The following is a 144,179-nucleotide window of genomic DNA, read 5'->3' as shown; positions in this document are numbered from 1 at the left end:
TCATGGATGTGTCGGGCAACCGGGTAAGACTCATCTCTATTAACTATGGCCCTTAAATGTTGTAAAATTCTTTTGTGCACTTGAAGTTTTGTGCTACCTACATATAGCTTGGGGCAACTACATTTTAAAATATAAACTACATGGTCACTTTTGCAGTCATATCTGCCTTTGATGGTATGTGTAGTTCTGTGGGTTAATTGAATGGTTTTGATGTTTTCCCCATTTTTACATGCCTTACACTTGGTGCATTTGAAAAATCCATCTGGTGCCTTTAACCAACTCTTAATCAAAGGTTTCTCTTGTCTCACATCATTTTTGACCAACAAATCTTTCATCGATTTTCCCTTTCTATAAGTTATGGTGGGCCTATTGCTTATTAGTGTGCCTATAACTGGATCACTTTTGAGCATATGCCAATGTTGTTGCAGTAACTTTCTTACAGAGTCATGTGCAGTATTAAATGTAGTAATAAATCTCACGATCCCCGTATCTTTATGTTTTTTGTCATTCTTGATGTCCAACGAATTAGTTTTATTATCTGTAGTAAATAGTAGCTGATCCCTCATACGGGATTTTACTCTTGTAATAGTGTTCTCTAAAACCTCATTGGCATAGCCTCTCTGTTTCAATCTTTCTATCATTTCACTCTCTACATTAGCATAATTTTGATCTGTACTACAAATCCTTTTTGCTCTTAACAACTCTCCATAAGGAATATTGGTGGTCATTCTAACCCTGGCGGTAAAAACCGCCAGGGCGAATGACCACGGGAGCACCGCCAACAGCCTGGCGGTGCCCCTTAGGGCATTCTGACCGCGGCGCTTTGGCCGCGGTCAGTGCAGGAAAACCGGCGGTCTCCCGCCGGTTTTCCGCTGCCCGTCAGAATCCTCCAAGGCGGCGCAGCATGCTGCGCCGCCTTGGGGATTCTGACACCCCCTACCGCCATCCTGTTCCTGGCGGTTCGCCCGCCAGAAACAGGATGGCGGTAGGGGGTGTCGCGGGGCCCCTGGGGGCCCCTGCAGTGCCCATGCCAATGGCATGGGCACTGCAGGGGCCCCCGTAAGAGGGCCCCGCTTGTATTTCACTGTCTGCATAGCAGACAGTGAAATACGCGACGGGTGCAGTAGCACCCGTCGCACCTTCCCACTCCGCCGGCTCGATTGCGAGCCGGCTTCATGGTGGGAAGGTCGTTTTCCCCTGGGCTGGCGGGCGGCCTTTCGGCGGCCGCCCGCCAGCCCAGGGGAAAACTCAAAATACCCGCCGCGGTCTTCCGACCGCGGTACGGTATTTTGGCGGCTCCCGCCGGGCGCGCGGTGACCGCGTCCGGCGGGAGTCAGAATGACCCCCATTATGTTTCAATGGCTGTGGATGATAACTTTTGGCATGTAATATACTATTTCCAGCTGTGCTCTTCCTGTGTAGTGTTGTCTCAATTCTATTGTCCATTACGATCACTGATATATCTAAAAACTCAATCGTTTGTGAGTCAATCTTGCCTGTGAATCTCAAATTGCAAGTGTTGTCATTGATTTCTTTAATAAATTTATGGGCAGTGGTTAAGTCTCCCTTCCAAATTATAAAGATATCCTCAATGTACCTGAGCCACATAATAATATTGTCACTCCATTTGTCTAGGGGAGAATTGTTTAAAATCTGTTCTTCCCACCACCCCATGAAAAGATTGGCATAACTAGGAGCAAAGCACGTTCCCATCGCTGTACCGCATACCTGCTCAAATATCTCGTTGTTAAAATAGAACATGTTATGTTGTAAACACCATGTGATAATTTCTAATAGCATTTTGCTGTGCTGATAAAAGTTGATAGATCGCTTTTTTAGAAAATAGTCAACTGCCTGGATTCCCAAATTATGCGGAATAGTTGTGTATAATGCCGTTACATCTAGCGTCATCAGAAGGAAATCTTTCTCCCAGCTAATATCAAAAATCATTCTTAAAAAATCACTGCTGTCCCGTAGGTAAGATGATAGATTTCTAACCAAAGGTTGTAAATATGCATCTAAATACTGGGATACAAATTCAAACAAACTCCCTTTGATAGATACAATGGGCCTCCCAGGTGGTTTACATGCGTTTTTGTGGATCTTGGGTATTAAATAGAACACAGGTAATTTAGGAAATTCTACTTTGAGAAACTTATATTCTTGTTCACTTAAGAGACCTCTATCTCTCCATTGTAACAATTCTAAATCAAAACTTGTTTTAACATTTGCCACATATTCCAAGTCAATTCTTTTGTAACATCCAGGATCATTTAACTGTGTGTAAGCCTCCTCCATGTATTGTTGTTTAGGCCATATTACAACATATATATATATATTTTTTTTTTACATTCAAGAACCCCAACATACCCCCCCGCCCACACATGTAATAAGTAAAAAAAGAAACAAGCAGGCCCCCCACCCCACACCCACTAACACTAACTAAACTAACAGCCTATACTAACCTAACACTAAGCCCCCTAAACCAACTAACTATAAGAACAAGGAAAGAGGAGGGAGGGGAGGGAATCATGTCCATCAAAAAAAGTGTCTAGAGGTTGGCCCTCCGGAGGGTCCTCTTAATGTCCTTGACCCGCCGTTTAATGTGCCGCACGTCCCGGCTCAGGTGGCTCAACTAGAGCAGCACTTTGTCCATCTTATGTTCCATTCTGTTGAAGGCTGCAGGGTCAACAGATGGAGCAGTGGCAGTCTGGGTACCGGTGGAGGAGGTCTGCGTGGGCTGTCCTGCACCGGTGGCAATGCTGGGCCCAGGAAGTCCAGCAGATGTTGGACCAACAGTGGCAGCTGTGGGTGGGGCCACCTGGCTCTGATTGGTGGTTGTGCCTGTGGTGGCTGTGGTGGGCAAAGTAGGCCCATCCTGTGGGAAGGCTCGCCATGCCCCGGAGGCCCGTTCATGGCGATATCACCGGGCCATCCTCCGGAACCCCGACTCCACCAGCAGGATGGGCTGGTATCGCATGGCCCGACGCTGAAATTCACGGACCTGGTCTGGAGTCATGTTAGCAGCTGTGAAGACAAATGCAGATATGCTACATTAGTAACTGCATTGTGTGAAACGGCACAGCAAGTTAATCAGACATTACATCTACTGTACTTGTAACAGCTCATATCACAATACAGAGCATTGAATGTCCCTGAGGAAGTATATGGCAGGCCAGACTACAAAGGTCACATCACACAAAGCACATCCATAACCTACAAGATGGGTAATAACTGGCTCTGACTTGCAATCTGAGTTCTGACAGTTATCATCTAAGAATCATGCTGCATATCCTCCTCCAAGAGCTGGGCTACAAATGTCAGTGTACGGAAAGCAAAACTAAAGGCACATGGTCTGCAAGTTGTAACTGGACTTGCCAGTATAGTACCAAGTGCCAAACCTGAGTGTGTATACTAGTATGCAACCAAACCGTCACTTATTCACATGTATGTGTAAGATACTGGTAGCATCAGAACTAGGTACCCCATTCACAAACCCATGGCCGTGTTTGAGGGGGGGCGGTGGATACACAACTATAATTTGCCAACAACATGTACACCGAGAAGTGTATAGGAAACTCCACACATGTTTGTCTCTACAGACACACCACAGGTAAGGTCTATCTGCAATTAGGAGTCAGCAAACCCTAGAGCACTCATAGGGTCAGACATGTCAGGAAATGCAGAACTTAGTACACAACATATACTTCCAGTGAGGCCTGACTTACATCAGACACAGAGTTGCTAGAACACCCATGATCATGAATTGCATGCACACCTAGGCCATTGCACTCAGGTTCCACAGACTTGATGCACTACATGTGGAAGTACATGCTGCTAGGAGGTTCTACCTACTGTTTCAAACTTACGTAGGTAAATAGGGAAGCAGATGTCTATTGGAAAGCTATTAGCTCTACCAATCTTAGAGAATGTGGGTCTGACAGGCTGACTAAATTGGGGCTGACTTCCATTGCGACTCTTGGTGATACAAGTGTCATACACATGACTATCCCCTGTACTCACAGTGGGGCCTACAGGGATGTCCTACAATCCCTACATGATACCATTGGATACGCATTGGCAAACTCAAAACATCAAATCAAATCATAAACATTTATAAAGCGCGCTACTCACCCGTGCGGGTCTCAAGGCGCTAGGGGGAGGGGGTTAATGCTGCTCGAAGAGCCAGGTCTTGAGTAGTCTCCGGAAAGCAGAGGGGTCCTGGGTGGTCCTGAGGATGGTGGGGAGGGAGTTCCATGTCTTGGCCGCCAGGTAGGAGAAGGACCTCCCACCCGCCGTGGTGCGGTGGATGCGAGGGACGGCGGCAAGAGCGAGGTTGGCGGAGCGAAGAGGACGGGTGGGTGTGTAGAAGCTGAGGCGGCGGTTGAGGTATTCGGGTCCCTTGTTGTGGAAGGCTTTGTGTGCGTGGGTGAGGAGTCGGAAGGTGATCCTTTTGTTGACGGGAAGCCAGTGCAGGTGTCTCAGGTGGGCAGAGATGTGGCTGTTGCGGGGTATGTTGAGGATGAGGCGGGCGGAGGCGTTTTGAATTCGTTGCAGACGTTTCTGGAGTTTAGCAGTGGTTCCTGCGTATAGGGTGTTGCCGTAGTCCAGGCGGCTCGTGACGAGGGCGTGGGTCACGGTCTTTCTGGTGTCGGCGGGATCCAACGGAAAATCTTTCGGAGCATGCGGAGGGTGAGGAAGCAGGAGGATGATACGGCGTTGACTTGTTTGGTCATGGTGAGAAGTTGGTCCAGGATGAAACCGAGGTTGCGTGCGTGGTCTGAAGGGGTCGGTGCGGTGCCAAGGGCCGTGGGCCACCAGGAGACGTCCCAGGCGGTCGGGGTGTTTCCGAGGATGAGGACTTCCGTTTTGTCTGAGTTCAGTTTCAGACGGCTGAGTTTCATCCAATCTGCGACGTCTTTCATTCCATCTTGCAGGTTGGTCTTGGCGCTGGTGGGGTCCTTGGTGAGGGAAAGTATCAGTTGAGTGTCGTCGGCGTAGGAGGTGATGATGATGCTGTGTTTGCGTACGATGTCGGCGAGGGGGCTCATGTAGACATTGAAGAGAGTCGGGCTGAGCGAGGAGCCTTGTGGGACGCCGCAGATGATCTCGGTGGAGTCTGAGCGGAAAGGTGGGAGGTAGACTCCTTGGGAGCGGTTGGAGAGGAAGGAGGTGATCCAGTCCAGGGCCTGTCCTTGGATCCCGGTGGAGCGGAGGCGGGTTATTAGGGTGCGGTGACAGACGGTGTCGAAGGCAGCCGAGAGGTCGAGGAGGATGAGGGCGACTGTTTCTCCATTGTCCATCAGGGTTCTGATGTCGTCTGTGACTGAGATGAGGGCGGTTTCTGTGCTGTGATTGGCTCGGAATCCAGACTGAGAGGGGTCGAGTAGGCTGTTGTCTTCAAGGAAGTTGGTAAGTTGCTTGTTGACGGTCTTCTCTATGACTTTGGCAGGGAAGGGGAGGAGCGAGATGGGGCGGAAGTTCTTCAGGTCGCTTGGGTCCGCCGTAGGTTTTTTCAGTAGGGCATTGACTTCAGCGTGTTTCCAGCTCTCTGGGAAGGTAGCAGACGAAAACGAGCTGTTGATGATGGTCTGAAGGTGCGGGGCGATGATGTCGTCGGCTTTGTTGAAGATGAAGTGTGGGCAGGGGTCCGAGGGGGCACCGGAGTGGATGGAGTTCATGGTGGCTTTGGTCTCTTCCGTGTTGATGTGAGTCCAGGCGTTGAGGGTGATGGCTGGGGTTGTAGGTTCTGTGGTGGTTGGCTGGGTCTGGTGTCCGAAGCTGTCATGTAGGTCGGTGATCTTACGATGGAAGAAGGTGGCGAGGGAGTTGCAGAGGTCTTGTGAGGGCGTGATGGCATTGGCGTTAGGGTTGGAGAGCTCTTTTACGACGTTGAAGAGTTCTCTGCTGTTGTGGCTGTTTTTGTCCAGTCTGCCTGTGAAGAAATTTCTTTTGGCGGCGTGGGTCAGTTGGTGGTGTTCGCGGGTAGCGTTCTTGAGGGCAGTCATGTTCTCTGTGGTGTGGTAGGTTTTCTTTGATTCCTTAAGGGTGTCGGTTAACCAGAGAGGATTTTTGGTGTTGGTCTGTCTTGGGAGGCGTCTAAGGGGAGCGAGGTTGTCTGCGCAGTTGGTGATCCAATTCGTGAGGCTGAGGGATGCGTCGTTGGGGTCGGAGGGGAAGGTGGGTTTGTTGTCGTTGAGAGTATAGAGAAGCTGTTCCTCTGGGATTTTGTTCCACTGTCGACGTGGGATGGGTTGTGTGCAGAGGTGGCGAGTCTCGCGTCGGAAGGTGAAGTGGACACATCTGTGGTCGGTCCAGTGTATAGCGGAGGAGTGGCTGAAGGATACGTGGTTGCTGGCGGAGAAGATGGGGTCGAGCGTGTGTCCGGCGATGTGGGTGGGGGTGTTCACCAGTTGCTTGAGGCCGAGGTTGGCGAGGTTGTTGAGTAGGGCGGTGGTGTTGGGGTCGTTGTTCTGTTCCAGGTGGAAGTTGAGGTCCCCGAGGAGGATGTAGTCCGGCGAGGCAAGGGCGTGCGGGGAGATGAAGTCGGAGATAGAGTCGCTGAAGAGGGCGCGGGGTCCAGGGGGTCGGTAGATGAGAGTTCCTCTGAGGGTGGTCCTTGGGTCTGTGTGGATCTGGAAGTGCAGGTGTTCAGCGGCGAGGGGGGTGAGAACTGTGAGAACTGCATTCCCACTCATGGAACAAGTGAAAAGCTTGCCCAACGCATCACACCTTGCTATGCATCCAACTCACACGAGTCCATAACCAGCAAACACAACACATAACAGACATATCAACACTTACTGGAGTGGTCGGGGTCCTCAAATGTCACCACCTCTCCCACAGTGTAGGGTGCCGGTCCACCTGTAAGGTATGGAAGGAAGAAATGTGCTCAAAATCTGTGCACAGTACAAAAATTTCATAAACATTTACAATGTGTAGGCTTAATAATGAAATGGCAGCCATTCAGACATGATGGTACTGGATCTGATATATCATGGCCAACTTGTACATAGCATGGGTCGCCTGTGACAGTTAAACACACATATCTGCACACATACATTGGCCCTAACACTTGAGCACTGCATTACCAGTCAAACATGCCTTGTGGCCATGACACATTTATTGCACATAGGCCCAATGTACAGAGGGAGGGGAAGGGACTTTTGTAAGCCATCCTGTTGTTACAGTATAGTCAATTGATGTGGCCCAGCTGTGGTGATTTGCACCAACCATGGATATGTGAAGCCATGTGCATACACTTGGAATGCCATCCATATTTGGATTGTGGCTCAACTAATTCCAACAAACATCTTAAGATGTTAGCTGAGGGCACCTTACACCTTTTCACGATGTTTTCAAATCAAGAACTGACATGTATCCAAAAAGATCAAGGAACACAATAATCCCACACATTCATAGTACTTCTGTGAACGCTTTCCTTCCACACTCACCAGACTCACATGAGACATATGTCTGAGCCACTTTGCTATTATCAATTGACGTGAAGGCAGCACTCATTTTCTGCATCATGTAGTGATTCTAAAGTCAGTCTAGCAATTGCGTCAACATAGTTGGCCTAAATGTTGGTACATCTGTACTTCTCTGTCAATAGTACCCTATATAGACATGACTGGCTCCTATTTTGTTAGCTGTTCTGACGAAAAGGCTGCACCAATTTCCTTCATGGAAAAGTAACCTGTAAGTTTGCTGGGCACGTGCTACCTGACAGCTAGCAATTGTGATCCTTGCCATAGTGCATCAATGTTCCCCTTATATTTCCCCAGCATTACACACAGTCAGTAAGTTAGCTGGCAGACATTGCACTAATCCCCTGATGTCACTACAGAGCATTTAATCGTGCACATTAACCCCTTCGCTGCCAGGCCTTTTCCCCCTCCTGTGCCAGGCCTTTTTTTGCCTATTTGGGGCAGTTCGCGCTTAGGCCCTCATAACTTTTTGTCCACATAGGCTAACAAAGCAAAATTTGCGTCCTTTTTTTCCAACATCCTAGGGATTCTAGAGGTACCCAGACTTTGTGGGTTCCCCTGAAGGAGGCCAAGAAATTGGCCAAAATACAGGGAAAATTTCGTTTTTTCCAAAAAATTGGAAAAAGTGGCTGCAGAAGAAGGCTTGTGGTTTTTCCCCGAAAATGGCATCAACAAAGGGTTTGCGGTGCTAAACTCAGCAGCTTCCCAGCTTTCAGGAACAGGCAGACTTGAATCAGAAAACCCAATTTTTCAACACAATGTTGGCATTTTACTGGGACATACCCCATTTTTGCAAATGTTTGTGCTTTCAGCCTCCTTCCAGTCAGTGACAGAAATGGGCATGAAACCAATGCTGGATCCCAGAAACCTAAACATTTCTAAAAAGTAGACAAAATTCTGAATTCAGCAAGGGGTCATTTGTGTAGATCCTACAAGGGTTTCCTACAGAAAATAACAACTGAAAAAGAAAAATATTGAAATTGAGGTGAAAAAAACATCAATTTTTCTCTACATTTTACTCTGTAACTTTTCCCTGCAATGTCAGATTATCGAAAGCAATATACCGTTACGTCTGCTGGACTCCTCTGGTTGCGGGGATATATAGGGCTTGTAGGTTCATCAAGAACCCGAGGAACCCAGAGCCAATAAATGAGCTGCACCCTGCAGTGCGTTTTCATTCTATACCGGGTATACAGCAATTAATTTGCTGAAATATAAAGAATAAAAAATTGCTATCAAGAAAACCTTTGTATTTCCAAAAAGGGCACAAGATAAGGTGTTGAGGAGCAGTGGTTATTTGCACATCTCTGAATTCCGGGGTGACCATACTTGCATGAGAATTACAGGGCATTTCTCAAATAGATGTCTTTTTTACACACTCTCCTATATTTGGAAGGAAAAAATGTAGAGAAAGACAAGGGGCAATAACACTTGTTTTGCTAATCTATGTTCCCCCAAGTCTCCCGATAAAAATGATACCTCACTTGTGTGGGTAGGCCTAGCGCCCGCGACAGGAAACGCCCCAAAGCGCAACGTGGACACATCCAAATTTTTGGAAGAAAACAGAGGTGTTTTTGCGAAGTGCCTACCTGTAGATTTTGGCCTCTAGCTCAGCCGGCACCTAGGGAAACCTACCAAACCTGTGCATTTATGAAAACTAGAGACCTAGGGGAATCCAAGGAGGGGTGACTTGCGGGGCTCGGACCAGGTTCTGTTACCCAGAATCCTTTGCAAACCTCAAAATTTGGGTAAAAAAACACATGTTCCTCACATTTCTGTGGCAGAAAGTTCGGGAATCTGAGAGGAGCCACAAATTTCCTTCCACCGAGCGTTCCCCCAAGTCTCCCGATAAAAATGATACCTCACTTGTGTGGGTAGGCCTAGCGCCCGCGACAGGAAACGCCCCAAAGCGCAACGTGGACACATCCAAATTTTGGGAAGAAAACAGAGGTGTTTTTTGCGAAGTACCTACCTGTAGATTTTGGCCTCTAGCTCAGCCGGCACCTAGGGAAACCTACCAAACCTGTGCATTTCTGAAAACTAAAGACCTAGGGTAATCCAAGGAGGGGTGACTTGCGGGGCTCGGACCAGGTTCTGTTACCCAGAATCCTTTGCAAACCTCAAAATTTGGCTAAAAAAACACATGTTCCTCACATTTCTGTGTCAGAAAGTTCGGGAATCTGAGAGGAGCCACCAATTTCCTTCCACCCAGCGTTCCCCCAAGTCTCCCGATAAAAATGATACCTCACTTGTGTGGGTAGGCCTAGCGCCCGCGACAGGAAACGCCCCAAAGTGCAACGTGGACACATCCAAATTTTGGGAAGAAAACAGAGGTGTTTTTTGCGAAGTGCCTACCTGTAGATTTTGGCCTCTAGCTCAGCCGGCACCTAGGGAAACCTACCAAACCTGTGCATTTCTGAAAACTAGAGACCTAGGGGAATCCAAGGAGGGGTGACTTGCGGGGCTCGGACCAGGTTCTGTTACCCAGAATCCTTTGCAAACCTCAAAATTTGGCTAAAAAAACACATGTTCCTCACATTTCTGTGGCAGAAAGTTCGGGAATCTGAGAGGAGCCACAAAGTTCCTTCCACCCAGCGTTCCCCCAAGTCTCCCGATAAAAATGATACCTCACTTGTGTGGGTAGGCCTAGCGCCCGCGACAGGAAACGCCCCAAAGCGCAACGTGGACTCATCCAAATTTTTGGAAGAAAACAGAGGTGTTTTTTGCGAAGTACCTACCTGTAGATTTTGGCCTCTAGCTCAGCCGGCACCTAGGGAAACCTACCAAACCTGTGCATTTCTGAAAACTAGAGACCTAGGGGAATCCACGGAGGGGTGACTCGCGGGGCTCGGACCAGGTTCTGTTACCCAGAATCCTTTGCAAACCTCAAAATTTGGCAAAAAAAACACATGTTCCTCACATTTTTGTGGCAGAAAGTTCGGGAATCTGAGAGGAGCCACAAATTTCCTTCCACCAAGCGTTCCCGCAAGTCTCCCGATAAAAATGATACCTCACTTGTGTGGGTAGGCCTAGCGCCCGCAACAGGAAACGCCCCAAAGCGCAACGTGGACACATCCAAATTTTTGGAAGAAAACAGAGGTGTTTTTTGCGAAGTACCTACCTGTAGATTTTGGCCTCTAGCTCAGCCGGCACCTAGGGAAACCTATCAAACCTGTGCATTTCTGAAAACTAGAGACCTAGGGGAATTGAAGGAGGGGTGACTTGCGGGGCTCGGACCAGGTTCTGTTACCCAGAATCCTTTGCAAACCTCAAAATGTGGCTAAAAAAACACATGTTCCTCACATTTCTGTGTCAGAAAGTTCGGGAATCTGAGAGGAGCCACAAATTTCCTTCCAACCAGCGTTCCCCCAAGTCTCCCGATAAAAATGATACCTCACTTGTGTGGGTAGGCCTAGCGCCCGCGACAGGGAACGCCCCAAAGCGCAACGTGAACACATCCAAATTTTTGGAAGAAAACAGAGGTGTTTTTTGCGAAGTGCCTACCTGTAGATTTTGGCCTCTAGCTCAGCCGGCACCTAGGGAAACCTACCAAACCTGTGCATTTCTGAAAACTAGAGACCTAGGGGAAACCAAGGAGGGGTGACTTGCGGGGCTCGGACCAGGTTCTGTTACCCAGAATCCTTTGCAAACCTCAAAATTTGGCTAAAAAAACACATGTTCCTCACATTTCTGTGTCAGAAAGTTCGGGAATCTGAGAGGAGCCACCAATTTCCTTCCACCCAGCGTTCCCCCAAGTCTCCCGATAAAAATGATACCTCACTTGTGTGGGTAGGCCTAGCGCCCGCGACAGGAAACGCCCCAAAGCGCAACGTGGACACATCCACATTTTTGGAAGAAAACAGAGGTGTTTTTTGCGAAGTGCCTACCTGTAGATTTTGGCCTCTAGCTCATCCGGCACCTAGGGAAACCTACCAAAGCTGTGCATTTCTGAAAACTAGAGACCTAGGGGAATCCACAGAGGGGTGACTCGCGGGGCTCGGACCAGGTTCTGTTACCCAGAATCCTTTGCAAACCTCAAAATTTGGCTAAAAAAACACATGTTCCTCACATTTCTGTGGCAGAAAGTTTGGGAATCTGAGAGGAGCCACAAATTTCCTTCCACCCAGCGTTCCCCCAAGTCTCCCGATAAAAATGATACCTCACTTGTATGGGTAGGCCTAGCGCCCGCAACAGGAAACGCCCCAAAGCGCAATGTGGACACATCCAAATTTTTGGAAGAAAACAGAGGTGTTTTTTGCGAAGTACCTACCTGTAGATTTTGGCCTCTAGCTCAGCCGGCACCTAGGGAAACCTATCAAACCTGTGCATTTCTGAAAACTAGAGACCTAGGGGAATCCAAGGAGGGGTGACTTGCGGGGCTCGGACCAGGTTCTGTTACCCAGAATCCTTTGCAAACCTCAAAATTTGGCTAAAAAAACACATGTTCCTCACATTTCTGTGGCAGAAAGTTCGGGAATCTGAGAGGAGCCACAAATTTCCTTCCACCCAGCGTTCCCCCAAGTCTCCCGATAAAAATGATACCTCACTTGTGTGGGTAGGCCTAGCGCCCGCGACAGGAAACGCCCCAAAGCGCAACGTGGACACATCCAAATTTTTGGAAGAAAACAGAGGTGTTTTTTGCGAAGTGCCTACCTGTAGATTTTGGCCTCTAGCTCAGCCGGCACCTAGGGAAACCTACCAAACCTGTGCATTTCTGAAAACTAGAGACCTAGGGGAATCCACGGAGGGGTGACTTGCGGGGCTCGGACCAGGTTCTGTTACCCAGAATCCTTTGCAAACCTCAAAATTTGGCTAAAAAAACACATGTTCCTCACATTTCTGTGGCAGAAAGTTCGGGAATCTGAGAGGAGCCACAAATTTCCTTCCACCCAGCGTTCCCCCAAGTCTCCCGATAAAAATGATACCTCACTTGTGTGGGTAGGCCTAGCGCCCGCGACAGGAACGCCCCAAAGCGCAACGTGGACACATCCAAATTTTTGGAAGAAAACAGAGGTGTTTTTAGCGAAGTACCTACCTGTAGATTTTGGCCTCTAGCTCAGCCGGCACCTAGGGAAACCTACCAAACCTGTGCATTTCTGAAAACTAGAGACCTAGGGGAGTCCAAGGAGGGGTGACTTGCGGGGCTCGGACCAGGTTCTGTTACCCAGAATCCTTTGCAAACCTCAAAATTTGGCTAAAAAAACACATGTTCCTCACATTTCTGTGGCAGAAAGTTCGGGAATCTGAGAGGAGCCACAAATTTCCTTCCACCCAGCGTTCCCCCAAGTCTCCCGATAAAAATGATACCTCACTTGTGTGGGTAGGCCTAGAGCCCGCGACAGGAAACGCCCCAAAGCGCAACGTGGAGACATCCAAATTTTTTAAAGAAAACAGTGCCTACCTGTGGATTTTGGCCTGTAGCTCAGCCGGCACCTAGGGAAACCTACCAAACCTGTGCATTTCTGAAAACTAGAGACCTAGGGGAATCCAAGATGGGGTGACTTGTGGGGCTCGGACCAGGTTCTGTTACCCAGAATCCTTTGCAAACCTCAAAATTTGGCTAAAAAAACACATGTTCCTCACATTTCAGTGGCAGAAAGTTCTGGAATCTGAGAGGAGCCACAAATTTCCTTCCACCCAGCGTTCCCCTAAGTCTCTCAATAAAAATGGTACCTCACTTCTGTGGGTAGGCCTAGCGCCCACGAAAGGAAATGGCCCAAAACACAACGTGGACAGAACATATTTTTTCACCGAAAACAGAGGTGTTTTTTGCAAAGTGCCTTCCTGTGGAGTTTGGCCTCTAGCTCAGCCGGCCCCGGGAGGGGGGGGAGGGGGCAGAAATGCCCTAAAATAAATTTGACCCCCCCAACTCCCCAAGCCCCCCCTGCCCCTGCCCGGGAGCGACCCTTGCCTGCGGGGTCGCTCCCCCTGCGTGACATTGGCGCCAAAAAACAAATCCCAGGTGCCTAGTGGTTTCTGCCCCCTTCGGGGCAGATTGACCTAAATTCGGCCAATCTGCCCCCAAGGGGGGCAGAAATGGCCTAAATACAATTTGCCCCCCTGGGGAGCGACCCTTGCCTGATGGGTCGCTCCCCATCTCGAAAAAAACAAACAAACAAAAACAAAACACATCAAAAAAATTTGCCCTGGTGCCCTGAGGGTTCTGCCCCCCCCCCTTGGGGCAGTTCGGCATAATAATAGGCCGATCTGCCCCCCGGGGGGGGCAGAAATGGCCTAAAATAAATTTGCCCCCCCAACCCCCACCCCCCCCACCCGGGAGCGACCCTTGCCTACGGGGTCGCTCCCCCTGCGTGACATTGGCGCCAAAAAACAAATCCCCGGTGCCTAGTGGTTTCTGCCCCCTTGGGGGCAGATTGACCTAAATTCGGCCAATCTGCCCTCAAGGGGGGCAGAAATGGCCTAAATACAATTTGCCCCCCTGGGAAGCGACCCTTGCCTGATGGGTCGCTCCCCATCTCGAAAAAAACAAACAAACAAAAACAAAACACATCAAAAAAATTTGCCCTGGTGCCCTGAGGGTTCTGCCCCCCCCTTGGGGCAGTTCGGCATAATAATAGGCCGATCTGCCCCCCGGGGGGGGCAGAAATGGCCTAAAATAAATTTGCCCCCCCAACCCCCACCCCCCCCCACCCGGGAGCGACCCTTGCCTACGGGGTCGCTCCCCCTGCGTGACATTGGCGCCAAAAAACAAATCCCCGGTGCCTAGTGGTTTCTGCCCCCTTGGGGGCAGATTGACCTAAAATCGGCCAATCTGCCCCCAGGGGGGCAGAAATGGTCTAAATACAATTTGCCCCCCAGGGGAGCGACCCTTGCCTGATGGGTCGCTCCCCATCTCTAAAAAAACAAACAAACAAAAGAAAAAAACACACAAAAAAAAATTGCCCTGGCGCCTAGAGGTTTCTGCCCCCCCCGGGGGCAGTTCGGCCTAATAACAGGCCTAAAACAAATTGCCCTCCCCCCCAGGGAGCGACCCTTGCCTAAGGGGTAGCTCCCTTTGCGTGAAATTCACGCAAAGAAAAAACTCCCTGGTGTCTAGTGGTTTCTACCCCCCTTGGGGGCAGATTGGCCTCATCAAAATAGGCCAATCTGCCACCAAGGGGGGCAGAAATGGCCAAAATATAATTTTCCCCCAAGGGGAGCGACCCTTGCCTAAGGGGTCGCTCCCCACCAAAAAAAAAAAAGAAACATAAAAAAAAAAAAAAAAAAAAAAAAAATGGTCCCTGGTGCCTAGAGGTTTCTGCCCCCAGGGGGGACAGAAAAGGCCTTCCCAAAAATATGCCCCCCCTGGGAGCGACCCTTGCCCAAGGGGTCGCTCCCTTTTGTCAACAACAATACAAAAAAAAAAAATCCCTGGTGTCTAGTGGGGTTTCAAAAGCCGGATTGCAAGCAATCCGGCTTTTGAAACCCTCGGAGAGACTTCAAAGGGAAGGAAATACTTTTCCTTCCCTTTGAAGCCCCTCCGGGCCTCCCCAGTGATTGAAAGAGAAATGCTTTTGCATTTCTCTTTCAATCGCGCTGGAAGCAGAGCTTCCAGCGCGACTAGGGAGGCCCCTGTGACAAATCAGCGCGCGCTCGCGTGCTGACGTCACGGGGGAGTGGGGGGGGGGTCAGGGTTGGAAGGGGAAGGTCTTCCCCTTCCATCCCCGACTTGGGGGGGAGGGGGGTGCACGGGGGGCGCGAGATGATCTCGTCCAAGGCACAGGGGAACTGTAGCCTTGGACGAGATCATCTCGTCCAAGGCACAGAAGAGGTTAACATAAGTCGTACTCACCAACAGTGCCACCAATCATGATTCCCAGGTGGTCCAAGAGATCCTGCTCCCTGGTGATGAGGTCAGCCCACCGGTGCTTCAGCTGGTGGTCACTCCTCTGGCTGGCATACACACGCTGTAGGTGACGCAGCACCTTTCCCCACCGGATTCTGCGCGCCTCTGTCGGATACCCCTGTATGACCCGGCCCCCTGCCTGGATCATGAGTGACAAGAAATGCGTCACCAGCCAGATGAAGCCCCCCAACTCCTCTTCCCCCATCCTGCCAAGACGTGGCCTACCAGACACACTTATAAGTGATGATAAGGAATAGGGGTAAAAGAAATAGAAAGGGGAAAAGGGTGAAAGGGTGAAAGTAGGGGTACAAAGACAGAAAAAAAGTAAACCTAAACACTAAAAGAGCCCAACTATCCCCAAACTAACACTACCCACAACAGACTCCCACAAACAAGCAAAACACAAGATAAATGGTCAAATGTAGACAAAACACAGTACTACAGTATACACAAACAATATTTATTTCACAAAAGGACTTTACAGATAGCACACAGGACAAAAACAGCACAAAATCTCTGGACAACTCTCTCTACACAGCCACACAGTCTAGAAGGATCATAGACTGCAAAGTGAAAGTGAAAGTACATCCACTGTACATGATCTGTAAACAGGATATCCTATTACATCACTTCCTGTATGAAAAGTCACGCCTTTTTCGCGTTATGCGTAATTTTTCGTTTACCAAAACTGTATTTGCGTCATTGTTTTTGACGCACAGACGTGAATATTAACCCGCATCCACATAATGATACATGGACTGTACAAATATCTGGATGCGGGCTAAATTTCACTCCTGTGCGTCAAAAAAATGACACAAATACAGTTTTGGTAAACAAAAAATGACGCACACCGCTAGGGACGTCAAAATTACAGTGCATTAACTGGTTTGGGGCATTTTTACTTGTTTTCTGGTTATTTTACATTTGGAACACATCAGAGATTGGCTAATTGAAGACAGTATGGTGTTGATGGTGTATGTTCACATGTGTGACATCATACTGCAGCGGAACATCATCCACTACACCCTTCACAGTATTTTTACAGTTGGCTGACGCAATAGATGGTCATAAGTGTGGCCTACATTTATGTGTTGCACAAATTGTGCATGTTTGGCAGAACAAGAGGATAGCAATGTGATGTACAATACCTAAATGCCTTTGGCTCAAAGTGTGTGCTTTGACAACTAATGTGTTGGTTGACCAAGTGTGTGTGAATCACATGAAGCATAATTGTACATATGGTTGTATGAATGTGATGTCCATGTGTCCAATCCTTAGATGCAAGTCAAATTGAAAATGAGCAAGGGCATGTATTAGTCATACATGTAACAACACCCGGAAAGTGTACTTCCAAGTTTTAGGGTCACGTAGACACCACATGTGACATAGCATGCACCAGATGGATGGCAGACGCTTGTTCATGTCAATGGTCCACATTTTCTACATCCTATGTCCTAGAGTATTGGTAAGAGCTTCCTAGGCACTAGTTGGTGAATCCCACAGTGAGTCATACACATGCATTGAGGAAGTGGGTGCCATATTATTTGCACAGACAGACAAGGGTGAATCTCATATGTATGATGACACTACAGTTGAGGCCATAGAATTGAGCCCCAACTATCAAGTGGCTGTGGTGGACCAGCATACAAGACAGCACGTGCCCACATATTTCCAGTGATCAATTGCACATAGGTGTCTTGTTCATGTGTGTGGTCCAATGATGATCCTGTAGATTGTTTGGGGTGTAATTTGTCACAGTTCGGTCCAGGACTCATCATGAGTCAGTGGCAGCTATTCCTGTAACTACTGAGTATACTTGGTTGATCAGTGTGAGTAAAGTAGATGTGGACATGTGAACCAACATGTGGATGGTCCCACCCTGTCACTAAAGACTTGTAATGAGACAGTCAACAGGGCAACCTTGGTGTGCTGAGTGAGATAATGTCTCAGGTGTCCTGTTCCGGCAGGTGTCATTACAACATTTGTACACAGGTTGGCCTCTGCACTTCCCACTGCATTTGGGAACATCATAGCCTCTGTGCTGATTATTCTCGCAGCTATTCACCACACACGGCCCATCACTATGTTGTACGCACTGTGATGCTGTGTGTGAACTGTCATGGTCCTGACATTTGTGTATTATTCATGGACATTATCAGAGGTTGCTGGTTGTGCTGAAAACCCCATACCCATTTCCTGCCTACGGCCCTGGGACACTGTCACACTTTGTCATTCATGCATACCCAGACAAGGGATGGGCCATGAATTTTGCTTTTCCAAGAGGATGTAACTCAAATGGTACAGTTAAAAGGCAGATGATGCTGTACAATGTATTTGGGTATGCATGGAAGAAGCCCATGCCCAATGCCCCCTGATGAATGGCAGGTTTGCTAACGCGAGTGTGGTACATTTGTAGACACAGGGATACTTTAGTGAGACGCACAGACAGTTGCCAGTCAGGCTGACAGAATGCAAGGTGATTCAGGATCCAGTTACTTGACAAGTTATGTAATCAGTGGTCTGACTGAGACTGTTTTGAGGACAAAGTAGACAGTTGACATGTCAAACTGTGTACGTCCTGTGTTTTTTGAAGGTGACAAATGAACCCAGTGGCTGTGTTACACGGCTTAATTAGTATCAATGGTTGATGGTGTATTTGACATAATGGCAACTCCTGTGCTGTTCCAGGCATCATCATGGGCAGTGCTTTTTGAAATGTGTGGTGTGCATGGAGGTGATCATAGGAGTGGGCTGCATCTGTTTCTCACCAGTCCTGTAGGTGAGACTTGCATTCTAAGGGCCAACAGACATTTTCACAAGGGGAAGCAATCTACATGTGCTAACAGGGCTTTGAAACTAGAAGACAGTGTATAAATTGACCTGACGTCCTTGCAGTCATATGTTCTATGACAATGGCATACCATAGGAAAGGGTGTAGCACACTGGTTTGCTAATGTTGGTCTGTGTGTGTAGAGGAGGTATTATCAGGGTACACATCTTAGTATTCCAGGGACGTCTTCCGACAGGTGGGTTGTGACCAGGTGCATGGGTGTGTAATGAATTAGGAAATGGCCTGACATGTACAAGGAATGTCATGTGCGCAATGCATGTCATATGTGTGGCACTTGTGCTGTCTATGTTCTGCTTCTATGGAACTCTAGTCACAGATAGTCCTTGCAAATATTTGATGCAGTTGGACTAACTGCTGTCAAGGGTCTGGTCAGGCATTCCTGTAACTGATGCCAAGCACATTGACTGCCTCATGTATGAGGCTTGTTTTCCCCTTATTGAGTGATGGTGTCATAGTTGTGTGCCATATGCTGCGTTGGACCTTGCTTTCAACATGTATGTGTGAAATAGTTGTGGTCCTCTGCAATTGGCCTTCAAAGGAGATATGTACATGATATATGTCATTAAGAGTGTGTGTGTATGTGACCATTGTATGTTAGGCATCACATTAGCTCTGGGATGTTCCGTGTCCTACTCAGTATCTCAGCAATGCTCCATGAGGCAACACTCTTATTCTGATAAGTAGAGATGAAGGTGTGCAAAAAGGAATAGCCAGACCATGATGTGGTGATTAGAATAGGTGTTTATTTAAATTAGTTAACTAAAGTGGTGAAGGTGATCATATTCAGAAGAAATTATTTACAATCTGTTGCCGCCTGCCTATACCAGCGGCCGTGTTCTGTAGTTCCCCCTCCTGTTGCAGGCCAGCATCCTCCTCTTCCTCCTCTTCAGGCATGTGTGGCTCTGGTTCCAGGAGGGGAATGTTTCTTTTGATACAAATGTTGTGCAATATTGCACATGTGAGGATGATTCTACAGACCATCTCGGGGGAATATAGGAGGCTACCACCAGTGATGTTGACTTGAGGATGCCGAAGGTCCGCTCGACAATGCTGCGTGTCCTCCTATGGGCGTCGTTGTATGCACACTCTGCAGCAGTACTTGGGTTACCAAATGGTGTCATAATCCATGGCTGGATGCCATACCCCTGATCAGCTGCAAGAGAAAATGAATGGGATCATGTTGATGTAGCTGGCACTATTGAAAAGACCTTTTATGGAAGTAGTTGTCTTGTGTTGTCTGTGACTCTTTTGTGTACTAATGTGGCATCCTATGCTTGTAGGCTGTACCATCTGCGTTGTGTTGTTTCCTTGGCTGAACAAGTGTTTGTCTGCTAACCGTTTGTCAGCAGTATGTTTTGGGATTTGCAGTACAGTGTGCCCTCCTTAGCATTGTGACTTGTGATACAGGTGTCCGTGTGTCTTCACTGGGGGTGAGATGATAGTTCCATGCACAGTTAAAATTGAAAGTGTTGTTAACACGTTCATATCAAAGTACCCTGGACATCCCATACCTTGAAACTTATGCAATGTATTAATGTGAAGGTCATTGGGACACTTACAATTTGCAAGGTGACATTTAGGCAACCACACTCATTAACGTCTTAACATAAGGCTGTACAGTAATTTCCAATGTGTGACAGGTTCAATGGTGACTTAATAAACATGGCTAGTGATGTCACGACCTAAGTGTGTTCCTGTTGACATGTTGCTGTTGTGGTGTATGTGTTGTGTGTCCTAGAGGGTTGCTGTGCAGTGTGTATATAAGTAGGTTTTTGTACTTACCAACAAGTAGTCCATTGCCATACCGCCCATCCTGGAAGTGTTCATTGATGGTGCAGTGATGGAAGATGTATGAGTCATGTACACTCCCAGGATATTTAGCCACGATGTTGGTGAACATTCCCTGGTGATCGACTATGGCCTGCACGTTGATGGAATGTGTGTGCTTCCTGTTGCGGTAGAGGTGTTCAATTGCAGCAGGTGGCACTGTACATGTGTGCAGTCGATTGCACCAAGGACGTGTGGGAAGCCACTGATGAGGTAGAACCCCTGTTTTGTTTCCTGATGCTTCTGCAGTGTGTTAGGGAAGCAGATGTGGCGGGGTGTCAGTCCAATGATGGCATCCAGTACTTTGGGCAAAAAGGCAGAGAATGATGGTTGTGATATTCCGCCAACCAGGGCACCAGTTGTTTGGAAAGAGCCACTTGCCAGCATTTGAAGTACGGCAAGCAGCTTTGTTTCTGTTGAGATGGTGCGGGGTGTCACCAAAGTGGGGGCCAACTGCTGTTCAATGTTGCGCAGCAGCTGCTGAATGGCCTGCCAGTTCAACCGGTACCTCTGTATGATGTTGTGTTCCCTGAGGCCCTGCAGGGAGGTTCTTGGGCGGAATATCCTCTCCTGCCTTATGCGCTGCCTTTAGGGTCCCTGCTGGTGTTGTTGTAGATGCTGTTGTTGCTGCTGGGCTCTGCATCTGCGTGCACGCTGGATTAGTATCACCTCCATGGCTCCCTGTTGCTGCTCTGCTGCTGTGCTGTTTGTTCTGTGTGTTCTGATTAAATACAGGTGTGTTTGCCCCATTTTAACACCTGCCCTGACCCAGGCGTTAATTTTTGACGCAAATCGGGCTGTGCGTCATTTTCTGGCTCCGCCTCCCGGCCGTGCGTCATTTTTGCCCGAAAGCATAAATACGACGCACGGCCGTTTAAGCCATTTTTTGGACGGGAACGCCTACCTTGCATATAATTAACGCAAGGTGGGTTGCCGCATCCAAAAAATGACGCACATGGCGGAATTTTGTCGTCCGCTGGCTCGGGCGTCAAAGTTTAAATACGGGGCAACGTTTGCGCTGATTGTGCGTCAAAATTTTTCCTAAATATGCCCCTTGGTGTCTTGCTGCTGTGTAACGTCCTTTCCCCGTAGGTCGTTCCACCTCTTCCTGATGTCATCCCTTGTTCTGGGGTGCTGTCCCACGGTGTTGACCGTGTCCACAATTCACCGCCATAGCTCCATCTTCCTAGCAATGGACGTCTGCTGCACCTGTGATCTGAATAGCTGTTGCTCTACCCGGATGATTTTCTCCACCATGACCCTTAGCTCCTCCTCAGAGAATCTGGGGTGTCGTTGTGATGCCATGGGTGTTGTGTGAGTAGTGTGGGTGAGGGTGTGTAGGGTGATGTGTTGGGGTGTGTGTTGCAAGGTGTGTGGGTGGTATATAGGTGATGGTGGTGTGTGGCTCTGGTCTTGTCTGTGGTTGTGATGCCTGTCTCGTGGCAATGGTTTGTAGTCGTAATGGGTTGTGGGAAGTGTGGGTGTGTGTTTTATAGCGGGGGGTGTGTGTGGTATGTATATGTGTGTCAGGTGTGTATAGTTTGAATTGTCCAATGTGCTTTTGTTTTGTTTGAGTGTGTGTATTTTGAGCGCAGTGGTGAGTACCGCCATTACCACCATTGAACATCCACCGTGGTGATTCATGGGTCATAATATGGTGGGTGTAGTTCTGTTGGCGTAACGGTGTGGGTTTGGATACCGCCAGTTTATCAGTGACCTTTGGTGTGGCAGACTTGTGTGTATGGCTGAGTAGTGACGGATTGGTGTGTGTGTGTCATAATATGGAGAACGGATATCCGCTGCGGTGGTATGTTTGCGGCAGTCAGAGTAGCGGTAAATGGGATTTACTGCCAATGTCATAATGAGGGCCAGATTGTGGAACCATTTTATGTTTATCTATGACCTTGATGTGGATTCATGTAGAAAAGTGCACTGCACATGTGTAATGTTTAAGGATTGTGTCCCAATTGTTGGCATGCATCATGGAGTGACTTACAGTGATGTTGACATCACATGGGTTTGAGTACAAGCATTCATCCACAGACAGACACCAGGATTGGCATGCCCAAGATGTGGATAGTGATATTGCTTCTCATTGGGCAACAGGTTGAGGGCCTTCTATTAATCCTTGCAAGGTCTCTGTCTCTCCAACATGCAAAGGACAGATGACTTCTGCAGAAACACTCAGAGAATTCCATTGTTATGGGTGTCAGACATTAGTGGTGACTATCCTGGGGATTGCTAATTCTTTGTTTTGGGTATTCTGGGGACATCTCTCCCTGACATACTGGACTTGACATCAACAGTGTTCCTTTCAATGCCACATGTGAGGCCTATCTGAGTAACATTGATACTACCTCCTTGACTCTACTGGGACATATGCCACTTGGTGAAGTGTACATTGTTTATATGTTTCCAGTGTGACATGAATATTTCCATGTGACCTGCTCCAGGATATTGTACTTTCGTAAGCAACATTGCAGGATTTCAGGGCATAATTTCTTATTGTTGGTTCATTATGTATGTGACAAATAGATGTGTGCATGACCTTGTGTGGGATATGTGGGAATGGATTTTAGATTTTGATACTATTGTTTGCCAATAGATAACTGAGGTCTGCTGCATGGAACATAGCTTTGACAGTGAAGAGGTCTCATAGTTGTATGGTTATTGTGGTTGAATTACTTCAGCCATGCAATTGTAGATGTCTGAGATTCAGATTTTCCTGTGGGAAATTTTAGAAAATCCGGTTGGCATGCATGCATACGTTATGGCACATGTATGGGTCACATAGGTGGAGTTTGTTGCTGGTGACACTATTCTCCTTTGTATTTGCAGCATCAGCACTGGCAAGTGAAGTAGATGGTGACAAGACCATGTCCACTCACCTGAATTTCAGGTTCCGCGGGAGCGAACAGAATAAAATCCTCACCCTTAAACACTATTTTCTTGCATCTGAAATGAACAGGGAATGAGCGAATAGCCTCTGGGGGAAAGGGATAGGGAACAGGGATTTGGGAAGGGAAGAGAAACAAAACACTGGTTCACAAAGGAGCGTCACTGTTGTTCTAAGAAAGTTGTCTCAGGGCTTGGTACAGTAATTCTAAGACCAAAAACAAATCAAAAACAAATGAACTACAAATATCACAAAGACTTTCAGCAAAATAACAATAATTATTATCATTCGATTGGACAATCACTGAGTCTTTCAGCAAAGTCACAATAATCATTAGCGCTCGATTGCTCAACTATTAAGCACGCTTTTGTAACTCCCAACAAAATCATTATAAAGTCAAACTTACGAATTATTCGTTTTCACACAATAGACTCGCTCCAAAACAATCAGAATAAACATTTAGTTTGCATAGATATAGAGCAATGCTTACAGGAATTCACAACACTTAACTTCAATGCTGCTTTTAAAAGTACTTCTCAAGCTGTCTTTGGAAAATAGTCTTGTATCACAGGTTTGTCAGCATTGACGAATGTCTTTCATAATGCACTAAAAGTTCACTAACCTTAAGAAGGCTGAAAACAGGGAAACAAGAGGGGAATTACTCACAAACCGACTTCTCCTGGAATGTTTCAATTATTTGAGGAAGATGGAATACTGCTTGTAAGTTCTCCAGCCGCTTCAAAAGTAATCCGCTCCAGAGAGGGAAGCTCCAATGAGGCCTTGCACTGAAAAGACGACTTCTGAAAGAATCACCTTTGAGAGAAGGAAGTCTTGAAGCGAAGCACAAGAAACACCTTGGCAGTTCTATTTATAGACTGGTGATGAGTCATCAGACACATGCTTGTGATGAGTCATCAATCAATTCTGATGATTCATATGAAGGAATTCTAGTGCTGAGTCATCAGACACAGGCTGGTGATGAGTCATCAAACACTTCTGAGGATTCATATGAAGGACATTCGATGTCTCCATAAACCACTTGGCACACAGTTCACAAACGGGACAACACTTGCTTTTATCAATATAAACAAACAAGTAATGTAGTTTTCCTCACACGTTACATGGAAGTGCTGTGCTGTAAACACATTCATGACATGTTTCACCGTTCTTCATACATGCTGATTTATTTTGTGAGGATGCAGCAAGAAGCGTGCATGTGTGGGTGTGAGTCCTAACAGATGGGGCCAAGCCGAGTGGGGAAGCGTCTGGCCATGGGACCTCAGGGCAAGACACAAATGACACAAAGGGACCCAGTGGCCCAGAGGTCAAGGGGAGTGCCACGGGAGAGACCAGAACATTGTTTTCATCATTGGATTCTTCCTCCAGTGGCCACTTCCTAGTGGTGGTGGACCAACTGGGGTACCCTCCTCTACCATCCTTGTCCACCACCCCCGTTCTATCACCACCCTCTCTGTTTCTCCCCACCAAGTTTACTGTGCCAGCTCATCTAAGAGGTTGGGTGTCTCCTTTGCCGCAGGCACCTCTGACCCGCCCTGTTACCCCTGTTAGTGTGAGTAAGCCATTGACCTCCTGAGCATGCTCTCTGTGGGTCAGTCAGCCATCGTCAATGCCATTCAGGGATTGGCCATACAACTCAACCAAACCAACACATCCTGGAAGGCATTCATGGTGCAATTGTTGGCTTACAGAGATCTTTTGTGGCTCTGGCCTCCTCACTGATGGCAGCCAGTTGCCCCCACCTTCCGTCCCCACTCCATCTCCCTCTTCTCTATCCAAACCCCCTTCCCCTTACCTACCCAAGGCACACAGACAGATCTGCGGATATCCACCTCAACACCCAAGAGTAGCTCAAACAAACACAAGCACCACAAAACACATCAGCACACACAGAAACAAGAGCCACCTACAGACACAACAACATTCACTGCTTCCCTGGACACTCCCACCACCCCCAGCATTACAGACACAACATAAAGCATGCCTACAGGCACAACACCAACGTTCACTGACATACCCACTACACACCACCCCAGCAGACCGCAGAGATCGACCACAAGCACCACACATGCAGACACCACAACTACAGACACACATACATCCACCACATCCAGCCAACACACAGTCACCACCCCAGCAGACACAAATACATCCACCAATCCCACATCCCCCAGCACCTTCACCACCCACCTCCCCAAGACACACAAACACCCCACTCACCCACCCAACAGACACCCACCACACACAAGCATACGTCGCAGAAGAATGCACCAACGACATCCACACCAACTCAGCCTACAACCACTCCCTCAACCTCCAAATCTTAACCGCATTCTGATGACACTCCCAGTGTGTCAAAGAAACTTTTTTGTGTGAACTTAACCTTTGCCCTGTTACCCCCCTCCACCACTGTGCCAGACCCAGAAGAAGTACCCCACCCAGCTCCCAGGCCATCCCTTCCACCTCCAAGGTCTCCCCTGCAATTAGCCTTATTTCTCCCCCAAAAGAGGAAGCCCACTCCTCCCAAGAAGAAGCCCTCCCCTCCCAAGAAGACCACCCCCCCAAGCTCAAGCCCAAACCCCTTTCAAATTTCATCTCCACATCCCCAGATAATCCCTGAGGTGCCTGTTTTCCACCTTACCGTGATGCTCCTTCATGTGGAGGTTCCCTGGCAGTAAAAGGAGTCAAGTGTTGGCACGGTATTGTGCACTTTAAAATCTGGTGGTCTGGCCAATGGCCTTGGACATTTCCCATTTGGTTCTGGAATAAATCCAAAGAGTTGTTTTGTTTTGGGTACATATTTGTCCTGCAATTCCTTTTCTAGCTTAATGTTGTTCCTGTGTGACTTTGGTTGTGTGCCTCCAGTTGTGTGTATTTCAGCCTGCTTGCTGCCTCATGTGTTGTTGTTCGCAGTATGTGACTTTGTGGGCAGTGTTGAAAGCATTTCCAGAGGCTGGGGGAGGCTACTCCTCCCCTGCCTTCACACCATTTTCCAAAGGGAGAGGGTGTCACACCCTCTCTCAGAGGAAGTTCTTTGTTCTGCCATCCTGGGCCAGGCCTGGCTGGGCCCCAGGAGGGCAGATGCCTGTCTGAGGGATTGGCAGCAGCAGCAGCTGCAGTGAAACCCCAGGAAGGGCAGTTTGGCAGTACCAGGGTCTGTGCTACAGACCACTGGGATCATGGGATTGTGCCAACTATGCCAGGATGGCATAGAGGGGGCAATTCCATGATCATAGACATGTTACATGGCCATATTCGGAGTTACCATTGTGAAGCTACATATAGGTAGTGACCTATATGTAGTGCACGCGTGTAATGGTGTCCCCGCACTCACAAAGTTCAGGGAATTGGCTCTGAACAATGTGGGGGCACCTTGGCTAGTGCCAGGGTGCCCTCACACTAAGTAACTTTGCACCTAACCTTTACCAGGTAAAGGTTAGACATATAGGTGACTTATAAGTTACTTAAGTGCAGTGTAAAATGGCTGTGAAATAACGTGGACGTTATTTCACTCAGGCTGCAGTGGCAGGCCTTTGTAAGAATTGTCAGAGCTCCCTATGGGTGGCAAAAGAAATGCTGCAGCCCATAGGGATCTCCTGGAACCCCAATACCCTGGGTACCTCAGTACCATATACTAGGGAATTATAAGGGTGTTCCAGTAAGCCAATGTAAATTGGTAAAAATGGTCACTAGCCTGTTAGTGACAATTTGGAAAGAAATGAGAGAGCATAACCACTGAGGTTCTGGTTAGCAGAGCCTCAGTGAGACAGTTAGGCACCACCCAGGGAACACATACATATAGGCCACAACCTTATGAGCACTGGGGTCCTGACTAGCAGGGTCCCAGTGACACATAACAAACATACTGAAAACATAGGGTTTTCACTATGAGCACTGGGCCCTGGCTAGCAGGATCCCAGTGAGACAGTGAAAACACCCTGACATACACTCACAAACAGGCCAAAAGTGGGGGTAACAAGGCTAGAAAGAGGCTACTTTCTCACAGTTATGCATGTGGAAATGCAACGGTGGTGTCATGGAATTGTGTACTGTTTGGTATGGTAAATATTTCTTTTTGTGTTGTCCAATGTGGGCATGTATGGTGTTAGACTTGTCTCCCTGGTGTGGCAAATTTATTCATGTGATGTGTGTCATCTTGAATTTTGTTTGTGTAGACATGGAGTGTGTTACGTTGTGCTAGCTGTGTTTGTGTTAGACTGTGCATGTGTCCATTTCAGTGTCTGTACCTTGCAGCTAGTTCCTGTAGAGGTGTGTCCCATGCAGTAGGAGTTGTGTGTGCTTTGCTGACTTGCCCTTCCCCATTGTGCAGATGTGCATGACATTTGGGTTTAGTATTGTTTGTCCCCGAGACCCATGTAGGGCCATTTCCTGTGCTCATGTTGTTTGAGGGGCCTATTCAAAGTGATGTATGTCCCAGAGCCGTCTCCTTCCCTGGGTGTTCCAAATGTGCAGGTATAGTTGGCATAGTGTTCTTTGTCTATTTGTCTCTCTGTGCTTTGTGCATGCCATTGTTCTTCCATTGTGCTGTGATGTGGGTGATATGTGAATTCATTGATGGGCTGTTTAATGGTGGTGTAGTTTGTGTTCCATGCCACATCGATACATACGTGTGTTGTATGTGATGACAGTCCCTGGCCAGTGTGGAGTGTGTGAGTTGTATTTGTATATGTGCTGTAGGTGTGTTTTTGTTGATGTGTGTGACAATGTTATGTAGCCTTCAGTTTCCCTGTGCATGAGATGTGTGGCAGTGTGTATTTGTGTAGTGTTGCAGTGCAGTGTGAGTATGCTGCCCAAAGGGGACGTATTCTGACTGTTTATGTGTCCATGTTGATGTATGTTACTGAGTGTGTATAGGTTGAAACATGTACCTGTTGCCAGTGGCGTGCCCCCCAATGATGTGTAAACTGGCGCTACAAGCTGTTTTCAAGGTTAATGATATAGGTAGGTGTGTGAACTTATGGTTGTTGGCGTCCATGGTGCATGGATTTGATTGTCCTTCGATGATCATCAGATTATTACTGTTAATGGTTTCTTTTTCTTTTTTACTGTCATACTTACATTTCAACTTGTATTTCTTGTTTAAAGTTTGCAACACCCTAACAGACATTTTCAATGTTATAGTCATAGAACAAACTTATTTTTTGTTAACCCTGTCCCATTGCCTTATTGCATTTGCGACCACACGGGTATAGCTTTATTTTGAAATACTATTTGGATTTTACCTTTCTTTTTGAGAGTCAGGACTATTTACAACTGTGGCATGTTTTACTTTTGAACGCTTGAGTTTTTCCTTGTTTAGCTTTGTAAATTTATCTTAGTATGTTTTCCAGCAGTAGGGGGAGTATGGCTGCCACATTACCCTTCATTAGGAAAGACATTAGCTTTGCCTCGCATATTCACATTAACCCCTTCGCTGCCAGGCATTTTCCCCCTCAGATGGCAAGCCTTTTTTTGGCTGTTTGGGGCAGTTCGCGCTTAGGCCATCATAACTTTTTGTCCACATAAGCTACCCACGCCAAATTTGCGTCCTTTTTTCCAACATTCTAGGAATTCTAGAGGTACCCAGACTTTGTGGGGTCCCAAGAAGGAAACCAAGAAATTAGCCAAAATACAGCAAAAATGTTGCTTTCTTCATAAAAATGGGAAAAAAAGGGCTGCAGAAGAAGGCTTGTGGGTTTTTCTCTGAAAATGGCATCAACAAAAGGTTTGTGGTGCTAAAATCACCATCTTTTCGCTTTCAGGAACAGGCAGACTTAAATCAGAAACCCCAATTATTCAGCACCATTTTGGCATTTTACTGGGACATACCCCATTTTTACTATTTTTTGTGCATTTAGACTACTTCCAGTTAGTGACAGAAATGGGTGTGAAACCAATGCTGGATCCCAGACAGCTAAACATTTCTGTAAAGTAGCCAAAATTCTGAATTCAGCAAGAGGTAATTTGTGTAGAACTTACAAGGGTTTCCTACAGAAAATAACAGCTGAAGTAAAAAAATATTGAATTGTGGTGAAAAAACAGCCATTTTCCTCCACGTTTTACTCTGTAACCTTTTCCTGCAATGTTGGATTTTTAAAAGCAATATACCCTTACATCTGTGGGGATATATAGGGCTTGTAGGTTCATCAAGAATCCTAGGTACGCAGAGCAAATAAATGAGCTGCACCTTGCAATGGGTTTTCATTCTATACCGGGTATACAGCAATTCATGTGGTGAAATATAAAGAGTGAAAAATAAGTATCAAGAAAACCTTTGGATTTCCAAAATGGGCACACAATAAGGTGTTGAGAAGCAGTGGTTATTTGCACATCTCTGAATTCCGGGGTGCCCATGTTACCATGTGAATTACAGGGCATTTCTCTAATAGACGTCTTTTTTACACACTGTCTTACATTTGGAAGGAAAAAATGTAGAGAAAGATAAAGGGCAATAACACTTGTTTTGCTATTCTGTGTTCCACCAAGTCTCCCAATAAAAATGATACCTCACTTGCGTGTGTACGCCTAAAGCTCGCAACAGGAAATGCAACATGGACATATCACATTTTTACATTGAAATATGACGTGTTTTCTGCAAAGTGCCTAGCTGTAGATTGTGGCCTCTAGCTCAGCCGGCACCTTTGAAAACCTACCAAAGATGTGCACTTTTGAAAACTAGACACCTAGAGGAATCCAAGATGGGGTGACATTTGGGGCTCTCACCAGGTTCTGTTACCCAGATCCCTTTGCAAACCTCAACATTTGGCTAAAAAACACTTTTACCTCACATTTTGGAGACAGAAAGTTCTGGAATCTGAGAGGAGCCACAAATGTCCTCCCACACAGCGTTTCCCCAAGTCTCCTGATAGAAATGGAACCTCACTTGTGTGGGTAGGCCTAGTGCCCGTGACAGGAAATGCCCCAAAACACAACGTGGACACATCACATTTTCCGAAAGAAAACAGAGCTGTGTTTTAGAAAGTGCCTAGCTGTGGAATTTGGCCTCTAGCTCAGCCAGCACTGAGGTAAACCTACCAAACCTGTGCATTTTTGAAAACTAGACACCTAGAGGAATCCAAGATAGGGGGACTTGTGGGGCTTTCACCAGGTTCTGTTACCCAGAATCCTTTGCAAACCTCAAAATATGGCTAAAAAAACACTTTTCCCTCACATTTCGGTGACAGAAAGTTCTGAAATCTGAGAAAAGCTACAAATTACCTTCCACCACTATGCTCCCCCAAGTCTCCTGATAAAAATGATACCTCACTTGTGTGGGTGGCCCAGGTGTCTGCAACAGAAAAATGCCAATAACCTATAGAGATTGAGGGGTTAGCGCAGCGAGTTGATAAGCACATATTTTTATTTTATACACCTTTTAGGTTGACTCTGCTTTGGGGACCCACACAAGTGAGGTATCGTTTTACTTGGGAGACTGAGGGGAATGCTGGGTGGTAGGAAATTTGTGCCAGAGCGGTGATCCTACAAAGAAAAGTTAGGAAAATATGATTCTTTAAGCAAATGTTGAGGTTTGCAGAGGAGTCTGGGTAAGAAAATGTTGGGGGATCCAGGCAAGCCACACCTCCCTGTACTCTTTGGGGTGTCTAGTTTTAAAACCTGTCTGTGTTTGGTAGGTTTCCCTAGAAGAAGGCCGCACCCGGGGCCAAAAACATAGGTGCACCCCAACCCCGAACACAGTTAGTTTTGCAATGGATCTTTCTGATGTGTTCACATACTTATGTGATGTTCCAAACACTAAAATTGTGAAAAGAAACACACTTAGGTTATGTTAAAAAGACCCCTCACCCACCAACCAAGTTGGTGGCATGCTTCATCATCGGGGTCCCACCCGAGACACCTAGCATGTCACAGGTGTGCTGCAACACCTGATTACAGCGGAGCACGTTTTGTTATTTTTACCACACATACTGGTTAGATTTGGCACAAGGGTGAGTGATGGTTCAGTAGATCAAATTTTATTAACAAGAGATTTCACAAAATTGAAATGCACTGTTAATAACTGAAAGGCCAAAAAACTGAACCAATGACTCACAGCTCGTGAGCTGTAAAGCCACGACAAGGCACCAACCGCTTTACAGTCCATTCACACACCTTTCATACATGACATGCACAAGACCATTCACGCCACCAGCCACGGGCCCAGCACACTACAACACTCACATCGACAGACAGTGCCACTCAAGGGCCCATCACTTACATACGCCCTCATGTCTGATACAACAATCACACCAGCTGATGGGAGTGTGTGCAGTAGCCAACAGCATGTCAATATTTACACCGCCAGCCAAGCGCCACGCCACACACACCGCCATTCCATGCACACCACCATCACTTTTTTTTAAACAACAAAGAAATGACTAATTATAAATAAGTACAAAACTACAAACACAAAAGCTTTAACTGAATACATGACAGTAATGCAAACCGTTAAACTGAACATATCAAAATATAAAACAGCAGTTTACGCTCACGGTATTTCCCAATAATTCTTCTGTGTGTACATCCTAGTCTCCTTCCTGATACCTATTCGAGCATAAACTCTACATCTCGTTAGCAGGAAAGTAGTTTTTTGGCCGTGGGAGGAATGTGCTCAGCAAAGTGACGATCTTTCAATCTAGCCACATCCTCCACCACTGCTTCTCTAAGAACTCTTGTCTGTTCCAGCACAACAAGGCTCGCTATGATAGACTCCTGAAATTTAAAAAATGTCATCCTTGACTCTGGAGAACTATCCTTGAACACAACAAAAGCATTACCAATTGCCAAGTGGAACAGGTGAACCGCTAATTTCTTATACCAAACATAAGACTTATGAGCTGCAGTGTAAGGTTCCAACCTCTGATCTACTCTATCAACATCACCCATGTGCTTATTGTAGTCTAAAATGCACACAGGTTTGCGCACTTCAGCAACTTGACTCCAAACAGCCACAGGTGAAGTACTCTCATCATGGATGGCAGTTAGCATGTACACATCCCTCCTGTCTACAAATTTCAGAGCTAGCATCTCATCATTACGCACTGCACTGTCCCTTCTCAAGTTTTTTACAGATGAGCTCTCTTGGATAGCCTTTCTGATTAGAGCGGATTGTGCCACAAGCAACAGTGTCCACTCTGAACAACTCATTGAACAACTGAACTCCAGTGTAGAAGTTATCCACATATAAATGGTGACCTTTGTAAAACAGTTGTCTACCAAGATCTCACATAATTTTCTCACTAACTCCAAAAGTGGGTGGACAGCCAGGGGGGTCAGTACTGCAATCCCTACCAGTGTAGACCTGGATATTCTAAACATATCCTGTACTACTTTCAGACAGCATGTACAATTTAATTCCATACTGTGCCCGCTTGCTAGTAATCTACTGCATAAAAACCAAACAACCCTTGAACAGGACCAAAGACTCATCTACAAATACTTCTTTGCCTGGAACATAGATCTCTGAAAACCGATCTACCAAATGATCAAGGACAGGTCTAATCTTAAAAAGACGGTCAGAATGAGGGTGATCTCGTGGCAAGGCTAAAGCATTATCTACAAAATGCAACATCTGAAGTAGAAGCTCACACCGGTTACGACTCATGATTGCAGGAAATACAGCAGTTGCCATCAAGGGACTAGTAGACCAATATGAAGACAGTGATGGCTTCCTTATCAGCCCCATCAAAAAAGTTAAACCCAAGAACTTTTTCAACTCTTCCAGATTTGTGGGAATCCACCGGCTAGCTCTAGAGTGTGGCCTAAGTCTGGCAGCGTTGTCCCTCAAATACTGCTCTGCATGCAAATTAGTCTGCTCAACAATCTCTTCCAAAAATATATAGGCCATAAACAACTCAAAGAGGTTGACAGGCAAAAGGTTTTCCTTATTAACATGACACCCTGGGAAACCAGTAAACGCAGCCAACGGTGGCTGCTCCATGTTTGGTGCAACCCACGTCTCAGGTCTTCCAATGGGAAGCCTTTCAGCCGCTGGCTGCTGCACCATTGGCACATCAGTGTCCTCCTCTAAAACAGGCCCTTCATCTGTACTGCGAGTGGCTTCATCATCAGATTTTTCCTCTCTGACAGAAAATTCACTTCCAGAATCTTGCACTTCCTCCTCTGCCTCAGATGTAGAGTCAATTTCATAATCATGGTCAGAAGACGACTCAAAAAGCACACCAACCACCACAGTGGGCATGCTTTGGTGATGGGTGTCCATGCTTTGTGGTCGCATGCAGGGCTTGGTGTTGGGATGGGTGGGTTGTGATGGTGAGCCATTTGCAAGGAGTTGGTGTGATGGGGGTGGGGGTGAGGGTGGGGGTATGATTTGGCATGCAGGTGGGGTGGGGGTGGGAAGCAGTAGTGAAGATTTGCCTTACCAGAGTCCATTCCTCCGCCTACTCCTGCGAGGCCCTCAGGATGCAGGATGTGCAAGACTTCCTCCTCCCATGCTGTAAATTCTGGGGGACTAGGTGGGGGTCCGCCACCAGTCTTCTGCACCGCAATGTTGTGCCTTGATTCCATGGAACGCACCTTCCCCCGTAGGTCGTTCCAGCACTTCCTCATGTCATCCCGATTGCGTGGATGCTGTCCCACCGCGTTGACCCTGTCCACTATCCTTTGCCATAGCTCCATCTTCCTGGCAATTGTGGTGTGCTGCACCTGTGCCCCGAAGAGCTGGGGCTCTACACGGACTATTTCCTCCACCATGACCCTGAGTTCTGCGTCAGTGAACCTGGGGTGTCTTTGGGGTGCCATGGGGTGGTGTGGATGAGGTGTGGGGTGGCGTTTGTGGTGATGAGTGTGGTGCGTGTGGTGGTGTGTGGTGTTTGGTGCGTGGATTCTGTGTCGGTGATGGTGTTGTGTGCCTCTGTGTTGTGGGATTGTCTATTCTGTGCTCTCTCTCTAGCCTTCGTCAATAATTTCGGGTCGTAGGGGTTTGTGGGTGATGTGGGTGTGTGTTTTATATTGTGTTGGGTGTGTGGGAGTGGTGTTAGAATGTGTATCAGGTGTGTGTGTTTCAAACTGACCAATGTGGCTGAGTTTTCTATGTGTGTGTGTATTTTGACCGCAGCGGTGTGTACCGCCAATGGAATACCGCTTTTGAAAGACCGCTGCGTGGATTTGTGGGTCGGAATGGTATGGGCGTATTTCTGTTGGCGTGACGGTGGAGGTTTGGTCATCGCCATTTTTTCGCTGACCTTTGGTGTGGCGGACTTTTGTGGATGTCGGGTTTTTGGCGGTTTGCAAGTTGCGGGTCAGAAGGACCGTGGCGGTTTACCGCGGCCGCGGCGGTGTTATGGCGGTCTTCTGACCGGCAGTAAGCGCCTTTTATCGCCGAGGTCAGAATGACCCCCAAAGTCTCTTTCAAGCACAAAGTACCTGGTTTGGAGTGGAAAATCTCCCAGAGGGCCGCAGAAGAGGAGATGCGTGGAAAATGGTGTGTGCGTCGGTTAGGACCCTTCACACACGGACTTGCGTCGTTATTTTTCACGTGGGGAGACGTGCGTCGTTCTACGGGAGGAAATATTGTGTGTGCATTGGTTGCGCCCCTTCACAGAAGGACTTGCGTCGTTATTTTTCACTCAGGGAAGTTTTACGGCACGCGGACCGTCTCCTTCGATGGATCGCCGGATTACCAGATGTCCCAGCGTCTGTGCGTGGATTCTTCGGCTTGTTTTCTGGCTGCGCGTCATTCCGGGAGGCTGTGCGCGGAATTTTCTTTCTCAAGGCAGGCGTCGCGTCGATTTCCTCGCTGGAAGTCAGGCGGCGTTGTCCATGCGAGGCCGTGCGTCGAAGTTCTGGTCGGCCCTTACGCGTCGGCGTGCGGCGATTTTCTTGTCGCGGAGCAAGCTGTGCGTCGAACTTTTCGGCGCACAAAGCGTCCAAATGAAAAAGAGAAGTCTTTTTGGTCCTGAGACTTCAGTGAACAGGAGGCAAGCTCTATCAAGCCCTTGGAGAGCACTTTTACAGCCAGAAAAGAGTTCAGCAAGGCAGCAGGCCAACAGCAAGGCAGCAGTCCTTTGTAGAAAGCAGACAGGTGAGTCCTTTGAGCAGCCAGGCAGTTCTTCTTGGCAGGATGTAGTTTCTGGTTCAGGTTTCTTCTCCAGCAAGTGTCTGATGAGGTAAGGCAGAGGCTCTGTTTTATACTAAATTGTGCCTTTGAAGTGGGGTTGACTTCAAAGAGTGGCTAAGAAATGCACCAGGTCCCCTTTCAGTTCAATCCTGTCTGCCAGGGTCCCAGTAGGGGGTGTGGCAATCCTTTGTGTGAGGGCAGGCCCTCCACCCTCTCAGCCCAGGAAGACCCATTCAAAATGCAGATGTATGCAAGTGAGGCTGAGTACCCTGTGTTTGGGGTGTGTCTGAGTGAATGCACAAGGAGCTGTCAACTAAACCTAGCCAGACATGGATTGAAAGGCACAGAAAGATTTAAGTGCAAAGAAATGCTCACTTTCTAAAAGTGGTATTTCTAGAATAATAATATTAAATCTGACTTCACCAGTCAGCAGGATTTTGTATTACCATTCTGGCCATACTAAATATGACCTTCCTGCTCTTTTCAGATCAGCAGCTGCCACTTCAACAATGTATGAGGGCAGCCCCAATGCTAGCCTATGAAGAGAGTAGGCCTCACAGTAGTGTAAAAATGAATTTAGGAGTTTTACACTACCAGGACATATACACTACACAGGTACATGTCCTGCCTTTTACCCACACAGCACCCTGCTCTAGGGGTTACCTAGGGCACACATTAGGGGTGACATATGTAGAAAAAGGGAAGTTCTAGGCTTGGCAAGTACTTTTAAATGCCAAGTCGAAGTGGCAGTGAAACTGCACACACAGGGCTTGCAATGGTAGGCCTGAGACAAGGTGAAGGGGCTACTTAAGTGGGTGGCACAACCAGTGCTGCAGGCCCACTAGTAGCATTTAATCTACAGGCCCTAGGCACATATAGTGCACTCTACTAGGGTCTTACAAGTAAATCAAATAGCCAGTCATGGATAAACCAATCAACAGTACAATTTATACATAGAGCATATGCACTTTAGCACTGGATAGCAGTGGTAAAGTGCCCAGAGTTCAAAAGCCAACAAGAACAGGTCAGAAAAAATAGGAGGAAGGAGGCAAAACGTTTGGGGATGACCCTGTTAAAAAGCCAGGTCCAACAGTATGCAAGGGGGCGTTCCAGCGCTAGGGGGGCCATAAAGATGGCTCAAAGGAATTTTTGAGATTCCTCTGCACAGTTAGTGTAGGCATTTTTTAACACCTGCTAAGTGCAGGTGTTAAAAAGAGGCTCCAATTGTGTTCTATGGGCCTCTGAGTGCTTTGCAGGATTAGCATCATAATTTTAGACACTAGTCCTGCAAAGTGCCGGACGAGCGTAAAAAGTGATGACGCTAGTCCCCCTGACTACCGACATGGGTTGCCGTATTTTAAATATGACGCATACATGGTTGGGTTAAGGGTGCGCAAAGGGATGCAAGAAAAGAGGCGCTGCACTATGTGCAGTGCCATTTTTTATAAATCTGGGCGTTAATGTGAATGACAGTTTATTTAGATATCCCAGTTTATACTTCTATGATTAATTCCTCAATCTTGCAGGTCCCTTGAAGAGTTGTCTTACTCTTGAATGATCAATATGTGCCTCAAAAGTGGAGGGCAGGTTGCTTGTTTGAAACCTCATTTGTGCTGGGGGGATTCACGTGTTATGCCCACTGTATGTTTAACCCACCTACAGGGAAAATCACATTGAAGACGAGGGAACAATGCAGTGTCAACGCAGCACACACATTCTTACCCCTTTTAGAATGACCATCATAACGTAACAATGCAGTATTCTATGCATGCTAATTCCATCTTTCCCCTCTTTCAAAACAGTGCACTTTGAATACCCATGCCATTAATGGCCTGTTTGCTTCAATCCCATATTTGCACAAATAAAATCCATTGCTGTATCTACCTAGAACCAATATACAGCACATTTAGGGTTGCCATATGGTTCCATGTACACAAAAAACATTTATCCAGACCTAGATTTTGATTTACAAATTACTTTTATGAAATGTTAACCCATTGAAAAAAACGAAGCAAATATAGAGTGCAGCTCCAATATTGCATTGATTTTGTAAATGAAAAGCCAAACTAAGGGCCTCACTACAAGTCTGGCGGTCCGTTGACTGCCACGGCGGTGGGGGCGGTCAGACCGCCATCGAGCTGGCAGTTGGTCCGCCAGATTATGACTCATGGGGGCCTATGGAGCACAGACCGCCACGGTCACAAGATAGCACAAACAAGCAAGCTGAGCCTGTGTTTCGGCCACACACATTATGAGGTTGCACACTGTCAATGTGACTGTGGCAGTTGAACCACCACGTCCTGGCAGGCAGAAACAGACAGTAGAAAGGGAGACACTCATCTGCAGGCAGCCTCACACGTCCAGTACATTACAGCACAAAGTAAGGATAATGGCTTGCACAATGGACAGAGAGACAAATAGACATAGATCACTATGCAAACGAAGCCTGCACAATAGGGATGGGGCCATCAGGAACACTCAGGGAAGAAGGCTGCAGTGGGACACACATCCATTTGCACATGCCCCTTAACATTTGCACAGGAAATGGCCCTACATGTATCTCGGAGACAAACAATACTGGCCTCAAATGGAGTGTCTATCTGCACAATGTGGAAGTGCAAGTCAAGAAAGCACAAATAACTCTAACTGCATGGAACATACCTCTACAGGAACTAGCTTTAAGGTACACACAACTTAATGGACACATGCAAAGTCAAATGCAAACAAAGTTAGCACCATGTCTGCACAAACATAGCTCAAGCTGACACACATTACATGAACACATAATCCATATCAGGGGGACAAGTCTAACACCATACATTCTCAAATTGGACATCACAGGATGAAATACTTACCATAACAAACAGTACACAGTGCTATGACAACAACTGTTTCGGGTTTATTAAACAGTAAATGTCAAAATCCCAAGGCCATTTGCCAGTCCATTAGCAATTGTACACACACATCACTGTGCTCAGAATTGGCTCCTTAACTGCCAAGAAATCTCCACAGAAAGGGGCATCAAGTATGCAGGCAGGTACCCCAGGGATCATCTTTGGGGGGGTTGGATTTGGGAGGGGGGTCAGTCTTGGGTTTGGGAGGGGTGGACTTCTTCTTGGGGGAGAGGTATGGGTGCTGGCGGGGGGGCCTTGGAGGTGGAAGGGAGGCACTGGAGTTGGGTGGGGGCCTCTTAGGTTTAGGACAGGGGTGGAGGGGACAGGGGAAAAGTTAAGGTCCAACAAAAAATATTTTCTTAGTGACACAGGGACGGTCTTCAGAAGGGGGTTGGGATTTGGAGGTCGAGAGAGTGATTGTCTGCTGTGTTGGTGTGGATGTCATGGATGCGTGCTTTTGGGAGGTATGCTTGTGTTTGGTTGGTGTATGTTGGGTGGGTGAGTGAGTGTGTTTGTGTGACTTGGGGGTCTGGAAGGTGGAGGTGCTGGGGATGGAGTGGCAGATGCGAGTGTGTTCTATTGGGCTGGTGACGCAGGTGGTGGTGAATGTGGTGGATGTCTCTGTGTCTGTTGTGATGTCTGTGGGTATGGTGCTTGTGGTGGATGTCTAGGGGTCTGTCAGGGTGGTGTCTGCGGGTATGCTGGGTGTGGTGGGTGTGCCACTGACTGTTGGTGTGGTGCCTGTGGGTATGCTTGATGTGGTGTGTGTAATGTTGGGGGTGGTGGAGATGTCTGGGAAGTGGTGACTGTTGTTGTGTCTGTCGGTGGCTGCTGTTTGCTTGCATGCCAGTGTGCTTTGTGGTGCTTGTGTTTGTGTGTGCTGCTCTTGTGTGTTGATGTGGATGCTTGTGGATCTGTCTGTGTGCTTTGGGAAGGTAGGGGAATGGAGATTTGGATTGGGAAGAGAGAGGTGGAGAGGGGATGGAAGGTGGGGGTGACTTGCGGCCAATAGTGAGGAGGCCAGAGCCTGAAAAGATCTCTGAAGGCCAGCCATTGCACCATGAATGCCTTCCAGGAATGCATTTCTTTGTTGTAGTTGAGTTGCCAGTTCCTAGATGGCATTCACAATGGCTGACTGACCCACAGAGATACTTCTCAGGAGGTCAGTAGCCTCCTCACTGAGGACAGGAGGGGCTACAGGGGCTGGGGCGGAGGTGTCTGCGGCAAAGGAGATGCCCATCCTCTTGGGTGAGCGGGCACGGCCAACTGGGCGGGGAGCAACAGGGAGGGCAGTGATAGAACGGGGTGGTGTTCAAAGATGGTACAGGGGGATGCCCCTATGGGTCCGCCACCAGTAGTAGAGTATCCACTGGAGGAAGAATCTGCACTTCATTTGGGAATTGACAACCAGTGGTCTTTGGAGAAGAGAACACTGGGCTGGTGTGTAGTGTTACAGAAACAGGGCCTGCTGGGAGTTGCAGTCAGATCACTCTCACTACTCCCCAGTACTTGCCAAATGTTATCCCCCCAGGAGAGTTAGCTTAATTTGGGCTTTGGACAACTGACCAATGAGCTGGTGTCTGGAGTTACTGAAACATGACCTCCTGGGAGTTGCAGTCATGTAACTCCCTGTGCTACGCACACTATACAAATATCATCCTCCCTGGTGAGTACACTTCAATTGAGAATTAAGACATATGGGTCAATGGACAAGAGAATACTCTGCTGGTGTGTGGAGTCACTGATACAGAGCCTGCTGGGAGTTACAGTCTGGTAACCCCCTGTACTACACACCCTATACAAATGTTATCCTCCCAGGTGAGTCAACTTCAATTGAGAGTTCACAAACAATGGTATTTGGACAAGAGAACACTGGGCCGATGGTTGGTTTTACAGGCACAGGACCTTCCTGGCCTTACTAATCATGTCACTCTCTCTACATCCCACATTTGACAAATGATATCCTCCCAGCTGAGTAAACTTAAATTGTGAGTTGGCAGACAGTGGTCTTTGGAAAGTGACCACTGATCTGGTGTTTGGAGTTGCTTAAACAGTGCTTCCTGAGAGTTGCAGTCATGCCATTTTCTCTAGTACACACAGTTGACCAATGTTCTCTCCGCAGGTGAGTACACCTAAATTGAGAGTTCACTAACAGAGTATTTGGGCAAGTGAACACCGTGCTGGCGGTTGGAGTTACAGAAACAGGGCCTGCTGGGAGTTGCAGACAGATCACTCTCTCTAGTACACACACTATACAAATGTTATCCTCCCAGGTGAGAACACTTCATGTGTGAGTTACCACACAGGGGTCTTTGGAGAAGAAGACACTCGGCTGGCTGAGTGAAGTAACAATGCCTCCAGGCCTTAGCGATCACATCAATCCCTGCACTAAACACACTTTACTAATATTATCCACCCAGGTGAGTATACTTAATTTGTGAGTTGACACACAGGGGTATATAGACAAGTGACCATTTTGCTGGTGTTTGGAGTTACAGATACAGGGCCTGCTGGGAGTTGTAGTCAGGTCACCCTCTCTACTACACACATTATACAAATGTTGAATACGCTTCAATTGGGAGTTGACAATCAAGGGTATTTGGAGAAGGGAACACTGTGCTGGTAGCTTGATTAACAGTAACAGTGCCTGCTGGGAGTTGTAGTCATTTCAGTCCCTGTACTAAATACACTATACAAATGTTATTTTCCTAGGTGATTACACTTCAATTGGGAGTTAACAAACAAAGGTATTTGGAGAAGGAAACATTGGTCTGGTGTTTGGAGTGGTAGAACAGTGCCTGCTGGGAGTTGTAGTGATGCAAAGCCCTGCAGCACACACACTATACCCAAATGTTCTCCCCCAGGTGAGTACACTTCAATTGTGAGATGCCAAACAGGGGTCTTTGGACTGGTGGACCCTGGGCTGGTGAGTGAAATGACAGTAAATGTGGCAAAAGGTGAGCAGTGAGCATGGCATTTTGGTGACATTTTTATTGTTGTAACTTACCAGACTCCTCTCCCCCAAGTATTTCTGTCAAGCCGTCAGGATACAGGATTGCCAAGGCATTCTCCTCCCAGAAAAACAGATGTAATGGGCAGTAGGAGGGCCACTGTCAGCCTTCTTGGCCTGCAGCTGGTGCCTAGAGACAAGGTAATAGACCTTGCCGCTAAGGTCGTTCCACCTCTTCCTGATGTTCTCCTTTGTGCGCAGGGTGGTGCCTACAGCATTCATTCTATCGACTATCCTGTCCCACATTTCCATTTTCTTAATGAGAGGAGTGTGCAGTACTTGTGCTCCAAATAATTGTGGCTCTACTCTTATGATTTCATCCACTATGACTCAACTCACCCTCAGAATAATGTGGATTTTTAGAACGCGACATGGTGGAATTTGAGAAAAAATAAATGAGACAGTGACTTTCTGAAGAGGGGATGTGCAAAAGGATGTGACTGGATAAAAGTGTGTGCTGGGCGTGAAAATAGAGAGTGAGAAAAAAGTGGTGCCTAGTATCTGTGCTGCTGTGTTGAATAATTAGTTCCGGCTTCTGTGTTTGGCGTTGATGTAGAGGATTGTGGTGTGTGAAGGGGTGTGTTTTATAGTGTCCTTTGCAGGTGTGTCAAGTGTGGCAATGTGTGTCAGATGTGTTGTTTTGAAATCCATTTAATGTGCCATTGTGTATTACTTTGGGAAACTACAAAACCGTGGCGGTTTGGACCGCCATTGGCTGACCGCCATAGGTACCTGCCACTGCGACTTTGGGCTTGTACTATGGCCAGTGGTTCATCGCTGTGCTATCAGGGCTGGAGGTCGGATGCCTATTTCCAGGCCTACTCGCCTATGCCTTTTTTGGTTGGAGGTCTGCGGTCGTGTCTGTATAACTTGTAATATGGTGGTCTAAGAGACCGCCAACAAGGCAGTCTTGTTAGGACTGCCAACATGACGGTCTGGCGGTCTGAAAAGTTGGGACTTAAAACATTTATGGAGGAATGGGACCAATCCTCCAAGCCTGTCGTCCCAAGGGGTGACTTCACTGGGATGAAGAAACAGGTTTTCTATGCTTATAGCTTCTCTGCAGCACCAAATGAGTTTCAGCAGGCCCTCGGGGAGAAGATATCTAGCCTTGTGGAACTCATCATCGGATACAGCCTTTCCCCACTGAGAAAACAGACATTTTATCAAGGCAAAGGCACCAAAAGTATTCAGCTGACTTGAGGGTTTCCCTGGGTGCAAACTTTGAATGTTCCTGCTCAGAGCCTTTTCCACAAAAACTAACGGCTTCAGCGGGACCGCATCCAACGGCTCGCTGAGTTTCAGAGGACTTCCTTGGATACAGTCCAGCCTGCAACCTTGACCCACTTAGTCTCAAGATAAAGTCTCTGAGTAGAATGCACCTGATTGGTGTATCCAACCTTTGCTCCATCGCTGTTGGCCTGAAATTACACCTACATCCTGCTCTCCTTGACTATATTCTATCATTGGCGCTTAGGATTTCTTGGCACTATTTTTCCTTAAATCTTCTAAAACTCAAATTTCCGGTTCCTCATATTGAATTTTTGTCATTTTGCTGTCAGGTTGTTTATTACATTTTACTTTACTTTTGTAAATTAGAGTGAGATTTTTGTTATATTGTGTTTTAACTGCTTTGGTACTTTTAAATGCTTTACATATTTTCTTTATGTTAAGCCTGTCTGTTCCATGCTATAGCTACTAGGGATTGAAAGCTTTTACTGGACCTAATAAGATAGTGACTTTGGCCAGATTACAAATGTGATGGATATCTCGCCTGCCGTATTTTTACCGGGTTTAATGGACTTGTAATATGGTGGATAAGATATATGTCAGATTTATGATGGAGGAACCTGTCCGCCGAACTCTAAGGGACCTTTTTTACTAATAAACAAACATGTTTCTACTAGCACAAGGGCAGTGACAAGAATAAATGTGGAGCAGAAGTTGAGATCTATTTCTGAAGCATGATGTGGGTGGTGCAACCAATCACAAAACTAGAAATTGTATTCCTTGTATCATAGCCCATATTAGATACTAACGTTTGCAAAAAATGTTTACCCCGTCACTGCATTCTTTAACGCTTTACCCAAAATGAAATGGGCTGCTATCATTGTTGATATTCAAGTAGTCGTAGGAGGTAAGATCTGATTTTAAAGAAAGTTTCCCCACTTTACAATTACAGATTTGACCCTCATTAGGGCAGAAAAGAGGCATTTAAATGTCAAAACAATACAAATATTTGTTAAATTGTCAGTTGGTGTCAATTATTAAACATATTCTTATTTGGCCCTTACCCATCATCATATCTTATGGATATGTGGACAGTATCAGACCCCTAACGTCATACTGTTCTATGATCAGCATCTTAAGATGCGGAGACTCCAACTGCAATACAAATGTTCTATGTAAAGCTCTCTGCAAAACCCTGGAGCCTGCGCTCCGCTATATGAAATATCAAAAACAAAGACCTGTGGGTGTGCAAGAAGTCCAGGATAGACGCAAGCAGGTGTCTATTTATAGCACTCTTTGAAGGAGAGGAGTCTAAACCTCATTGATTTGCTGCATGCCACTCAGATTGCTATCTGGGAGGCAAGAGATCCTACCAAATATTTCCAGAACTGTTAGACAAGAGTTCTTCCTTGCTGTAGATTAATGACTATTTTTCACGTAATGAAAGAAGACAGGCATGAAAGGATGTTTAAGTAACGCGTGATCTTGCAGGTACATTTCTAGGTTAAATAACTCTGCATGTTAGTGGAAACATATTTGCACACACCAAGTAAAGATATCAAAGTTAAGGGCCATATTTATACTCCGTTTGCGCCGAAATTGCGTCGTTTTTTTTGACGCAATTTCGACGCAAAACTAACGCCAACTAACGCCATATTTATACTATGGCGTTAGAGGCGAATAGCGCCAAAGTTCCCGGAATGTGCGTCATTTTTTAGCGTGAACCCCTTCCTTGCGTTAATGATATGCAAGGGAGGCGTTCCCGTCTAAAAAATGACTCCCAGGCCTTTACGTGGTATTTATACTCCCGGGCAAAAGCGACGCCCGGGAGTGGGCGTGGCTAAAAACGGCGCATTTGCGCCGCTTTTTAACGCCTGGGTCAGGCATGGCGTTAAGGGACAAGTGGGCTCAAAATGAGCCCAGAGTGCCCTCCCCTGCCCCCAGGGACCCCCCCTGCCACCCTTGCCCACCCCAGGAGGACACCCAAGGCTGGAGGGACCCACCCCAGGGACATTCAGGTAAGTTCAGGTAAGTTTTTTTTTTTTTTTTTTTAATAATATTTTGTGGCATAGGGGGGCCTTATTTGTGCCCCCCTACATGCCACTATGCCCAATGACCATGCCCAGGGGACAGAAGTCCCCTGGGCATGGCCATTGGGCAAGGGGGCATGACTCCTATCTTTACAATGATAGGAGTCATGTTGATGGGCGTCGTTAAAAAATGGCGCAAGTCGGGTTAAGACGATTTTTTCGACGTAACCTGACTTGCCCCATTTTAAGACGCCCATGCGCCATTTTCCCCCTACGCCGGCGCTGTCTGGTCTACGTGGTTTTTTCCCACACAAACCAGGCAGCGCCGGTCTGATTGCGCCGTCTAACGCCATTCCATAAATACGGCGCCCGCATGGCGCTTCAGAATGGCGTTAGACGGCGCAAAACTTTTTGACGCTAAACTGCGTTAGCGCAGTTTAGCGTCAAAAAGTATAAATATGGGCCTAAATGTCAGTGAGATGGGCTTTTTAATCAGTCATTGCAAGATTATTCCTTCAACATGCTTCCACTGTTACCTTCATTACACCCACAGGATATTACTCATACTTATTTTTCTTGGTGTTTGCACAGTTAAAAATATAAGTACACCAGGGCACAGTGCTTTTGAGAGGATGTCTGATATACGAGCCAGCATCAATGCCACAATAAAAGCTTTAGCATAAATTGCAGATAGGTCACGTTCCAATCTTTAACACAGAGTTGTGCAAGTAGGTCACAGCTGATGTTAAATTGGGAACTGGAGTAGTAAAAAAAAATGCAGGTCAGGCAGGAAAAGGACCCCGACAGGCAGGTGCTGTGTTGTTTTATTTTGTCTTTTTATGGGAAGATTGCAGGATTACTAGGCAGCTCGACTGGTAGATATGTGGTTAAAACTCCTTCTCTCCCCGGGAGTCGGTTGAAGGCCTGTAGTTAATCAATGACTATAGTCACCTCATTGATGCCTTGTGAATATTCTCATTTACATTGAAAGGGTCACATTTATTATTATTTCACACAGCGCAGCGCATCTTGCTGTGTTGCACTGAAAAGGCAGGAATGTGCCGTATTTAACGTGATATGGCTCATTCCTGTCCTTTATTTGTGCTGGTGCACAATGTGCTGACTTCCGCCAACGCATGCACCCTTGCACCATGGTGCAGGGGTGCCTGCCTTGCAGACAGAATTGTTTTTGTGCAGAAAGGAGCACCTTCCAACACAAAATTATTTCTCCTTGTTATGCCTCCCATGGGAAGGCATAGCATTTTGACGCATTCCCAGATTTACCAGTGTTGGTAAATCTGGGAAGGTGCCAAAATCCATGTGAGGATGTATGGAACCACCCATGGCCCACCCAAGGAATGCCTGCCTGGTGCAGAGTAATGCAAAGCAGAGATTTGTGCTATCTTGTGAGGCTCTGGATTTATTAAGCCACTCAAGGCCACACAAGGGGGCCTAGTGTGGCTTGGTAATCCTCACTTAGGTCATATGTCGCCTTTCGGCCCCCTTGCGTGGTGCAAGGGCAACGCAAAACCATGATAAATTTCCCCCAAAATGCTTACAGCTTCTATCTGTGTAAGAAGCTACGGTTGGAGGACACCTTGGGGGTCATTAGGGCTGTTTTGACGGAAGCACCGCCAACAGGTTGGCGGTGCTTCCTGGGGAATTACGACCGTGGCGGAAGTGCTGAGGTCACACCGCCGGGATCGGCGGTTTCCCGCCACTTCAATCCCGGCGGTTTAAATCCCCCAGGGCAGTGCTGCCCAGGGGATTACGAGTCCCCCTCCCGCCAGCCTTTTCATGGCGGTTTGAACCGCCATGAAAAGGCCTGCAGAAAGGGGAGTCGCGGGGCCCCTGGGTGTTACAGAAAAATAAACTAAAATCGAATTGCATATACTAAGTGTGATTTTGGGGTCAAGAGCACATGCCAGAGAGGCCCCTAAAGAACCAAAACAAAAAGGATGTCTTTGGTCCCTCTTGACTGATTTATTAGTACTTTGCCATCACTACGTTCATGTGCGCATTCACGTACTTGTGTGTGCGTGGTGGCGTTCACATGTTTGTGTGTGTATGTGCGTATGTGTGTGTATTTGCGCATGTATTTGTGTGTGTGTATGTCTGTGTGTGTGTATTTGTGTGTGGTGTGTGAGTGGTGTGTGTGTGTACCCCCTCCTAACAAACACTATGGGGCAGATTTAAGGAAAGTGGCGCTGCACTTTACCTGCGCCCCATAGCTCCCCCTTCCGCCACCACGTTTGCGCCGTTTTTAAAATACCACGCACCATGGTGCAGGGTAGGGGTCAATAGCGTAATTTCTCTTGACGCTATTGATGTACTCTGCAGGAGTAGCACCAAAATATTGAAGCTACTCATGCAGAGTACATAGGGGCCCATTCTAAAGAATGGAAGCCCCCTTTTAACACCTGCTCTTGAGCAGGCATTAAAAGTGCCATAAAAAATGACGCAATGAAGTCTCACAGATCCCCTTGGGCGATTTTTCCGGCTCCCCTAATGGGGGAATGCCCCCTTTGCATACATTGGGGTTTATTCTAACTTTGGAGGAGTGTTAATCCGTCCCAAAAGTGATGGTAAAGTGACGGATATACCACCAGCCGTATTACGAGTTCCATAGGATATAATGGACTCGTAATATGGCTGGTGGTAAATCCGTCACTTTTCCGTCACTTTTGGGACGGATTAACACCTCCTCCAAAGTTAGAATAACCCCCATTATGCCTAGTGCAGGCATAACGTAGCACAAAGGGTTACAGAGTGGCGCAATGCATGCATTGTGCCACTGTAAATATGGCACAGCGATTTTGGTTTCGTTGGGCCACATTAACATAAAAAATAATGACATTAATGTAGCGCAAGGTGGCAAGAGGGGACTATATATATATGCCCCTATCCATAGCAAGGATGCCAATGGCCATGGAACAAGTAAGGAAGATTTATTTTTTCGTAGCCCCTGGTTGGGTACTGAAAGACAGCCACAGTCATACTGCAGTGGGCCCCTTAAGCCCCTGTGTCCCAGTGTCGTTTTATCCTGCTGCACAAGTTATAGCTACATGCATAAGACCAATTAAAAGAGGCCCTCGAAAATATGAGTCCGATGCGTACAATTACGGAGGTCATTTGGTCAATGACCAGAACAAATTATATATTTATGTCTGGCTTTGGTTGTGATTTGGTGCCCGATTTACACTTGAAAGTAAAACGTATGTGAATTGACACACATAAACAATTCTACACCTATTTTGTGTGTGTGTTTTTTTAAAATTTCATAGCAATTAGCACCGGATATAAACTATTGGTTAGCGCACCGAAATGAGAGAAAGTGCAATTCGAGCTCTGCTCTTAATCGTCGGAAGTGCCTAAAACCGAAGTAAATACTAGTCGTATTCATACTGTACTTCTAATTGGTTTGAATGACCCAGTTAACCGTTAAACCTTATTAATGTTTGAGTCGGATTTCACTGCTGGCATCAGACCCTTGGCCTAGCGACATCACACTGGTAGGAAGAGGGTTTATGGCTTTGATCTGATCTGGGTTATGAAGAGGAGTGGGCTGCAACAGCTATTCTTACTGATTGCCAAGCAGGAATAGGATAAAACAGGGACCAAGCTTTATTGATTGATTGAAAGACAGCCAATGGGAATTTCTAAAGCAGTAGCAATTTTTTTTAACAGTACTGATTGACAGTCTTTCCGTCAGTAAAAAATTATCCCTAAGATATCACCTGTTTTTGCCGCCACGTGCTTTTTTCGCAGGTTCGGAGCCCGATTGCTCAAATGGTAGGTTTGCTTTTTCTATCACTTGCGTATAATGTAAAGGAAAAGAAAAGCAGTTCTTCTTGGTACCTTTATGAAAAATCTTAATTGAGAATTATTGCTCCCTCATACAGCCTTCTCCCTTGCGCTGTTCTTGGTGACTGCGTCATCTTGATGAGTTTTCCAAAGTAAGCTAGCTCCCAGACAGTTTCAGTGGATACTTGCCTTTTAATATTTGTAGCAGCTTCAACCATCATAGCGCCAATATCCTATAGCCCACTCCCACAATTGTTGTCCCTGTCTGAATGTGTACACAACCACACATAAAGGAAACAGAAGGACACAAACTGAGACCACACTGTTGGAGAAACATTACAGCAGGTGTATTTAAATTTAGGCATGGTAATGGGCTATCTTACAGATGATCTCAAGGGCGGCCAGTGATGTTAGGGCCTAAACAGCCTGCCCATCCGATTAGCCACTGAGCACAGACTTATCCTTAATCAGTTGCTTGGAATTACAGAGTGGCTTCATCCTTAACCTGGACCAATTTGAACTTCTGTAATGGGGTGAAGCATAACCAAGCAAGCGCCTAGTTGCTCAGGCTTACAACTGCTCTTAAGACTAACAGGGTGCTGCCCCGTTTATCCTGGTGTCCAGCTGTAACAACCCATTTGGGTTGGCATAAAGATGCAGCTCTGGGCTTCCTCAGGTGATTACTTCTCTGCACAAAACTCCTTTGGCTCATCCTGTAATCCCATCTGCGAGACAAAATTGTACACAAAATATTGCAATTAATGCTGCACCCGCAGACTTGATTCAGCCATAACTTCGATGTCAGGTTATTTTGTCAGGTAGGCTCAGCTGGAGACTGCTAAAGCACCAAAGAGGATGAATCCATATACACTTCATACAGCATTCACCATGGGGCTGTTCTTGGTGACTGCTTCCACTGAATGAGTTTCAAAGTAAGCTAGCCTTGAGGTCATCTGTTGCACACCAACATGGTGTCACTCAGCCAGTTTCAGTGGATACTTGCCTTTTATTATTTATAGCACCTTCAACCATCATATCACCAATATTTCATAGCCCACTCCCACACTTTATGTCCTTGTCAGAATGTGTAGACAAACCCACGTAAAGGAAACACAAGAACACTAACTGACAGAACACTAGTTGTTGGAGAAACATTGCTGCTGTAGTCCAGTCACAATGTGCACATCAGACCACATAAGTGAAACACAAGAGCGCAAACTGAAACCGCACTTTGTTTTTGGAGAAGCAATGCTTCAGGATTATTTAACTTTAGGCACAGTAATGGATTATTTTAAGAGTGATCCAAGGACAATCAGTGATTGCAGGACCTAAGCTGCCCACCCGCCTGATTAGCCACTGAGGACCAGACATGCTTTATCAGGTACTTAGACCTTCAGTGTGGGATCACCCCAACTCTGGTCCAATTTGAAATCCAGCACATCAGTGGAGCATTACCTGACAAACTCTCATTGTTCAGGCTTGTAACTGCCCTTAAGTCTAATGGGGTACAAACGCTTTCATCCTAGGTTCCTGCCATAAAAATCCCTGGAGGAATGACATGAAGCAACCCATTGGGGCTTCCTCAGGAGATTGCTTTTCTACACCAAAATCCTCTGGATCTCCCTGAATCTTCTCAAGCTGAAGAGTTGGTCACCATTAGAGCAGAGGCCTCTGATAGCCTTGTCCTATACGCTTCTCAAAATGACTTGCAACCTGCTGTCTCCAGGGCATGTCATAGAGAAATATGCCTGTCCCCGAAAGCTCACCCCATCCTCTGTTAAATAGCCTTTGGTGCAAATTATTCAGGATGTGCCTTATGAAAGCAAAGCCTCTTAGTTCAGTAAACCTGAATATGACATTTTTAGAGGCATGTGCAGGACAGTGCGACAGCAACTTCTGATCTGTCACCAAGCCAAATCCAGTGTAGGGGGATCCCTGTCCATATTAGTTTGCAAGTGTCCTTGAGCCTCTTAATGTCAACCATTGTTTCCTTCTTGACCTGAAATAGCAGGCCGTGCCCTATGAAGGGAGATCCTTCCCCCACCCAGGTGTATCACCTGTATGGGAGGGTGCCTGGCCTAGCCTCTGGCACAGTATGGTAAACAGGTTCACCCAACGCATACCCAGAAACCCTATCCATGTTATAGCAGGAACTGAAGGAGAGGAGAGGGATTACAAAGACATCTGTTCAATATCAAATTACCATCAAAGAGTGCATGCTTCATAAACCACGTAACCATTCATGTGCAATTTGTGCATCACATGTGAACAATTCTTTCCCATTCTTGCTTTTTTTAACCAAATTCATGTGAAAAGATCTTTCTCATTCTTATATTTTTAAAACAAAACTTGAGTAAATGAAGGCAGTTCTGGGTCATTGTATATCTCACATAACAGAAAACATCACATTGTTTCATCAGTGAACACATTCAGTATGATGGTTCAGATACATCCTTCAAAGCCAGTTCCAGTCTCAGGGCCTGGTGTCCAATTTGTAGCAAACAGATTCCCAGCTCTCCAACTTCTTGATACGATTCGTATTGAAGCCTGCTTCCCATGAAGAGGTTGCTGCCCCAACCCTAAAGGAATGAGTGGAGTAAGGCTTCACTGTGTGGCCAACAAGTCTCAAACATGCCTCCTCTACTTGAATAAACTGGTGCCAAGAGAGTTGGATGCTATCCGCATGGCACAGCAGGTAACCCACCCCGGGTACCACTGGGCAATGGGTGTGTTCCCCCAGTGGCAAGAGGGAAATCATCCTTCCCATCCCTCTCCGATAATCCTCCCCATCCCTTTCTGTCTTTGATTTACAGACCCATCCCTCCAGCCCCCACTCCCTTGTGACCATATTGTTCTTGATCAGTGACCACCAACTAGTGTCACCCTTTGAGTTCACAGCCAATTCCCTGCACCTCAGTGTCCCAAAGAAAGCTAGTGTGAATACTGCTTTAAACAGAGCTGCTTCATAGATTCAATGGGTAAAACTGTTAACTGAGTTCAGCATGTCTTTCTTTATGCGAAACTTGATGGGTGCCCTAGTGTGGTTCCTTCCTTTTGGACCTGACCCAGCGTTTGACAGCTTCTCTGATGGGGGTGGAATAGGTGGGGCCTGGGGGACCCTGCAGCTCTGTGGAATAGGCCACTGCTGAGAGGTGCTTGTATACCAATGGATGACTCCCTTTCTTTTCCCTAACCCATGCTATACATTTCTGCTCTCTTTCTTCCAGGAGAGCAACCGTTGTCCCTGGTTGCCAAAAAGGATTGGGTCGGAGTAACTATTGAACTGTTTGCATGACCTCGGTGTGAGTGATATTCCCACAAGTTTTTGTAAGCTGCAGGTATACTGAGGATGATGCCAAATCTGGCATGAGAAAGGTGTTTCTTAGAGGCTTATCTGAGGGCATGGTGCCTGGTGCTGTCAAAACCTGGATAACGCATCAGCTACATTATAATTGGTGCCCCTGTATAGCAAGCTTTGCCCTCCACATTCCAATACAAACACACCCCTACCAGTTCCCTCAAGAGGCTTAGCATCCAGGGGCAGTTGGCCGATTGGGAATTGATTGACTTTACCACTGCCATATTGTCAAACCAGATGAGGATTCTCTGCGGATAGAATGTGAGGCCTGAGGTGGAATGCCATGACTACGGAAAATAGTTCTAGCACTGTGATGTTCGCTGTGACCGTCCCAAGGAGCCATGCTTTGGGCCAGCTTTGTGTGCATCATATAGTTCCAAAATCATGACGGTCCCCTCTCTCCACAATGCATTCATAAGCAGAGAGGGCTAGAAGCTGGATGCCCATACTGATCTCTAAATCAGGCAGTCGTTAATTTTCCATATGAACTGATCCAACATACAGAGGTCCTCCCTCACCCTTGATAAGCCTCTCTGGGTAATGTTTGAGGGATGCCCTGGATGTTACTTACACCAACCTTCTAGCAATGACCCACCACTTCAAAATTCTGTTTGCCTAGCAGGCTTGGGATAACTCCTAGTGTTGTCTTCTTTCTGGTCAAAACTGTTTCAATATCTGACAAGAGGACCTTTACCTTTTATTCTGGAAGTGCGACATCTCCTGCACTGTGTTCAATTCCATGCTAGGGAGTGTCAGGACCTGAGAGGGTCCCTCAGTTTTTTCAGGGGCATGTGCAACACAACATCTGCTGCTACCCTCTAAAACGCATGCAAGGTGGTTTCGCAATCATGTGTGTCTGCCTTACCAATGAAGAGGAAATTGTCAAAATAGTGGGTCACCCACCCTTCTTGGTATGCCCTGAAGACTGCCCATTCTTGTAAGATGCTGAAACTTTTAAAATAAGTGCACAAGACCAAACATCCCTTGGGTATGCACTTGTCAAAGTAGTGACAACCTGCCCATTGGGATCCCAGGAGCTGAAAACTATTGAGGTGGACAGTGGGCAGGCAGAAAGGGGACTGGATGCCTGCCTTGGTTAGAAGAGCACCCCTACCAGCAAGCTGCATGATGTCGAAGGTCTTGTTGAAAAGATTGTAGTTACCTGAGCCAACCTTGCTGTCAATCCCATCATTCACAGAGTTGCACTTGGGGTAAGATAGGTGGTGGATGAGTTGGAATTTGCCAACTACTGTCTTCAGCACAAGCCCCTGGGTACAATAAAATCATGCAATAGCAACAGACTTGAAGGGGCCAGTCACATGACGAAATGCAGTTCTCTGCACAGCTTCTCATCGACTTCAATGGGAAGATCTAGGGCAAACGTCAAGATCATCGAACATCTACTGACCATTGGGCCTATATAGGGAACAATGAAGCCTTCTAAGAAACCTTTCACCAGTAAGTGACCTTTCTTACGTTTGGGATAACTGTTTGGTGAACAAAAGAGGATTGTGACAAGGATATGCTGGGGGAAGTATTGTGAAGGAGGAGAGGCGGCATTAATGCTCTTGTAACCTTTGTGTTTGTTGCTTGGGTATCAGGTTGGGCCGTCTGTTCTCCTGTGCATGTTGGATGCTAGGCACCGCACGTCACACAGTTATGGGCAAACTTACATGCTTTCCCCCAAAAGCAGATGCCAGTATTGACAAGCCTGCAGGTACCCTGAGATGGTAGTTTGTAGGGGATTCATTGGCCTAGCTCACACGGGGGCTGAAAAAGAGCTGCTTGAAGTTGACCTTAGGTTATTATACCTGGAGTCTCGGGGTACCCTGTCTCTGTGCTGCTTTTTTGGAGTAGTCCGTTTGAGGGGGCATGAATTTACCTATGAACTCAATCCAAAACTGGACTCCTTCCAATCCTACCCTAATTTTGGGCATGAGGCCATATTTTTGTGGAATTCCCTATTATAATGGAACCAGCTCAAACCCCTAGCTGATTGCCTCATTTTGTACAGCCCTGCAGTGCTGGAGGACTGCTGGTACCTGCTCTGCATGTTTCTCCATGATTACTGGTTGACAGGATGGAGAATGCTTCAAGCCAGTTTTCTATTTTTTTTTTTTGACCAAGCCTAGTGCTTACCCTTCTTGGCATCCTCATTGGCTTCCATGTGCCTTATGACAATGTCACCCTTATTATTCAAGAGAAGAGTGAAGATGTTAATATATTCATTGCGCCAGATGTCTTCTTTAGCAGCAAGGGGTATATGCCATGTAGACCGTCAAAGCACCAAAGAGAGGAAGCCAGGTGGGAATGGGAATATAAGTGACCTCCTGCTGCCCACCACTCCCAGAAGTAACTTCATGGGAAGAACCAAGGTGCGTGAGACTCCAAACTCCCACCATCCACGTAAGAAGCAGCGAAGGAGATGAACAAGGTGGGGGGTGATTGGGGTAGGAGAATACGCCACTAAGCCCCCTGTTTGCTGATCTTTTGTGCTGTGTCCAGCGCGGGTAGGCAAATTTAATTGAATGTTAGCATTGGCTATACTAGCCAAACGAACATTCTTCCCTCAGAGTATGATTGTAATGTTCTGAAAAAGACGTTTTGTATAATCAGGTCACTATTTTTTCCATCAGTCTCTGTGAAATACTTGCCTGCCCCAGTGCAGCAGCCTGACATGAAATGTGTTAGTTAATTTCTCTACCCTGTGCTTAAATCTGTTCAGCGTGTGCCTCTTAACTGAGGGACAAAGTACACTGTCTGTGCCACAATCACCATAGAATAGTCATCTGTGTTGCAAAGGAGTTTAAACATTCTCCCCTCTTGGCCAGCATAGTGTAGTAGCAGCAACCTTGTTAATGTAGAATGCAACTAGTTGGTACTTTGGTGCTCACAAAATAATCATCAAAGCATTCTAACCAATTGGTGTATTCAGGACTGATTCTAGGAATTTAGATTGAAGACATCCGGCAACTTTCCTCATTGCAACAAAGATTGTTATTAATGGAATATATTATTTTTATCATTCTATGAATATTGATTTAAAATTTCCATTTAATTTTCAATACTCAACAATGGAAGTATAATCAAACTGGTGTTAGCACTGAAAATGGTGCTGCATGTTAAAAGTGAAGTGCAGTGCTGTGTGGCAGCTACTAGAGCTTATTTCCCTAATGACACAAAATCATTCTACCATAGCCAAGTGCACAAAGTGGTAGTTTCACTGGCCCCAATTCCTTTACGTACACAATCTACACATATTTTGGCTTTGATTTTATCGTAAAATATTACCTGCGCCTAGACAGAACTATAGGGTAGTGTATATGGCAAAGAATTGCCACGATAGGATGCTTGGCGTCCTGTAATTCTGTGCTGGGTATTCACAGTGAGGGAGCCTGAGTGCTAGCGAAATCTAGTGTGGCCATTTAGACCCTGGTGGGCAACTTCTTAGCTTGCCAGGCCAACACATTTTATGGCCTCCACTCCTCTGACAACGATTTTAGGCCACATTTAGTGATGAGATTCAAGCCAAACATGTAGGTATCTCTGCCTTCAAAATTCCCCGGCAATCTTTTCTTTCCAATGCGGCTCAAAAGTCCGCCATATACCCATAAATCTACGGCTCAGATGGTAATGATGTTTATATATTTATGTTTTTATTACAGTCCTAAAAATATGTCTGCAAGTTCATGTACAGTTCTTCAGAACATTTACATACATTTCACATAACCAGGCATTCTGCCCTGGATGTTAATAATACAAGTCTTCAAAGAAACATAAATCTTCAAACTTAAAAACACTCACTCATATAAATATTAATAACAGATACCTCATCATACCTCAAGCATCAAAAACTTTACATCTATCCGTCCACAAGCCTAAAACGATTTCTCATATTTTATATCAATACCAACCTTGGTCTTGAAGATTTTCATCATCCTATTCTTGTATGAATTCTTAAATTAATTTTATATATATCAAAAACTGTTATGAACTTACTAAATTCTTTTCTCCCAATACTACTGTTGTTTTGATCCAATATCTTCTTTCCCAATACAACTGTGGCTTTGATTAAATGTCCTTAATATGCGTTCCAGCAAAACACAACTTCTTCTGGAATGCCACATGTTCAAGACCACACTCCCTTTCCAGAAGCCTGTAAACACAACATCAAACCAACTGAGCCTCAATACATGTAATATTGACATATTTGACACCTCAGTCATTCATGATAGTTTATCACCACCTGCAGCAAATTCCTTCACTCAAATGAACACCTTCTCCAGTGAAAAAAAAAATCCTTAGTCCAATAGAGACCCTAATTTTCCCTTCCATTATGAGCATGCTCTACAGTGATGAAACACCCATTCTGTGTTACCCTTAATCCCAGAGACACCAATTTTCACCTCTTATATGAATATACTATGCGATGACTAGACACCTACTCTGTGTATTCTATGCACCATGCTATATACATTACACCATTCGGTTGCCACAAAGAAGGGGATGTAAGTGGTTCACAAATGTAAAATTTCTTAATTGGATCCAAGTTAGGTCCAACCTGCGGAACTGTGGAATAGACCAACATTACGTGATAAATGTAACTGTTGATCTAATGCTGGGTTATAAGGTGAGGGCTGTGATAGTACTCTCTCTATCTGATCAGTCTTTACTGTCCTTAAATTACTTCTCATCGAGGGAGCACCTTCTAATTGGAGGATGGTGGCTATATAATTTCTGTGCAGATTAGAAAATATAAACAGTGGGCTCAGCATCCTGAGTTACACATTCCTCTCCCCTCTGTTACAAAAATCAGCCCCAACTCTTTCACCAGGGCTAAAGGAACTTAGCCTGCAGGGTCTACCTCATGCCGCTCCCCAACAATCCTCTATTTAACCTGGGAGTCCTCAATCTCCGTTCAAACTCCTTAAGGGTTAGAATCCCTAAAGAATCCAGATGAGGTATGTGGCTCTAATATTAGCGTGCTCCATGGCTTTCAACTCCTTACATTTACACCACTGCAAGTCCTCTTGATTTAGAAACTCAACAAGCCCCAAACAACAGTTGGTGTCTCCTTGCTCCCCTCAGATGCTGAATCCAGTTGTGTACACAGAACTTTCAATTAAGCTAGAGTGCATCCCTCTTTTCAATGTATTCCTACTGCTGTCATCTTACAGCAGGCTGAGTACCTGAGTTCAAATGGAGCAAACCTACAACCTTTCAATGTATTCCTGCCAAAGCCATCTTCAAGCAGCACTTATTAGAGTACTCCTTTCACCTCTAGGCCCCTGAATCCCTGTGTCTATAAAGTTCATGACTATATCGATTTTACTGTAGCATGCCTACCGTAATCAAATACATTCGTCCCATGGCCATCTTGGAGCGAGCCCCCATAAAAAAAATAGACCTTTCTTAATCCATGTCAACCTTACACACATGAATCTAAGAGCATTGCACAAACCATATCTGCACTGTTGGAAAATCTCACCTCTGCGTGATCGCCCAGGGGGGAGGTCCTATCATTGAGAAATGTACCATTCTAACTTGATGTCAACCTGACGCTCGCGAATATATGAGCATAGCTTAAGCAATGCAGGCAATATTGGTAATCTCTCACCTCTGTGTGAGAATATGGGGAGGGAGCAGCTCATACCATACTTGAGCTTTTCCTGTATTTTCAATCTAGCTGCTATATCGCATCACATGCTCCCAAGGAATTTCACTAGTCAAACCCTGAATGTGAGTTTCTAATGTAAACATCCAGAAGAACTCTCTCAATTTTATTCTCTCAACTGTGTCCATACCTTCTTTGACAAAAATCTTCTCAATTGCATTGTATATCCATTCTGGACATAACTCTCCATCTCAATAGACTTAGAAGAGAAACTATCTAATGCCTTTGAGGAGGCCAAAAATAAATTGACAATGAATACCTACTAAAGAAAAAAACAGACAAGATAAAAAAGGATGTTATGCACTTTTTCAAATGAGAGGGCATGGGGGCGTGGCTGGAGGTCACGCAAGATGGCTGCTGCTCTTTAGAGCTCTGTGAGACTTCAGCACTTCCTGGAAGGAAGGAAATGTTTTCACATCAAAATGATTAATTTCTTCAGCATTTTTGAGCACTGGAGCTCTGCATATGCCTTTATCTTACAGAGACATCCAGTTTTGACTTATCTGTGTCATTTGTGTTTCACTCCATAAGCCTCTGCACAAACCTAAACTTTCATAGAGATGTTTCTATTTGACTTTTAACTGCTTGCCTGGATGTCATTCTACAAATCTAATTTCCTCTGCAATGGAATATTTATTACCTTCTGACAGCCAGCTGAACTTTTGACCTCTCTCTTCAAACACATTTAGCTGAGGTTGTTTAACTTTCAGTATTCACTGGCAGCTCTTGTTGTCAAGGAGCTCTTTCAAATTGATCTTCAGAACATGGTAAATGCTTTCCTTTGACAGAGGGGATTTTTCCTTTTCAGAAAGTTCCCTTAAAACTAGTCACCAATTGTTTGACTATGTGCAGTAAAGTGTTTTGCTCTTGTGGTATTCTGTCATGCCTGTTCTGAGAGAATAACTTAGGATTTTCTATTTATATATGTTTTATTATATTTTGCTCTGTTGTTGGAAACTTCTCGCAGCAGCTTCTCATCGTAATATAATTTCATCATCACCTCACATTGCTGGCTTCCTATTACCAAATTGCTGCTGGCTTTTATGGGGAGACCACATAATTCTCGGAGCAGCCAGTCATCCTCTTCCTCCAAGTCTAATAATCCTCTTCGAGTGGTGCGCACACATATAACTAAATCTTCTTTACCATCAGCTTTAACAATGAATAGTGCTACAGACTTTTTAAAGGATAGCGCCTCTTCATCTCATGCTGCTGGCACAATTTGGAAAAAAATCTCTAACACCTCCTCTGTCAAGCGCCCAAAAAAAGACCTTGATTCTCCCTCAAAATCACCTACACCTACATGATGATGTCATGGAGGAATTGCGTGCATTAAAGCCATCATGATGGACACTAATGCCTCTTTGCAACATATTGAGGAGCAATGGTCCCAACACGAACAACAAATTTGTACTCTGGAACAGAGAGTCAGTAACCTTGAAGATTGTAACACTGTCAATCCTCAGATCTCCAAGGACATAGCTCAACTTCAAAGGCTTACTGAAAACTTTGAAAATAGAAATAGGAGAAATAATCTTCTCCTTTTTGGGATTCCGGAAGGTTCGGAAGGCTCTAACATGATTGCATTCCTTCAAACAGCAATACCTTCAATTCTTCGCTTGCCTTCTACCTCTGCACTCTCTATTCAACGGGCACATCGTTTAGGCCCATAGACTTCAACTGGCCCTCGTGCACATCCTAGAGGCATTATTATTTTCTTTCTCCAATTTACTGACTTGATGCAAATACTCTCGGAAGCCAACAAGATGGACTCTTTGCTATGGTCAGGTCATAAAGTGTTTTTCACACAAGACTTCTCTCCTGCTACAGCTGCACGTCGCAAACAGTTTTTGGACTTACGTCCACAGCTCAAATCCTTGAATATTCAATATGGTCTTCTTCACCCATGCCTTTTCAAAATTACATTCAAGGACAAATCTTACTTGTTCGAGGAACCTTCGGCACTACAAACCTTTATTAACCAACACAAAACAGAAGCAATGGAACTAGGAGAATCTGCAATTAGTTGAAGATATAATTTAATTTGTCTTTAACGTCCTTTCTTTTTTTTTCTGGGCAGCTTAATAGTAATGGTTATGTTTAGTATTTATAACCATGGTTTTCCTTCTCTGCATCTTCTTATTTTCATTTTTTTTTAGATAGTGTTCTTTGTGCAATCCTCATGTTCCTTTCCCAACCGTATCCCTTTCTCACCATCCACATTGTTCTCCTACACGTTCCACTGGTAAGGTCTGATTTTTATTTTTCTTCATGTCACACTCCTTTACTGTAGTTATTAAGTTATTTGGTCTCCTGAATGGTAAATTTTTAGTTGGTATGTTTTTTTTTCTTCCATGAAACTCGCCTTCATATGTTTTAATATCTAATATCACTTTTCTTGTGGTGAAGCCACTCTTGCCGGTCTTTTCAGGTTCTCCGCTGTCCCTCTACCTTTCGGGGTATTCACTTTCTATCTTGTCTTCTTTAGCTTTCATGGACTTTAGTCCCTGTATTGCCACATCCATGTATATACAACTTCTGGAGGTCATCTTCCTCCTTTTCTTTTTCTCTACTATCTTGTTTCTTTCCCATTTCTCTGCTTTTGCAAAATTGATATGCCTAGTTTTTTCCTTGTTACAGCAGTTGTTTATTTATACTTCTTGTTATGCAACTTAGAACTGTTACTTGGAATGTTAAGGGGCTTAAACACCCCATTAAACATCAGCGTGTCTTATCTCACCTAGCTCGTTTGAAATGCCACATTGCTTTGTTGCAAGAGACTCACCTCAACGACTCTGAGGCAATTAAGCTTAAAAAACAATGGGTGGGGGACATTTTCTACTCCCCTTCCACCATAAACAAAAATGGGGTAATTATACTCTGTCATAAATCTCTCCAACCTGCCATAATTTCACAGCATCAAATACAGAAGGTCGCTGGGTACTTGTTACATTTACAATTGACAATATTTCTCTTACTATCCTAAATATAAACGGCCCCACACATCCACATCCAAATTTTTGGAAGAATCTTTCACATATTGTCTCTGAACATTCCTCAAACAATTTACTAATAGGTGGTGACTGCAACCAAATTCTCGATCCATTTTTGGACAGACGTTCCACGTCATGTTTCGTTCCACATGCCTACCACAAAGATTTTAAAAACTTTATTTTACAGCATTCTCTCTCTGATTCCTGGAGAATATGCAATCCCGACCTCTTGGAATACTCTTTTTATTCTCCTACCCACCATTCCCATTCTAGGCTTGATTATATCTTTGTGAGTAAAGGTTTATTGCAACATAAGTCAACTCTGAAATCAGTGCTATTTTGATCTCAGCTCACGCACCTGTGATTACTGACCTTGATCTTTTTCTTAATGGTTCTAAAACATCTTGATGGAGGCTTAATAACTCTCTACTTTCAGATGCTACTTTTATCGCTTCCTACAGTAAGTTTATAGACGAATACTTCCACATCAACGATAGTAATCAACTATCATTTCATTTTGTGTGGGATGGATTCAAAGCAGCCTCTAGGGGTTTTATCATAAGTTACGCTCACTCAAAAAAAAAGTCTGCTCAACAAAAATCGACTTCCATCCTTGAAAATATAAAGTCTCTAGAACATGAATACTATACTCACAAAACTAGTAAATCACATCTTGAAGCACTAATCTCAGCTAAAATGGAGTTTAACCAATACACCACTGAACAAGCATGCAGCACCCTCCTGAAAATAAATGCCAGATATTATGTTGGTAACAATAAACCTGGTTCTCTTCTAGCTCGATATTTGAAACAAAGAAAAGAAAAAGCAACTATTAAATCTATCACAGATAACAATGATGTTAAACACTTTGGAGATAAAGATATAGCATTGTGTTTCGCTTCTTACTATAAGGACCTGTACACTCCAGAACACACACCAACAGTTGATTCTCTCAACCGATATTTCTCTAATCTCAAACCAAGAGACCCATTGCAGATTGACCTCTCATCTTTAGACCAACCCCTACAACTTACCGAGCTATATACCTCCCCAAAGGTAAGGCTCCAGGCCCAGATGGCTTCACAGTAGAATTCTTTATTCAATTTGCTAAGTCTCTCTTCCCCAAACTCTTTCAATTACTTAATCACTTTATAATGTCAGGTTCTGCATCTGGCTCATTTACGGAGGCCATGATTTGTCTTATTATCGGGATGCGACTGACTGTAAAAATTATAGTCCCATATCTCTAATTAATACTGATTGTAAAATCTATGCCAAAGCTTTAGCTCTCTGTTTACTCCCATATATACCTGACCTTATTGATTCTCATCAATCTGGTTTTATCCCTAATAGAAATGTAGCAGATAATTCCTGTACTCTTTTAAATATTATGAACAAGGCATTAAACTTAAGATTCCTCTGGCAGCTTTATCACTGAATGTGGAAAAGGCCTTCAATAGGGTCTACTGGGGTTTCTTGTCGAAGGCATTGGAATGGCATTGACTAGGTACTAAATTCCGACACTTTATATCCATTCTCTATTCCTCACCATGGGCCAGATGTAGGTAGAAACCAATTTGCGAGTTGCAAATTGCTAGTCCTTCCGACTCGCAATTTGCAACTCGCAAATTGGTATGCAGAAAGGTGTCTCAGACACCTTCTGCGACTCGCTATGGGTTCGCAAAGACCCACCTCATAAATATTTATGAGGTGGGTCGCAGTTTGCGACCCCATAGCGAATCTAGGCACTCACAGGGATGGCGGCCTGCTGGAGACAGCAGACCACCATGTCCGTGACTGCTTTTAAATAAAGCAGTTTTTATTTTCTCTTTGCAGCCCATTTTCCTTAAAGAAAAACGAGCTGCAAATAGAAAAAAATACCGAAACCTTTTTGTTTCGGTTTTTTTCAGAGTAGGCAGTGGTCCATAGGACCACTGCCTGCTCTGAAAAAATATTATTGGGAGCATTCACAAAGGGGAAGGGGTCCCATGGGACCCCTTCCCGTTTGCGAATGAGTTACCATCCACTTCAAGTGGATGGTAACTGCAGGTTGATTTGCGACCGCTTTCGCGGTCACAAATCAACCCTACATCGCGGTGCGACTCGCAAATAGGTAGGGAATGCCCCTTCCTATTTGCGAGTCTGAAACACATTTTGCGAGTCGGTACCGACTCGCAATATGTGTTCCAGCATCACGTGAGGGCATTGGCGCCTCGCAAACGGCGTTTTTCGCTGTTTGCGAGGCGCTAATGCCTTCCTACATCTGGCTCCATGTTCCTCGGTTATAACAAATGGTGTCCGATCTCCTTTTTTCCCTCTTAAAAGGGGTACTTGTCAGGGGTGCCCATTATCTCCCTTACTATTTATTTTGGCTCTCGAACCTTTTCTATACCAATTAAAAATGTCTGAACAATTTGCAGGGTTTCAAATTAAAAATGCACACATCAAATTTATGGCATATGCTGGTGATATTCTTTTGTTCATGTCTCACCCTGACACTTCTCTTCCTGCATTCCTGCATGAGCTCAACTTATATTCTGATGTATCTGGCTATAAACTTAATATAGACAAAACAGTGGTCTTACCACTTAATGCTCATTGCACTGGCTCTGTATTCCTTGATGCAGGATTATCTTGGAATTTTTCTAAGATGAAATGCCTGGGAGTATGGCACTGCACTACTCTCAAGGATACATTAAAGACTAATTTAGTAATCTTATCTGCAAAGCTTGTAGATCTCTCACAGAAATGGTCTCCGTTATATCTCACGTGGTAGGGCCGCTTGGACACCATTAGATGATGCTTCTCCCTATCACTAATTTCTTCCTTATGATACTTCCTATTAAGATACCTAAACTATTTTTTTGTTCAATTGATAACATTCCATTCAAGTTCCTGTGGAATGGTAAACAATCCTGAATCTCTCTCTCGAAATTAAAACTTCCTAAATACACTGTGAAGTTAATTTTCCTGACTTTTTAATCACAAATCTTTTGCCATTAAGCAAATACATCCCTATTTATCTACACTCAATGATGCCCCTTAAAAGCTATGGTTATCTTTGGAAGAAATATTTATTTCTCCCTTTTCCCACAAACACATTATATTTATGTCTAACCGCCCAAAATTCTGGTTGCCCAGCACTATCTCCCATTCAGTCAACTTACTGAAACCTTTTTTTATTTCGCATCTTACCCCCATTAATAATTCTTTAACAGTCCTATTTGGCACAATAGTTCTCTTAGGAAACAAGGTAAAACCTTGTGTTGAAAGACTTGGATGACTAAAGGTATTCTTCTCATTTCCCAATTATATCATAAAGACTCTCTCATCCCTTTCACTACTCTCTCAGCAATTTATAATCTCCCTATTCGCATGAAATCTCGATATATCATTCTTTCTACTCTGGTTCAAGAGGCCCTCAATAAACTTATACATCATAATCATTCTTCTCTTGCATCATCTCCACACCCGATCGTAACTTCTAATTATCCTAGGGCAGCTGGAATTTATAAACTTTTAAGAACGTCTGTTTCACCTAAACTCAAATCACCTATTGAGACATTGTGGGAATCAGATCTTGGTGTTGTTTGGCCAACTTTTTTATGGGATAGAATATAGTATAAGATACATTCCACTGCACACACTGCAAGCCTCACGCAGACCCTATATTATTTTTATAATAGACTTTTCTACACTCCTGTACGCCTTTACAAACTCAAACTTGCACAAAATGACAATTGTTGGTGCTGCCACACTCAGCAGGGTACTGACTTTCACATGTTTTTTTCTTGTCCATCCCTATCTACTTTTTGGTCCTCAATATGGTCTCGCATCTCAGCAATAGCTCAGATCCCCTTACCAATGTCATATGAATTACTGTTTTGGGTGGCATACACAATATCTGGAGTTCATTCAGGCCTCTTGGAAAATTTGTGGACCTTTTGCTTTCTATTGCAATCTCTATTATTACTTCTAACTGGAAATCTTCGGAGAACATTACTCTCAGACAGTGGTGGAATTCTGTATGTTATCATCATAGACTTGACAGCTACAAGCTTGATTCAACAGGAACTTTCTTCAAACGTCATCAGCTATGGTTGCCATTAAATAACTATCTCTCACGCACTACGAAGGAAATTGATTTATCTCCTCCTTTTTCAACATTTCAATATATTTCCTGTGTGTCTTTTTATATATACTTATTTCATCTTACATTCGCTGTAACTAATGTCTATTACCTCTCTCTCCATATGGCTATCACTTGATTCCCTTTTCTATCCCTATAGCTCTTCTCCCTCTCGCTTTCTCTTTCTTCTTTCTTTATTCAAACTTGTAGCCTTTATATATTGCTGTATATGCCTAACTCATTTACATGTTTAATATGGATTTATAAGTACAATATTCTTTATACATATATATTCACAACTGCATATCTCTGTCCTGGCAATGTTAAGTTAATGTTCTTGTATTTGACTCAATAAAAAACATCTTTTAAAAAAAAGAAAGAGGCATACCGGTATCTTTCGGAGAATGATTATCATCATGGCCAATATCAAGAAGGAGAACAGACAGGACAAGGAGACCATATTAAGAAAGTGATTACGTTCTCTGACACATCAGATTCAGAAAATGAAAGCCGTTTTCACCAATTTGATGAAGCAGAGGGAAAATTAACTTATGAACAAGGACTTTGGAACAGTGTTCCTTTTTAAGCCGGGTGAGGAAGGTGGAGAGGCCCACAGAGACAACAGTTCCAACCCAGATTTTGGGGAGTGTTTTATGTCAGCAACAGTGGCCATCAGTACTTGGAAACTAGGAATGGCTATTACTGAATGAATTTCCTATTTTCCATTTTTCGCAAGCCCCAACAGCTATAGTCATGACTGTGCTATTAACCAAAGGGTTATCCTATGTTCTGCACACAAATGCAAACAACTTTTAACTTATTCAAGCTATTGTTTTCTTTTTCAGGAAAATACTCCTGAAAAAGTTTTTTTCAGATCTGGAGTTGCCTGATTATAACCAGTTCAATACACCTGGCTTCTCACCACCCTTCACTTTTACCGCTTCATTGGAACAACTTGGCCCAGGCTTTACACTCAAGAAGGTGGTCCTCAGGAAATTGAAGGAATGTACTAGATACATTCCCAGGCTGGTCCCACGTTTAGACAAAGTGGAACAAATGGCTTTAAAAGTTCTGATGGAAAATAAACAAATCACAGTAAAGAATAGTGATAATGGAGGAGGGTTAGTACACCTAGGCACAGAACAGTATGCCATTAAGATGAGGCTGATGTTGAGCAATACAGGGCACTATACTAAAATCGGAGGGGACACAACTGGGAGAGTATCCAGCAGAATACAACATATTACCACCCAAATTCTCAATGCAGGAACTATATGCACAAACGAATATGAATGTCACTAATGCAAGGATGGCAAGTATTTATAGAGCCATAAATATCAACATGATCCTCCACTCCGACCCATAGTCATGACCATAGGGTCTTTTACTGAGCCACTTTTGAAGTATGTTGATTCTTTTTTGTGACCTATAGTTCCCCGCATTATAACATATATATAGGATATGAGACAAATGATTACATCCATTGAGGGGCTGGACTGAAATGTGCTTTGATGAGCTAGACATGTAATGTAACTCCAGACATAGAGGCATAGAGGCATTATATAGTAACATTCCAGAAGGAGCAGCCATTAATGCGGTGGATTTGTTTATGCAGAAGCATGAATTTGCCCCCTTTTTCTAACCAGTCCAAACATGGTCACATTATATCAATGGTATTTTTTTCATTTGGGAAGGAGAACAAGAGAAACTGAAGGAGTCCATTGAATGGCTGAATTTATGTCACCAGAATCTAAAATTCACAGCCAATATTTGCAAACAACAAGTCAGATTTTTGGACATGTGTATTCGACATTGAACAGGCAAATCGGAAGAGGATTTGTTTCTAAAACCAATGGCACTTAACACTCTTCTGCACGTTAACAGCTCCCACACCTGGAACCAAAAACAAAGGGCCATATTTATACTTTTTGACGCAAAACTGCGCTAACGCAGTTTTGCGTCAAAAAAATTAGCGCCGGCTAACGCCATTCTAAAGCGCCATGCGGGCGCCGTATTTAATCAATGACGTTAGCCGCCGGCGCTGCCTGGTGTGCGTGGAAAAAGACGACGTACACCAGGCAGCGCCGGCGTAGGGGGATATGGAGCTTGGGCGCCAAAAAATGGGGCAAGTCAGGCTGAGGCAAATTTTTCACCTCAACCCGATTTGCGCCATTTTTTTCGACTCCCAACCCCCATAGAAATTACTCCTGTCTTAGCAAAGACAGGAGTCATGCCCCCTTGCCCAATGGCCATGCTTAGGGGACTTCTGTCCCCTGGGCATGGTCATTGGGCATAGTGGCATGTAGGGGGGCACAAATCAGGCCCCCCTATGCCACCAAAAAAATATTTAAAAAATACTTACCTGAACTTACCTTAATGTCCCTGGGATGGGTCCCTCCAGCCTTGGGTGTCCTCCTGGGGTGGGCAAGGGTGACAGGGGGTGTCCCTGAGGGCATGGGAGGGCACCTCTGGGCTCCTTCCGAGCCCACAGGTCCCTTAACGCCTGCCTTGTCCAGGCGCAAAAAAACGGCGCAAAAGCGGGCGTACGTCATTTTTTTGACCCGCCCACTTCCGGGCGTGAATTTTGCCCGGGAGTGTAAATACGGCGCACATGCCTCGGAGTCAATTTTTTAGACGGGAACGCCTACCTTGCATATCATTAACGCAAAGTAGGTGTCCATGCTAAAAAATGACGCAAACTCCATGGACTTTGGCGCTAGACGCGTCTAACGCCAAAGTATAAATATGGAGTTCGTTTTGCGTCGGAATTGCGTAAAAAAAAAACACGCAATTCCGGCGCAAACAGAGTATAAATATGCCCCAAAGTATCCCTTTTGGTCAGTTCCTAAGATTAAGCCATAACTGTGCAAATCTTGCAGATGATGAGAAGGCAATTGCAAGGAAAAAGAAATTTGTCAAATGTGGGTACCCGAAGAGACTGGTAAGGGGGGAAAACAAAAGAGCAAGATTTTATGATAGAGAACATCTTTTACGGACACAATATCAACAAAGTGATAACAAATTGGTATGCATGACCAGACATCTGGTGCTAAATAAAAAGGAATGCCAAATTATCAACCCCAACCAGCATATTCTCAATAGTGATTCTGAGAATAACATCAAAATTCGGAAACCCATGTTTGCACATCATCGAAATAAAAATTTAAAGGACAAGATTGTGAGATCACAGATTCCTATTGATTGTAAGCTGGTTCAGAAAACCATTGATTGTAGGTGACATATTAAAGGGAACGATAAGTATGGCCATTGTATGGCTTGTGACTGCTACTGAGATGAAGAGTTATGTCCAGAATGAATATATAATTTGTTAGACCTGGCATCCTTGGTGTAGCTTTCCCTAAGTGTTTGGCCCTCTGACCTCCTGTTTTCAGACTCATTTTAGCAGGCTTTTAGGATTCTGTGCACACTACCACTGCAGACCAGTGCTAAAATGCAGGTGCTCTGTACTCTAAAACATGGTAACATTGGCTTATCAACAATTGACATATTTAATTTACTGGTATTTAAAAAGTTGGGCACGTACTTTTTAGTCTAACGTGCAGGTAGTGGAAAACTCTCAAATTAGTTTTTCACTGCTGCAAGGCAAATATGTTAACATTGGGATTGCCTTAAAACATCTTTTAAGTGTAATTTCCAATTGGGGAGGGATAGAAATATGGGGTTTTCTGTCTCTGGACTCACAATTTAAAATCACAGCTTATGGTGATGTCAGATTTTAAATTGTAAATCTGAAAAAGCCACTTTCAGAAAGTTAGCATTTTCTTCCTTTGCCATTCTGTGCCACAGTCTGTCTCTGAATACACTTCTGGGCTGGGTGACAGCTACACTTTGTTAATTCCCTCTAGAAAGCCACAAACACAGGACACTGATGGGTTTTCCTGGGCAGAGGGAAGGGGAGGGATTGACACTTACACTCCAGTAAGTGGTGTCCTGTCTCCAAACAAAGGGTAAATTACCCCCACAGGTAGCCTGGCAGACCGGGCCAGAATTAAAGGAACCCTTGTGCACTTCAGCGGACTCCTTTGAATTCTCCCCCACATCAAAGGCCTTTTTGGGTATGAGTTCTGGACCCCACCAAACCAGTTCACTTTGGGGTCACGATGAGACTCCTCAACTCAGAAGAGCTGCGCTACCAGGAGGGACTGCCACTTTGTCACTTGCTTTGCTGTGTTTGTCTGCTTCCTGCTTTTTACTGTGCTGCCAGGAAGGATTGCAACTTTGCATTATGCTCTGCTATGTTGGCCTGCTGCCTGTACCTCTGCACTGAGGAAGAACTGAACCTGCCCTCTACATCCTACAATTTCCCAACAAACTTGAAGGGCTGGTTAGCTTGGCTCCTGTTGTGGAAGACTCAAGGCCATAAAAGACTTTTGTGTGCTCTGACCGGGGACTGCTTCCAAACCAAAATCTGCTGCTGGGTATTTGTAAATGCTATCAAGCCACCAGACGCACTTCTGCAGCCCAGCGCCTGCTGTGTTGGCCCCCTGTCTCCTTTCTGATTCCAAGCCATGCTCAAGATTGCTGTTTCGAAGACACAGCAGTGCGGCAGGACCAAGGGAAGCCGATGAGCACAGTGTCACCTTTCCACCCGCACTGTGCTACTTGCTGTGAGTTCTCCTTCATTGTTCCCAGTGCACAGCAATATGGATGGCCCTCCCTATTGCCTGGCAACCGCACTGCAGTGGGCACACACTCAACAGTCCCCCTGGGGCCAGATAACTGCACAACTCACCAGAAAACAACGCGAGCACCGTATATGAGGCCCGCTGACACCCGTAGTGGTTGCTTGCAGGTGAAGGTACCTTGTTAGCAAAAGACGTGGGATCTACTCTCGACCCCCATAACATCGAGGGCAGTTGGGGGATTTACCTTGTTATATTCCACACTTGAACGCCTCCCGGGATTCCAAGTCTGATAGAGCTGTGATGTAGAGCTTCTAACTTACCATAAAAGTAAGGAACCAATTAAAAGCACTGTTTGAGAAATATTGAAAAGTGAATACCTCTTGCTATGCCAATTGGATTTTAGTCCTTTTGGTCTTGTTTTAACCAGATAGAAGTTATCGTTTTTTCTAAATTGGTGTGTAGTCCTTTTTGTGGTGATTTCACTGTGTTACTGTACTTTGTGTCTTGCAAAAATATTTTAAACATTGACTCTTAAGTTATGCCTGACTGCCCAGCGCCAAGCTACCAGAGGGTGAGCACAGGTTAAATTTGGGTGTTATCTGACTTACCCTGACAGGATTGTGGTCCCTACTTGGACAGGGTACTTACCTCTTCCAACTAGAGACCTAGGGTCTGATTACGACCTTGGCAGTTGGGATACTCTGTCACAAATGTGACGGATATCCCGTCCACCATATTACAAGTTCTATTATATCCTATTGAACTTGTAAAACGGAGGACATGATATCCGTCATGTTTGTGTCAGAGTATCCCATCCTCCAAGGTTGTAATCATGCCCCAAATTTCCAACATGATACACTGGAGAGCTTTCACCATCTGTAACACTAAAAATATAATGTAGTTATCTGTCCATTCGGCCATGGCTATGTAGGTGAGACAGGCCAGAGTCTCTTTGTCCATCTTTTGGAGCACAAATCTACTTTGAAATCACAGAACTTAAATGCCCCTATGGTAAAGCACTTTTTGGAGAAGGGACATCAGCTGGAAGAAATTAAATGGCTAATAATAGAAATGAAGGTATAGGCCAAGTTAAGAGAAGAACATTGAGAGAGATCTTCTGGAAATTTACATTAGAAACATGTGATTCAATATAGTCGCTGGAGTGAGAATACGGGAAAAGGTCCAGTAGATATACAGATATGATAGGAGCTGCCCCCCAGGGTTCTCACATAGAGGTGAGATTTACCAACAATGCTGGGTTGTTTAGGCTATGCTCTTACATTCACCAGTGTCAGGTCAACATGGAGTTAGAACAGTGTATTTCTAATTGATGCTCAAGAACGGTCTAATTTTTAATGGATGCCCACTCCAAGATGGCAGGGGAACAAATATATTTGACTGTGGTCGGCATGCTACAGTAAAAGATATATAGTCATGGACTCTGTAGACACAGAGATTCAGGGGTCAAGAGGTGAGAGGAGCACTCCAATAAGTGCCGGTGAAAGATGGACATGGCAGGAATACATTAAAAGGTGCTAGTTTTTCTGCATTTGAATTCAGGTACTCAGCCTGCTCTAAGATGGTGGCAGTAGGAATACACTGAAAGGAGATAGATGGACTCTAGCTTAAATGAGGGTTCTGTGTACTTAAGAAAAGTGGATTCAGCATCCGAAAGGAGTGAGGAGATGCAGACTGTTGTTTGCGGCGTGTGCGGTTTCAGAATCTGGTAGATATACAGTGGTGTACACCTGAGGAGGTACAAGCTATGGGGCACACTAAGATTAGAGCCACAAATATTTTCCGGTTTCTTTAGAGATTCTAACCCTCAAAAGAGTCAGAATGGAAACCGAGGACTCCCCTGTTATGTAGAGGATTGTCAGTGAGTGACATATTGTAGACCCTGCAGGAAAAGTTATTTTAACCATGGCACAAAAGAGATGGGGGCAATTTTTGTAAAAGAGAGGAATATGTAACCCAGGGCACCGACCCCACTGTTGTTTGTATCTTCTAGTCTGCACAGAGGTTACATAGCCACCATCTTCCAATTAGAAGGTGCTCCCTCAAGAATTCATTTAAGGACAGTAAAGACAAATCAGGTAGAGAGAGTACTATCACAGCCCTCCCCTTGTATCCCACCATCAGGTCAACAGTTAATGTCATGGCGGGCTGTTCCACAGTTCCGCAACTTGGATCTAAGCCGTTTTACATTTGTGAACCACCTGGTATACATCCCCCTCCTTGTGGGTAGGCAACTGGATGATTTAATGTATATAGTATGGTGGATGGATTACACAGAGTAGGCGTCGAGTCACTGTATAGTACGTTCACACAGGAGGTGAAAATTGTTGTCTGTTTGGGATTAAGGGTAACACAGAATGGGTGTTTCATCACTGTAGAGCATGCTCACATTAGAGGGGAACATTAGTGTCTCTATCAGATTAAGGTTGTTTTATTTTTCACTGGAGAAGGTGTCCTTTTATGTGAAGGAGTTTGTTTCAGGTGGTGGTTTCCTATCATGGATGACTGCAGTGTCAAATATGTTGCTATTACCATGGCCTTAATGTTTCTCTGTGTGTTTCTGTCTCCCTCCCCCCTCCTTTTCTGGTGCACAGCCCGTCCTCGCTTAGCCTCTCCTCTCCACCCTGTGGGTATAGACTGGCGGTATAGGTAAGGGTTTATTGTTTATTTACTTAAAACCATAACAAAGGGAAAAAAACTAAACTTTAAGATACATTCGTGGTATTACTAAATCATCATTAACCGTCTAATAGGTTTGCGCGTTCTCCAGTTACTTGGATATGTGCTCCATCGTAAGCATGTAGAACACATTTTAAAACATAATGAGTCAATTACTACTTAAAACCTTGCTTGTTCCATTGTGGATAGAGTATCTCTTGATACCGTTAGAAACCAATATCAAGTGTTAGGCTGTGAACTGTCCTCTTGTGATGGTGATGCTGATTTATTGAATGCTGTTTTTGGGTCACCACTGATAGAAGTTTCACTAAGGCACAATTCAGCTGCAGATCCCCAGGTGCAAAACACACTAGCACCGCTTGCCTTCTTGCCCGTATGCCTCGTCTGTTGAATTTGTTCTTTAGTAAGGCTTTTTATTCTGGTGCAAGGCGGTCACATGAGCAAGAGGACATGTAAAAGATCTTTTGTGCCCTCACCATATAGGCGGCAGGTAGGGTTGGTTACAGCCCTCAGCGAGGGCGCTGCATTTAAAGCAAGTGGTAAGATTAAGACGATACTTTAAGGATTGCTTCTTTGTTCGTCTCGAGAAACCGTGGCCTAGATAGGACTGTGGTGCCAGAGATGTGTAGGTATACAGAGTCATCCATGAGCAAGACCTCTGTGAGAAGGCTGCTTTGTCCTCCAGTAGTGACTGAATCCTGATTGATTTCCCATCTGCTTTCTTGAAGGCTCTGTACAGGATTGAGATCCTCCAGAGATAGGTGAGTTCTGTCATCTTAAGTGAGTTGTCTAGGTGGATTCTGAATGGGGAAGTGTTCTTATGATCGAACTCTGGTAATTCAGAGAGTCCGGAGTGGCACCACGGGGTTTCCAGAAATTTGTATGTGCGCCACGTCGTGCAGAGATTGATCCAGTAGGCCAAACTCCAGTCTCAGTTGGGAGGGAAAGGTAGATCTGGGGAGGTTGAAGATCATCCGGTAAACTTTGTTCACTGCGTGGTTTAAGCTGCCTCTTTGTACTTTGCTCTTGTATGTTGTTGTGGGCAGGAGTCCAAGTGGGGGAAAAGGGGATTAGGTAGGGAACAGCTGGGAAGGAGACCTGTAGGAATCAAAAGGTTAAACAACACAATATCAAGATATAATCACATTGACTTTCAATAGACTATGGTTCTAAGAGTTCTCATACTGTAACCATGGATAACCTAAGAAGTGACTATAACTAGACTTCAAGAAATCTGGGTACCTGGAAAAAATCAAGAATGGGTTAACACAATGTTTCATATGAGCTTTTCATGAAATATCACATACAGTCTAGAAATACAAGAACCTTCTAGAATAATGTTTCAGGACAAACATTGCATTTTTACATGAGGACAAAAGGCTATCTGAAACATTCCCTGGAAAACAATAGGAATTGTACTAGGGACTTAATATGCACAAAGAATGTCACATTTTGAATTTAGCATCTTCACAGAAAATCCAAAAGCTCTGGATAAATGTGTGCACTTCAACAAACACTACACACCAAAGTTTTAATTGCCATGAAATGATCGCGCACACTGTTGCCAATCTGAACGTCAAGTTTTACATGGTGGAAATGAATCGCGCACACTGCCGATTCGAACAAGAATATGCAAATGCCATGAAATGATTGCGCACACTGTTGCCGATCTGAACATCAAGTTTTACATGCTAGAAATGAATCGCGCACACTGCCGATTCGAACAAGAATATGCAAATGCCATGAAATGATCGCGCACACTGTTGCCGATCTGAACATCAAGTTTTACATGCTGGAAATGAATTGCGCACACTGCCGATTCGAACAAGAATATGCAAATTCCATGAAATGATCGCGCACACTGTTGCCGAGCTGAACATCAAGTTTTACAGTCTGGAAATGATTCGCGCACACTGCAGATTCGAACAAGAATATGCAAATGCCATTAATGATCATGCAAGCTGTTGCCGATCTGAATGCCAAGGTTTACATGAGAGCAATGTATCGCGCACTCAGAAAGTTTCACAAGTAGGCCCAAAACTCGAGAGTCTGTGAGAACGGGGTCGGGGGCCCAGCCCGACCTCCGCCTTACCGCCCTGCTCAAGGATCACCAATATAATGCAGGGCAGGCCTGGAACATCAAGGTAGGCCTCTGGAACAGGAGTTCAGGAAGTTGCTGCTGCTCTGCACAGGGACCTCTGAATAGTGAGCATGTGGAGCTGGGCTGGCTCCCTTATATAGAGTCTGACCCAGCCCACAAACCACACCCAGTCATGCTGCAGGGAAAACTTCTAGAAGGTCCTAGAAAGGGACCACACCCTAACACACTCAGCAAGCCTGCAGCAATACCTTGCAAATGAACAGTTATTGCAAACATTATTAATAGTGTTTTTTCAAGGTTAAACTCTGCAATGCAAAAGGTTAACATACTGCATATAAACATAATGCATGAATTATGCTCTTGCATAAAGGCTGGGTTTTTGCATTTTTGTAGAGTGCACACTGTCCTGATGTTGACACCTCTGCCCTGAAAGATTGAGCGTGTTGCCCCGTAGACGACGAGGTTATACTGGTTTTGGGAGCCTGAGTGGGGCTTAGACTTGATGCATCCCCTGTTGTGGCAGGGTCGTGCGGAGGTGGGCAACTTTCTGCTGTTTTTGTGAGGATTGAAGGAATTAGTGGTGGCTGTTGCCTCTGAATGTAATTGCTGTTTGAAATGAGGACACGTCCTCCATTTTAAAAAAAGAAGAACTTGGTGTCGTTTTTTGGTTGGCATTCTTTGGTGCGACGTTTTTTAGGTTGCTCCAGGCTATTTTTGGGTTCCAGGCTGTGCTCAGCATGAAGTCTAGAAGTGGAGTGCTCTCCTTCCTGGTCTGGCTCTGACTCAATCTCAATGAGAGGTGGTACATTCTGTGCCGCGAGATGGCTGTCCAGAGCTTGAGGTCCCCTCTCCCTTTTTCCTGTTGCTGTTTTGTTTGAAGGGGACTTTCTTGTTTTGCCTGACCACATGGTCCTGTGTTCCCCTTCCTTCCCTTCTTTTGCCTTCTGCGAGCCCTGTAGGCTTGAGCTGACAAAGTGTTGGAGACAGCAGGAGATAGTAGGAGTAGTGGCACAGAGGAATTGACAGTCGGCTGTTGTGTCTGTCACACAAGGTCACGCTGGATTCCGCTTGAGCAGAGGTGGATGCGGATTCAAGAGTGTGCTGTAAGTAGCAATGCTGGTGCTACTAGTGCTTCTGGCTTGGCAATTGAGGTTCACCAGACCTCCACAAGCCGCACCCACCCTAAGTGGGCTGCTTCCGCTGATGCTGGTGCACACCCTTGGAAGTGGCTGAGTACAGTCATCAACCTCGCCTGTCATTTGCGCACTAAAGGTTGGGTCTAATTGCTTCAAGGATGGTCCCCTGGAGCTGAAGAACAAGTTGTGATTGCTCAGGATTACGGCGTCCAAGCCAGGTGGGGCTGAGAGATCCGGATGTGAAGGACCAATGGGCCTGTTAAACTGCGGGAGCACTATTGGGGAAGGCAGACGGTGGGGGTGATCAAGGGCAGGGTAGTTCAGAATGGGAGAGCGACCTCCAACTCCACCACCTGCCTCCACCAGCCCAGTCTCCCTCTGCCACCCTCTCCCCTCTGCTTGTCCCCTCTGCTTGTCCGCTCCACCAGATACCTTGCCGGGCGGGGAGGCACTGGGTCTCAGGAGCTCAGGGGCTCGAGGGTACGAGGAGCGAGGCGCGAAGCAAAGAGGAGCAAGGCCACCAGCTGCAGAGATGAGGAGGAGCGAGGGGGACAGAGGGAAGTGGGAAGCTGAGCAGGAAGGGACTGGGGGTGTAGGGGGATAGGCAGGTGACAACAGTGGCAACAGAGACGACAATCCAGGTGAGTGACAGTGGGACCACAGCCCACAAGTGCGCCCCTGCCGGCCCTGCCAGCCCTGTGTCCCCGGTCTTCTGTCTCCTGGGGCTTCCCGCAGCCACACCGCCCACCCACGCAGCCCACGCAGCCCACACAGCCCACACAGCTCGGCTCCCCTCTGACTCCCTGCCCACCACACTCTGCAATTTCGCACTGCAGCAACCACTACGCAATCACCTTGCGGCCACCTCTTACCCCCCTTACCTCAGCTCACCTCTCTCTTCTCTCCCTCCTCTCTCATCACAGCCTCTCCTGACCTCCTTGATGGTGGGGGCCAGGAGCAGGATAGATGTCGAGATCAGCCAAGCGCAGGTGGCGGACGGCAAACAGCAGGCTGTGAGTTCCTTTACTTCACCACTTCACCGCTCAGTACTGCTCCGCCCTGCTCACAGCTCACAGCATCAGCCTCTGGGTCACTCCTTGCCCTACAGCACAGGTATAGAGAAATACTGCCACAGTAGGTTTATGCTGCTGCTGCTTTTGCTGGTTCTCGTAACTCTTTCTCTTCGGTTTTATGTTGATTGTTTTAGTGGGAGATTGTCCTGGACTGACTGGCTACCAGTTAGATGCTGCTTTGTGGGAAGTGTTACTATGTTTCAGACATGGCAGGCTTGCTGTGCCATCCATTACCCTCTCATTTGGAGAGGTTGCTCTGTAGTTGTATACATTGTGTGCTAAACTGCCTGTAGACACTATGGTGTGTTACCGTTAATGATGTAAGTTGACATGCTGCATTGTCCAGCTCGTGATAAGCCACTTTCAATAAAGATATGTTTAAAAACATGTTGATGTCATATGTAGTGTTGCTCAGTTGGTTTGACGTTGTGTTTACAGGCTTCTGGAAGGAGAGCTGGTCTCAAACATGTGGCATTCTTGAAAAGGTTTTTTTTGTCAAAACACACATTTAAGATATTTTATCAAAGCCACAGTAGTATTGCTAAAGAAGATATTAAATCGAAGCAACAGTAGTATTGGGAGAAAATAATTGTAGTAAAGTCTTAACAGTTTTTGATATATACAAAATGAAAAAAAGAATTCATACAAGAATAGGATGATGAAAATATTCAAGACCAAGGTTGATACTGATAAAAGAAATGAGAAATGGTTTTAGGTTTGTGGACGGATGGGTGTAAAGTTTTTGATGCATGAGGTATGATGACCTGTATTATTAACATCCAGGGCAGTTTGCTTGCTTATGTGAAATGTATGTAAATGTTCTGAAGAATTTTACATAATGTTGCAGACATACTTTTAGGATTATTGTAAAAAGATAACTATATTTACACCCTTACCATCTGAGCCATACATTTATGTGTATATGGGAGAATTTGAGCCAAATTGGAAAGAACAGGTTGCCAGGCAATTTGCTTCTATTTCTAGTTTTGCCCTGCCCTAGGAACCTTACCATAGCATGTGGTCCTGCATTCTTGAATTTGGTACCTCGGCTTTCAGGACAGCCCCCAGTGTGGAAAATTCACTGAAGGGACTGAATATGCAGAGTAGTACCATGTTTGTTTCACCTGTTTGTCAAAGTGTTTTGTATTTTCATGAATCTAAATTTCAAAGTGGGAGTTTTTTTTCTGTTCAATAGGGTCAGTTTTTTGCATTCCTTGGTCCATGGCCCTGGGCAGGTAAATCTAATGATGGTCACCATGCCGTATACAAAGTGGAGGTGACCGTTGCTGTGACCTGGGTCCTGGAACAGACACGTCACCAGTGCAGAGGTTTCTGATGGCGGAGCTAGATGAGGCTCTGGCCTCATAACTTTGAGGTTCCCCAGCTCTAGATGAGGCAGGGTAGCAGCGATTTTGATGTGATGAGAAACGTGCTGATTTACAGTGGTTCTCCTGCTCCATCAGACTCTAAATGACCTACTGAGTTTTCACTTTTCATTTAGAGTAGGCAGCATTATGAGCAATGCAGTGGATCACAGCATCCACTTGAGTTGGTTGACAAGGGACTCGAGGCATTGAACCAAATAACGGCAGAGGTTATTTACCTTTTAAACATGCTTAAATGTGTGGGTTCAAATGTATAAATGGATTAAGGGAACAATGAATTGGATTTCTTCCCAGGCACTGTTGACCTACAATTACTCCACCTGGCAGCAGTGTATTCGTCTACATGTTTACATTTCGATTACACTGATTGGCAGCTGGTGGCCCTCAAATTAAAGGTAATTAGAGATTAAATGTATTCTCCTGTTGCCAACAAACATCTCACAGAAGGTACATATTGCTTGCTACTGGTGCACTGATTGCCATTTACAGTAAAAATCATGGAAGGTACTCGGAATTCGGTGTTTTGAGAGGATATGGTATGAGATGCCTCTCAGCGATATGCAGTAACTAAAATGCATCAAGAGGCGCTTTGGTAAATCTGTAGGTGAATGAATGCATAAATAAATAAAACGAATTGAATAGGAAGAAGAATAAAATGAACATACAGAAAAACATTGAGCTAGTCTCAAATATGCATTGGTTGAATAATTATACAAGAGCTATCCTTTTGTCAGTTACACATTGATGGTGAATTTCAGAGCTCTTTTGGGTTTGAAATGGAAGTTGTTCTTTCAGTGCATTTTTAACTGTTTTTTATTTGTATGTTACAGTTTTCCTAACTTCCTCATGCATAATTCCACTTTGATCTTTTGTTTTTCAGTGAATTTCCTAGGGTTTTTAATGTGAGTAAAAATCTTACAACCTTCCTCAGGCATAACTTCATGTTTATCTATTGCTTTATTCACTGAATTTTCCTTGTTTTTTAATGTAAAGTTATATCTTATTATGACAAATCTGCTGCCAACCCACTGCGCACACAGCATTCAGTTGTGCATGGCAGGGTGATGGTTGCTGAGTCTAGCCACAGGCCAGGCCCCTGGCTGACCCACATGGGTGGCGAACATATCACCATTTACGGTCTGGCTCCCCTGGACTCCAGTGTAATTTTTTTTAATTTGGCACTTCTCTGGGCACCCCCACAACAATGTCCAGGGGGTCAGGGTACCATGGATCTGCCTCTTTATACCTTTTCTTTTAATTTCCAGGTCACAGAACCTAGTCTAAAGTTTTGTAATGGTGGCCAGAACTTATTGTTTAGGTTGACATTCAGCGCACGAACAAGACAGCAGACAGGAAAAAATGTCCCTTCGTCCAGTTGCAGGTCTTTATTTTTGTAACTTGCATTCATGTAGGGACAGCTCTAAATATAATGTGTGAACCTTACGTACTCAAAAACTACTGAACAGATTGACACTGTATCAAAGAAGCATGCTCTCTGAGTAACAGAGACGTTTTTAAGGCAAGGGCAAAGTGACCAATTGCCCAGGGCTCCCATCTTCCAAGGAGCCCCCTGGGAAAGTAAAATTGTTTTGCTCTTGCTCACTTCTGTCTATTTCTATAAGCCCCCCACCTTCATTCTGCCTACCTCTAGTTTGACTTCGTCAGTGTAACGATACATAAGTTTGGGACCCCCGGAGAGACATATTTCAGCTGTTCTTGTGTACACCCCCTTTCTGAAACTTTGTTTGGCATCATGCAGACTTCAATTAGCAGATAATGGGTAATAAAATTCAAAGTTGTTATGAGAAGTGGGCCCCAAAATATGTGTTGCATAGGGCCCAAAAATCCATATGATGACACTGCTGAGTAAAAGTCTAGCTTTCTGTCAAACTTGGAGTAAGTCTGTTCAGCTCTTTTTTACAGAATCCTTGTCTATTTTTTCCTTTGGAACATGCATTGGGAAGTGTTATGGCCTCCCCTCACTTTCCTCAGCTCCGCTTGACAGATCACCTCAAAACTTTCCAGCGCAAGCTGTCTGTTTGGAAAAGTCCTATTGTAAGCATTCTAGATGCTACAAAGAGCCTAAAGCTAGCCGTTGCTTATCTTTGGTTGGCATTATTATCACTCTCGTTGCTTACGTCTTACTCCATGAATTGTCGTGTTCTTTTTGTGCCTGTCCCTCCGTCTCTTTTCCTGTGTCCTTTTACTGCTCACATTTAGGGACTCCTTTTTTCCTTTTTGCTTAAATACTCCACAATAGTGCATGTAGTTACCTCTCACACTTGGGTTGCCCACTCCCTCGCTAGTGTGCTTCTCTCCCCCTTCTGCTTTTCCTTCACCTGAGGGAGCCAACATGCTGCTCGGCTGCTCTGCCATCTTTCAGCTTTGCTGCTCTTCTCACAGATAGAGCTCAGCAGAGCCAACATGCGACTGCTCCTTCTGTCCATAGCACGGCTCTTTTCTCACACAAGCGCATGCGCACTGCGCCTCGTTGTTGCGTCAGAGTGCGGTTTCTAGACATTAGCTCCCTGGCACCAGCTTTTTCACCCTTCATTTAGTGAGCATTTTTGCACAGAATGTAAAGTAAACAAGGAGCAACTGTGTACCAAGATTTCTAAATCAAGGTAGCCCCCCCAGACCACGAGTTTGCAGTCAGGTTGCTAAGTTTTGGGTTCACATTTTTTTAAATATTGTTTGAAATATTGCAGAAGCTTCATTCATTAAATTTGCATTCACCATTTAAATTCTGTTGAGAAAGTTTATATTTACCAGAGTTCCTTTTCGCTTGCTATTATAAGACTTACTGTGGCTCATTAAAACAGAACACAGTTATAATTATAGCACATTCTCTAAGCTCTCCTTTGGGATTGCGCCTTACGCACCATATTATGGTCATGCCGCTTTCAGATACTTCTGTTAGACTGCAGATTGTGCTCATAACTTTTAATGTTAACAGTAGAATCTGTAAGTTTATTTTCTCTCGTTATTGTACCTCAGCGCTCTACGGCGCTGCATTCAAATTACAATGTAATCCACGGACCTCGATTCGAATCCTCTTGTTGGCATCTTTAGGTTCTGTGTTATTAAATGTTATTTAACCATCTTAAACAGAGTTGTGTTCAGTAATTTGAATGAACTAATTATATTTTGTTTAAAAAGTTGTGTTTTGTACAGTTTGATTTCACTTTCCATTAAAAGACTTGGGGCCTGATTTATACTTTTTAAGCAGCGCATTTGCATCATTTTTTTAGGCAAAAGAGGCGCAAACTTACAAAATACCAGAGTATTTTGTACGTTTGCACCACTTTTGCATCAAAAAATGATGGTAATGCGGCCCAAAAAAGTATAAATCAGGGCCTATAAGTGAATTTTGCAAGTTTGCGCCGCTTTAGCATAAAACAATGGCGCAAATGCGGAGCTAAAAAAGTATAAATCAGGCCCTTGGGGACCTGATTTATATATTGGTGGTAAGCATACTCCCTTGCAACGGCGACCGAGTATCCTTGCTGCCTAAATAATGGTCTGCCCACTACATTTAGATGATGGTGGACATATAGCCGGTTTTTAATGCCCGTCACCACCAGGAAAACCCTAGCGTAAGGTCAGTAAATACACTAAAAATTCCCCCCTAACCATGTGAGACAACTCCCATGGCAAGTGGGGCATTGTTTTTTTTTTCAAAAATAAAAATCTGCTTTGGTGTTTTGTTTCGGGAAATAAAATCATTTTTGGAAACATTACCGTACGCCTCTGTCACTTTGATGCAGCCATACGGCAAAGTACCAGTACATTTGCCGGAACCTTGTTGACAGACGTTCCTGTCCGTAGGTCTCACCAATATTTACAAATTTGACAGGCGGGTCTCAGTGAAGGTGAAGAAGTGAGTTACTCCATCCATATTACTGAGTACAGTCCATCCGCTAAGCTCGAAATCAGCTCATCACTGTGGCTAAAGGAGATCGTGCTATGTAATTTTAGCAGTTATTTGTACCATTCCTAGATGGCTGTCGCAAATGCGAGTGCCTCTGCAACTATCATTTTTAATGTATTTTCCTAAACTATAAGACATTATGGGGGTGATTCTAACATTGGCGGGCGGCGGAGGCCGCCCGCCAATGTTCCCCCGACAAAATACCGCTCCGCGGTCACAAGACCGCTGAGGGTATTTTGAGATTTGCCCTGGGCTGGCGGGCGGCCGCCAAAAGGCCGCCCGCCAGCCCAGGGCAAATCTACCTTCCCACGAGGACGCCGACTCCGAATGGAGCCGGCGTAGTGGGAAGGTGCGACGGGTGCAGTTGCACCCGTCGCGTATTTCAGTGTCTGCTTTGCAGACACTGAAATACTTTGCGGGGCCCTCTTACGGAGGCCCCTGCAGTGCCCATGCCATTGGCATGGGCACTGCAGGGGCCCCCAGGGGCCCCGCGGCACCCCCTACCGCCATCCTGTTCCTGGCGGGAGACCCGCCAGGAACAAGATGGCGGTAGGGGGTGTCAGAATCCCCATGGCGGCGGAGCGCGCTCCGCCGCCATGGAGGATTCCCCCGAGCAGCGGAAAGTTGGCGGGAGACCGCCGACTTTCCGTTTCTGACCGCGGTTGAACCGCCGCGGTCAGAATGCTCGAGGGAGCACCGCCAGCCTGTTGGCGGTGCTCCCGTGGTCGGTGACCCTGGCGGTCACCGGCCGCCAGGGTCAGAATGACCCCCTATATGGCATTCTGCAGCACACATAGCAAGAGGAAAAAACATGGAGAAATAAAGATATTTCTCCTTGTTACATCGATCCTGGAGAGGCTATCTTTCTGAGGTATTTCCAGGTTTCACTAGGTTTGGTAAATCTGGAAGTGCGTAAAAAACCATGAGAGTTGCATGAGAACAACACAACACCCATGGAACGCCTCCCTTGCCCAGAGTAAGGCAACACATACATTTGTGCTGCCTTCCTTTACTCCATATTGTTGAAGCCATTCAAAAGGCAAGCAAAGTGGTTTTGCATGTGTAAAAAAATAAATATGACTTAGTGTTTTGTGCCACGCATGTACCATGTTGAGTGGTGCAAGCATGGTGCAAACCACTCAAAAATATGCCCCTTAGTTTAGTCCTTTTATTAGGATTTAGACCTTTTCAGGCATAAATCTAAATGTCAAATGGGGCTGTAGGTCATCCACCTGAGTGACCTCTTACAGCAACCTAAAATATGCTTAACCCCAAAACAGTCCAGCCCTGCAGGCAACACAAGGTGGCCTGCTTTTGTGATGAGCCCAGCACGAATGCAGGGAGGAGTCCAATTAAGACTAACTCATTTTATCCTCAGAGGCACCTACAAATAAAATCAATCTATGTGAGTCAATGTGGAGGATTATGCTTTTGACATTATACCATTGTTTTAACCATCTTTTAGCCCTTAATCAGAACTATTAATTGCTACTGGTAGATCCAAATTCCCAGATTTACGAAAGGATTGCATTACTCTTGTGTGTCCCAAAGTGACGCAATGGCATTGCAACCCTTAAGTGAGAATACTATGCCATGCAGATATACCTTGCGTGGCTCTGCATGGCATAGTATGTATGGCGTAATGCAGCGTCAGTTGTCGCCTTGCATTACTCTACCCTGGGAAGGTGCTCCATGGGAGAATGCATGGGTGCACCCACACATCCACCCATGGATTTTGGCACATTCCCAGATATACCACCAGTAGTAAATCTGGGAGTGCTACAAAAAGTTATGCCTTTCTAGGGGAGGCCCAATGAGGACAAATAACTTTATTTCTCTTTCTTTTTTCCTCTTTCTGTATGTGCTGCATTCTGCAGTGCCCTTAGAAAGATGAAAACACCTCTAAGGATTGTTTTTGTGCAGGAAGGTGTTCCTTCCTGCACAACAACAATACTGCATACAAAGCAACCTGGTTCAAGGGAGCCTGCCTTAGTGCTAAGCTGCCATGTGTGCACCAGTGCAAGCAGAGATCAGGAATGCACCATATCTTAGTAAATATGGTACATTCCTCCTTTCCCCACGGGACGCGAGGCAGCAAGTTGTCTTGCTGCGTTGCACTCATCACATCTGCCTAAAATTGGCCCAACATGTTTAAGATTTAAAAATAGTCCTTGCCAATGTCGTCTAGAACCGCCCACATTACGGGATACAGATCTAGACAGGGTGATACCCAAGACGTACCTCCACTCTAAGAGCTTCCCTTTTTTAGGGAGCCTAGGCATTTAGGATTAGCATGTGCGAATGTACAAGGGACAGGAACTGGTCTGAGTTAGAAAAAGCAAACTTAAAAAAGACTAAAGTGTATCAAGTGTTTGGTGCAGAATTCTTATTTTGCATATAAACAGAATACACTATGGTCACAAATCTTGACTAAGAACTAGAATTGAACAATCACTACAAGCTAACATGGTATGACCTCGAATGTAGCACAGGAAAACTAACAACTTGGCCACAGTGGCAATTCCACTCTGTTCAATGTAAATAAGTCTGATTACCATTATTTGAAAGCATGCATGTAAGAAGACAAGCATATATATTGAAACTCTCACCACGGCTCTCAACATAGTGCTAAACCTTGCACATGAGTGTTCACTGGTTAGTATCGTATATATACTTATTGATGTCCTCAAACTCAAACATGGGTCTGGGGATACACTGGATCTTTGTTTATCAGGGATGGTTTTGCTGACAGATCGGACTCAATCAGGTTCTTCTTGACTACTTATTTGAGGTATAAAAATTGACCCATTTCAACTTTTGAAGATTTCCCTTATAAACTAGCATGACTCTGGAGGTCATTCTTTCACTGCATTTAACACGATTCATTACATGATTATACCTCAGGTCCCTGAGGAAGATGGTGGTTATGCTTGTGAAACAGATGTGGGCTGTCTTTAACATTTAAGGTGACAGTAACAATGAACTCATTATTGTTCCGATCTATTGGACTTTACACTAAGACTTGGATTCCAAATAAGTTCTACAAGAAAAATTAATTTGGACTCACTGGATTAACTCACAATTTAGAGATATTTTTGATGAAATAATTGCTGCTATTTTAAGATGGATAGTGCGAAATATGGACATTATTTTCTTCTTCCCCCTGTATTTTTTTAAATCAAATTCTTCAAATATTTGATTTGTTGAACATTGTATATATTTTTTTAATGTTCAAAATAAAATTGTTACGTATATTCTCTCAGGTTGCTAGAATTGAGCTATTTGCCACACTATGTACTCAGTCGTGCAGTTTGAATTGCAGTGACAATGACAGTATAGGGTTTTGTCATGCAAGTTGTGGCTACTGAGGGGCCATTGGGATTTTGCTTTACCTTTTATACCTGAAACACCCTATCATTTTTTGAATGCAATAGAGATATGTCTGAAAGGATGAAGAGACCATATTGCTTACTGACTGTGAACTGCCACATAACAGTGTACCATCCATTCCTGCACCAGCCGTGGTGCTAAGGGTGTCACAGTCTGAGACTTCAGCGATAGAGGAATGACATTTTTTGGAAAACAATGAATTCACTTTAAGCTTAGACCATAACTACAATGCTGTTTGGAAATGCAAATTATGCTGCCGGATATTTTCGTGATGGTGACTGCACATCAGCAAAAGCCTCAGGGATAAGTAGCAAAATTAATAGCAAAGATAATGGAAATTAAACTTGAGGATTGGAGTTCAAGAAAAGATTAACAGAGATTTAGTTTATGGAATTTTACTGACAAGGGTGTTCATACTGGTACAATTTATTTTAAAGAGGTTGACCTGACTACCAAATGCAATAATAATAATGCCTTTTTTTAAAATGGTTTTAAGCCACACATTTTTACATTTTTAATAGCTGTAAATAACAGGTGTTTATATAAGCCAACTAAATTGTGCATAGGGTATCTATGCAATGGTGGATAAGGCTTTCTGGGATCACCACAATCTGGTGGCCATAAGTGTTCAGCTCGCTGAGATACCTTTCCAACATTTTTAGGGGCGAGCACAAAGCCCTCCGTCCCTCTTCTAATCTCTCTTTAGGGGGATTTTAACCACACCCATGTTAGGTCAGTCACTTTCATTGGCTCGTGCGCTTGCCTTTTAAAATATGCTTGTTTTTATTCGTAAAAGGCATGCATAGGTCATGCCTTTTCCGGTGTTTAGCCCTTCTCGAGAGCACCGGTAAACTACTGGAAGCATACGAGACTCCATGTTTTCCGTACGGTTTCTGGACTACCTTTTCTCGCAGCGCGATCAATCGCGCTTGTTTTTTATTTTTTTAAATTTAATGTAGGAAGTAAAGTTCGGTTACGAGTATACAATGCCAATAGCTCTTCGGGACACAGTCACTGATACACTTAGTACAAAAGGCCATTGATTTAGGACAGGATTGCATGTTATGCATAAACATTGTATATACTGAACTTCAAACGCTCAACTTTAGAACCCCCCACCCTTTGACCTTCTCTCCGTTCCTCTTTTCCCTTCATTCTTTCACTTTGCCTCCGTTCACTCATCTTCCACTTCAATTCACCTACACATTCCCCCTATTCCTTTCATCCCCTGCTTGCTTCTGGCATCCCCCACGCTATCATCCTTCACCTGCTTCTTTCTCCCCCATGGAAGGGTGGCCAGGCCCGCATCTTACTCTCCACCCTCCCTTCCCTACCATAAATAAACCCACCCTCTGATCCCTCTCCCATGCACCCCTCCACCAATGCCGTCCCCGTTCAACATTTCCGGCCCGAATGATCCCGCGGAGAGACTAGACTGTGTCTGCTCTCCGCAGGACCCTCGATCGGGACAAAGTCACTGACACACTGATTAACTTAGTGCAAAAGGCCATTTATTTAGGACAGGATTGCATGTTATACATAAACATTGTATATACCGAACTTCAAATTCTTAACTTTAGAACCCCCTACCCTTTGAACAGCTCTCCATTGCTCTTTTCCCTTCATTCTTTCACTTTGCCTCTGTTCACTCATCCTCCACTTCAATTCAGCTACAAATTCCCCCTCTTCCTTTCATCCCCTGCTTGCTTCGGGCATCCCCCATGCTATCATCCTTCAACTGCTTCTGTCTCCCCCTATGAAGGGTGGCCAGGCCCGCATCTGACTCTCCACCCTCCCCCATCTACTGCCACTCAGCACAAACCCATTAGACGTTTTGCTGCCCCACCAGCGAACCAACTGCAACACTGCAACCTTATACCCCTTCTTTGAGCCACATCTTTTCACCCAACAAATCCCCCATGATCAAACTCAGCTCTGTCAGATAGTATGCATTACCCAGTTCTGAAAGATGTACACCATTGGCCCGAAACAGACCTGCTTCCCCTTCTGTAATGTCTCCATGTTTCAATACTTTAATACCGTGTGCCCAGCAGAAAACCCTCATTGCCCGGTTGAGCTTCCTTTGAGCCCTTTCAATAGCCCCATGCTTTACAGCACCTCTCCACTTTCTTCTGGGTACAAACTCTGTCTAGACTACGCAAGTACCGTGCATCTTTTGACATATCAACTCCAGATCCCGTTGCATATGTTGCAGTAAGGTGAGCCTGGAAAGCCAGACCAGATCATTTTCCCCCAAGTGCAATATCAGTAGATCTGGGCAACCCCAGTTGGACATCATGGATGTTAAAAAAGGAAGCAGGTTACCCCACCTCATGACGCTTTTTCCCCACCATACAACTTTGTGGCGGCAACTCAGCAGTCCCAAAGAACGTCCATAGATCTGCTGCTTGGCATACTTCGGCGCCCAATCTACAAAAGAGTGGCCCACCATCCAAGTAACCATTTTTCCACTCCTGGGGCCCTCTACGCAACCTGCAAGAAGAATAAATGTCAACAAGATTGCCTAACAAATACTTGCAATAAACATCGCTCCTCCCCTCTCCCCCAACGCAAGGCCGCACATATCGCTCACAGCAGCTAGATCTCCACCTACCAATCCGTTTAATCTAAGCCCAGTCCCACCTCAACGGTGCAGTCGTGGTAGCTGCACCTATTCTGAAAGAATGTGTCCCATAGCACTGTGCCCTTCTCCCTATGCGTCGCAGCGCTGTCAGCAACACTGCCAACAATTGAAAATCCGTCACCTTCTCGCCACTGGCATGCCTAAAAAAACCATCTGCGCCGGTATGCACCTGTGCCTGGAAGAATCGCCACTCCATCACCAGACTAGCTGCTGCATTCCCCCCTTTCTCTAGCCAAACCCACTTTCCCCATCCCATCTGGTTTGTTTTAGACTTCTGCAGCCATATTCCTAAACGTTCCCCTCTTAAGCAAACATCAGCCGCCCTCACTCCTACCGTTTTTCCCACTCCCAAAAGCTCAGACACACGAAAAGCCCCAAAGAACATCCACACATGCACAAACGAAACAACGCCAGCTCACGCGCATCTGAACAACAAACCAGCAACACATGTGACAGCTCCAGCAATAGTTCAAAAGTGATGGGTTCCCTTGCCTCCTTCCCTACACCCCCCTAGTCCTACCCTACCCTTTCAACATTCTCCCCAGAATATCATCCTTAGCTGGGTCCCAACCAAAAAACAACTTCCCATATAATGAAACACCTGCCAACTTGCCCCAAATTGTGGCTGGCGACAAACCTTTCTTGATTAAGAACATACCAAAATGCAGCGTACGAGACTGTAGCACTGACTCATTCAGTACCCAAAAATTCCCTTCAAAAGTTTCAAAACGCTGAAATTCCAACAATGCCACACGCTAACTTTTTCGAGTGGATTCCGCTAGTGACATCTCTACTAATTCAATGATCATCACGCCCTCCACTCCCAAATATCGTCCGGGACCGCTGTCTTGAGCCGCTCTGCTTCTGGCGCCAAACTGCGAAAACTGTGCCACTGTGAACGAGACAGGGAATCTGCAATGGCATTATTTATCCCCAGAATGTGCACAGCTTTAAAGATAACATTCAGTGACAAACATCTGAGCATGAAACATCGCAATAAGCGCAACACTCTCACATCCTTTGCCCTTTGCCTGTTCACTAGTTCCACCACCGTCATGTTGTCCACATGAAACACCACCGTCCTGTTAGCCAGTTCGTCCCCCCAATCCGTCAAAGCCACCAACAGCGGAAAAAACTCAAAACAGGCAATACTCCTACCTTGTGGCAACCAACGTGGAGGCCAATGTTCTGCGCACCATCTTCCATCCCGAAAAAGACCGAAACCCGCAGCTCCTGCAGCATCGGAAAATATTTGTACCTGCCAGACCGTATCTTCCTCCCGAAACATCATGGAGACCCCATTAAACTGAGTCAAGAAAGTTTCCCACACTCACACATCCTCTCGTAAACCCATAGACACTTGAATCCTGTGATGTGGAAGGGAAGCACCTGACATGGCAAGCCAAAGGCGTCTGCAAAACATCCTACCCCCTCTTACGACCCTGCATGCAAAATTAAGGTAGCCCAACAGCTGCTGTGCCCTGCGTAATTCAATCTTATGTAAGGATCGGAGCTGACTCAAAAATTCCAAAATCTCCGCAACCTTCCCATGTGGCAGACGAGCTACCAGACTCACTGTGTCCACCTCAATTCCCAAAAAAGTCAATATGCAACTTGGCCCTTCCGTCTTCTCAAGCCAATGGAACACCCATTTCCCACACCAATTTCTCAAAACATGCCAACGCCCATCCGCAAGTATCCGAGCCAGCCTTTCTAACAAACAAAAAATCATCCAGATAATGAGTCACCTCCCGATGTCCGCACACTTTCAGAAAAACCCACTGCAGGAATGTGCTAAACATCTCAAAAAGTGCACATGAAATGGTGCATCCCATCAGGAGGACTCTGTCCACAAGAATCGTTCCATCTATCTGCATACCCAACAAACTAAAATCTTCCGGATGAATGGGCAAAAGCCTGAAAGCTGCCTTGAAGTCACATTTTGCTAACTGGGACCCCTTACCACAGCCCTGAACAAGCCGGATGGCATTGTCAACGGACGCATAAACCACCCATCTGTCTTCTGGTGCAATAAAATCATTCACCGATGCTCCCTCCGGACATGACAAATGATGGATGAGACAAAACTTCCCCGCCGCTTTCATAGGGACCACACCCAGAGGTGAGATCATCAAGTCATCCATAGGCCACTCGGAAAAGTGGCCCACAATTCTACCTTCAGCAACTTCTTTTTCCAATTTGTCCGCTACCACCTGGGGCAGAAGCTTGGCACACTGCAAATTGTCTGCCCATCTCCTGTGTCTCGGCCCCTGGTAGCCTATTCGAAACCCTTCCAGGCACAGGAGCGCCTTGCATCCCTTTACCCCTAGCTGCTCTCCACTGTTCCGCTGGGCTATTGAGTGAGAAACACTGTGTGACCGGGTGCTGACCTCCATATTTAGAGCACTCATGTTTGCACTTACATGGATGTCTGGAGCAGAAACGTTTATTGAAATTCCAACATGCCCCTGAGGTAGGAATCTGGGGTCACTGTCCCATCCCCACCCCTACTACGGTGGGATGGGACTGAAAAGGCTTGTAGATCACTGGGAGACCACTAGCAGTAGTTGTTATTCAGGAATAAGGCATGTGTGCTCAAGCATAAAGCTCAACACCCTGGGCAAGGACAATCATCAGAGTTTGTGAAAGGATTTCTCTTAGAGAGGCCAGGACAGAATCTGCTAAACTATTCTAAGGAACACACAATTAATGTGCAATAGAAGGTTGTGGAAGCTTCGTCCCACCAACTCCCTCTGGACGGTCCAGTGAGTAGACAGTGCTCTATGGTAGCAGGTAGACTCCCCAGTTTCCTATCATCGAACAAAGAAACATACAGCTGCACACGTTTGAAGTTAGCAACAGTACTCTCTCCCTGATAAAGGAGGCTCTCTCCCATCCCCGCGCATTGCACATCCACAGCCAAGTTCTAATTAAAATTTGTAATCTAACTATTCTCAAAAATAAACAAATTGCTATTCTAACTAATGAGAGCTCTTCGATAAGCCGCCTGCGGAGGAAATCAGGACAACATTAAGAAAGAAAACGGCAGCCAAAAGAATACAGTTAACATGAGCAAGTACAAGCGTTTTAGTTTAATTATATACATCTAGCTTTTACTATAGGTAATAAAGCCACCCACTACAGGTTAATATTCTAATAACACAGCAAATATACTGAGGAATAATTGTATGGAGCACTAAATTGAACAACTCCACTTCCAACAATTTACATATTAAAAACTCCTAAGTCAACAGCACCGAAATGCGTACTTAAATGTCTTTCTTGCCCTACTTTAGCCTCTGCTTTAAGAAGGATAGACACAAATCCCATGCCCTCTGCTGTCTACTGCTTAATAGAATTTCAGGGACAACTGGCAGACTGACTGGGTCGATCTGCAGGACAGGGCTGGACTGGCCTTAAGGGGCGTAATGAAAGACCGTCGGGATAAATCATGATAGTCAATCAGTACACTATGGGACTGGTATGAACACATTTCCAGGGGTGTATTTTGCTCCCAGTCCACCACTGCTGAAGTGGCACAATGCTTCACCTTAACATTATTATTTGCCCTCTCGGATATCACGGTGCAAGTTTCAATAAGAAAGGAGTTTGGGTCATCATGCAAGAACATGTCTTGTAGGTAGGTCTTTTAATACATGGTTTAATCCTAAGGGAGAATCAGAAGGGCTTATGGAGCTGTGTATAAAAGAGAACGCTAGGGCTTACCCTGGGACCTTCTCCAGTAAAGGATCTAAAACACTTAAAGGCTCAATTAGTGTCAGATAATGAAGTGTTGTGCATGCAAATTAAGCACACCATAACTATCCATTTAAAGGATATCTCATTTTGAGATGATTATATGACATTATCAAGCACTGACAAAGCCAATAGGTTTGAGTTTGATGTGCGTATTATGCAGTATTAGCACATTTGAGTGAGACACGCAGCAGGTTCGGGCAGAGAAAGTGTATAGATATTTCTGAAGTCCCTCATGCAGATCAATGCAGGCACTCAAGTGAAGGTGGAAGGATACATGCAAAAAGCCAATAGCATTAGGTGGATGATGACTAATCCACAGGGCTGAGCAAATAAGTAATTGACATAGTCTCAACCCAATGGCTGAAATAGACTGGTTGAAGGACGTCAATGACTGAAAGCGGCAGGCACAATGCATGTTGTCAGCAATAGAACTGCTTTCGACAGTTCTGCTGTCAAAACCTAGACATAAAAATAATAATTGATACGTGTGTTATGTCACTGAAACAAATGCTTATTTTCCCTGTCGTATTTACAGAATGTTGTTCAATGCGTTTGCATGTTTGTCCTTTGCATTTTAAAATCTTTTTCCCTTAATAAAAATATTAAACTGAAAAAATGTTATTGCTTTGCACAGGTACCATGAGACAACAATAACTTGCACAAGCATAATTAAGGTACAGCTGACATGTTTGTCGTTTTGGTCGTGAATGAGGTAAACCCTTCGCAACCTAGTTGAATAACATTTATTATAGTTGGATTTTTGATTGTAAATAGACCAGCTAGCGTGCTGATTTGTCTTCTGACTAAGCAGTATTTTAGAGGGCATACAAGGACCGATACATTTGCACAGGTGATTGTGTAAACAGTTTTTGTATTTTTTCCACGAAAATTAATCTTTAATGCTCTTAACAGACTGTATAAATAAACATTTAGTATTTTTTGTCTACTTGATACTACACACTACTTTATACACACTACGACTCATAAAACAGCTCTCTCGAACCCTGGTATGCACAATACAGCACCAAACGCCTTCTAGCTGCAAAGTGATTCCGCCCAATATCATAGGACATTATTCACTAAAACCCAAACCCACAGCAATAATGGAAAACTTTAGTCAGCCTGCTGGTTACTGGTGCAAACAGCATGTTACCCAAACCACAAAGCAAACCGCCGCACACCTTCAAATACTCAGTAGAGCACCAAAGGCACATGTTTGGAAATCTCATGCTTACCAACGGAGCAGAACAGCTTCACACACACTAAAGCACAAACTAACAGAACACATTAACCGGCCTCTCTGACCTCTGACGCATGCTCAACACAGCCCTAAAGCGTTCTTGCCTTTAATGAAACACCACCCTAATCATACATCCCACATACCAACTCCTACAATAACAGCAGACTATATCAGACAACCCACCAAATCTCTTGTACACACAACACAGCACTCAAGTCTATTGGTGGTCTCTGGAAGCCCCATCTTACTGGCAGTTGGCTTCTGGATGACTCAATAGACTCTTAAATCTGCTGGTGGTTTTTGGCAGTTGTGTCTTCCTAGGGGTAATACCAATATTGTTATTGGTTGACTCAATAGACTCTGAATTATGCTGGTGGATTTTAGAAGCACTGTCTGTCTGTCGGGAGGTCTGCGTTTCCTCCTTTCTGTGTGACTCCACAAACTCTGAACTCTACAAGCGTGTTTTGGAAACTCCAAGGGGCAGCACCCACTTTGCTTCTGGGTAACTCCATAGACTCCTAAATCTGCTGGTGGTTTTTCTCAGCTTTGTGCTACTGGGGCTATCACCCATGTTGCTTCTCTGTAATTCCTTAGACCCCCAACTATGCTGGTGGGTTTTGGAAGTTGTGTCCCTCTTGAGGTAGCACGCCTTTTGCTTTTTGGGTAACTTCATAGACTCCTAGCCTTAACTTCATAGACACCTAACTCAGCTGGTGTTTTTAGAAGCTGTATTTTGCCATGGTCTGCTTCTTTTCTGATGACTCCATAGACTCCTAACCGTCCTTATGAGTTTGGTCTGTCTTCCTAGCAATTTCATTTTTGTTATTTATGGGTGACCCAATACATTTCTACATCTCTGGGAGTTTGGAAGCTGCATTTTTCGTTCTGGCCATAAAGTTTATTTTTGTTGCTGCATCAGCCTTATGATGTTCCTCGTCAGGCAAATGGTAGACATCCTGTCTTATTGCTCTTGGTTCCTCAGCTGCTTTCCTGATAGATCATTTTCTTCTCACTTCCTACTCATGCTAACACTCCCCTTACTCCTCATTGCCCTCACGTCCCCTGCTTCCTAGCGCACATCACTGCCTTCTACTCAACTTCAAGCTAACCACCCTTCACCCCTACTCTCCATGTATTCCTGGATCTCATCTTCCTCTGTCTAAAAGTAACCTGCCCAGTTTCACTTACTTTTCAATTCAATTCAATTAAAAGGTTTTATGAAGTGCATGGCTACCCAATGCTAGATCAGTAGGCTCCGAAACAAAGAGCTTAGGCAAACAGATGTTTTTTGACTTATTTTCTAAAACTAAGTAGATTGTTGTTTTGTCTGAGACTAACTATTCCAGAGTTTGGGGGCAAGATGGGCAAATGAGCAGCCCCCGCATCTGCCTCTTTGTACTCTGGGGATGGAGAGGAGACTCAAGGTTCGTGATCCGGGTTCTCTTTTGGCACAGTAAGGGCTTATAATGTGATGGAGGATAGGAGGACCTGCTTTGTGCCTTGCACTGTGAGCACCTCGAGTGCCTTAAAGTGAATTTACCTGCTTATTGGCAGCCAATGAAGCACGGCAAGTGCTGGGGAGGTTGATTGAAATTTGAAGATGCCCACTAGTACTAGGCTGCAGCATTTTGAATTAAAAAAAACCAATGGGCTCATAAATATGCCCCCTAGATTTTTTTGAATTTGGTATCCTCACAGACTAATTTCGTTCAAATTGTTTGAGCCTTCTGGCAACTTTATCACAGTGCGTCCTGGGACTAGTAAGCACATTTTATCAGCAATCTTCAAATAGTAGGTTCTGCTCACTGGACATAGAACATACAGAGGCAGCACATCCTACTTTAATGTAAAATGGCTTCCAGCGAGCCCTACAATTGATTGCATTTCTCGGACCCAGAGTTAACACTTTGTGGAAGAGCAAAAGGGAGACATGGACCTCCCAGAAACTCCAAAATAGAGGAATGCATTCACAAACTACACCCACTTGGTAAGTCTCCCGAACTCTTCCCAAATAGAAGCCGGTTTGCAAAATTAAAGGTACTGTCAGCCGGTCCATCCAAATGCCTTGAGCATCGGGACATGCAGAACCTGACCATTGTCTGTAGAGGAGATACTGAAGGCACCACTGGGGTGACTGCAAGCACTGAATACAGAGAATTTCATGAGTGGCTATAAAATTACCTCAAGGAACAGAAAGACCGCTTAAAAACCTTAGGGCACAGAATTACTGGGCAGGGACGGTGAGCACCACACCCTGATCCAGGACCATCTTCTCGGCTTTTGCCTACTCTTGGCACATACTCTTAGGGCCATATTTATACTTTTTGACGCAAAACTGTGCTAACGCAGTTTTGCGCCAAAAAAATTAGCGCCGGCTAACGCCATTCTGAAGCGCCATGCGGGCGCTGTATTTATTCAATGACGTTAGCCGGCGTTAGCCGCCGGCGCTGTCTGGTGTGCGTTAAAAAAAACGACGTACACCAGGCAGCGCCGGCGTAGGGGGAAAATGGCGTATGGGCGTCCACAAATGGTGCAAGTCAGGCTGAGGCAAAAAAATCGCCACAACCCGATTTGCGCCATTTTTTTACGACGCCCATCCCCCATTGAAATGACTCCTGTCTTAGCAAAGACAGGAGTCATGCCCCCTTGCCCAATGGCCATGCCCAGGGGACTTCTGTCCCCTGGGCATGGTCATTGGGCATAGTGGCATGTAGGGTGGCACAAATCAGGCCCCCCTATGCCACAAAAAAAATTAAAAAAAATACTTACCTGGACTTACCTTAATGTCCCTGGGGTGGGTCCCTCCATCCTTGGGTGTCCTCCTGGGGTGGGCAAGGGTGGCAGGGGGTGTCCCTGGGGGCAGGGGAGGGCACCTCTGGGCTCATTCTGAGCCCACAGGTCCCTTAACGCCTGCCCTGACCCAGGCGCTAAAATCCGGCGCTAATGCAGGTTTTTAAGACCCGCCCACTCCCGGGCGTCATTTTTGCCCGGGAGTATAAATACGACGCATATGCATCGGAGTCATTTTTTAAGACGGGAACGCCTACCTTGCATATCATTAACGCAAGGAAGGTGTTCACGCAAAAAAATGACGCTAACTCCATGAACTTTGGCGCTAGACGCGTCTAACGCCAAAGTATAAATATGGAGTTAGTTTTGCGTCGAATTTGCGTTAAAAAAAACGACGCAAATTCGGCGCAAACGGAGTAAAAATATGCCCCTTAATGTTTGAAGACTCCTGACCAAAGTGATGCATGTTTTGCCTGCTATGGGGTACATGGCCCTGGTGTTTCTGTGCACAGTTTGTGTGTGCTCACTGGGAATGTGCGTGCTCGTTTATAATAATCCCTTTTGCCCATGGACTTAAAGCATGCTAGGGAGCAAGTCTGACAGAGGATTGTATTTTATCTTTCTTTAGTTTCTTAATTGTAAACTCGCAGTGCTTAGCACTATGCGTTGGGCAGCATTCAGCATTCTCTAAGCACAGCCATTTATGTTACTCTTGTAATCAAAATGGCCTCCTCTGAAAGACGGATTATCTCATTGTAAACAGCTTACACAGGCAAACAGGCAGCTTTAGACAGTGATTTTCCGGGTTTAGAAGAATAAAGCTGGTTTAACCTGTTTAGAATCAGACACGGTGTGTTTAGCATTCGATACTAAAATACGTCAGACGTGGTTGGTAGGGGACAAGGGGCGGCGAGGGAGGGCCGTGGGGTTTGCTGCTATGTGGAGACCAGATGAATTACAAAACACTCTTTATCCTGGAAAGAGGAAACCGAAGCACTGTACAGATGTCCTGACAATGGAAGCACCTTTTTCAGAAATTGCCTGGAGCATTTGGGAGCCTGGCAATTAAGCAGTAACACTGATTAATTGTCCTCGTTTTACTGCCTTTCGAACAGATTTTTCAGCGAGTAGCTTCCCAGAATGAGAGATGCAGCATGCAATTTATTAGGATATTCAAAATCCTCACAGGCTTTGAGATTCTGAGGCGCTCCCTGACGTCAGCGCTATGAACATTCCTCATTTTTTTATTATAGGACTGCTTTGGTCCAGCTACCATAAAACACGTGCTCGTTTCATCTGCCAGAAATGTGACATTCCCTTTCATTACCTCACACCACTTAGAGGAAACTGAGTGGATATTTTTGAATCTCCGTTCCCCACCAGTGTCAAGTGCACTAGTAATTGCAATAATGGGATGCCCGTGCAGCAGTTTTATATAAAGCACTTTACAGATCAGGTCAGCACAGAATTAAAACATCAACCGATCATAATTGTTGCTAATTTAATCCTTCTCCGGAGATGGGGGGGCAGGCTTTGATGACCGTAGGTTGGAGCAGAAGCTCTGAACCTCACTTCAGTCAGAAAGGGAGTTATGAAATATAAGAACATTGGAAGTTGAGAGCTCCATTGAACACAATGGAGTAGCTCTGGGCTTGTAGTGGCTGGTATATGCCTTTTGCTCCAACATTCCAATGTTTGCTTTTATGTTTGTTTTTTAATTGAGAACATTCTACCCTTAGTAGGTGGAATGTCCTACTAGCCTTACAGCCTTCTACCTCGGGCTATACCAGCTGTTAAAGGCCCTCTTCCTCATCATAGACCCTCGCCTGCGGCTCAGGCCTATTACTTGGATTCAGGGCTTTTAACAACCGGAATAGCCCTCTGCAGCAGGCTATAAGGCTAAACTAACCCCTTCATTTGAAGAGCTTTGTTCATTGGAGAGATTTTGGGCCTCACCTGCTTGTTTTAGAAGGAACTAAAGATTCCAAAGCTCATTAGCATCTCATATCGTTTCGAGGAGTATGTTAGGTTTGTCCAAATCTTCAAAGGACCTGTATTCCACACCGTGAATCACAGCACTGGCCATGCACTAGACTAAGATTGACTGTGCAGTCCCAACGCAATAGCTCAACAGCCAATAGCTCAGCATTAGTATTGCAACTAATCACCTGTTAATGCTTCAAGAAGATAAGATCTTCAGAGCTGATTTAGTTTCAGACCATTTTAATGGTGAATGTACACTACATATACATGTCACACTTAGGGGCATATTTACAAGAAACATGCGCATCGCCCCGATGCGCCAGTTTCCTTGGGTCTCCCTGTGCCCCCCAAACGGCACCATAGCAGCGCTGTATTTATAATACAGCGCACCATGGTGCACGTTAGCACAATAGCATAAAAATGTGTGATGCTAATCTGGCGCTTTGCTGGACTAGCCCCAAAATGTTTGATGCTAATCCAGCAAAGATCCGGGAGGCCCATAGAAAATAGCCTAGTGCCATTTTAACGCCTGCTCTGGGCAGGTGTTAAAAAAGATGCTAGAATGGTGCAGTGAAATCTTGTAAATTTCACTGTGCCATTTTTTCTGGGCCTCCCTGCGGGGGAACGCCCCCCTTGCATATATTATACCTGGTGCAGGTATAATGTGGCGCCAGGGTTTACAAAGTGGCGCAATGCCCGCATTGTGCCACTTTGTAAATACGACGCAGGGTGAGGGCCTGTTTAGCATCACTGTAGCGTAAAAAAAATTATGCTATGGCGGCGCTAAAGGGTGTGAGGGGCTTGTAAATATGCCATTAGTGTCATAAGTGGTGGCACATACTGCGCTGAACTAAATGGTCTAGGATGATATTAAGGTCTTGCTAGTGGTAGTAGTGACCCACACCACCACATTTGTTAAGGACTGCAGATGGATAATCCTCATAGCTGTAGTCCTTAAATTTAAATGGAGAGATTGAGCAAAACCATAATTTTGGAAAATTACAATAACAGATCTGGAACCAGACTAAGAGCTTCAGCTAGGATGAGTATGACTCTGCAGCAGTGACCCATCTGATCTAAATTACTCCATCTAATGGGGGGGGCCGCATTTGCTGATAGTGCTACCATCTTCCTGGCTGAAGCACTTTTAGTGGAACTTGGAATGGCCGGTCATGTTGCGGTTGGGACAGGAATGTCCGCTGCATTGTAAACAGGCATGTTGTCCTACCATGAGTGACCTATGAAAGTGGAATCCTGACTTTTTTTTGGCCAAGCTGACATGCTGCTATAGCGTGTGCTTTGAAGCCTAGGCCTATTCATTGCAATTCGTACATCCAGAACCTGTTCAGCTACCTCTACTATTTATTTATATATGTATGTACTTCATATAACAAGAACATTACCCAAAGATGCCAGAGCGCATCTTTGAACTACAGTAGACATCTGTAGTTACATGATGACATGGGACTGAGGATCTTGACTCTCTGGTTCTCTTCTCATCTATGATCCGTCATCCCACAAAATCTAATTGGGTGATTTTCAACTTGCGCCAAATGAATAGGCAAGGCAGAGCAATAGAAAGATAATGGTGTAAAATCAACTTCCCTTAGATTGCATTGACTATTGAGTACATACCACGAGCTACAAATATGCTTGCAAACCTGCCAACTCACACTGGTGTAACAAAACTTGAGGGGGCACCCCCTGCAAAGTACCTGGAGGGGGCCCCTTCCCCCCTGGACCCAGTCAGGGACCTGTTACCTGTGCACAGTGGACTGTGCGGAGGGGGCCTCCTAGAGCTCGGGGGCTCCCCCACACATCGGGGGCTGTGGGGGGCCTTTGTTACACCACTGCGAACTCACGCGGTGCTGTTGTGTGACACACTATATTGGCTCCCCTCACACGGTCTCCCGGTGAGGAGCCAATATCACATGGGAGCAGGGAAAACTAGCTGAAAACCACTGTAAGCAGTGGTTTTCGGCCCTGTTTCGGAGGCTTTTAACTGCCAATGTCCATTAATGAGTATGAAAACACCCCAGGACATCGGCAACAGCCTCAGAAAGCTTGTTTTTTTTTTTAGAAGGGGGCTTGGGGTTGGGTTGGGGTTGAAAAGTGCCTCTTAGGTGCTTCTCAGCATGAGGCCACACCCCCTCCTCACACTGTGAGGTTTTTGGTGAAGTTGGCAGGTCTGTGCTTGTAGAAAGGCAAAAAAAGAATACTACCAGTCCTGCATCACTGAATTTTCCAATTCTACCACCAAACTCTTTTGCATTTACAGTGAACTGGGATTAGTGAGTGCCCTTAAAAATATCCCTGCTCCCTTTGTAATGACCTCATGCCATTCTTCACTAACAAAACTGACTCTAAGAGACCAAATCACACATTTTATTTAAACTCAGGGCACAGTCAACATTCCCTAACCCCCAGTTAGATGCATCTACGTGACTTTGAAATAGTCCCTGAATCTGCAGTCAACAGCAAACCTGACCTACTTCAAGAATTTGTCACCATTCTAAGACATGGCCCAAGCTAACGTCATAAATCTTGGCCTCCAGGCACTATCACCAATCATCACCAATTTTATAAATTAATTCTTAGCAAGTGGGACTACTCCCTGATCCTTGAAGAATGCCATTATAACACCTATTAAAAATGGGGTCTTTGATTGGCAGTCAGGTTACCCCCTGCCCAAGCAAGGACCCTCACTCATGTCAGGGTAAGTCACACACAATCCAAATTATCCTGTGCCCACCCTCTGGTAGCTTGGCACTGAGCAGTCAGGCTCAACTTAGAAGGCAATGTGTAAAGTATTTGTGCAATAAATCATGCAATAACACAGAGCAAACAGCACAAAAATACAGAAGCATTGCATCTAGTTGCGGAGGGCCAGCATGTAACTGACCACATCCCCAGTGGATTTTCTGGGAGCTTTCTCCCACCCCTCTTTTACTATGCTCAGGGGTCCCCTGACAGGGTACCCATAGAGAAGTTCAAAGGGGCTGAACCCAACCCTTTTCTGGTAAACCTCTCTATAAGCAAAGAGAAGACATGGCAAGAGGACGTCCCACTTGCGCCTCATGACCTCAGGTATCCCTGTGATCATGTCTTTTAGGGTCTTGTTGAACCTTTCCACAAGCCCATTAGATTGAGGATGGTAAGGGGTGGTGAACCGATAGGTCACCCCACACGCATCCGACATGGACTACATGTATGCAGACATGAAGTTTGAGCCTCTGTCAGACACAATATCTTTTGGGAATCCCACATGGGTAAATATCCCCATCAGAGCTCTGGCCACCACCGGTGCGTTCACTGTCCTCAGACAGTAAAGTATTTGTGCAATAAATCATGCAATAACACAGTGCAAACACCACAAAAATACACCACACAGGTTTAGAAAAATATAGAATGTTTATCTGAGTAGATTAAGGTCACAATGATCAAGATGCAATAAGTACAAGTTGAAATATCACTTTTGTAATGATCAATAGAGTCTTTAGTCAGCAAAAACAGTGTCAAAAAAGTGGAGGGAGGCAGGCAAAAAGTTAGGGGTGACCAACCTAAGGCTGTCAGGTCTAACAGCATCTATCTTAAAGAAACCTACAGCAGATCCCACTGCCCCTGGCAATTACATAGGGCCTGATTTAGAAGTCAGTAGAGGGGAATACTCCATCACAAATGTGACAGATATCCTGTCAGCCGTATTACAATCCCATTCAATCCTATTGGGATTGTAATATGGCAGACCGGATATCCATCACATATATGTGACAGAGCATGCCCACCGCCAACTTCTAAATAGGGCCCATAGACTTTTCTGATCTCCCCTTTGTCTCCTCTGCATTGCTAAGGTACTTGAAACAGTTATCTCACATCACTTCATCTTCCACTGGGAGCCCAATGCCTCCTCAGTGATTTCCAATCAGGATTTAAGCCCAAATGAAGCACAGACACCACTCTATTGAACAACAGCCCAGAGCCCCTCACTGTCTCCTATCAAGGCCTCCCATGTGCACTGTTACTACTTGATCTACCTGCTGCCTTCAACACTGACAACCACAAAGTGCCGACTGACAGATTGGCAACCTCAGCTGAAGAAGGAGGTTGTGCTCTGGGATGGTTTTCTTCCTTCCTACATAACCGTATGCAAGAAGTAAAACTGAGGGCCTAATTTACAATCTCTTGGCGAAGGGCAGCACCACACATCTTCTTGATCCAATGCCCCAGGTCAAAAATAAAGGGCAGGAATGTGCTGTATCTATGAGATACAGTGTATACTTGTCCTCTTCTACTATGCTGGCAGACATTTGGCTGCCATGCGCCAACACTGGCACCTTTGCACCATGATGCAAGGGTGTCTACATTGTAGGAATTATTGTTTTTGTGCAGGAAGGCAAACCTTCCTGCAAAAAAACAATCAATGGAGTTTTTTCCTCTTTCTACGTGTGCTGCAGGATGCAGCACACGTTGAAAGATTACAAAACAAGGAGAAATAAAGATATTTCTCCTCGTGGCACCTCCCCTGGGGAGTAATAGGCTTTTGACACATTCCCATGTTCACAATTTTTTTTAAATCTGGGAATGCGTCAAAATCAATGGTTGCTGTGTGGGAAAACTCAATGCAATGCCCATGTAAAGTCCTATTTGGCGTAGAGTAAGGCAACACAATGACTTGTGCTGCATTGTCTTACTCCATAACTAGAATCCCATAAAGAGACACAAAAGGTATGGGCCTGCAGCCTGTGCCGCTGGTGCATCAACAAAAGTGACTCACCTGCGGCACAAGCTGCTTGTAAATAGGTCTCTGGGTCTTTTGGTGTCAAAAACATTCAACATCCACTGTGGCGTTCCCCAAGGTTCTGCTTTGACTTCTATGCTATTTACGTCTATATGTCCCCCTTGACAGCTATTATCTATTCCTATAAGTTTGTGTATGACATGCATGCTGATGACAACTAGTGGATGCAGAATAGTTGGTTATGCCTTAATGGGAAACACATAAAATGTTGCTCTTTGGGTTGGTAAACCTCTCTCTTTTCATAGCTTTGCCTGGTGATGTGGGAGCCAGCCCAACCCAATGAATCAAGCCCACAATCTTTGAGCTATTGTCAATAGTGATCTATCATTCTTTCCTCAGATAATTGGGGTGCGTAAAATACATTCTCCCATCTTGATCACTGGAAGGGGATCTTGCAGCTGTTACATTGCCTGCATTAAATAAAATTGATTCCCACAGTGGTATTTCTCTGCCTGGATTACTCGGATTGGCTCTACACTGGACTCCCATTACTTCCTTCAACACTCTCATACATAACAATGCAAAGTGACTTGTATTCAGTATCAAATGCCATGATCATGTCATCCATGATTTCAAATCTCTCTACTGGCCCCACCCAAAGGAAAGAATAGTGTTGAAAGACCAGTGTCTTGTTTGCAAAGCAATACGCAACTACATTCTGAACTGCATCACTGGTGTGTAAGGTTTACCAATAAAAGATTGCTGTCAGCACAACATTTTATATACGAAAGAGATAGTGGCCAAACTCTTCTTCATCAAGGCACTTCCTTCTAGAACTCATTACCTAATTGTCTCAGGCTGCTGACACAGGGGAATGAATTTTGGATTGCCCCTGATTTGACATGGTACAAGATGACGATGGGATGTATCTTTGCCAGACAATGGAAGCGTATGGAGCTGTATTCCTGGAGCTTAAGGGAGAAGTCATAGATACTGAAGCTTGAGAGGATCGAGATAGTGCTACGGTTAGAAATTCTATGAGGACCTTTTAGTGAGGGATAACTAATTAGTCCTTGCTAAGCATTGTCACTTATTCAATGGTAGGGAAATGGGGAGTCCGCAGTTTTTGTTAAAGCTACAAGAGATTCTAGGTAGTGCCTACCATTTTTGTCTTTACGCGAGTGCTACCACAGCAAAGCTGGTGACAACCAGGTCTTCAGACTTCATTGTGCTTATTTTTTAGGAAACCCTATTTAGAGCCCCGCGTCATCACTTCCAGCTGTGAGTGCCATTACCTTGCACAAAGCCTGTGTCTGCACTACTGCCAGAAAATAGAAAATTACGTTTGAAAAGGGCCCAATCAAATCACACTACCTGCACTTTAAATAGTGGACCAACATCTGGAAAACCAATATAGAGGTGGGACCCAAAATACTCCAATTTGTAACAGTCCAATGAAGGGAGTGCTCCACAGAGTACTCAAAGAGCTATTGTGATCCAGGGATGGTGTGAGTGTGGCAGCCAGTCTTTAGGAGGGGAAGGGACATCAGCTGGCAGTTGCCGTAGAGCTGAGGGTTTGGCTAACACCTAGAACTCTGCCTCCCTGCTCAGAGATGATAGGAGAGAGCCTAGCAGAGGAGATATCAACACTGCAGTGTCAAAGGATCTCGTAAAATATCTGAGAGGTGGGGAAACCACCGTAACCCTGTGTTTGCTTACAGAGATGCTACATGTATGAGCATGAAGAGTGCACTGCAGCAACTGAAGCACTGAGCTATGCTCTCATGGCCAAGTAAACAAAAGCTAGCATTGAATGACTAACAGGGACTGTTGGACTGTGTCTTGTGTTAAGGAGATAGAGCTGTATGTTGACATGAGTAATAATTACCAGTGTGAACACTTTTGCATAATACATGACAAGAACTGAAGTGTCCCACGGTTCCCAGCATTTAACACTGCTTGCATAATGCAGTTAGTGAACTCACACCGGTTTTGATTCACAGCAAAATATTTTCTCTTACTACTAGCAGCTGTGCTACTGTCCTGTAATGGAGCAGTAACTATACCAATTCCACTAGGACACTTTGGTTAGTGTGGAAGTCAGAGGAATTGGTAAAAATACTGTACTATGTTGTAGAACCCTTTAGTTAAACCAGTATTACTATATGCAGTATATTTTTGGCTGTGCTATTAATCTACTGGCTTCTACTGGTATGATCTCGATGTCAAAGATTTACGACTATGTGCTATTGAAATTAAGGTCATGTTTAAGCATCCAGGGCAGGGAATCCCTTTGGTGTTGACGCAAAAGGGGTTCCCTTTTTTATTTCATGTTGGGCTTCTCGGGAAGAGCTTCTCCATTTTTTTTTCAACATCAAACAAAACGCATGATGAGCTGATGTTATGAAGCTCAAAGAGAAAGTGAAATAAGGCAATTGGATTTGAATGGGAAAGATATTGTTGGAAAGGGGAGAATCTCCCAGCGAAGGAGCTGGTAAAATGGGAGAATCATCCCCAACGCAGACTGCATCCATTAATGCCTTAGCAACCTGTGATTCACTGTGTGCTTCCTGATGACCATCCCCGCATACCAGGAGCAGGCTTTTCACCATATTTGACATAAGGAACTTTAGGATCAGGCGCCGAACATGGAAAGCAGAGCCCTTCACAGCTGTCGATTGACGCTTGCAGCATTGCATTGGATGTCTCCCGACACCTCCCCTGAGGCCAAAGCTGGAACTGAGCAGGGCCACTGCGGGGGACAGAGGTGGATGGGAGGTCGTTGGAACAGGATAAAAACCTTAAGGTGCTCTCATTTCAGCAGACAGCTTAGGGGAGGTATGATTCTGTTGATACAGGTGGGATGGAGTCCCAGAGGTCGGGGTATTATGTTCAGAAACTTCTTGCTGATTGGTACGGGGTTCATGGGGTTGGGGAGTTTATAGAGGCAAAAGGAGTCAGAATGATCACAATCCATTTTGCTTTTTGTCAGTATTTGGGAGGTGATTGAGGGGTAGCTGGACTGAGCACTCACAACTTAAGGCAATGGATGGGTTGGAAATTATGTGTTGGAATGTGGCTGGTCTAAATTGCCCTGTAATGCGACAATTAGTGTGAGAAGAGATGATGCTGTATAAGCCGCAATTACTGTGTCTAATGGTGACTTAATTAGCATATAAGGACAGCTTACTGTTGAAACATCTGGGCTACAATACTTTTATTATTACTTCACAACCTGTCTTTTTTCGGGGGGTAGCTATAATGACTGCCAGGCATGTAGAGGCTAAAGTACTGAAAACGTCGGCTGATGCAAAGGGAAAGTGGATGATTGTCCAGTTTTAGTATATAACCGAAAGTATTATGTTTATGTAGTGTATGGTCCATATTCTGATGACCCGAGATTTTTGATCTGCTATGTTTGGACTTTAATTGCATAATTGACTATGGGATAGTCTCTACCAATCATTACGCACATCGATGTATGGCTAAAACAAGAGCATCCATTTTGGAAGTTGTCCGCTTACATGGGCTGATTGATGTGTGGAGCGCCCTACATCCTTAGAGCCCAGGCTGCACCTTTTATTCCTCCCCTCATAAACAATATTAAAGGATAGATGTCATTTTCACAGGGGGACAGTTAATCCAAGATGCTGAGTTGGAGGAATACCCTAAGATTACCTCTGACCACAATCCAGTTCTTCTTACACTCCAGGTACCTGCTGGTACAAGGGAAACCCATCATTTTATGTTCCCCCGTCATATTCTCTTTAATCTTGACTATCAAATCTATTTGTCAGGGCTATTAAGGGATTTCATAACGTTGAACAGTGGAATGACCGCACCGCATAGTCTGGGATGCTATGAAAGCATATATATACGTAGGGTAACACTTTATTCTTAACAAGACTAGGGCAATGCAAGAAGGCATAAATCAGCTGCATCAGAGGGTACAGGAATTAGAGCATCGACTTGCTCGGCAATCTTAGTTGGAGATCAGGGGGAGCAAGCTGTATACCTTGAGTTAATTAAGAGCCAATGTCAAGGGTTCAAGAAAAAGACTGCCGCCAGTTACCATAACAACAAAGTACTTCAGTATAAATATGGTGAGACTTTTGGTCAAGTGCTGGAACATCAGATCTCAGATACAAAATCTAGGTGTGTTATGCACAGTATCAAAGGTACTGATGGAGTGTTGCATACTGATCCCCAAGAGATTCCAAAGTTCACACTTTTCTATCAGAATCTTTATAGCCATCCCCAATAATTTAAATCGGTCTGATCTGGTGGAATACTTACAGGGTTGTAGACTGCCTCATCTAGATGATACCCAGGAAATGGCCTTGCAGAGAGATATATCTCAGTGTGAACTAGAGGATTCAATTAAGGCTATGCCTGCTGGGAAAGCTGCCGGAGAAGAAACCACTCCACTCAAATTTCATAAAACATTTATCGATATTATGGTGCCAGAATTTATGAAAATGTTAGGGCATATAGATGGGGGAAATGTCCCCCCACATGGAATTGCACCAACATTGCTGTTTTTCTGAAGAAAGACAAGCCACTCGAGGATAGGGGTTCCTATTGACCAATCTCTCTAATAAATTTGGGTGCAAAGATATTTCCAAAGATTTTGTCTACCCAACTGGCACTGCTCATGCCGCATTTGGTCTCACCTCAACAGCACAATTTTGTACAAACTCAGCAGTTGCTGTGTTTGATGTTGTTGAGATAACAGGTATAAGGGTGAGCATGATTTTATGAGATGCTGAGAAGGCTTTGGACTGGGTGATGTGGAAATGCTGATGGGTAATGATGAGGGTCCTAGGTTTTGAGGGCCTATTTCTTAAGTAGATACAATCCCTTTACAAGAGCCCTATGGGAAAACCAGTTGATGTAATGAGTTGCTCTTCACCATTTAAGAAATTTAGGGCCACTCAACAGAAGTTCCCCCTTTTCCCTCTCTTGTTTGATTTGTACATTGAGCCCTAATTGAAGTCCCTCCTCTTAAATTAAGGGATATTGCCAGTGAGATCTAATGGGTGCGAGCTTAAAATGACCACCTATACCAACGATGTTGCTGTTTTCTCAGGAGATCTACTGATTGCTATTAAACAGGTAACAGATGAGGCCAATAGCTTTGGAGCGTTCTCCGGATGTAAGCTAAACCTGCCTGAAACACATGTTCTGCTTACCTTTAAGCCAACGTATGCAATTCCTGGGGTGGTTCCTGCTTCTACTTATTTGGGAGCCAGGATTAGCAGTTGGGCTGATAATATCTTTAAATTGAACTATGAGCCTCCACTACATACTGTTACAGCTAAATTACGCCTCTGGAATCTGCTTCAAATTAGCATAATAGGCTGTTGTACTATTATTAAAATGAATATCTTCCCAACATTTTTGTGCTTATTCTGAGCTATCCCAGTTCGAGTTTCGGATTCGTTTTTTAGGTGGCTTAAGGGCGTTATTGGCATTTTTATATGGAGGCACAGGTGGGAAAGGTGGGCTATTGATACTGCCGTACAAACAAGGGGGGGCTTTAACTACCAGTGTCGAAGTCAGCCTCAGCAAGGCCTACTAGTGCAAGGGGTTAACCCTTCTCTGCACAAAGTCTTCAGACCATATAGGAAGAAGTTGGCACGGAAACTGAAATAAAAGACAAAGTTTATTAAACCTCATGAGGTGGTACTACAATTCAAACAGCACCCTTCGGTAATGTTTGAAGTAGCACACTGAACTAAGAGAGCATGGTCCTTTTATACCCACACAGGGGCTAAAAGAAGGTGGTACAATTATAGAAGCAAGACTTACATACATATAAGGTCATATGGAAATGCACAGTCGACAGGTAGGAGGGGCTAACAGTTTTCAAGGACTAGTTGACACATTACTGTCTGTTACTGATTACTAACAGCTGCAGATCTTACTGGGCATGTGCGAAAGTGGGAGATGCTAAATATAACTTGTCACTAGACAGATTTTCAAGAGTAGTTAACAGAAAGGTAGGACAGAGCACAAGGTGAGCACATGGCAGAGAAAATGGCTGCCATGAATACAAAATGGATTCTGCGAAATGTTCACAATAGTTGCTAAATACAAGATGTCTTCTGCTAATGCTGAATCTAATCGCTACTGACTTACAACAGACGACCCTTTCAGCATTAGCTGAAGACATTCGTCTTTCTGGGATAATCTAAATATTCATCTTGTATATTTATGCTCATCATTTCAGCTATTTCCTTATCTAACATGTGTTGTGCTTTCATTTCTGTAATATTTATTTTGGTAGGCATACAAGCAGTAATACACGTGGAGCAGAACATTGGACCACACTAAGTATAGATACAACATGTGAAAAATATTGCAATCATTACACACAGGATAGTAAGTAGTTTCCAGCCCCAAGCGGAAACAAGAGCCCAAAACCATCCAGAAAAAGTCCAAGTACCAGTCTCTGTGTGGATTTCTGCAGCAATTTTATGCAATTTAGATATTGCATCATATACTGAAGGTGAGTGATCTGGAATGAAAACGCAGCAACTACTACCGATGATGCAACATGCACTACCTCGATCAGCTAACATCACATCTAGTACCATACGATTTTGGAGAGCTACAATCCTAGCAATTTGGAGCTCCTCAGTAATATTCCCAAGTGCCAGAGCTGCCTGATTGGTAACAGCTTCCACAACCCTTGTCAATCGTCTCACTTTCCTACTGTTTAACGCAGCACCCACAAAGGAGAACAACCCTAAATTAAAATCAACATATTGTTGCAGGCTATTGTCCGTTAGGTCTACCTCATATGTACTTATTGTCCTTTTATATCTATTTTTAATGATGTCATTGAACAGTTTAAAATCTTGGTGATATGATGCAGGGGGCAAAAACACATGGGGTAGTATAAAAGATACATAACACACACCTGACCACCCAACAGGTATTTGGTAATATCCATAGTTACCACAAACAAAATATGTATTATGTGAAGCTGTAAAACTACTATTATTTACACCCTCAATAGTTAAAATCGGTTGATACTCTTCCCATTCCCATTTAGTTCCTTTGGCTTGGGGATACCCATCATTGTCTTGGTAGCATACTTTATTAAGGTGAAAAAGAAGTCCGCCCTCTGTACGTTTTCCAGATGCAAACTAAAGCGTATACCAAGCTTGACAAGAACCATTGTGTGAAAAAGGAAGAGGAATGAAAGGTGTTCCTCCTTTCTTTTGATGCGCAGGTATCATTCCACATACCCAACAGTTAGTAGTATTTGTAGCATTATGAGTATGATGTAACATCTGAATGAAAGTATTATTGAAGTACGATTGACGGTGCTTCTGTTCCTGATAGGGAAGCATAAAGTAATAGTGATCCTCTGGTACTGGAGTAGTGGCAAAAAAAAACTCACGCGCAGGAGCCTTCTTTTCAACAAACCAGGTGATTATTGCTATAACCACCAAAACAACAACAAACCCCATAGTACTAATGATCAGTTTGTTATTCATTTTAGCAACAGTGACAATCGACCCTTTCAGAAATTAATTAAAAACAATCGTTGGAGCTCTTATCCCTGGGCACCCGCTGATTTCTTCACCACGGGCCAAGACGGGTGTCACTACTCTTATGCATGGATTATCCCCCCCCTTGCCACATTGGCTCTCCGTTTCACTAACCCAGGGCGCTAGCTCAACCAGTTTTCTCCAGCACTACAGGGTCTTTCCTCGTTCTTAAATTATATCGTGACACTCCAGAAATCGTATGGTCCAGGAAGAACTCCGCAGATTCGTCAGGTGATATAGCACGGCCTTTCTCCATAGTCAAAATCTCTCAATGATCGGTCAGCACAGCAGGTTCCACCAAGGTAGGTAGCACTCTCTTGTAGTGAGTACTATGGACCCAATTCTTTCGGTTCGTCACTCGAACTGCTGTCCTTGTCGCAAGGAGCACCTGCTCTGGGCCTCGCCACCTTGGTTCCAAGCTGCTTGATCTTTCAAAGGACTTAATCATCACCTGGTCACCAGGTCGGAGTTCATGGCCTTCACCTGCAGATCTGTCAGGAAGTGCTTCTCCAACCTGTTGATGAATAGAAACCAAATTGTCGGTTATCTGCCAAATAATCATTCATCAGGACACACGGTACATCATATACAGAATTTGGCTTAGGAACTCCCCAAATGTTCAGTGGCCTTCCAAATACTATTTCATAGGGGGTAAGGCCTATTCGAGAGTGTGGCACTGACCTAATAGACAATAATGCCAACGGTAATGCATCCGGCCAAGTTAAGGATGTAGAAGCCTGTATCTTCGCTAACTTCAGCTTCAAAGTAGCATTATACCTTTCCAACAACCCTGCTGATTATGGGTTGAAAACCGCATGGAACTTCTGTTTGATCCCTAATCCTTTCAGGACATACTAGGGAAAAATTCTTTCAAAAGCACCTTCGCTGTGGTAATTGCAGCATTATCCTTTGTGGGGTACACCTCTATCCATTTACTGAAGGCACATACCACCACCAAGGCTTACTTTAAATTGTTGCTGCGTTCAAGCTGAATATAATCCATTTGTAGAACTTCGAAAGGTGCAGTTGGAGTAGCAAACCCTCCCGCAGGAGTTCATGTCCCTTTTCCAGGATTTTATTGTAAACAGATCAAACAAGACTGTACTACTCTTTTAGCTGTACTGGAAATTGCAGGATGCTCCCAAACTTGAGTAAGCAACTTCATTAATGTTGAAGCTCCAACATGTGCCAGCCCATGTGCCATCTGAACCATAGGTTGTACAAAAGCTATAGGCAATTTCCATTTACCCATCTGCTTATTACGCCAACAGCCCTCATCATCTAATTCTCCTTCTTCAGACCATTGCTCACGTTCTTTCACAGAAGCAGATTTCTGTATATCTAATACATCTTGTCTAGCATTATGCCAACGTTCAGCTTGTGATTTCTCTACATACATAGAAGTAGTACTTCGCTGCATCGCAGTCTCACGTGCTACGCGGGCCGCAAGGGCATTACCTTGCCCTATCTTATCGGTCACTTTCTTGTGTGCACTACATTTCACAATAGCTAGTTTCTTTGGATATGTCAATGCAGTCAAGAGGTTATGCACTAATTCTCTGTGCATTATCTGCATCCCGTGGGATGTGAGAAAGCCTCTTTCCTTCCAAAGCAAACCAAAATCATGAGCTACTCCAAAAGCATAGCGGCTGTCTGTATAAATGTTCACACATAAGTCAGTACTAAGCTCACATTCTCGTGTCAAAGCTATTAGTTCAGCTGCTTGAGCTGACTTCTGTGGTATACGAGCTGTCTCCACTACCATGTGTATTGTGGTGATTGCATATGCAGCTGAGGTCGTACCATCTGGCAACTTCAAACAAGACCCATCAACCCACAATTCCCCGTCTACATCTGGAAGGGGCGTATCTTGTAAATCAATACGACCCTTTGTCTGTTCTTCGGTAAGGAATATACAATCATGTGTTTCTTGTGACTGAGGCTGAGTCACCGGATATGACAACAAAGTGGCTGGATTTAGTGTTGCACATCTCTTCAGTGTAATGTGAGGAGCCAGCAATGTCAATTCATATCCTGTCAGACGAGCACTAGTTAAATGTTGTGTCTTTGTTTGATTTAAAAGAGCATAAACCGCATGGGGTACTAACACGAACAGCTTATGTGACAAAACTATCCCTTCACTCTGACGTATTGACACAGCTGTTGCGGCAACTGAACGAAAACACCCAGGCAATGCTCGAGCGACAGGATCAAGTACTGCTGAAAAATATGCACAGGGACGCTGTTTATCGCCATGTGTCTGTACTAAAACTGACAATGCACATCCATCTTTCTCATGTACGTAAAGTGCAAAAGGCTTTGTGTAATCTGGAGTACCTAACACTGGTGCTGAACAAAGGGCTTGTCGTAGCTGCCGGAAAGCAGTCTCACATTCATCTGTCCATGGGAGGAGCATTGGAGTATCTTTAGTCAAAAGAGCTAGCAAAGGTTTGACAATGTGTGAAAACACTAATATCCATTGCCTACAAAAAGAAGTAAGACCAAGGAATGCATGAACATCTTTCTGAGTAGAGGGTACTGGTGTGTCTAAAATTGCTTGAATACGATCTGATGTAAGTGCACGGCCCTCCTTAGACAAAAGGTGACCCAAATAGGTTACCTTTGGTCTACAATATTGCAATTTCTTTTGTGACACTTTATGATGGTGTGAAGCAAGAAAAGAAAGTGAGGACAAAGTGCACTTTTTACATTGCTCAGGGGTATCAGCTGCCAACAAAATATCATCAATGTATTGTATGAGAGCCACACCTTCAGGCAAAACAAAAGAATCAAGTTGTCGTTTTAACGCTTGACTATAAATACTAGGACTCTCAGGATAGCCTTGAGGAACTCTGCAAAATCTATACGATTGTTTATTCAAAGTAAAACCAAACAAATATCGGCTGTCAGGATGAATAGGGATCGAAAAGAAAGCATTCTTCAAGTTTATCACAGAGAACGTAGTTGCTGTCGGGGAAACCAAAGTAAGAAGTGTTGTGATGTCAGATACCACAGGATATTGTGGTACCACAATCTTATTGACTTCTCGTAAATGAATAATGAAAAGGTAAATCCTAGTATCAGTATCCTTTTTCAGAATAGGAAGAATCGGACTGTTACAAACATTATACGGAACTTCCTCAACAACTCCAACTGCAACAAGATCATGCACAATTCGTGTGAGTGCTTCTTTGCCCTCCTGTGAAATTTTGTATTGAGGCAAACGTGGCAATACAGCTCCCTCCTTAACACTAATATGTACCGGTGGAATAATCATTTGTCCCACATCAGTATCTGAAGTAGCCCACAAAGTACTAGGGAGTGAAGCTAATGCAATATCCTCTTTAACAAGACAAACTCTTTCCATCACAGGATGATTATCATTCAAAATAACATGCACCCCTTCAGGAGAGCATCGCATTGTAGCCCTGAAATACTTGAGCATATCAAGACCCACGATATTGTCTGGTGTATTTGGAGAAAGCAAAAATGGACATGGAGCAGTAAATTTATCAACATGGAATGCAAGTGGTTGTGACAATGGGCTGGGGGAAGGTGTTCCATCGAAACATATCGATGTAATGGTTAAGCCAGACAGGAGAGCCCTTGGAATCAATTGTTTAGACAAGGTGCTATGAGTAGCTCCTGTATCAACCAGAAACTGATAAGTAGAACCCAAAACATGTGCTGTAACATAGGGACCCCTCTGATCTACTGGAACTTAAGCAGAATCTTGGAAATCAGGCTGCACATAGTTAGACATCTGGTATTGGTTCCATCTATCAAAAGTGTTAAACCCATCCTGCCCTCGTACATTAGCAACAACCCTAGCATGATCATTCGTGCTTCTTTTAGGCCCTGAATATCCTGAGCGATTTCTCATTTGTCCCCAACCACGTGAACACTGCTGAACACGTAGTGCTGGACAATCGGCAGCCCAATGCCCAAATTTCTTACAATACGCACACTGATCAACAGACAAATTTGAACAAGTGTAAGAAGAACCATAAGATCCACGTCCACCTCTATCACTACCTCTAAAAGCCGGACCATAAGCTTGAGCCAACATAACCTTCGTATTTAATTCTTTAATCTTTTTATCCTCGCTACCTTTTGCTTCTAATTCCTGACATCCATAATACTGAGCCATAGTCAAAAGAGAAACCGGAGTAGAGGTAGTCCATGAACTTTCACTAGCTTTTAGATGACTAGCTATTCCTGGTAACAGATTTGCGACATATTTATCGACAAACAAATGTCTGCCCGTATCATCTGACAATAACTGGCCGCTAAAATCATGAAATGCTTCTTCAAAGCGTGTAAAGAAATCAGAGACCGATTCATCTGTCTTTTGCTTACAAGACGCTAAAACAGTCCAATCTATCTTTTTAGGGGGGAATAATCATTTTTAACTTAACTAATATGGCTGCGGGAAGATCTAGAATCAACTGATATGGCTTTTTCGCAGGTTCCCTATCCCCGTCCATCTGTTCTAATTCTTTCCATGACGCCCCAAAAACTACACGATCATCAACTTTACGAACAGTTCTCCACACATCTGGCGGTAATATAAATCCGAAAAATAAATCAATGTCAGCCAAAGTCATAGTACAAGAACTAATTGCTCCCTCAACTTCCTCATAAAAGGCAGCTGGATTTTTCCGCAGGTCTGCCCTATCCAAGGAGTAACACCCAATTATAAATAAAATAACCCTTAGCATCAACAGAAGTTTTATCATCACTTGTACCCAATCCTTTAGGAGGAACATACAAAGGCGCGGCCTCCCGCATTGGTTTCGCATGAACTATCATAGTCTTATCTGTTCCGAAGATGGAAGCTTGCACCCTGCCAGTCTGAGATGTCTGTGCAACTACGTCCACGGCCCTTTTCTCCTCTTGCAAACGGACTACCACAACACATAATTTCACGAAACGCCTGATTGCATCAGCCACCTGGGAGAAAACAAAAAGACCATCACGCATTTGCTTATGATCAGCTGCTACATCATCGTGCTCTAACTCATCAGAATATTTCCGAAATAGTTCAATAACTTCTGTGTCAAATGCCTCAGTAAAATATAGATGCTCCTTTTCCGTCCACCGGAGACCTCAGTTAACTCATGAGGGGCAGAAGGAACGACATACGGAGGTTGAGGGCGATCTAGTAACAAAAAATCATTCTGTGGTTTATTAAGGATAGGATAGAGAGGTTGCCTAACAGTGTATCGGCCAGTTACCTGTAATTTACGTTCTTTCTCTTCTAGCTCCTTTAAGTCATTTATTTCTTTCTTTCTCATTTCCAATGCTTTCACATATACATTCTTCCGCTGCTCTTTCTCAAGCAAGGCTTGCTCACGCTTCACTCGTCCACGTACTTCTTTCTCCCACATTCGTACACAGTCAAACATATCTTGCCTAGACCTTTGCTTACACATACATTGTTCCACATACTCAATCTTTAGCAAATCAAATGACCCATGCATAGGCTAACGTAACTCAGGATCCGCACAAGTGTATTTATTCCATAATGTGCTGTACATTATAGAAGAAAGACCATGTTTAACATACATATCTTCATTGGGCGTCCCCTCTGGGGGTGCCTGTTGCGATTCTTCCAGTCTCAACTTGGTACCATTACAAAAGCAACACATCCTACGAAGTGCGCTAAAAACAGGCATGCCAAAAATAGTGCAGAATATGCAATATTATAATCAAAATAGGACTTAAGGTGCCGTTCAAATCAAAATTAAATTGGAGAAAATTCTCCTCATTACCTGCCTATATAAATTGTAATTTATATATCAATTCAAAGGACACAAATTGACTAGTCACCCAAAACACGAGAGCCACAGTAAGTGGTGCTAAACTTCATTACCAAACAAAGGCATCAAAACCCACAGCAAGTGCCGTAAAACGGCTCTTACCAATCACAGGGCGTCCAGGTTCCAACTGCCAAGTTCTAAAATCGACCAAATGGTCACTGCATGACGAATGAACAAAAAGGATCTCAGGCGAGGACCGTCGCCACCTGGATGGTCAAATCAGAAAGAAGGGAAAAACGCTGTGGTTGCCAAGACTCGGGTCTCCTCAGGCATTGATCGTCTGCAGCGAGATCCCAATCCTTCATCACGACCAATCCGTCGAGCGTCCGAGTGGCCGATAAGTCCCTGTTCGGGCACCAATTTGTCAAAGTCAGCCTCAGCAAGGCCTACTAGTGCAAGGGGTTCGCCCTTCTCTGCACAAAGTCCTCAGACCATATAGGGAAAAGTTGGCACGGAAACTGAAATAAAAGACAAAGGGGGTCATTCTGACTCCCGCCGGCCGCGGTATCCGCAGGGCCGGCGGGAGCCGCCAGAATACCGCTGCGCGGTCACAAGACCGCCGCGGGTATTCTGGGTTTCCCGCTGGGCTGGCGGGCGACCGCCAGAAAGCTGCCCGCCAGCCCAGCGGGAAACACCCTTCCACAAGGATGCTGGCTCCGAATGGAGCCGGCGGAGTGGAAGGGGTGCGACGGGTGCAGTTGCACCCGTCGCGATTTTCAGTGTCTGCATGGCAGACACTGAAAATCATGGTGGGGCCCTGTTACGGGGGCCCCTGCAGTGCCCATGCCATTGGCATGGGCACTGCAGGGGCCCCCAGGGGCCCCACGACACCCCATACCGCCATCCTGTTCCTGGCGGCCAAAACCGCCAGAAACAGGATGGCGGTATGGGGGTCGGAATCCCCATGGCGGCGCAGCAAGCTGCGCCGCCATGGAGGATTCCCCAGGGCAGCGGAAAACCGGCGGTACACCGCCGGTTTTCCGTTTCTGACCGCGGCTGTACTCTGCGGTCAGAATGCCCTTGGGAGCACCGCCAGCCTGTTGGCCGTGCTCCCGCGGTCCCCGGCCCTGGCGGTCCATGACCGCCAGGGTCGGAATGACCGCCAAAGTTTATTAAACCTCATGAGGTGGTACTACAGTTCAAACAGCACCCTTCGGTAATGTTTGAAGTAGCACACTGAACTAAGAGAGCATGGTCCTTTTATACCCACGCAGGGGCTAAAAGAAGGTGGTACAATTATAGAAGCAAGACTTACATACATATAAGGTCATATGGAAATGCACAGTCGACGGGTAGGAGGGGCTAACAGTTTTCAAGGACTAGTTGACACATTACTGTCTGTTACTGATTACTAACAGCTGCAGATCTTACTGGGCATGTGCGAAAGTGGGAGATGCTAAATATAACTTGTCACTAGACAGATTTTCAAGAGTAGTTAACGGAAAGGTAGGACAGAGCACATGGCAGAGAAAATGGCTGCCATGAATACAAAATGGATTCCGTGAAATGTTCACAATAGTTGCTAAATACAAGATGTCTTCTGCTAATGCTTAATCTATGTCTATGTTGGGCTATCAATTGGCTTTAGAGGTCGACATTAGCTTTCTCCTTGATAGGTTCAAGGATCCCAATTACTTCAAACAGGTTGGATTTAAAATGATTAGGGACATTGTTTGTATATGGGGAGAGGTTTGTGCTAAGTATTCTCTTGCTACTCTGCATGTGTGTACACCACCCTGGGAAAACCCAACACTTTCCGAGATATTCCATGACTTGATGGGCAAAGCCTGGGGAAGGCTGGGGGTGCAGACAGCTGTATGACAGTAATGGCTTTTGAGTATTTGCTTGCTTAAAGGCGCTTTATGGGCTTTCTCGTAAAGCACTTGTGCTGTGACTTTTAGTGTAAGTTGTTAAAACTTAAAACTGGAACAGAAATGGTGGTCTTAAATTTTTATTTGATCAGATGTCGTTGTAGGGCATTGAAACAATGATTTCTTTCTGGTAAAATAGCTCTGGGAGTTATTGAGCTTATCTAAGCAACATTAGGTAAGGTTACTATAAATGTATCACACAAGTGCTCTTTATTTCATCTGTCATATACAAGGGCTTCCATGTACCACTTTGAATGGGGTAATTAGGTCGCTGTTAGCTGAATAAAAGGAGGTCAAGGCAAGCCGGTAATAACTCAGTGAGTTGAGCACAGTCCTAATGAGATAGCTCAGAGGTTTGAGTGTATGCTACAGAGATCTGTACCAGTCAGTTAACATAGATTAGTTCTCCCACCTGCGCCAGACTTGCATGCAACCTGTAGGTAATGATTATGACGCTGTTTTGGGTAGAATGTCTGGTTAATGCACCAGCTGTGGCTATACAGTGTAACTGTAAGTCACCCTTTGCAGTGCCAATATGATAGTTAAGGAGGTTAATTTGGTGGCTGGAGACATTTTTGTTTTACCTATAAGTCCCACTATTCTAATGTTGATAAAATAGCCCAGATTGTTAATCAGTTGATAAAATAGCCCATGACACAGGTTCGCATTTTGAGGAATAGGTTGGAAGAGCTTTGTGTCTGCTTTATCCTTTCCACAAACAGCTCAGCGACTAAGCTTGGTGTAGACATCTGTTTGTATTTTCTCCATAACATTTGACCAACTCAACTTTTTGAACATCTGAGGTTGGAAAGATGAGTACCTTTACACATGGTCATAGTAACAGTTATTACAGGGCTTACACACATCAGCTGTTACTAATAGGGATATGAGACCCTTGTTCCCTAGCCTTTGGTAAAACATATTTGAAAAGACCAGCATTTGTTGTAATAACAAGGGTTAGGCCCCAGTGCGCAACAGAAAAGCCTTCAACAGAAGTATAAAAAATGTAAAGACCTGAAATCAGGATTGTCACTGCCTTCTTAAACAGAGGTAGGTGGGAAATATAAATAGGGTTCATGACACAATGCAGGATTCATGCGCATAGAAACCTACAATACTATGAGGAGGAGCACTGAGTACTTACGCCCTGCTCTGTCCAAAGTTCCCAAAAAGAAACGTGGAATACGCAGGTGGTTCTTAGTATTCCTAGGACTTTTCTCTTCCCCAACACAACACAATATTGCCCTATTGTGAGTCTCCGTGAGCCTCAAACTAGCCTATCACAAAATAAACAAATACAAACTTCTAATCCCGCCAAGATAGAAAGGTTGCTGTTTTTTGTAAACATTTCAGAGCTTATTTCTGTTGCTCTTTACTGAGAAATTAACATGATGCTAGTGGATGTAATTACCCTGTACAGGTATCACTGACCTTTCATAGGTCAAAGTTGGGACTGAAGGTGAACATTTCAAACATACTGCAGGAAAAGTCTAATTTGACCCAAATGTGTATTCTTGTAGATAACTCTCTTTATATAAATTCTAATGAAGAACAGTTCGTAGGTAACATGGGCCACAATGTCTATAAATTTCCCATAATGCCTTGCAGTCACAATCCAGAGATGGTTACTTCCTTTTTGAATATAAAGCATGAAATGTCTCAAATATTACCCCATATCCAGTTTCATGTCGTACTTGCTCTTCTGTACCATTAATATTTCCAGCCTACGTAGAAGTTTGCAACTTCACCCTGCACAAAATACGTTTTTAAAATATAATTCATGCTGTTTGAACCATGCACCAATTTAGGGATATATTAAAGAGCCGCTAGCGCCACCTTAGTGCTGCCGTAGCGTCATCTTTTTGACGCCAAGGTGCTGCTAACATGACTTTTTACATGTGCCATATTTACAGAGTGGTGCAGTGCATGCATTGCGCCACTCTGTAACCCTTTGCACCACATTATGCCTGCGCCAGGCATTATTTATTCAAGGTGGGCATTACGGCCCTAGGTGCCTGCAAAAATGGCGCAGTGAAATGTAACAGATTTCACAGTATCATTTTTAGCGCCTGCTCAGAGCAGGCCTTATAAGTCTCCTTGCACTTTGCTACACTAGCATCAAAATCTTTGAGCTAGTGTAGCAAAGCACCACAATAGTGTAAAAAATTGTGGCGATATTATACTAACGACCACCATGGTCCACCGTAATATAAATACAGCACAACCGTGGTATCATTAGATGGCCCTTTGGGGGGAGGCAGAAAAAGTGGCGAATCATCTATGATGCACCATTTTTCTTAAATATGGGCCTTATTGACTGCAGTATAAGGAGTTTTTTTGCTATTTTTTCTCAAATTCGCTTTTCACATTCCAACCAGCAAATTAATTCACAATAAAAAGAAGGAACATTTCTATACGGTTACATTGCCAGTTTCATCCACTTTCTCAGTATACAGTTTCCTTAGTCGCAAACCCTCGTTTGCTTCAGTGAAATTACACAAAGTTCATCTCCACTCTGCACGTTGTGGGAGCTTCCTGCTGGATCGATGCCGTGAGCCCAGCAGCTGTGATGTGTGAAAGTCAAAAACTGGTCAAAAACCACCACAAGCAGTAAGACTATTTAAACAATCGAAGAAAAGTGGTTTATGTCAGTAGGATAAAACACAGTCTGAAATGCTTGTAGTTTAAAAACACGACCCTAGAGAACCTCAATTAATTTTTCCAGCAGTTCCCGGATTACTTCCACCCTCCAAGGGGAAAAGCTGTTGTCTTAGATTAGAGCAGACAGCTACAGACCTGTCCTCCGTGGGGTATCTGCGCGAATTTGTTATTTTATCCTCAGGCAATCTTTATAATCGGAAGATTAATCTGAAAGTCCAAGGCTCTTTGCAGGAAATAGCCATTCCTAATAAAAATTACTTTCACCTGTATCTTGCTGAACAGGATCCATTAAACAGATATGTTTTGTCCTCCACCACAGAGGAGGAAAAGTCTGAACTATCCTAAATAGCAGTTCTGTAGCATTATTGAAAATAATCTATAGTCCCAGGAAAGAGCAGCCCGCTTTAAAATCTCTATTGATAAATGCACATTACTGAACTGACAATGCCATCCACGTTTTAAAAACCTGAAAAATGTAAAACAAGCATTGGCAATCTCAGTAGGTCTGTCTATAAAGGAATGTTGGATGCTAATATGAAGCATTACAAGTAAACAGCAGAGGAATTGATATGTATTTGCATGGAAGCAACAAACTGTAGAATAATATGTAAAAGGTGGCAATTGTAATATCGAGCCAGACCTCAACATCCATGTAGGTTAGTGACTGCCCTCCTCCCATCTGTGCTGCTGCCTGAGAAAACAGCATACATCATCTAGTTATCTAAGTTTCTTTAATGGCATTCCAGTGTCATGTGTGTGCATCTTAAGGGTTAAGCTTAGGCAGCTGGAGAAATAAACATAATGATCACAGCTGAATAGAGGGCAAGTATCTGTGTGGAAGCACACAGTGTCTGTCCAAGAAAAACATATACTCCTGGCTCCCACGTGGGTAGAGCCAAAGCCCCTGGCCTAATATTACTAAACAATGTTTGCATTATAATGATGACTTTCTTCTTGTTGGGAGGGATTGCAATCAAATTATTGATCCTTTTATAGATAGGCAAACTGTAATTACATTTTCTCCCCATAAAATGCATAAACAATTTAAGGCATTTTTCTCACAATGTAATTTAATTGACTCATGAAGAACCTGTAATCCTGATAGTAGGGATTTTTCGTTTTATTCTCCACCACATGGCTCCTTACCTAGACTTGACCATATTTTTGTTTCTAAATCATTATCCCAAAATCTTATTAATTCCTCCATTGAACCTATGGTAATATCTGATCATGCTCCAGTCATTACAGATTTTGACTTGCTCCCGGTGCATCCCAAGTCCAGTGGCGATTTTATAATTCTTTGTTACTTGACTCTAAATTTTCCACTTCCTTTGTTGCCTTTACGGACTACTTTTTCCAATTTAATGAAGATTCTCACGTTTCTCCACAATTGTTATGGGATTCGTTTAAAGCGGCGGCTCATAGACATATAATAAATTTTGTCTCTAATAAAAAGAAAACTTTTAAGGCCCAGCATCAAGCACTGCTTCTCAAAATTTAACTGTTAGAACATCAATATTATTCTTCCTCCTCCAATTTTAATATACAATAACTTATTCAGGCAAAATTTCAATTTAACAAAATCTCAATGGATAATGCTTCCTCTTTTCTTCTACGTAGTAGTGCCCATTATTATGGAGGTCGTAATAGAGCGGGGAATCTTCTGGCTAATTATTTAAAAGTCCAAAAGTTAGCCATAATGTGAAGTCTATAGTTTCAGATACTGGTGAGTCCCTTTTTAAGGATGAAGATATCTTAGCTGAATTTGTTAATTATTACCAGACACTTTATACTCCTGAGTCAGCCCGACTCCCTTACAGATTGATGATTATTTAAAGAATATTCCAAACCCTAATAAGACACTGGTTGATGCTACTTCCCTTGAAGCAGATATTACTTCGTTAGAAATTTTTAAAGCTCTTCAATCTCTAAAAAAAGGTAAAACTCCTGGTCCGGATGGATTTACAGTGGATTTCCTTTACATTTTTCTGACATGTTACTTCCCAAACTTTTTCAGCTTTTTCAGTTCTTTATGGGTTCTGGTTGTACAGGGGGAACATTTCAGGAAGCTTCGATTTGCCTAATTCCAAAGGACGGTAAGCATCATACTTTCTGTAAAAATTATATACCAATCTCTCGTCTCAATACAGATTATAAAATCTTTGCTAAATTATTAGCCCTTCGTCTTGATACCCTTCTACCTGCGCTGATAAGTAAGGAACAAAAGGGTTTTGTCAAAGGTAGACTTGCTTCTGACAATTCTAGAACATTCTTTAATGTACTCAGCAAAGCTCCTGCTCTGTCGTACTCTTTAGCGGCAATTTCCTTAGATGCTGAGAAAGCGTTTTACAGGTTAGACTGGTCTTTTCTATTAAAAGCTTTAGCTTGGCATGGTGTAGGGCCTCATTTCATTTCATTTATCTCTTTGTTTTATCAATCCCCAATGGCATCGATATAGGTAAATTGGAAATTGTCTAGATATTTTGTATTACGCTGAGGTGCACATCAAGGGTGTCCGCTCTCTCCACTCCTATTCATTCTAGCTCTAGAGCCCTTTCTATCCAGTATTAGAAATAACATTAAAATTGAAGGTTTCCAGTATGGCGAGAAACATTTAAAATTAACGGCGTATGCAGATGATATACTTTTATATATCTCAAATCCTGAGCTCTCGATTCCTTCTCTACTTCTGGAAATTGAGGATTTTTCTTTGATTTCAGGTTATAAGATAAATTCAGATAAAACTGAAATCCTCCCTCTAACAAAATTTTGTTTTAGAGCATCGTTTGATACTACTGGTTTTCACTGGAATTCTTCCAAGATTAAATATTTAGGAATTTGGTTCACCTCATCCATTAAAAAGTCCATTGAAGAAAATATCTCAGATGCTTTGGAGAAAGTTGATATATCGATTCCTGCATGGAATCCCTTATTTTTATCTTGGTGGGGTCATCTTGACTCTATTAAAATGATGATTTCTCCTAAAATTCTATATATCCTATCCATGATTTCGCTTCCTCTACCTGGTACCTTTTTTACACAATTGGACTCCAGATTGTCTAAATTCCTCTGGAACAATAAGAAATCTAGAATTTCCCTTAGTCATCTGCGTCATTCTAAACAGGAGGGAGGAGTCAATTTTCCTGATTTTAGATTGTATCACAAATCCTTTTGTTTGCGTCAAGCTTCTAGGTGGATCTCCCTGTCAGGCTCTAGGTTTACCCCCTTATGGTTGGATATTGAATGTTCTTTTCTTTAGCCTTTTTCCCCTAGTGAGGTGGTATCCTTTTCTTATAATATTTCGCTTATCTCCTCTCCGCGTCTTAAACATACTTGTGCTCTTCTGCGTTCTCACTATTTACCTCCATCTGTCTCTCACTCCTCTTTTCTGAATTCCCCTACTTGGCATAATTGTCTTATCACTATTAATAAAAGGCCTTTATTTTGGAAATCCTGGTTACAAAAGAATATAGCGTGGGTCAAGGATTTATTCTCTAATGATACTCCACTTTCTTTTTCACAATTCCAACTTCTATTTCATTGTCCCAATTCATTTATGCCTAAATATCTTCTTCTTATTAATATTATTCTTGATGTACTTTTTTCCTTGCCTTCCCCTTCTTCTTCTTCGGAATTACCCTTTTCTTTGTCCTCCTTTCTTACCTCGTATCCTAAGGCGTCAAATATCTATAAACTTTTTTAGTCTCCTGTTTTGACTCGTCCTAAATCTAAAATTGAGTCTCATTGGGAATTGGATTTGGGATGTACCTGGACTGTTTCCTTTTGGAATAAGGTGTGGCATCGATCTCATAAAATATCTAGATCAGCTTCTACCACACAGTCACTTTTCTTTCTTTATCACAGCCTTTATTTTACCCCTTTTACAATAGCAACATTTTCTGTATTCTCCACTTCAAACTGCTGGTCCTGCAATAGCCCAAAGGGGGATCTTATGCATATCCTTTTTGAATGTCCTCCTACTGTCTCTTTTTGGAGAAAAGTTTGGTGTCAGCTTACCTTCATTTTTCATTTGCGATCCCAATTATCTCCCTTGGTGCTTTTTCTAGGTAGTCTCTCTGCTGACATTGTTTCGGATGATGATAATTTAAAGTTGTTGGATCTCGTGTTAGCCTTAGCCTTTCAGCAAATTACTCTTAATTGGAAAAATTCATCCAACATTTTCTATAAGGCTTGGTGGAATAATGTTTGCCACTCCCATAGACTAGATATTGCTTTTACCTCTTTATGCTGCCCTTCCATAAATAGAGATTTGTATTGGTTACCTTTGACTGATTATCTTAATGCTGTTGCTTGTAAGTCTACTAATTGTACATTATCTGAGAATTTTAAGCCACCATGAATTCTTTATTTTCTCTGTCCTTGAGTGAATTTTAATTAAGCTTAACTTTATGCTTTATTGAATATTATTTTTTTCTTTTATTTAGCTGTTGAAGATTCAATGTATATTTTATATTGTAACTGGTCTTGTTCAGTTTTTCATTGTTTCTTCCCCATTTTATACTTTTAAAATGTTAAACACCTTTTACAATTCCTTTTAAAATTATATCATTATCATTGTGACAGATATCTTGTATTGTTAGTATGTGACCCATATGTATTTTGATTTTAATGAAGCTGATTTACCTTAAAGATAAAAAAAAGCAATAATATTTGACACTTTCTAGCACTCAGACCCAGAACATTATCCATTACAAAGCTCCTGATGAACGTGCTTTGTTACCTTCTCCCTGTTTGGCAAAGCTCCTCTCCATGGCTCACACCTGTTCTGACATCATCTCTGCCTAGAGCTCATCTTCTGCATGGATCACGACAGCCCCACCATCTTCTCTACGCCCACCGCTTCTGTTGGCTAAAGTCATTCAATGCACTGCAGATAATATTTAAAACTACCACTTCAGTGTTCTTGTTTAAAAAAAAAAATCACTCGATCTGGTACTCAGCTAGGAGATTTCAGGGACCATTGTTCTTCACAGTCAACAATGTTATTTACATTAGTAGATTTATAGGCGGTGCCAGTGTTATGCTGGGTGGAAACTTGGGGCTCTGGGTGGGGGTGGGGGAGGGAGGATACTTATTTTAGAATATTGTACAAAGCTCATGATTCAATATGCTTTTAAAGACACAAAGACATTTCATGCCTCATCTACAACCCAAGCCCTCCTTTACTGTTTTAACAGGCGAATGCCGAATCCATTCAGCCATTGCGAACACATGGAATAGACTGATCGAAAGTCAATAGCTTTCTGATACAGGTATCAATTACAATTTGTCGCATAGCTCATTGCACCTAATCAGAAATGTAGGCGTGCTGTTGAGTGTGAGCCTGGGAGAAAAACATTTGTTGCACTAAATATTTTTTTAGTTTTAATTTCTGCTAAATATGCTTACGAAAAATGAAAGGCCAGCAAAGCTTGCTATTACAGAAAGCAAGCATGGGCGCTATTTCCATAATAAAGGGAGGACCTTACACTTTGCAGGGATCCCCATTTCTGAGTTTGCCTCCACTTCGATTTCTACTGTGCACCCATTCACAGACAGGCAGTGTCAATATATTTATTTTCGATGTGTGCTTGAGTGGGCTGGCTTTCACAGGATGTTCACCTGGCTGTACACAAGGTAGTAGGGCAGGGCCATGTGTTAGCTTCAGCTTGGCCTCAGGGCTGCATGCTTCAGGAAGATAGTTTGGGCGCTCAGATACAGAAAAAAAACCTGCAAGCTCAAGAAGATACCACGGAATCTGTGGAATGTGGGTGAGCCAGTGAAGCTAGTGTGTCATCACTGCTTAGCCAACGAGGTAAAGAATCATAGGTCACTATCATTTACAACCTTATTTTACCAATAGTTCATACATTTGCCACCAATGAGACTAATTTACGGGTTAGAGATGCAGAATAAATACTATACATGGACCCAAAATATGTCGAGTTTGCCTTTGCTTATGAAGGTCACCACTGTGCAACAGGAGCTGGCAACCATAGCTCTCATGTGTCCTTGTAAATAAGGGGCAAAGCACAATGAATCATTAAAATCAATGTCACTTTGTGGAATCGAGTTACCAGCCATTGCTGAGACCTGACTTGTTTGACCTGCAGCAGAAATGCGGAGATGCAGCCTGTACATCAACAAGAAGAGCCCTAGAAGACAGCAGATGCTGATCCAGTTAGGGAAGTAATCAAGTACAAAGCACAGTCAGCACTATTCCTGCTGTGTTATACAAGATCTATAAGGGAGAGGTGTCTATGATGAAGAGATGAAGACTCCATTTAAGCAGATTATTTTGATGAGAGTTTTTTTTACGGTTTGTTTGGGGGAGGCATAATTGGGAAGAGACTCCTGGGGTCACATTTACTAATTTTTCATCCAAATTTGCTATGCTGCATTGCGCGAGAGTGAACACACACCACAGAGCCATATCTACTGAGAATGACTTGTTGGTGCTAAGCCCTGGGCTAGTACAGATTTAGGCTGCATGCACAGTGCAATGCACAGCATTGCATCAATTGCATAGAGGTGAGTGTGCATTGTCTCGCACAGGATTTGCACACTTCCAGTACAAATTCCTATGGTAGTCAAACTGAGAAGATCCCACATTTTGGATGCATGCTATGCGCTACATCACATTTGCAATGCATGCTTTTTTAATGAGAAATGAAATAATTCCCTCTTGATAATGACTACTTCAAGGAGGAGTTAATTTTTGATGCAAAGTCTGGTCTGGCTATCTTTGTTGATTTGGGCTTTGTGTTAAAACCTATGAGTGTTTGCGCAGATCCAGTGAAGTAATTCCCCTTTGATGCAAAGCGACATTTGGAGAGGCTGAAAGTAGTAGTGTTCATTAAGAAGTCTTAAAGTCTTTCCTCTTCATCTATTGTGATATCCCACTCAAAAACAGTGATGCTCTGAATAACCGTATAGAGGCAGAACACAATTCCTCCAATCAGTGGCATTGCTGGCAGCACTGCAGAAAGATACCGCTCTTCAGTGCTGGGCCTAAACAGAGCTACTATCAGATTTCCATGATGAAAGAGTATGAGGAAAACTATTGGAAGATCATGTTCAGGGACCACTAAACATTCTTAAGGAGCTGGAGCTCAAGCACTTTCGGTTTAAATTTGTTTTACGTAGAAGTAATCAGATGTGGTAAACAAATTATGCACCTATCAGGAATAACCAAAATATTGATACACAGAGGCTAGTCTCACAAGCCAAAGACTTTGAATAGTAAAGCATCCTTCCCTTTATGCCCTTCAAAAATATAAAAACGCAGGTCTGAAAAACACCATGGCGAGGGGGCTACGTAGAAGAAAGGAGGGTACGTTAACTGTTGCCTCTATACAACCATGGGTCATAAGAATAAATATAACACTGCACCCTCTCGTTCCCCAGAACAGGGTAAGACAAATCTGGCAATTCGGTCACTTTGAGGAGTTAAACGTAACATGGATCAAACAGTAGAAGATTATCTTGTCACCCATTTATATCTCCATCCAAATAGAGAAGGAATTTCAGAGTAGCCTCAGGATGAGAAAATAAATTACCTTCCTCCCTTTTCACCCTTAGTTTAGGTTGGACCAAAAGGGTGCCTCAGGATCCACTGTGATGAATTACTTTTTAACTTTTTGCTGCTCCTGTCACTAAAGGAGTGTAACTCGCTTCACATCTGGGAAGTCCTTCAACATTGTCCCATTCACGTGGAGGTCCGATGTTTTCACAGCTATCATGAGTATTAGTGCTTTCGTTATAATTCAACAGGTCCACCAGCCTTGTCCCAGAGGTATGCCACGTACCCAGAGACCGCCTTGTTAGAAGTCTGATAGCCCTGTGCATCTCTAACTGGATGACAGTTCCATTGACTTACACCTTTGTTTTGTATTGATGTTTTTTTCAGTTTTTTGAAAAACTGATAAAGTTCATATGATTAACACCTTTACTAACAGTCAAGCCGCAACGACTTATTTTAAGTTTTCTAAATCACTTTCAGGGATGCAACATAATCTGTAGGTGATGGACATTTGCCAACTTCTCCATTTTGGCCACTACATGCGTTAGGGAAGTAATGTCTTGTTGTTCAAAATGGTGTCACTGGTTAGCATCTTCTCTCAATCCATCCTTTTTCTCCAACCCAAAGACGCTCTGGCCCATCCTACCCACTGCTTTCTTGTTGTGGCCTACTCTCCTTTTATACTGTCAAGTACACCTTCTTGTGAGGCTATTTAGCTTTAAATCTGCTGTCTGGACTGTTGCAGATGCTTTAGTACAGACATCACTCTCAGCACCCCTTTACACAGTCCCGAGTAGGATGTAAGGCTTCTCTCCATATCGATCTCAGGGGTTACTTTGAAAGATTGAGTTCTGGTCATGAAGAAATCTTTCTAGCCCCCTTTAACTTTCCTTATGTGACATTGTGAGGGCTTCTCCTTATATCCCAGTTGTACGCAGGAAGATCCAACACTCATTCCACTTTCTTGTGGTCTTGGGCCAGTTGTACAATGGTCAGTTTTTGCGACTCGCAAATTGCGATTTTTACTGACTCACAATTTACGAGTCACAAAAGCTGATGTACAACAGTGTCTCAGACACTCTTTGTGAATCCTTAATGGGTTGCAAGGGACCAGCCACAATATATTCATGAAACAGGTCGCAATTTGCAACCCATTAGGAATGGCTGGCACTCCCAGGGATGGTGGCCTGCTGGGGTCAGCAGATCTCCATGCCTGTGACTGCTTTTCAAATAAAGCATTTTATTTTTTATTTTTTTAAAGGTAGACCATTTTTCTTAAAGGAAAGCGGGACGCATTTCAAAAATAAAAATGACCACAGCCTACTCGTAAAAAATGTAGGACCACTGCCTGCTCCTAAAAAATGTTTTTGCTGCCAATCACAATGTGGACCCCCTGGGGACCTCTTCCAGTTTGCGACTGGCTTACCACCTACTTGAAGTAGGCAGTAAACTGTGATTGTTTTGCGACCACATTCTGGTCGCAAAACAAGCATTCTCCTGCGACTTGCTATTAGGAAGGGACATCCTTGTCACGCCCCTTCCTAATAGCGACTCGCAAACCCTGTTTTGCGAGTTGGTAATAGGTTACTGACTCGCAAAATAGGGGTTATACATGCTACAACTCTTTTTAGCAGTCACAAATGGGCTGAATCTCTGTTTGCAACCACTAAAAATGATCGTACATCAAACCTCTGTGGCATCTTCACATAGGAGAGCAGCAGCTGCTGTCACTAGAGGGCACCACCCACACTAACCTAAAAGTTATGTGGATGGTGATTGTCAAGAGCAATTACCATGCACATAAGTTGTTTTTTACAAAAAAAACTAAAACAGAGCTTTAAACCTATTCCATGTGCAGCCTTTAGTGTCTGGCTGCATATCATCCTTGCTGAGACAAGAGTCAGGCACTACTGTGAGGGACACATGCTATATTGAGCATGTGCAACAAAGTTTTTTTTAAATACAATGCCTAAGCATGCTAAGGGCTGACCTAGTGCCAGCCCTGGCCTGGAATTTTCAGGGGTCTGAAGAGACCTCCCATTCATGACACCAACATTGTCTTATTTTCCAGCACTCCCGGGCGTCTAGGGCACATGTCCTGTATTTTCAAGACTGCCAGTCAATCATTTCACAGGCTGCAGGCACCACCCTTCCAAAACTCGTCACCCGTGACATGCTGGGAAAAGGCGTTGATTGCAGAATGTGAAGGACTGAGGGCATGTGACTCGAGGTCACAGAGTCTTGAGGCTGTGACTTCAAGCTACATGTATGCTGTAAACAGAAATACTGCACCTGCACGCACAGAGTATCTGTTTTAGAGCACGTAACACAGTATTTAGTTATTTAAAGTGTTCCCTTTTTGCGCTTTTAACTTACAGGAGTGTTTCACTTTAGTACATCCGTTCATATCACTATACTTAAGGGCATTTGATAACAGTTTTAATAAATGCTTCTCGGTATAGTGATATTAACAGATGGACTAAAGCGAAACACTGCTGCAGGTTAAAAGCACACAAAGGGAGTACTTTTAAATATGCCACTTCTGGATGTATGCATTGTGAAACATATTTTAAAGCCTCGTTTATGCTTACAACATAAGGGAGCGCTTTACTTGGTTATCAGTTTAGATCCCTATACTGAGATGCATTTATTAACAGCGTTCATAAATGCTTCTCAATAGAGTAATACAAACTGATGTACTAAAGTGAAATGCTCATGTATAAATATGGAAATCACTGCTTTGAGGTGGACTGACAAAAAGGTTCCCGCCGAAAGACCGCGGCGGCCATTCTGGCTTTCCCGCTGGGCCGGCGGGCGACCGCCAGAAGACCGCCGGCCGGCCCAGCGGGAAAGCCCCTTCAACAATGAAGCGGGCTCGGAATGGAGCCGGCGGAGTTGCAGGGGTGCGACGGGTGCAGTGGCACCCGTCGCGATTTTCACTGTCTGCAAAGCAGACAGTGAAAATCTTTGTGGGGCCCTGTTAGGGGGGCCCTGCACTGCCCATGCCAGCGGCATGGGCAGTGCAGGGGCCCCCAGGGGCCCACGGCACCCGTTCCCGCCATCCTGGTTCTGGCGGTGGACACCGTCAGAAACAGGCTGGCGGGAAGGCGGTCAGAATCCCCATGGCGGTGCTGCAAGCAGCGCCGCCATGGCGGATACCCTGGGCCAGCGGGAAAACGGCGGGAAACCGCCGGCTCCCCTTTTCTGACCGCGGCTTTACTGCCGCGGTCAGAATCGCTCAGGAAGCACCGCCAGCCTGTTGGCGGTGCTTCTGCCGCCCTCCGCCATGGCGGTCATGGACCGCCAGGGTCAGAATGATCCCCTGAGTTCCCTTGTATGGATGCTATTTGTGTTTGAAGTGATTGAAAGGTTGGTGGTACAGTCTGTGTGATTGCTTCTGCCTGAGTAACACGCTCTGCGAGTTTACGATGATCCGCCCTCAACAGGTTTACTTCCAATGAGATCGTCTCTATCTTTGTTTCCAGTGAAGTTTTGGTGTCTAATATTGCATGCAATATTTTTTCAAACTTTGCAGAGTGACTTTGCAGGGTGGTTTCCAATTGGTGGAACTGTTCAGTTTGTGATAGTGGATCCAAGGAATCATTGTCAGTTGTGGCCATAGTATCACTTGTTGATTTATTGGGCCGCGGTTTCCCCATAATGACAGAGAGCAGGTAGACTATGTCAACGAGCTGTAACCCCGGTTATTAATCCGCTATATATGGCAGTCCCAGTACAGCACTAACTCATATGTGGTGCAATGAGTAACACTTTTCGAGACAACGCAGCCGTGTCACAGTCTCCGTGGGCGCAGTGTCATCTGGATTGAAGCACACAGCAGCTCATGCGCCAGGGAACATCTGAACATTGCGCACTGACAGTGACAAGTTTGAGGTACTGCCGGAGGTATATGTCAACAAGACTTGTATGGAGGCATGAGAGCACAGGTCCCTGTGTTTATAGTGTATCTATATCGTTGTCCCTTAGTGTGGCTATAGCGCTACATTTGCTTGTTTGTCCCCCCCTCTCAGGCTCGGTAGGTCGATGGGCATGCACTCAGCACTTACGTGTACAACCAGTTGAAAGGAGAAAAGAACAGCGAGCAAACTGTCCATATAGGGATTATGCCGAGGGGAGGTGCCCTGCGGTACGCGCACCTCCCTTCCTGCAGCTGCAGTGCGCCTACCACCTTATTGCTGTATCGGTCTTCACAGCGATGTGTGCTCCCTTTGACAACCTGAGAGCATCGGGTGCCGCCAACCGACGCCATCTCGGCCAGCCTCACTCGCTCCGGCGTCCTTCCGAGACGCTCTGGTCCGTCCTCTCAGTCGAAACGGGCTGCAGGGATGTCGTCAAAAGCCCAGCCGCAGGCTCGGCGCACGAAGATCAGCAGCCCCGTGAATCAGGCAGCCATTTTCACCCTCTCAGTCTCCGGCCTCATTCGACGTGCGAGGACCGCCACGTCCTGTCGCGCCACCACAGGAACGGCCGGTTCTCACCACTGTACATAAAAGGGCCACAGGGTCTATTCTGCACGTATAAGGCTCCCTTGGTAGTTGTTTATGCAGGTTAGTGATCGGGCCCCGCGCGGAGCTCGTTGAATAGCGTCCTATACAGCCGCCATCTTGGCCACGCCCCTAGATGGGAAATGTTACCATTTCCCAGATGGTCAACAAAAAGTTGGAGAAACCCATTTTAGGAGATTGCCTCTTTTTACAAGATCACTCCCATTTTTTGGACTGATTCTTATGTTTTGTTTCACCCTATGTACTAAGTACCCTGTTAATGAGGCAGCAGTGCATGTACTACGACCCCTAAAACATGTTGAAATTGGCTATATTCTTAAATGGTACATTTAACTTACCTGTAAATCCCTAGTATATGGTAGAAAGTGTGCCGAGGTCCTGTAAGTTAAACCACACTAGTGGACTGTAGCACACATTGTGCTCAAGTGACAGTACAAAACATGATTGCAGGCTTGCCACTAGTAACCAACCTGCTGTGCAGGCTTAAACTGCAAATTCGACTTGTCAAAATAACCCTTTAAGACAGGACTAACCCCTCCTCTTAAATATTAATAAGTCAATCCTAATTAAGCTTTAAGTGCCCAGAAGGCAGAGGGCACAGTATATAAAAGCAGGGCGACATGTACAATCTAGTGTAAAACATATGCTTACAGTGACAAGGCTCGCAAAACTATTTTCACTGTAGATTGGTTAGCTGTTCCATGTGAAAGCAGTGTGTGTAAATTTTAACATGTAAACAATGCTATCTCCCCTTATAAACCAGAAAAAAAGTTACTTATTTAACTTTTTAAAATATTTATTGCATACCTAATTCATTGGTAAAGTCTGATTTGTACTAAATATTTTCCAACAGGTTTTTTAAGAAGTCACCTTTTACCTGCCTAAAGCCTCTAGACTTCCTATTGTCACCCAGGAGCTGAATAGCTTCTTGATGAGGTTTGAACTTGCTCCCAGAGCTGAGATAGAGGCCTTGGGTGTGAAGAAGTGTTCTGTTCCTCTGGTAGGATGACCAGTTAGGCAGTTCCCGGAACTTAATTATCTTCAAAGAGGACTATCCTGTCACGGGCAGATGTAGATAACCCATGGGCCTGCTCCCTATTTTTTCCTTCTAGCCAGTCATACTCCAAGCTTAGTGGGAAAGGAAGTGCCCTCAGAACTGGCTTTCAGTGACCACAGAGGAGGGGTGGCACAGGTGGGCACAGGAACCCTGCACAAGGGAAAAAGGTTCTACCATCTTGTTTTTCAGTAGATAGGGGCACTGTGGGATTGTTTGCCGTAGGGTACATAGCAATTGTTGCTAAAGTGTGTAGGATTACCCAGGGAATTTTGTCCCTCTTGGTTAGGGAGGCTCCATGAGTCACCCACAACCACAGGCTACTGCCAGGCATACAGGTGACACCTCTGGGCACACCCATCGGAATACTACTGGACCTGTGGAAGACAGTAGAAGGACTGCATCTGCGTTCAAGACCTGTAAGGGGAGCCAAGAGTACTGGACGTGTCCCATGTGTACTCAGGACACAGACGTGGACTCCAAGGGTCAGTTGGCTGAACTCCTGTTAAGCTCCAGGGACACAAACACTGCATGAAGCCCATTTACCTGAAAAGCCAAGCTTATCATTTACACCTGGACCTGCCCTGGACTCTGCTAGTGGCTTCAGCTAGAATACGTCCTGACCCCTAAATACTGCTCATGAGGCCCTGAAACACTTGGCACATTTTAGTATACACTCTACCTACCTAACCCTAACAGCTATGACTTAGAAACATTTTGCTAAATTCCTGTCTGGAGAACCGTCATAGGACCTGGACAACCTTGGCGATTCACCAAGGGTGCATCTGCTGGATCAGTGTTTTGCATTATGATCAACTTGGTGTAGGAAAAAATGTCACTGGAAAAAATGACCGTGGTCAGGGAGTTGTTAACGATGGTTCTTGCTGGCATGACAAAATACTTGCTGATAAGATGTCCTTGAATTCTTTGGTGGAGAACAGATGAAGAGGGAACCTCCAAGTTGATGGCCTTCAGCAATTCTTTTAATTGGATGGGGGAGCATTGTTTGAAAGTGGCTATAATATTTTGTCTGTCGAGGAAACTCATCTTCTTTTCATGGTCCAAGGAGAGAAGTTACTGGTTTACTTGCTTCTGAGGAAGGGTTCCAAAAGCCCAGACTTTTTTTAACACAATGACCTGCAAGACATCACAGACAACTTGGGTGCAAATGTCTTTTTTAGTGGGAGACTTTTGGGCGCTGAATTCTGGCAAGGTCCTGTGTAGTTCCTTGAATGGACATTTTGCTTCAGAGATTCAACAGAAGTGGTAGAGTTTTTTTTCTTTTTTGATGGCCGTTTTTTAGAACCTTCGGTGATGTTGAAAGTGGAGGTTGTTTGTGGGGTCATTTGATTTTTTCAATTGATGTTACAGGGTTTTGTTTCCTGTCTTCAAAGTCTTTAAGTTCATGTTGGGGCAGACAATCTTCTGTTCAGGCTTGACAAGGTCTTTTGAGGTATTAGTCTACTGAAGCGCTGAGGAACGCCACCTTGAAGGGGTCGAGTGTCTTATGTGTCTCAGAGACCTGGAGTGCTATGCACACAGGAGCTAAGCCCAAGCCAGACAGGTCAAAGGGTAGAGACCAGAAGAAGCGCGATCCACTGGTCATCCAGATTGGGCACAAGACTAACAGCCCTGTCCTAAAAAAACATTTATACAGAAACAGCATCCAAAACCACTAAATTGTCTGAGCACAAGGGGCTTCTGGAGTCTCTTCATGAAACATGCATGATCGACATTAGTCAAAACCATAAGGAAACTATTGGCAGGACAATGGAAGTTTTGAGTGCCAAGTGCAAGACAACAATTGGACTTTGGAAAGTGCAGACTATGTGTGACACAGGTAAGCTGGCTCAAGTAACACCTGAGATAGAGAGCTAAAACCTACACATCTTGGGTGTCAGTGAAAGCAGGTGGACTGAATCTGGCAGAATGAAAATCACCACAGGAGAGACTGTATTGTTCTTGGGACAAGATGATGACCAACATCACGAAGGAGTAGCCATCACCCTGAGCAAGGTGACATAAACACGCCTAATTTATTGGAAGCCAGCCACAGCAGACTCATGACAGCCAGGTTAAAAGACAGCCACATCAACACCACCATTATCCAGTGCTAAGCTCTAGCAAATGACACAGAGGAAACAGCCCAGGACATATTCTACCAACAGATGCAAGCTGAGCTTGAAGCTAAGCCGAACCACTACCTGAAGATTGTGATGGGGGACATGAATTCTTATGTGGGAAATGATAACACGAACAATGAAAGAGCCATGAGACAGGAAGATTGTGGAACAATAAACAGCAATGGAGAAAAACTGTTGGAATGTTTTTGCCACAAATGATTGGGTCATGGGAGGGACTACATTACATCACTGTGATATTCACAAAGTAACTAGGTGATCACCCAGTGACAGAGACAGAATCCCGATTGACCAGCTGATGCTAAGCAGTACCTGGAGCTGCTCCCTGTAAAATGTCAGAGTGGCGTCGGCAGTAATCACCATCTAGTGACGGCTCTTGTGAGGCTGAAGTTCTAAAAACAGAGTACAAAACATCAGGACAACAGCACTTTCATGTGAGAAAATTACCGGACCTCAAAACCAAGAAGGCATTTGTCTCACAGATCAAAAACATGTTTCAACTCCTGGCAGACATGGAATATCAATCTCAGCCAGCTGCAGACATAGATAACCAGAAATGGGAGCAGGTCTATCAATATATGTGAAGAACAGTGAAACACCCTTGAGGACCAAGCCAGGAAAGAGAAAAGCATGGATAAGACCCAACACATGACAAGCTAACAAAGATAGGAGAGTAGCTAAAAAGAAACTCATGGAAGCCAAATCTGAGAGGCTGCATGAGTAGTACAAGAAACCGTGCATAGAAGCAAACTGAGCAGTGAAAATAATGACAAGAGCAGACAGCGGATGCACATGGATAACCTTATCAGCTAGGCAGAGGAGGCAGCCGGTAGAGGAGAATGGGTGAAGTTCTTCAACATCACAAGGATAGTCAGTGGTAAATCATGGGGCACATACAACACCCCCATCATAGACAGGCTAGGCAGACTACTTACATCAGAAAAAGAAAAGGAAGCACAAAGGGCCAAGCACTTCAAAGAAGTCTTAACAAATCAGTACCAGTGAGCCAAACAGACATCCAGGAAGCGGATACAGGGGGTCATTCTGACCCTGGCGGTAAATACCGCCATGGCGGAGGTTGGCGGTAGCACCGCCAACAGGCTGGCGGTGCTCTGCCGGGCATTCTGACTGCGGCGGTACAGCCGCGGCCAGAAGCGGAAAGCCGGCGGTGTACCGCCGACTTTCCGCTGCCCATGGGAATCCGCCATGGCGGCGCAGCTTGCTGCGCCGCCATGGGGATTCTGACACCCCATACCGCCATCCTGTTCCTGGCGGTTCGCCCGCCAGGAACAGGATGGCGGTATGGGGTGTCGTGGGGCCCCTGGGGGCCCCTGCAGTGCCCATGCCGATGGCATGGGCACTGCAGGGGCCCCCGTAAGAGGGCCCCACAAAGAATTTCAGTGTCTGCTCTGCAGACACTGAAATTCGCGACGGGTGCAACTGCACCCATCGCACCTTCCCACTCCGCCGGCTCCATTCTGAGCCGGCTTCCTCGTGGGAAGGGTGTTTCCCGCTGGGCTGGCGGGCGGACTTTCGGCGGTCGCCCGCCAGCCCAGTGGGAAACCCAGAATGACCGCTGCGGTCTTTTGACCGCGGTACGGTCTTCTGGCGGTTCCCGCTTGGCGGGCGGCTACCGCCGCCCGCCAAGCTTAGAATCAGGGCCACAGTCTTTGATGTGAACACCACCCTAGCACAGAAAGAGTAAATCGTCACTGCCATTCGATCTCCTAAGAATTACAAGACAACCTGACTGCAGAAATGTTCAAGCCAAACCCTGATACACCAGCCAAGATCCTCCAACCACTGTTTACATTGAATTGGCAGAGAAAGAAAGTACCACATGACTCGAACCAAGGCATCATCGTTAAGATTACAAAGAAGGGAGCACTAACTAACTGAAACTACTGGTGTGAAATCACCCTTTATCAAACCAAAGTAAAATCATGGTGAAAATCATTCTACAGCACATGTCGGATGCCGTGACAAACAGTTAAGAAAAGAACAGGCTGCTTTCCACACAGGCAGAGGGTGACTTGATCAGATCCTTACTCTATGCAACATCATAGAACAGTTCACAAAGTAGCAGAGACAACTATACATCACCTTCTTTGAGTTTGAGAATGCCTTTGACAGTATCCACCATGACAGCCTCTGGTCTATACTGAGAGACTAAGGCATGCTGCAACAGATAGTTCTTCTCATCAAGAGATTTTATGATAATTTTACCTGCAAGGTGGGAAATAGTGAATGTAGCTTCAAAATCAAGACCAGTGTGAGACAGGGATGTGTGATTTCAGCATTGCTCTTCCACATGGCCATTGATGTGACACACAACAGAAGACCAAGTCAGAGGCATCTGACAAACCTTATTTCCACACTGGAGGACTTTGTCTATGTGGATGACCGAGCCTTGTTCTCTCACACACACCAGCATAGCCAGGAAAATATGCCTCCCCTCAACATCCATGCACAAAAAGTGGGTCTTAAAATCAACACTAAGAAATTAGCTACAACACCAGGCTGAAACTTTACCAGAGCTGCATTCTGTCCACAATTTTATAAGAATCAGAAAACAAGCGGATGACAGAAAAAAACATCACCAAACTGTCACCCTTAATTTGCTGCCAGGCCTTTTTCCCTCCTGTGCAAAGCCTTTTTTTGGCTATTTGGGTCAGTTTGCGCTTAGGCCCTCAGAACTTTTTTCCACATAAGCTACCCATGGCAAATTTGCGTCCTTTTTTTCCAACATCCTAGGAATTCTAGAGGTACCCAGACTTTGTGGGTTTCCCTGAAGGAGACCAAGAAATTAGCCAAAATATAGCGAACATTTTTTTTTTTTTTTTTAAATGGGAAAAAAGGGCTGCAGAAGAAGGCTTGTGTTTTTTTTTCCCTGAAAATGGCATCAACAAAGGGTTTGCGGTGGTGAAATCACCACTTTCCCAGCTTTCTGGAACAGGCAGACTTGAATTAGAAAACCAATTTTTCAACACAATTTAGACATTTTACTGGGACATATCCCATTTTTACTATTTTTTGTGCTTTCAGCCTCCTTCCAGTTAGTGACAGAAATGGGTGAGAAACCAATGCTGGATCCCAGAGACCTAAACATTTATGAAAAGTAGACAAAATTCTGAATTCAGCAAGCGGTCATTTGTGTAGATCCTACAAGTGTGTCCTACAGAAAATAACAGCTGAAATAAAAGAATATTACATTGAAATCTGACATGTTCTTTGTAAAGTGCCTAGATGTGGATTTTGGCCTCTAGCTCAGCCAGCACCTAGGGAAAACTACCAACCGTGCGCAGTTTTGAAAACTAGACACCTAGGGGAATCCAAGATGGGGTGACTTGTGGGGCTATGACCAGGTTCTGTTACCTAGAATCCTTTGCAAACCTCGAAATTTGGCCAATAAAACACCTTTTCCTCTCATTTCGGTGACAGAAAGTTCTGGAATCCGAGAGGAGCCACAAATTTCCTTCCACCCAGCGTTCCCCCAAGTCTCCCGATAAAAATGGTACCTCACTTTTGTGGGTAGGTCTACTGCCCGCAGAAGGAAAAGCCCCAAAAATTTATCTGGACACTTCAAAATTATCAAATACAGAACTACCTGTTTTTGCGGGGGTGGGGACACCTGCGTTTTTGGTCCTGGGCTCAGCAGCCATCTAGGGAAACCTACCAAACTCAGACATTTCTGAAAACTGGACACCCGAGGGAGTCCAGGGAGGTGTGACTTGCGTGGATCTCCCAATGTTTTCTTGCCCAGAATCCTCAGCAAACCTCAAATTTAGCTAAAATAATAATTTTCCCACATTTCTGTGTGGGATCACCACACCAGGACAAATTTCATACCACCTAACGTTCCCCTCAGTCTCCTGGTAAAAATTATACCTCATTTGTGTAGGTGGCCCAAGTGCTTGTGACAGGAAAGAGCCAAAAACATGTTGAAATTGAAGGGGAACCAAAGCGGGTCCAAAAGGGCAGTTTGAAAAAGAACTATTTTAGGCTGACAAGTGCAGCAGAATTTTTATTGGTGCAGATGAGACAATGCTGGGTGGTAGGAATTTTGTGGATTCCTGCAGATTCCGGAAGGTTGGATCACAAAAATGTGGGGAAATGGTGTGATTTCCAGCAAAGTAAGATGTTTGCAGGGTATTGTGGGTAAGAAAATGGTGTGGGGTGCATGTGAAACACACTACCCTGGAATCACCCAGATGTTTAGTTTTCAGATGTGTCTAGGTCTTGTGCATTTTTCTACATGGCAGCGTCCCAAAGTCCATAAAGTGCAGCCCTCACCATTCCAAGTGGGACGATTTTGAGAGTTAGCCAAGCTCTCATGGCCCAAATCTAAAACCAAAACCCCAAATAATCAAACGTCCTCTTGCTTGCCGTGGGATAAGCTGTTTTAGTGTGTGGGGGAGAGCTGAAAGACTGTTACCCCCTTCAGTTGTGGTGGGGGCATAACCAGGCCCATACTAGTTGGTAGCCACCACCCCACTATTTTTTGTTTCTTTTTACATTCCCTGGCATCTAGTAGACTTTCTGCCCCCCCCCCGGCTGTGTATCAGGGGTAGTTGCCCCATCTGCCCACTGGTGGGCAGAACAACTTTGTGCCCATGTATTTGGGGTGAGGGTATGGCCATACCCCCTTCCTCTTATTTTGGAAAACAAATCTTCCCTGGTCTCTGGTGGGCTTTCTGCCCCCCCCCCCCTTGGGGGCAGATGGGCCTTCCAAAAATAGGCCAATCTGCCCCCAAGGGGGTAGATATGGTCAACAGTAATGTGCCCCCATGGGGGGCGACCCTTACCTAGGGGGCTGCCCCCCTAAAGAAAACAAACACACACACCAAGCCATGGTGCCTAAGTGGTTTCTGCCCCCCCAGGGGGCAGATCGGCCTAATAGAAATACACCGATCTGCCCCCAGGGGGAGCAGAAATGGCCTAAAATAAATTTGCCCCCCCAGGGGACCAACCCTTGCCTAAGGGGTCGCTCCCCATGCATGAAGCTGGCGCAAAAAAAATACCCGGTGCCCAGTGGTTTCTGCCCCCCGTGGGGGCAGATCGGCCTAACAAAAATCAGCCGAGAAATAGTCTAAATACAATTTGCCCCCCAGGGGAGCGACCCTTGCCTAAGGGGTCGCTCCCCACTTCTAAAAAACAAAACAAAAAAAAAAGATCCCTTGTGCCTAACCCCCCTGGGGGCAGATCGGCCTAATAACAATAGGCCGATCTTCAGAAAAGGCCTTGTAAAAAATTGCACCCCTGGGATGCGACTCTTGCCCAAGGGGTCGCTCCCCTTATGCCAATTTCCCTTGGTAAAAAAATCCCTGGGGTCTAGTGGGCATTTCAGAAACCGGATCTCTTCACGATCCGGCTTCTGAAATGCTGTGAGAGACTTCAAAGGGAAGGAAATTCCTTTCCTTCCCTTTGAAGCCTCTCAGGCCCCCATCACATGATCGGAAGAGAAATGCAGAGCATTTCTCTTCCGATCGCGCTGGAAGCTGAGCTTCCAGCACGATGGGGAGGAGACCTCTAATGAGGTCAGTGCACGATCACGCGCTGATGTCATCGGACGTCACTGTGGGGTTTGGGGGGGGGTCGGGTGTGGAATGGGAAGGGCTTCCCCTTCCATCCCTGCCTTGGGGGGATGGGAGGGAAGCCTACGGAGTGAGCCCTAGCGCTCCCTCCGAGCTCCAGGCCAAGGACGTAATGGTTACGTCCTCGGCACAGGAGCACTGTGCAGTAGACGTAACCCTTACGGCCCTGGCACAGAAGGAGTTAACAAATACGAGTAAGAAGAAGGAGAAGAATCTTGTGCATTTTCTGGCTGTGAACCATCTCCAAGCAGGAGCTGCTCACCAGATGCAAGCAGGAGCTCATGGACACCATTATTATGAGAAATATATTTAGATGGAGAGGGCACGCCATCAGAAGAGAACAAGACTCCATAACAAGAACAGCTATCCACAGCATCCAGAAGACAAACAGAAGAGGAACAGCCCAATGAAGTCCTGGAGGTGAACTGTCAAAATATAAATTAAGTCCCTGAGCCAAAGCTGGGGCACAATATAGAAACTTTCCCAAGAGCCAGAAATGGAGGTCTTTCCTTGCTGTCCTACATGGCATTTGACATAATGGGCAGTAAGTAAGTCAGTAAGTTTGTTGAAGCCCACTGATATCCAGTGATAGAAATGCTTCACTTTTGTTATACAAAAGAATTACAAGGCTGTGGCAAGGTGTAAATTGAGTGCTATGATGCTGAGCTTGTTCCACTGTCTGTAGAAAGCTATCGGTCTTTGCTATCGTAGTAGTGGTACTGGTGGACAGGTAGAATTTGGAGACAATTCTATGATGGTCACTCAAAATGAGGGCGATATTTCAATATGATGAAGTCTTAATTAGTGTGTTAGAGACAAACTGGTAGATGTCTAGGCCATTTGGATTAAACTGGAGAGATCTTATTTGAGTAAGTTTGGCCAGTCAAATCAGATATTCAGATCTCCCAGATGCAAAGACTGTTGTGTGTTATCCTCACTTAAATGGTCATGTTAAGGATGGTTTCTGCAAATGGTTAGCTGTTAGGTAGATGCTTTAAAATCAGGAATAACTGAATGTGGGTGCAAATAAGCAGCAGATTAAAAGTAATTTGCATTTGGCAGCAATATAATCTTTGAAACTTGTGGTGATAAAGCAGGTCTTAAATCTTAATTCTTCTTGGAGCATGATCTGGTGAGCATTTCGTATCAGGTAAAATGGCCGAACGAAGGTGGTGTTACACCCAAGAATGAAACTCACCAGAGGAAATGATGTGGTCACTCAACCTTCCATTTGCTGAAGAGAAGACAGCATATCTTTGGCTCCTATGCTCCATGTCCTTTGTGGCTTTTAACTTCCAACTTTGACTTCTTTATGGAGGCAGTTGACACGTTTCATACTAAGTGCAGAGTGGCATCGCAGCTAATAGGAGGAGTCCCTTTCCTCTGGCAAACAAGAAAGGCCTTCACAGAGTCTAGTCTTTGACACGTGGGTGCTGCATTATCTCCTAGTCAGGTTTTGCTGATAGGGGAATGCCAGCGTTTTGGGAATTTGTGGTTACATCATAGAAATTTAGACAATTCTTGTTCATAGATCGTGTATTTATTTTGGCACTACTAAGGCGCCTTTGAGGAATTGGAGGGTGGGGCTGAGAGTGGGTAATGGATGGATAGTAAAAGGTTATGAAGGTTTATGTGGGGGTTGGCAGGCCAACCTTTAGATTCCAAGATGTAGTACAGGGAACTGATAGGTGAAGGGGGGCGAGAGAGAGAGGGTGTGATGGCTTTGCTTTGTGAGGGTAAACAAACAAGATGTATTAAGTGTATGGTGGGAATAGTTCTTATGCATTAGACAATCACCATTTGGATTTTAGCTTGTCAAGAAAGTGCAAATATTCTTTATAAGAACATGGATGTAAAGTAGAGTTTGATGAATTCTGTAAGCCCCTTGTTAAAAATGGTTTTTTTGGTTGGCAGTCAGGTTACCCTCTGTCAAAGCAAAAACCCTCACTCTAGTCAGGGTAAGTCACACACAATCCAAGATTATCCTGTACCCACCCTCTCGTAGCTTGGCACGAGCAGTCAGGCTTAACTTAGAAGGCAATGTGTAAAGTATTTGTGCAATAAATCATGCAATACCACCATATAGCACCACAAAAATACACCACACAGTGTTTAGAAAAATATATAATATTTATCAGGATAATTGTAGGTCAAAACAAATAAAGTTGCAATGTAAATTTGTAGAGGTATCACTGAAAAGTGATATAAAGGTGGTCATTACAACCCTGGCGGACGGTGTTAAAGCGGCGGTAAGACCGCGAACAGTCCGGCGGTAAAAAATTTGGAATTATGACCGTGGCGGAAACAGCCAACAAAGACAGCCACTTTAACACTCCGACCGCCACGGCGGTACAGACAAGCAGCGCGGCGGTCACCGCCAACAGACAGGCGGAAGACAATGTACCGCCCATAGTATCACAACCCGCCAATCTGCCACCTTTTCCGAGGCAGAATTTCCGTGGATAAAAACACGGCAGAAACAGTTTCTGCAATGGGAAAACGCTCACCTGAACACATCCCATGAGGAAGGAGGACTCCATGGAGCCTGAACTCCAAATCCTACCGGCCCTTGTATTCCTACTCATCTACGAAGACCAACGCCAGCGCCGGCGACGACAACGGTGAGTACTGCACCTATGACATAGGGGGGCCGAGGCAAAAGTTTGGGGGACACACACGCAACACCCCCACCCCTACCCCACCCTCGTATATTACAACACACACACCAAAGCATTCACAAAAATCACATCAACAACCCACAACCCCCCCGGAAGAAAGCAAAGACAAAACAAAATCAGTCAAAACCTTGTAATGTATCAATATACATGTCTCAAAAATATACAGATATATTAGCTAACCATACAAAAGTATATACATTCCGAGAAGTGGTGCAGATATGCACATATAAATGTCCGTGCACCACTAGTCCAAAAATGCATGGGCGAGGCCCAGAAAAGATACCTGTCCACACACGGAGAGAACACTGCCGGGGCATCAGATAGAAATCCTACAGGCACCTCAGGGGGAAGGGAAGGGTGGGCACCTCAGCCGGAGGAGTGCAAAGCCAGATCCACGACAGGGCTCCATGCCCACTGTTCCATCCTGGGGAGTGCAAAGCCACAGTCTCTCAAGTCTCTACAGTGGGTGGTTTGCCCACTGTACCATCCTGGGGAGTGCAAAGCCACAGTCCCTCAAGTCTCTACAGTGGGTGGTTTGCCCACTGTACCATCCTGGGGAGTGCAAAGCCACAGTCTCTCAAGTCTCTACAGTGGGTGGTTTGCCCACTGTACCATTCTGGGGAGTGCAAAGCCACAGTCTCTCAAGTCTCTACAGTGGGTGGCTTGCCCACTGTGCCATCCTAGGGAGTGCAAAGCCACAGTCTCTCAAGTCTCTACAGTGGGTGGCTTGCCCACTGTACCATCCTGGGGAGTGCAAAGCCACAGTTTCCAAAGTAGATAACAGCCTCCACTGGTTCTGGAGGGGGACTGGTGCCCAGACTGGATTAGTCTCCCCGTGGAAGTTCCTGTACTGTCCCTGTCCCACCCGCACATGGGATAACGATGCTTGATGTGGCGGACATTTCATTCTTCCCCGGTGCATGCCCTGTTCAGCAGTGCTTTGCCATGGTGGTGTCTGGACTGTTCAGCGGTGCTTTGCCATGGCGGTCTCTGGACTCTTCAGCGGTGCTTTGCCATGGCAGTTCTGAACTGTTCAGCGGTGCTTTGCCATGGCGGCGCATGCCCTGTTCAGCGGTGCTTTGCCATGGCGGTCTCTGGACTCTTCAGCA

The sequence above is a fragment of the Pleurodeles waltl genome, chromosome 4_2, assembly GCF_031143425.1.
Source record: "Pleurodeles waltl isolate 20211129_DDA chromosome 4_2, aPleWal1.hap1.20221129, whole genome shotgun sequence".
NCBI classification, from domain to species: Eukaryota; Metazoa; Chordata; class Amphibia; order Caudata; family Salamandridae; genus Pleurodeles; species Pleurodeles waltl.
The sequence above is the reverse complement of the archived record's forward strand: the minus strand, read 5'-3'. Positions refer to the sequence as shown.